The sequence below is a fragment of the Amphiprion ocellaris genome, chromosome 14, assembly GCF_022539595.1.
Source record: "Amphiprion ocellaris isolate individual 3 ecotype Okinawa chromosome 14, ASM2253959v1, whole genome shotgun sequence".
Classification (NCBI taxonomy): domain Eukaryota; kingdom Metazoa; phylum Chordata; class Actinopteri; family Pomacentridae; genus Amphiprion; species Amphiprion ocellaris.
In genome coordinates, this window is record NC_072779.1 from 33,384,226 (window position 1) to 33,506,121 (window position 121,896).

Below are 121,896 nucleotides of genomic sequence, written 5' to 3' on the forward strand. Positions count from 1 at the left end.
CTACAGAAGAACAGCGAGGCTGAAAAGGGCTGAACTTTGTAAGCAGCTCTCTCGTTGCAGTTAAATGAGCTGAATGTGGGACTTTAACAATGGCTGTACCTGTACAGTCACTGTGTGCGAGTGAGCAAATTGCCTGCACTCGGCCTCCGGAGGGCGGGGGAGTTGACAGTGCAGGCCAGGCCAGATAAATGACCGTTTGCACGTACACACAGTTCTTACACTCCGGGTCAAGTGTTGGAGAGCCACAGATCCATTATCAAGATCAGCCTGCAGAGGATCCAGGTGTCTGGACTCACAGCGCATTACGTGATTAAGGGGAGTTAAGATGCTGTGCAGGCCCAGTGTGGATGTAGATGCCTGCTCATGTGTGTTGCAGATGTGTGTGTTTGTGTGTGTTTGCTGTAGATGAGGAGTAAAGGTTTCTGAGTCTCTCTCTGAGCTCTCAGATGAATCAATCCCTGGCCATCCAATTTACACTGTGGGGAAAAGGTGCATCGATCTGGGCCTGGGGTTTCCACAGACGGTGGTCGTTTCCAAAAAAAAGCAGGATGAGTATCAGCTGCAGCGTATTTTACATCTGGTGGTGGAAATCTTCGAAATCTTCTTGTTTCCAGTGTTAGATGATGTTAGATGAATCATTTTGGAGAAAGAATGGAACCGTGCAGCATTGGATAAAACCTCCTTAAGGACAGAACTGTAGCATGATAATGATCTTTAGCTTACAGTTACACAGGATTACAGTCAGAAGAACAAGGAGTAGATTAAATGCAAACGGGTTGATTAAGTCAATAAAGACACGCACAAATGAAGACATTAAGAGGAAGCTGTGCCAGATCTTAACCCTTACATACTGTTCAGAGTTTATGTATTCACATATGGTCAAACATTCCCTCCTAGTCTGTGACTATACCAACTTTTAAACTTCAGATCTATTTAGAATGTCTAAACAGCTGATGTCACATGAATAAATGTATGATTAATCCTTAATAAATGTCTCAGAGAGCAGGAAGAGTGTATTTTTTAAGTTTTACAACACTCATGTTAGGAGAAAAGCACCTATTTATACACAGTATCATGTTGTGTTTTAAATAAAAAGATAAAAGCCATTAGGATTTTAATTTATTTCATTGAATTTGACAATGTCATTGGATCAGTTGGAGTTTATAATATGACCGTGTTTAACCACTGCAACCGTTAAAAGCTGTCCTCGCTGCTATATCATGACAAATCATACTGAACAATATGTCTCACAGAATGGCAGCAAGTCGAACATTTTTACAGTTTCTTGATATGATAAATTATGTCATTTTAAGTTGTAACTTTAGATTTATTTTTTCCTAAGAAGAAGAAGAAGAAGAATCTGCTGGTGGGTTTTGGGATTCAAATGATCTCGCACAGTTAATTTGCACACCTTACTTGATGAATTAGAAGCTGCATGTATAACTTCAGGTTTGGTTTGTGTTAAATGCAAATGAACTGCAGAAAAATAAAAAGTTGGTTCTTATTTGGCTGCTCAGATGCTGGTAGAGAAAAAGAGATGACAGGAAATCACTGAGACGGATGTAAAGGAGGAGAATAAAAGAGATTCAGGAGAAACTTGGAGGGGAGACAAGGACACAGTGAGGCAGTGGAGGAGCGACTGATTCCTGTAAACAGATCTGGACGACCTCAGCTTCCTCATTGAGATGCTCCACATGCTCGGCCAAATAATGACAGAGCAAAATACTGTCGAGCTGTGAAAGCACATATAAACCTTTATCGCCCTCGAGCTTTGACATTTAAAAACACCTCAGAGTAAACATATAACCAATATAAGCAAAGCTCCGTGTTTATGAGGCTGTCGGCGCCGTATGTCTCACGTGTTTATCATCGTCAGGAGCGTGTCGGAAAAATCAATCTCAATCTGAGCCTCCTGAAGTCGCCAGAATTCACACGCCATCGGTGCGTTTTACAATCAACAGCAAAGGTCTGGAACATGGATCATGTCGATCTCCGGGTTAATCTCATCGTCCTGCAGCACAGCTTGGTGACCATCATCTGTCTGATGGTTTCTGCTGCACTGGACCAACACTGACGGATCAAACTCAAGGATTCTGTTTGTCATTTTGTGGTTAAGGCAATAAATTTTTACGTGATGACATTGGACTGAAGGGTTTTGGGGTTTTTTTGAAGGATAAATTCAACTAAAACATTCCTGCAGCGGTATGTTGACAGTTCTGGCTCAGATTTTAGATATTGGTCTCCATCATTTCTTAAACTACGGTACAATAAATATGAACGCAACAGTCCCTTGGAAAAAACATTCCAAATGAGGCCATAGATCCTACCATGTTTATGAAATGCTAAAAGGATAAGCAGGACAGCAAAGTTTTCCAAGGTGTTCCTGGGCCAGATGAGATATGTAAGCCCTCCAGACACAGCTAGAAGAAAAGATCTGAGAAAGTTCAGCAAAGTTTTAGTGATATTATGATATTATGAGCTGAATGTTCTTCTTTTTTAGTTCCCAGAATGTTCTTCTTCAAGCTAGGAATAGCAAAGATGTTCTAGAACTGTTTGGAGGCGCTGAACTGTTACGGCGCAATGTTCTCAAAAATACATTTTACACTGAAAATGGTTGTGGGAATGTTCTAGTGATTCTGCAATACGTTCCCTCAACAGCATTCTGAGAACTTTTTTTGAGATATTTTTTGGGTCTTTTTCAGCTTTATTGATAGGACAGCAGTGAGAGAGAGACAGGAAAGTGGGGAGCAAAGGGACAAGAGCTGGATTCAAACTCATGACCAGTGTGTCGGGGACTATAGAACCTGTTTATGGGTCGCCCACTCAGCCTGTTGAGCTACAGGGGCACCCAACATCCTCAGAACTTTGCAGACAGAATGTTCCACCTTTGGTAAAAGAACCCACACCTTGGCATAAAGGTGTATTGGCTATGGAGACTTAAGGGACAAAGACAGACTAACTTTTGTCCTCGCAAACCTCAGACAAACCAAATCCAAAACGATGAAGCATCAGGAGACTCTCAGACTAATGCACCTTAAATACGACGTACACACAAATGAACAAAATCTTTGAAACAGTCATCAACCTTTAAACTGTCTTGACTTCATTGCCTACCTCAGCGTCACAGAGGAGTCCATGTAGCAGCCAGTAGACCAATGATGCCACCGCTGCTTTAAATACCTTCGATCAGGGGCGGAGCCATTGGAGGAGTCCATCCACTTCCTGGGTGGTGCGTTCAAGAGCTATCAGGAAATACTGCATTCACCTAAACACAAAAGTTCCTACCACGTTATCATAGAACGCAATCTCAGCAACCTCCAAACGACCTAATAGGAACATTTTGAAGATTCTATATATCCTTAAATGTATTTGAGCTTCTGCCTGGAAAACCTCCAAAGGAAGGCGACTAGGAGGCATCCTAATCATGTGTTAACCCACTTCATCTGACTTCTGTCTAGACACAGATGAGACAACTCTACTCTGAGCTCCTTCTGGATGTCCGAGCCCCTCACCAGTTCTTTAAGGAGACAAGTAAAGAGATGTCACACATTAGACGTTCATAGACCATTGGAAAGTTGAGAACCTTTTCTGTTTCTTGCGATGATGAATGGTGTCATCTTTGTGATTTTTCTTTATTAAAGAAAACACGCCTTTAAAACCTGCTGGTTTAAATGATTAAACACTAAAAAGTGACTCCCACAGTTGATTTGTAGACCTTTCTTGACTTATTAGAAGTTATATCTATAACTTCAGGTTTGGTATGTATGAAATGAATCTGTAGAAAATTGCTGGTTCTGCTCTTGGTGTGAGAGTTCTGTGAAGTATCTTAATCAGATAACCCAACCATTTCAGCCGGATCCTTTCAAAACAAAGCAGTGGCAACTCTAGTCTGAGCTGTTTCTGGATGTCTGAGCCCTTCACCATATCTTTAAGGCTCAGACAAGTAAAGTGATTTTAAGGACAAATCACAATTTCAAGCTTAGATTTGGTTATTATTCCTGAAACATATTAGACGTTCACAGATCATTGGAAAGTTGAAAACCTTTTCCATTGCTTGCAATGATAAATGGTGTCATTTTGATTTCTTGTACAGGCATTTCTTGTACAAACATCAAAAAGTGTCTCCCATGGTTAATTTACACTTTCATTATGATTTATTGGAAGCTGTTTCTATAACTTCAGGTTCGGTATATATTAAAAACCAAATGAATCTGTTGAAAAAAGTTGGTTCCGCTCTTAGTTTGAGAGATCTGGGTCTATCCCAGAGTCTCCACTTGGAAAACCTCCAAAGGAAGGCGACCAGGAGGTATCTTAATCAGAAAACTGAATCATTTCAGCTGGATCCTTTCAAAACAAAGAAGCGACAGCTCTAGTCTGAAATATTCATTCTTTATCTAAAGCTGAGCCCAGAGATCCTACAGAGGAAACTCCATCTTTCGGTCATTGCCTAGAGCTCATAACAATAGGTGAGGGTTGGATTGACCTATAAATGTAGCTCTCTGGATCAGTTCCCTCTTTACCACAACATTCCGGTCCAACGCCTTCATTACTGCTGATGCTGCATCCGTCCATCTGTCCATCTCATGCTCCATTTTCCCGTCATTCATGAACAACATCCCGAGATACTTAAACTTCTTTGCTTGGGGCAAAATCTCCCCCTTAAACCCAGAAGGTCCTGCCAGAGAACCACAGCTTTAGACTCAAAGGTGCTGACTTTAGTCCCGGTTGCTTCACACTCTCTGCACTGAAGGGCACTAAAGGTGTTGTGAATACATCAGTCACAACTTGTCCTTTTTTGTAGGCTGCAGTTGAGACTGTTTATGTGAGAAGCAATTAAATATGTACAGCATAAAACAGTCATATTTCATATCACAAAACAAGAATGCTTTACAGGAATGGAAGGAAAACAGAAGGACTGACAAAATGCAAAAGCAGAAATGTAGTTTTACTTCTGACATTAACTCATTTATTGTGGCATCTAAGTCATCCACATGTGAAATATCTGGAATTCAGACACCTTTACAGCCTGTTAAATTTTGAAATGTGACATTTTTAAAACAATATGTGACTTAATATGTAAAATTATGTTCCAGATTTGATTAAATTTGATAAATAACTTCCAAAAGTAGCCAGATGTGTCACTGTGTGGGGTTATAATGTGCAAATAAAGCAATATGGCTCCAAAAGCTCTATTATGAGTTGTTGCCAAGTTCAGCAGGCAAAAAGTCTGAAAACTTACTAACAAACCAATTATCGTTGAAAATATTCACATTATCTGTAACTTTTTGTCACGTTCTATCCAGTGTTACACCAAGAAATCACCTTAAAATCAAATGGACAGAAGTTTTCTGCTACAAAAACTGTTTTCTATCTTATCTGAACAGGAGCTAAAACAACATCAGCTGATTCCAAAACATGACAGCTGCTGATTATTTTTACCATTACGGGAGTCCAAATGCTTTCAAACAATAACCGAGACAGGTGATTTTAATTTTTTTTCCTTTCACTGACATTTTCCAGTAAACAGTGTGGAGCTGTCACACCTCCTGTAGGAACATTTCATCCTTCAAAGCAGAAAGCTTGATTGCTTGTTTGAGCGTTGTTTATTGTGCTCAGTGTTTGGACCAGCACGGCAGATTAAGCAGCTAATCTATATTTTCACAGATATAAAAACATCAAAGGTAAACGCTGCTCGTAGGAAATAAAGGGTCGTGTCAGTTTGATGTCTTTCATTTTTTAACCGAGTCATCAGTTTTTATTCATTTCAATATGGAAAGTGTCTTCGATGCACATAAGAATTCCATCACATTGTCTTTGCATCAATATCATATTCAATATCATTTAATTGAGATATGTGATCATTGAGCAAGATTTTGAACAAGCCCTGGTATGATGCCTCTTCTTAGTGGTACACGAGGTCAACCAAGTCTGCAAATGAGACAAAAAACATGGATTTGTTGACCTGAATTGATCATTATGTGTTTAAAAACAATGTTTTGCGTGTTAAAGGTCGAATTTTAAAGCACCACTAGCAGCAACATTATTGTGCAAGACACTTGTGCCACATTAAACTAGAGTTTGGAGGCTTCTTCAGTGGGACTTCTTGCAATTTAAGCATCACCAAAGTAGAAAGTAGAAAATACCAGCCTTACATTGACTTCAGTGTCAGACCTACCCATATTTCTGCAAGAGTCCTGACCTCACCTCGATTCAGATGCTGTGGCCTGACCTCAAGAGAGCGATTCACACCAGACACCCCAAGAACACTGTTGAACTGAAACAGTTTTGTAAAGAGGATTGGTCCAAAACTCCTCCTGACCATCGTGCAGGTCTAATCTGTAACCAAAGGAAATGTTTGGTTGAGGTTATTGCTGCCAAAGGAGGGTCAACCAGTTTCCACCCTGCATTTTGAATGTTTGCATGTTATGTTCAATAAAAACATAAAAACATAAATCTTTTGAAGATCAGAACACAGTTTATGATCAATTTATGCAGAAATCCAAGTAATCCCAAAGGGTTCACATACTTTTTCTTGCAACTGTACATACAGTGCCATGAAAAAGTATTGCCCCCGAATAGAAATCTTCTATTTGTACAAAGTAAAACTATATGCAGCAGGCCAGTAAGAGTAAAAGGAAACAGATTATACACACACAGAGTACTGACTGGGCTATGAGATTCAAGTGAAACAGACGAGGGTGGAAAAAACAATCAAAAAAGGAGGGAAAACACACAAAGGGAGGAAGCATGAGCAGTAACTTTGAAATAAAACAGAAAATAACTGAAAGGAGACTTGGATATATATATACAAAGGGAAACCCATGAGACATGGGGAAAAGAAACACGAACAATAGGTCATGTTAAAAAACTAAAAAAAAAAAAAAAAAAAAAAAACAGCGGCCAAAACTGTGACAAATATGTTGTGATTTATTCGCTTTGTCATCATAAGTTGCAGTCAGTCACCTTCTGCTGCACTCTCAATCAGCAGGTAGAGTCTTGTGGTCTTTATATGTAGACTATTTGTCATATTTCTAATTCCAGTCTTTAGATAATTCATCAAAGCCATCACAGAGGACGTACGAGTGTTTCGCTTCTCCAACGATCCCAGCGGCTTATTGTGCTCGAGTCCTGGAATCTTCACCACAATCTGCTAAAGAGATGAGGTTCATTTGTCTTTTTAAGTAGCACAAACACACAAATTGCTCTGTGTGGCTTCGCGCCTCACAACAAACCACCACCCTGCTTCCCCCTCCGCCCCAAAACAAACTTGCGTGCAACATTTCCAAACCAATTAGGGACGTAATTAATGAAACCCAGCACCTGTAGCGCCACAGCAATCACCAGAGAGGGGACAGTGAAAAATGTAGCAATCAAATTAATCAAGCAAAAGGCACAGACCAATTACTCACAAACCATCTAGAGTGCGGCGCCACAGTCGGAGAACAGGTGATAGTTATCATTAAATTAGAGGGAGATCAGCGGCTCGGCCTGTTTCATCATGTGGTACCTTGATGAACCGCCGGCCAGGCAGAGCATTTCTTCTTCTTTTTTTTTTTGTGGCAGACAAGGCAGGCCATATGCTCGATTGTTTAAGAGGAGAGCAGCAGAGGTGGCGGGATAATGATTAATGAAAATGCGAGCGACTCTGCGGCAGCAACACAACAACATCTGGTCGTGCATCGGGCCCTCGTGTACATCCAGAGGCTCGGTGGGAGTCCTGCAGGTGAACACACACATTCAGACTGCAGAGTTTACAGAAAGTTGTCCGAGTTGATGTTTTCTCCTTTTTTTGGGAGGTATTTCGCAGCCATTCCACTGATTCTCTGAACACTGCAGAGAAAACATTCAGAATCGTAAAGCGCCTCTCTGGTAATTGATTTAACTCCTCAAACTCATCTTTGTGTTGCAAAGTTGCCCATTCAGAAGCTATTTTTTACCTTCAGATATCTAAGATGTTGTTTCCTTTAGAACAGGGGTGTCAAAATCATTCAGTTCATTCATTCTAGTTCAGGGGCCACATGCAGCCCATTTTGCTCTCAAATGAGCCGGACCAGTAAAATCACAGCATACAAAATATAGTGTTGGACGGGTCCTCGCATCCTTGCTGGTCAGCGAATCCAAGCATGTCCACCAGGTGGCGCTGAGACTGAGAGTGTATTTCAACCTATGTATCTGGTGAAGGCCGGACTCTGATCATACATGTAAAGTTTGAGGCAGATTGGAGCATGTACAGGGTATTTAGACAGCACTTCCTGTTTCATGGAGCAACATACAAAATGGCCACTTTCCGCTGGTCGCCATTTCACTCCCTCAGACTTTTGCAGAGCATTTTGATAGCTTTAGATCATTCATGCCTGGTGTACTTCCTGGCCAAATTTGAGCTTTCTCAGGATTAATATCGTCCAAACTTAAAACTTGCCTAAAATAACTTGAAATTTCTCCAAAGTAACGAAAAATGTCCAAACTGACTCAAGAATTGTCCAAAATAACCTGAAAACTGTCCTAAACTACTGTAGACTAGTTTAAAATGACTTCGATTTTGTTCAAAGCAACAGTTTTGAGTCATTTTGGACAATTTTTAGACAGTTCAGAGTCAACTATAGAAAAAAATACTTGTCAAGATCTGGAGATCATTTTAAATTTACATTCATTTCCACTTCTATGCAGTAATCCTGACCACCACACCAATCAAACTAAAGTGGAAACTATTAAGGAAGAAGGTTAAATTACCCCTCTGCCTTCTAAATGTGTGAAATTTATACATAAAAAGTTGTGGCAGTACATCAAAAATTGGGTTCAACCAAATCACTCTTTTGTACTAAAGCTGACGTCATGTTGAACAATGTTCACTGTCTTCTCTGTAATTTTTACACTTCGCAAAGTTGTCCTGTATGTTTGACACCTCTGCTCTAGAATAGGAAGATCTATGATGTTTCTCTCTATGAAACTGTCCCCACTCCCGGCAGCTAACAGAAAACTACTCTAAACTCTGCAATGGTAAGTTGTGATATTAAAGTTGATTCTGCAGAAGGATAATGATACAGAAATCTCCATCCTGCAACAAGCATTAGACAAACATTTTACGGTAAAACTTGCTCTCAATGCAAATAAAACCAAACAATTGCCACAGAAATGGTCACTACTCTGACTGGGCAGAGCATTGAGAGGGTCTCTGAGTATAAATATTCGGATACCCAAGTATTTAAAGATACCCAAGAGTATTTAGACATCTTCTTGAATTTCTTGGATCAAAAACTCACTTTTAAAATTTGAAATTGATTCAAAATTGGGTATTTCTACAGAAACAGTTACTTTTCTTCAGCAGAAAGTGAATAGTCAAAGTTCTAGTCTGTCTTAGATTATGGAGATGTCCTCTACAGACTTCCTTGTTAAACTCATTATCAATTTATTATTCTACTCATTCAAATTATTGGTTGACATTGCATGTCTGCTGCACACCGCTGGAACATTTCAGAGCAATTACTGAAGCTGCCTGTACCTGTTGGGCAGTTTAAATCCAAGACTTCACTGCTTTTGAACATAACTGGTTTTAAGTTCTGTTTGCTTGCTGACTGTTGCCCATTGATTCTATAGGTAGCACCACTGGCATTACATTCCTTGAGATTAAAACAAAAGTCGAATAAAAGTTGACAGGATTGGTTCAGCAGGTTTATTACGGAAGAAACACAGAAAGTGTGACCCCATTTTTGAGATTATCATCAGTTCACTGGAGTTCAAGGTGGAAACAGTCATGACTGTTTATTATGCTCATTATGTATGTTTTAGTGGATAAGAAACACCGTAGGAACCTATTTCAAGATGTTATTTATTGCAATAATAATGGTTTCTGTTCACTATTTCCAACTCCAAGCTGAAGCAAATCTCATGCTTGAATCAAATGAGCAAAAACACACTAATAAGTCGAACCTAGTAATTAATGCCAGAACGTTTTCATGACTCAGACATGGTTACGAAACCCTTGTCTACATGTCGTGTTGGCATCAATCAGACTTTGAAGTTAGGAGTTTCTTCACTGCTGAACAGGCAGGGATGCTCCCCGATGGCAAATAGGACATTTTTAAAACGTTGGCACGAAGGACCGGGAAGTCGGAATCAGCTGAAGTCGTTTAACAATTCAGAGATGCAGATTGTGGAGCTGCTTCGTCTTTAGAGCAGAATATTAAAACGTTGCTGGTGGTGCATTCATGTGCACTAGCATGTCTAATTCCTTTACATTCTGTTCATTTGCACATTTGATAAGTTTGACCTCCTGGTGTTATGGTTCATTTTCTCGATCTTCATCTCAAACACAATTAACTCATTTTCTTTCCTTAATTAAACAGGGTCATGCTTTTGGACTGTAAGTAACAAGTTGCATCTCCACCATCAGACCAATCAGTAGAGTAATATGCATAAATCCCATGAGTCCTTCGTCTTTTCTAAATGATAAGTGCACCTAATGTTACTGTCCAGTCTGATGATTGATTTGCATTGGATTGCTGAGAAGAGCATATCTGGGCTTTTCAGAAAGTCAAATAAAGCAAAACCTTGTAGATAAAAACAGTGGAACATATGGTAAATTTGCAGTGGAACTATTCCCTATATGCAACAACAGAATGAGCAGTATCACTGTAGCTAAAGTCAGTACATCTTTCATTTCTGAGATTCAAATCTTTACTTACTTTTAATTTCAGTCTCAATCCGTCTCAGCATGGAGGGTAACAGCGTTTCACAAATTTCTAAAGAGATGTTCTCTTATGCTACAGAGACTATTTTTAGCAGCTCTTTGCTGGAGGAGTTGTGTTGCTCAACCATTCTCTTTAAAATGCTTGAGTCTTGCCCTTTTCCTTCAGTAAAAACTTGTGTGGGATTTTGGCAGTGAGTTTTGGATGATTCTCATGCTGGAATATCTTCTTCAAGCTTGGACTCATCTTGTCTGTTAGCGTTTTGGTTTATCGACAAACATTCATGGTGCATCTATAAATACCATCTTACCAACACCCTTTGCACTCATGCATCCTCATATCATCACACTCCCGCCTTGGTGCTTCACTGTTAGGACTATGGATTCACTGTGCTAGTCCTGGTCAGGAGAGACATAAAATGGCTCCATGCTCCATAGATAGGGGAGGGACACAAAACTGCCACAAAGAGACACAAAATGGATCTGTGCTTCACTGTTAGGACAATGCATTCACTGTGATTCCAGTATTCATCAGACTTCTATTAATGGTCTTTAGCAAAGTTTAATCTTGCACTAAAGACAAAGCAAGTTGTTTTTTTCCCCCTTGTCCTCCATCCATAGATGTTGGCTTTTTAAATGGTCCTTCACACTGAGCTTGACAGAAACTCTGATTTCTGTTGATAACCGCTGTCTGTTTTTCACAGCTAGATTGCAAAAGTAGTTCACTGTTGGTGCTGCCGTTTTAGAACCACGACTACTGTAGCCATGATTAGTGGTACTATGGCTCCTTCCACACCTCCTGATTACTGCTGCCACTGTGTTTCACTGATATTTAGTTGACCTTTACTTTTCTGTCTTTGAAAATTGGATGTTTCAGTTCTTTTTAAAAAAAAAATTTCCATGTGGAGCCATGATGATAGATAGATAGCTAGATAGATAGATAGACTATAGATAGATAGATAGATAGATAGATAGATAGATAGATAGATAGACAGATAGACAGATAGATAGATAGATAGATAGACAGATAGACAGATAGATAGATAGACTATAGATAGATAGCTAGATAGATAGATAGATAGATAGATAGATAGATAGATAGACAGATAGACAGATAGATAGATAGATAGATAGACAGATAGACAGATAGATAGATAGACTATAGATAGATAGATAGATAGATAGATAGATAGACAGATAGATAGATAGATAGATAGACAGATAGATAGATAGATAGATAGATAGATAGACAGATAGATAGATAGATAGATAGACTATAGATAGATAGATAGATAGACAGATAGCTAGATAGATAGATAGATAGATAGATAGATAGATAGATAGATAGATAGATAGATAGATAGATAGATAGATAGATAGATAGATAGATAGATAGATAGATAGACTATAGATAGATAGATAGATAGATAGATAGATAGATAGATAGATAGAACCCATAGGTCCAAAAGTGGGAAAGTTCACAGCTCATTTTAGAACCATGTTCATGCAGGTGAGCTGATTGGAAATCACAGGCGGATCACTGGTTTCCTAACTTTAGAGTTTCTAATTGGAGGCCTGTATTTTGAATTTTGTTTCTAAAATAGCTTTTTGTGATTGTTCATAAGAGAAAATACTTGTGATACTGATGTAATTGATATTGCACATGAGTGTGTTCACTACTCTTGGATATTATATACCTTTTTCATTAAATTAAACCTGAAAGGTTCAACACAATGCAGACATTACGTGTAATAATATTTTAAAAATCCCACTTTAACTTTAAGGCATTGAACAAATAAAAGAACTTTAGGCTCATTTTCCTTGGGAGGATGTCCTGACTTTTCTCTGTTGCCTCTAAAACAGCATGGCTGCAGACTGTCTCCTCCAATGCCAGCGTTTGCCGCGTGCTGTTTTCGACCTTGTCATTAGTAATGTTGTTTGTCACTGCGAAGGAATGAATTGCTCTGCGTGGTGCAAATTTGATTAAAGCCTCCATCGGAATGGTTAATAAACGGCGGAGGGCTGCAGGAGCATGCGGAGAAAACAAAGGCTGGGCTGAGAGCACGTAACGGGAGTGTGAACGGCGTCGTGCATTTCAATCGGTGGAGTGTGAGAGGTGCTGTCCTGCTGCTGATTAGCCTGCATGGAGGCAGCGCTGATGGACTGAGCTTAATAACCTGCTGCTGATTCACAAACCAGAGGCCCGGAGGCGCTAAAGCTCCACCGACAAGTAAAACGCCGGACAATAGCTGCTCCGTAGCAGGCTCCCATTATGCAAAGTGCAGGATTTTCCTCAAAGGTCAAACAACGAAAATCCATTTTGTGTCCAAATTATCTCGGGAGGGTGAATGTCTGTTTCATCCAGAAGCAACAGCAGGAAACACATTTCAGATTTTAAAGTTAGCTCAACAAAACTTTTCATTATCTGGTTTAACTAAACCCAACAACAGCGCAAAGCAGTCACACAAACCCAGTTATCAGCCAATTAAACCAACCCAAATTGGTGAAAAATTTGTAATTTCACTGAATTTTCTCATTTAATGTTTCAGATTTTTGAAACGCATGAAAATAAATTATATGTCTAATGTAAAATAACAAAACAAAGAAGACAGAAAACAAGAGTTATCTGTAAAAACTCTTATTTTAATCCAAAATTAACATTTAGAGATTACAGTTACCAGAATCATAACTTTTTATTTAATTACAGCTGTTTATCAGACAATTAAGTCAACCCAAATTGGTGAAAAGAAGTGTAATTTCACAGAATTTTCTCGTTTTATTTTTCAGATTTTTTCACATTTTTGAAATACAACAAAAATATCAATAAAATTATAAAAGCAGACACACATGTCTAATGTAAAGTAACAAAGAACATGGAAAACTCACATCATATGATCCAAAATTAACAGTTAGACATTTGTAATAACTTTTCGTTAAATTACAGCTGGTTATCAGGCAATTAAGTCGACCCAAATTGGTGAAAATGTGTAATTTTACAGAATTTTCTCACTTTTTTCATAATTTTTTTCCCACATTTTTAAAAATACACAAAAATATCACTAAAATTAAAAAACAGACAAACATATATAATGTACAATAACAAAAAAGAAGACAAAAAAGCTAGATTTTTATGGAAACTCACATCATATGATCTAAAATTAACAGTTATATCATCACAATCATAACTTTTTGTTTAATTACGGTGATAAATCTAGTAGCAACTTTATCGTCATTCTGCTGAGGTCAGACAACAATATAACTTTAATTTGGATGGTGCTCCTGATGCATAAAAACAACAAAAATAAAGAAACAAACAATTCAAGGTAAAAAAAAAAAAGGTATTAGAATTAAATAAAATATAATATAAAAGCAGAATATAAAAGTGCAAATGCATCAGACAGGAGCAATATTTGCATCCATTAATTTTAGTATTATTACTACTTTTTAAAAAAATGATTTAGTTAGGATTTTATTTTACAGTCAGAAATATTGTTCAACAATTAAGATTTGTCAGATATATGAGATATTTATGTAAAGTTGTGTGTAAAAGTTTATATTTATGACGAATTGCAATTTGAAACTGAATTAATAGTTTTATAAAAGTATCTTGACTTTTTTTTACATTACTTTATATAAAATTGCACAATTGAACAGAATAATGGCACTTTTTTGCACCATTAAATCTGAGTGTTTGTATTATAACATTATTCAAATATATTTACAGGTAAGTTTATTGTTTTAAAACGTAAATGTCCATCATTAAACTATTTTTTTAAAAGTTACTTAATCTGAAAAAAAAATTAAATCCACAAAAAATAGACCTTATCTACATACAAACAGCCTTAATTTTTTTAAGGCTATTTTAATGTGGAAAATTAGTGTATTTTTATGATGCGGTAGTTTTTGGCACCCTAAACACTGGGATATTATTTTTTGTTTTTTGCTCAGATCTAAAGCCAAACTATAAACTGTAAACCCAAACTAATATGAAGAATTAAAAAGCATAATACAGACTAAAAGCAACACAGCTGCAGCAGCCAAAGTCAGGAAGGAAAGCTGGCAAAAAAAAAACAAAAAACTGTCAAACCATGAGAATGTGTGAATAATTAGGGCTTATTAATATCAGTGCCCCGTCATTAAGGCAGAGCAGATCTGACTATAATTACACTCGTGTCTTCCATTAAATTAATGGCCTGCAGATGTATTCTTATGGCTCAGCCTGATTCTTCCAGCTGCAACTCAAACAGAAAAACATCTTTCAGTCGACTTACTGCAAATCTTATCAGGTCAGCAAGCAGGTTAAAGTTTTAGTGGCTGTTTTAGGATTATATCGTCATATGCAGGACAACAGAACAATGAAATGAGTTTGAAATTTCTTGTGGTCAATAGCAGAAAAATAAAGGAAAGCAAGAAAAACAGACGTTCTCTCCTCTGAGGATCTATATTTCTGCTATCTATGCTCACCATGCCATTTTCCCAGAGAACCGACTGGTCAGTAGATGATCTACTGTATGTTCTCAAACAGAACCAGCTCTGGAGTAGGTCGTAAATTAACGTGCTGCAGAAAACCACCATTGTAACCCTAAGAACCCAGAAATAAACCTGAAAATACCTCAATATCCTCAAATCCTGCTTCATAGTCCAGACCTCTGCTGGGGTTTTTATTCCCAAAACGTTCTGAGAAAGTTCTGCAAATGTTTTCCCAGCGTGTTCTTCTTAAAGATTCCATTTAAAAGACTGAAGTGGTTGTATTTGGCCTGAAACATGGAAGATCAAAGATCAGCGCTCATCTTACAAATCAAGTCAGAAACTTCAGTGTAATTATTGACTCAGACCTGAACTTTAACAACCATTTGAAAGCTGTTACTAAATCTCCCTACTACCACCTGAAGAACATGCTAGAATCAAGGGTTTCCTGTCTGGAGAAGACGCAGAGAAACTTGTTCATGCATTTATTTTCAGTAGGTTAGATTATTGTAATGGTGTCTTTACAGGTCTTAACTAGAAATCAATGAAGCAGCTGCAGCTGATCCAGAACACCAGAACCAGAGTCCTAACTAACACCGGGAAACTGGACCACATTACACCAGTCCTCAGATCACTGCACTGACTTCCTGTTAGTCAAAGGATAGAGTTCAAAACCTGACTCCTGGTCTACAAAGCACTGAATGTTCTCGGACCAGAATCCATCCTGGACTTATTATCTCCATATGAAGCATCCAGAGCCCTCAGGTCATCAGGAACAGGTTTACTGTGTTCCCAGAACCAGAACCAAGACTAGTGAAGCAGTTTTCAGCTATTCTGTTCCTCACCCTTTGAACAAACTTCCTGAACACCTGAATTCTGCTCAAACTGTTGGCTCTTTTAAATCAGGCCTGAAAATCAGATTGTTTACTACAGCTTTCTCTTATATAGTCTGTTTTTTTGACTTTGAATGCACTTTTATGTTTTATTGCTATGATTTTAATGTATGTCCACCTCTAAATATTTTTTTCTGAATGCATTTCTCTGCCATTGTAAAGCACCTTGAATTGCCTTTTGTTATGAATTGTGCTCTATAAATAAACTTGCCTTGCCTAAGGGCAGGATAACTAACGATGTTTGAAAAATGTTTGGCGATAACATTGTTAGAAAGTTTTGCTCTGACATTTTCAAAACTGAATGTTGCACTGAGAACCTTCACTTGTGGGATTGTTTTAAAGGTTCTGTAATCCGTTCCCTCAACAACATCCCCAGAACATTGCAGACAAAACGTTCCACCTTTGTTAATTCATCACATTACAGGAACGTTTCATAAAAAAATCAACTGAGGCCTCGATAACGTCTGGAAAACTTTTCGAATGTTAGTTCAGGAACGTTCCTTTTTTTGTCATCGAAAACATCATATGAATGTTGACATTATATTAACTGAGTAGAAACATTAGTGGAGATGAAACATTTCTTGAAAGGTTCTTTGAACATTTAATTAAAACATCTTCTTTCAAAAATCACCATCTTTGTTTGTCCTGCCTGCTGTTTTCTTGCATAAATAAACTGTTGAAGCTACTTTAATCAACATTTTTGGGATTAAGAACTTATCTAATGAGTATACGTAATGTGAAAGTTGGTCCTAATGGAGTCTCCTCTTAGTTCTACAGAGACTTTTAGCATCTTTTAGCTCCTTATTTTGATTTTAGAACCCACAGCTGCTCTCATAAATCCAGCCACAGAGCTGACAACTCACTGAAGGAGTTGTTTAAGAACACTCAAAGAACCTTTTGTTGATTCACCAGAAACAAGACTTTAAATTAAGCATGTTTTGAAATAATAACTAATAACTAATTATAACTATCCAACAAGCAGTTTGCGTTGCAGCTCGACATGCAGTTAAAAGATGGACTAACACTTTATAAATTCTGCTGTATTCTAGTGCACACATAGATTTTTTTTAGATAATTGTGTTTTAATAGCAGCACATCAAAGAGGTGAGGAAGAAGATTCATCATCAGACCAGGGGGCAGATTTAATCAACCATATATCCGGTGGATTAAAACATAAATACGTAATCCATGTCCACAGGTGTTGAACAGGACGCAAAGACGCATTTTCACATCTATTATGTGTAAAATGACCCGTTTGTGGTTGTATAGAAAGTTTGTGCTGCATGTTTCTGGTGTTTTATGTGTTGTTGTTGGGCAGTTTGTTTTATTCTTGTACAGTAGTGAATATTTTCAGCCTTTTTATTCACTGCTTTTATCTCGCGGTTGGAGTCGTGACGCTCACCAAAGTCTACTGCACAACACAGATACCAAAGTAACCAAATTCAGCCACCAAGTGGATTTCCATTTGTTTTTTGGATTAGTTTGTTATCTGTACTGTACAGATGGATTCTACAGTGCAGACACATTGGAATTTTTGTCATTTTTGATTCATGAGGTTCTAGAAATTGGCCCGGCTTGGACACCAGGGACACACAATCCCATTATACCGAGTCGCTGATTGTGAACTACATTTGGAAATGTGACTAATTCCCTTCTTTATTTTTTTTTTTCTCTTTTAACAGCTCGACTGGAATCGGAACAAACACATCATTAAATCGGCAATGTCCCACTGTCATTGTCATTATGAAACTCAGTTTGATGCCAACATCTTTCATTAAAAAAAGCATGCATCCATTCGGGGCTTTGAGTTTCCTTCGCGTACGGAAACGTGACGCTGGTCAGTGCTCAGCGAGTCCCTGGAAAACCGCTCCCTGCTTCAGGAGCGTTTTCAAATAATACCATTAAAAAATAATAATTGATGAAGTTGGCTCTGAGCAAAGGCACTAAGCGCTTTAAAAGCTTTCCGTCGTCTTCAAATACAATTTCAAAATCAATATTTCATTAAGTGGATAGAGGTGCAATGTTCCTTGTTAATAGAGCAGGTTTGGCTCGGTGCAGTGTTAACGTTTGGTGTTTTTCAGACGGGGAGGTGGACTGTTATGTTCCACCCGGCCTTCACACTTCCACTCCATTCTCCACACACTCTCAGGCTCGGTCCTCTCCTGATTGTTTCTGTGTTTATGGCCCATTTTATGACCGAAGAGCGTCTGATCTCCAGCGTCGCCGGCCGTCAGGTGACTTTCCCGGCGGCAATGCCGAGAAACAAACAGGACCGTGGATCTGGTTCATCGCGGCGCTAACAACGCTGTAAATACAGAGCGAAATTCAGGAGAGATTAAGGTCGCAGGAGGCTTTTTTCAGAGACAGAACACTGCGGTTAAAGTGACGTCGGTCTGCTGTTCAGACAGTGAAGGAGACAGACGAGCTGCTGTATCTGTCACTGCCGAGTCAAGATCAGAGAAAATGTCTGCTGACGAAGTTTCACACCTTAAATATGGAGAATCAACGTCATTATAATGAGAAGAGAAAAAATATGCATCACATTTAAGGAGAATTACACCAATCTTTGACCACAAAGAAGGGAAAATATCAGTTTGATGGCCACAGCAGCATTCACATTTTATTGTAACGTAAAACATACACTCATTGACCACTTTATTAGGTACACCTGTTCAATCACATGGCTGCAACTCATGCATTTATTCATGTAGACGTGGTCCAGACAACCTGCTGGAGTTCAAACCGAGCATCAGAACGGGGAAGAAAGGGGATTTAAGTGACTTTGAACATGGCATGGTTGTTGGTACCAGACAGGTTGGTCTGAGTGTTTCATAAACTGCTGATCTGCTGGGATTTTCACACACAACCATCTCCAGGGTTTACAGAGAATGATGTGAATAAGAGAAAATATCCAGTGAGCTGTGTGGATGAGAATGCTTGGTTGATGTGAGAGGTCAGAGGAGAATGGACAGACTGGTTGGAGATGACAGAAAGGCAACAGTAACTCAAATAACTGCTGGTTACAACTAAGGAATGCAGAATACCGTCTCTGAACCCACAACACGTCCAGCCTTGAAGAAGATGTTGTACAGCAGCAGAAGACCACACCGTGTGTCCTTCCTGTCATCTAAGAACAGGAAACTGAGGCTACAATTGGAACAGGTTCACCAAAACTGGACAATAGCAGATTGGAAAAATGTTGTCTGGTCTGATGAGTCTCCATTTCAGCTGCAACATTCAGATGGTCAGATTTTGGTGTAAACAACACGAAAGCATGGATCCATACAATTAGAAAAGTTTGACCAAAAAAAAAAAAACAACAAAAAGACTGATAATGACAAAAAAATGACAAAAAAATAAATAAAAAGATTGAAAATGACAAAAAATGAGACAAAAACAACAGAAAGTTTGAAAAGGACAAAAACTAGGACCAAAAAACAACTGAGAGTGAAAATGACAAAAAATGAGACAAAAACAACAAAAAGTTTGAAAATGACAAAAAATAGGACCAAAAAACAACTGAGATTGAAAATGACAGAAAATTAGATTAAAAAACAACAAAAATATTGAAAATGACAAAAAAAATTTGACCAAAAAAAACCCAAAAATATTGAAAATGACAAAATTAGACCAAAAAACAATAAAAGGATTGAAAATGACCAAAAATGGGACCAAAAAAACAACAAAAAGATATTGAAAATGACACAAAAAAAAAATAACAAATGGTGATTAAAAATGACCTTCAAGTTTAACTAGAAGTGTGATTCTCATTTCTCTGCTCTTTTAGCCCACATTCCCCCCAATTACAATCATATTCTAACAGAACACCATCAATAGTTTTCAAATATTTGGTTAATAACTGACACATTTGGCAAAATATTTCACTTTTGAGGCAATAATTCAATAATTACAACATGTGGATGACAGTTTGTTTCTTTGAAAAGTTTGAGTGTTTTGCATCTATGCATTTTTCACATAAAATTGGTGAAAAAAGTCATTTTTTCTTGAAAAGCAACAACTTTTGTGTATTATGTGCAACCAAAAACTTCCGTACTTATGTTTATGAATTGCATTTAGCTTATAAATATGTTTAAATATGTTTAGTCGCTGAGCCCCGAAGGTTTTGTTGCGTTGAAGTCAAACTCTTGAGCAGAAAATTCAAATCTGGCCAACAACAGTGCTGGAGGTGAGCTGAACAACCGCTTCAAACTTGTTTTCATCCTATTACTTGTAGTATTTTCTGGCTTTTTGCCTCCCTCACTCTGTTGTGATTTAGCTCTGGGTGGATTTGTTGGAGAGGAACCACGGTGGGGTTTTGGCGTCGGTGCAGAATGCAGCGGTGCTTGTCGTTCAGGCCTGGACGTTTGATGAACTATTGTGGAGCTGTAATGAAATACTGGAATGCAGACGCACGGCGGCAGAATTACCTAAAGTCAATTTTACTGTAACAGTCTTTAATAGTACTTTTTCTCATTGTGCTGTACCACAGCACCCGGCGCTCACAGCTGCAGCGTGCGTGACGAATTGAAATATTGAAATCCATCTTGATGAATTGAAAGACATGCGGCACACACACACCCAGCAGGATTCAGTCAGACTGCTTTCTGTGTCTCCGGCTTCATGTGGGATGTGATCCGTCGGCGGAGGCATGTTCAGGGAAGCCGTCCTCCGTGATACGTGAAGCGTGACTCCGAGGATCTGAGCCGCTGAAACCTGCAGGATTCAGATGCGATGCAACAGTGACACCCAGTGCAGGACGAGGACGCAAATCAGCAAGCATCTGAGCACCTGCTGGGGGATGGAAACCTGCAAGGAAATGACTGAAAATTACACACAACTAAACAAGACTGAAAATGACACAAAAAAAAGAGACAAAAAAAAAACCACAAAGACTGAAAATAACGAAAAAAATTAGACAAAAAAAAACAACAAAAAGATTGAAAATGACAAAAAAAATTGACAAAAAACAACAAAAAGATTGAAAATGACAAAAAAATTAGACAAAAAAACAACAAAAAGACTGAAAATGCCCAAAAAAATGAGACTAAAAAAAACACAAAGATTGAAAATGACCAAAAAAAATTAGACAAAAAAACAAATAAAAGATCGAAAATGACAAAAAAAATTAGACAAAAAAACAACAAGACTGAAAATGACCAAAAAAAATGAGACTAAAAAAATAACTAAATGCTGCTATTTGGCTGCTTTTTCTGCAGAAGTGATGGATAAAGCTTCTTCATTATAACCCTTGTGTCGTCCTGCCAGTCAAAATCGACCCGTTTTAAAGAGAAAATGAAAATGTGGGAAAAAAGAAAAAATTTCACAGGGAAACTTCTGATGTCATTCAACATTTTTGGGAAATATTTGAACATTTTTTGGTGGAAACAAAATGTTAAAAATGTTTCTTAAGAACATTCACAAAAAAATCAACCAAAATCCAGTGAATTTCACTGGATTTTGGTTGATTTTTATGTGAATGTTCTTAAAGAAAATATTAGAAGTTTTACTGATATATATATATATATATATATATATATATATATATATATATATATATATATATATATATATATATATATATATATATATATATATATATGTAATCACTAGATATTTTTAGAATTTTTGGGGAAGATTTTTACTCATTTTTTACTCAAATTTGGGGGAATTTGGGGGAAACTTTTAAGGAATTATTGGAATTTTCTTCCTGAAGGTTTTGCAAATTTTCAGAAATTTGGGGAATTTTTTTTTCTGAATTTTTGGAATTTTTTTCAGACAAGAAACAATATTTTTTGGTGCCCATAAATGAGAACAACAGGAGAGTTAACTCCATAGTTTCTGCTCTCAGCTGTGAGTTTAAAATCCAACCAAAATCCAGTGGATTTCGCTGGATTTTGGTTGATTATTTTCCGAATGTTCTTAAAGAAACATTTTTTTAAACATTTTTTTCACCAAAAATTTTTGAAAAATTTCCCGAAAATGTGGAAGTTTTCTCTGTGAAAATATATTTTTTTCCACATTTTCAAACTTTAAAATGGGTCATTTTGACCCGCAGGACGACATGAGGGTTAAAAACAGATGCGTCCTCTGGCTGGCGACCGTCCAGAGAACCAACAAAGTGTTTTCGTGTCTGGATTCATTTCTCAAGGGCGAAGCGTCGGCCAGCGGGCAGCTCGGCGCCGTGGATTTCATTTGGGAACTAATGTTTTGTTGTTTCTCTGCAAGAGACAGAGAGAGAGAGAGAGAGAGAGAAAGAGAGAGAGAGAGAGAGAGGGAGAGAAAAAACCAACATAAAATAGGAAAGTTAAAAGGAAACAAATAACACCCTCAGGCTCTCCCCACACAACTGGCTTCTGATTCCTATTAGTTTCTCAATCTGAGTGTCCGCTGGGCCGCCCACCACGCTGACTGACAAGTAACATTAAACACAAATGAAAGGAAGCATCATGGCGGCCCACGTTGTGTTTTCGATGCTCCATCCTCGAATAGCAAACTCCACTGTTGGGATGTTTCCTCCGGTCTAGTCCCAGCGCTGGCAGCACGTTTCCTTGTCGTGATGAGCTCATGCTTGGAAAGAGACGATGCATAATTCACTTCCTGTAAACCGCTGAACTCGACTTCCCCACGGAGGGACGGTGGGGCAGCGGGGCTGGATGGCAGCACAGTTTCTCCTTTTTTTGTTTTTTTTTTTTTTTTGATCATTTATTTATGTAACTCATGAAAACCACAGTGGAAGGAGAATAAATGTTTCACCACAGCAGGCGCTTCTGACAAAACATATGAGGATTCTGTGTTAGTTCTGCATGTTGTGGTGGAAAAAGAGTCTGCATGTGACCTTACTGTGTGGTGGGCTGAATTAATGTGAGTCATTTATGGGCCTGAAGGTTCGCTTTAATGGTCGATCACTAGAAAAAGTGGTTTGACAAAAACAAATCCACTCATTCTGTCTTTTCAGCTAAATGTAGAACTTCATTTGATTTAAAGGGTTTCAATCTGTATTACTGCAAAATGTAATTATTTTTTGTTGTTTTTTACTCCACCAAGGAATGGGGCGGAGTTATGTGATGATGTCTGTCCGTCTGTTTGTCCATCTGTCTGTCTGTCTGTCTGTTAGCAACATTTCTCAAAAACAGATTAACACATTTGGATGAAATCTTCAGGGAAGGTCAGAAATGATGATCCTACTACAAATCCACCACTGAGGACTTATCAGGACTTATCCATCAGAAATGATCCAAGGAACAACTGATTAAATTGTGGGGGTGTTTCTGAGTCACATCAATTCCTGCCATCCGCTACATATTTAGGTCACACGATTCAGTATCTGTACATAACGTACACATGCAGAACACACACCTGTGCTCACCACAAGGTCATTTTTTTTTTATTAAACATTTCATCCATTGGAAATGATATGACAGAGCAGCCTTGGCAGAGTACTGAGCTCTCCGAGTGCTTTTCTTGTTGTATTTGTTTTAAAAGCCTCGTAGTTACAGAAATCTTAATTCCAGCTGAAAATTGGGACTATTTTTTTAAGGAGAATAAGATTTAGTTTAATAGACAGTTCACACAATTTTAGCTCGAGAAAAACAAATCCACTCACCAAAATCGTAAATCATCGTTTACCTCCGTGAAAACTAAACAGACTCCAAAAACACTGATAAAAAAGTCCTGTTTGGTAGCAATACACTAATATTATTTATATTTCTGCATTTCTGCACCATCTTTCCAGGTCTTGTGTCCCACTGATACTAACTCTCTGCAGGTAAATTATTACAGCTAGTCCGCTAACAAGAATAAAACACTGAGTAAAAGTTAAAGAAACAACATGTAATGTTCTAATATCTGAATATTTAATCTGCAGATATGTTAAAATACTGTTGACTTACATCATTTGAAATGCTGCTCATGATAACCACCTTAACAGGGCTATATGCAAGGTTTCAATTTCTTAATTATGGATTCTGCACATTTTCCTGATCATTCCAAGTAACAACTGGTTGCTATTTAAATTGTTTTTACATCTATCCATTAGTTTCCTGCTTCATCCTGTAACAATAATGGTAATAATAACTATTTGTATAGCATTTTTCAAAAAAAGAGCTGTACAATGACACATTTTTTATACAGCATGACAACAGCCATCACGTCAAAGTGCAAAATCCAATAAAAAAACTGTTATGACTGGTGTTGCAAAACCAACCTAGCAAGTGTAAATATCAGGGTTAAGAACCTGCAATGTTATTTGTGGTGTATTTTTACCCGAGTAATTTACATATTAGGGACTAAAACCGTACAAAAATTATATGAAATACTAATGTACCTGACTATAATTTATATAAAAATAGTCATAGTAATATATATATAATAAAGCTGAGATCTTACAGTGCCATTAATTGTGAATACTAACCCAACTAGTGTAACAATATAGCTAAGGCTCTATAGTATCATAAATTGCATGTAATTATAGATTCTAAGACCCTTCAGTATTATTAATAATGAAGATTAACTTAGCAAAAATTTTGACTGTACATGAAAACCCAACAAATTCAAAAATTCATTAGATCCCCTATGAGTGAGCTTCGTCTTTAGTTCTTATTCATATTAGATATGGATTATTTTGTGCTTTTTTTATAGTATTTTCTTATTCTGTTGTTATATTTTGTTTGCAGTGATCAAGAGAAAAGATTCCTTTGTGACAGGAAGAAATGTCCACCAGAACCAGGCTCAGGGAGGGCAGATGTCTGCTTCAACCAGTTGGGGTGAGGTGAGACAAACAGACGACAAACAAAACAACACAAACATCAACCCAGTCAGCAGGACAGAAAGTTAACAGAAAGGGTGGAGGTCAAACTGAGATCTGGAGCTAAAATTTCCAAGAAAACAGTTCTGATTGCTAAAAAACACAAATTGAAACCACTACTTCACTGCATACGATGTTCAGGAAGATGAGTCAGAATCAGAAACATCTCCACAAATGTGACCAATTCAATCTTTTCCTGCTTCCTCAAAACAAAATTCACCACCAGAAGTTTCCAAATGAACATCTAAACAAGCCTGAAGCATTTTGGAGACTGGTCTGATGAAATAGAACTTTTTATCTGGGGTGAGTAACAGTACATTTGAAGGAAAAAGTGGAAAGAACACCTCCACCGTTCAGCATGGAGGAGGATTGATCATTCTTCGGGTTCGTGTTGTAGCCGGTGGGACGGGGAACGTTTCACCGGCAGAGCGAAGAATGGATTCAATTAAATCCCAGCAAACTGTGGAAGCAAACATCCTTCCTACCTCCAGCTGAAGGTTTTCCTCACAGTCACCCGACCTAAACACCATCAGAAATCTGTGGACCGACTTCAAAGAGCGGCAGATGCAAGACGGCCTGAGAATCTCACAGAAGTGGGAACCTTTTGCATGAAGAAAAGGGAAGAAAAATCCTCCAAATGGGAAGTGAAAGGCCCTTAGCCGCTACAGAAAGTGTTTACAAGCTTTGCTAAAAGACTTTCGCTTCGGGCCCCAATCCGTGTTGTTTTTTTTTTTTTAACTTTAAAAGATGGAAGCAAAAAGCAATCTTGCTTAAAATATTAAAGAAATGTGTCATCTTTAATTTTACGCCTTCTGGAAATGAAGTCATCTTTTACCCGCTGATTAAAGAAAGGCTTAATCGGAGTTGTCTTCTGAGGATTTGTTTGCTTGGTTAGTTATCCAACAGAAGACGAGCAACTTTGCTCGTAGTCATCTTCAAAAGACGTCTGAATTTTTTACAGATGTTTCTGAAGATGGATTGTGCAAACAACATGATCCACAAAAGTAAATTCTCAACTCCTGAAAGTCAATATGAACTGCTTCTCCTGCTCAAATCACATCATTAATCCTGTTTCTTTTGTCCCTGTTTAGCCTCCAGTTAACCTGATAATGACTTTGCCAACAGCTTCCCATCATCAAATGGATTCTTGAGGAGCTGGAGAGGTTTCTGTGGTAGAGATGGATACAAGAGCTTGAACCATGTTGGTATTACTGACATGTGTGATAAGTAATGGGAAAATTCAGCACAGAAATGTTGAAACTGTTGAAAATGTTCAGAAACTACCAGAGAACAGTGACAGGTTGATTTTTCAACTCTAAGATGTGCGTCTCGGTACAGTTCCTGGTCACAGCTCATAAACCCTTTCAACTCACTTTTTCTAACTTTATACTCATTTTCAACTGCAAAATAAAGTCCTGCACCTCTATGGAAACAGAACAACCATGAAAAAGAGAACTGCTCCACCTCGCTGGTGGCTTTTAGGGGTTCATAACATCAAAAAACAAATTTCAGGGATTGTTTTCGAAAAAGTTCCATGTTAATTACCTGTTGAATTATAACCTGCTGTTATTTTAACTTTAGTTTTCACTGTTTTTATTTATCTGAATGTTTTTCTTATCTTTTAGTTTTAAGTGTTTGCACTGATGAGGATCGTGTTATCATTTTACTACGTACATAGGAAGATGACATTAAAGAAATCTTGAATCTTAATGTCAACAATGAACATATTTGATGTACAATTAACAGATATTTCAATGATCACATTCGCATTAATCTCAAAAATCCGTTATTGCTTCTGTTGGTAGGGATGGGCTGTTATTGTTCCACTGTAAATAATTAATATCCTCCTCAGCGTCTTCTGTGAGTTTGCATTCAGAAAGAAAAAAGGGTGAGTCAGGTAGTGAAGTCGAGCCGAGAGGAAGATGAAGGCTTTTGCTCTTTTCAGAAGTCGGTGCTGTTTGGTGCTGTGGGACCGAGGCGGCCTCCAACCTGAGATTGAGGGCACTTGTCTGCTGAAATTGGGGCCAGCAGATGGCATTTGATTTGAAAATGCACTCAGAGCTGCTTGGAGCCGACGAGGGCTGTGGAGGGATGTGGTGACGGACAGAAACACCAACCGGATCAGGAGCAGGAAACTAAAGGCCAATTAGGAACCTCGACAACCCCGAACACCGCGACCTTTAGAAAGTACTAATTCCCAACGAGGACGCGTTTTCATGTCGTCTCCTTGCGTTTGTTCTCCTGAAGGATGTACATTCAATTTATTAGGAGAATAACAGGCAATAATAATGACGAGGCTGAGGGAGAACGGATGAAGACATGAAAGACAGCGCATTAGGCAAACATAATTGCATCTCGTCTGAGTTTTAGATAAGAAGAAAAAGCAAATTAAAAGAACTCAGCAGATAACGGGTCTATTTGGATATTTTTGCTTGAATCATTTGAAAGATGGCTGTAATCTTGTTCTAAAATGCAATATTCTTTGCTTGTCCTGCAGTTGGACTGAAGGTTTGAAGAGTTGTGGCGGCTGCCGTCACCATAGATCATCACGGTGAAGCTTCTCTTGGACAAAAACAACAATCTTTGTCTGAGGTGTGGCGGATCTTTTTCTACCTTTCTACCTACCTACCTACCTACCTACCGCCTCTTTGGTGTATCGACACCAGCAAACCGCTGGAAAACTGCAGTTCTGATGGCAGATTTTACAGCGCTTTTTGCCAGACGCTATTTATCAAACTGCTCTGAGTGAAATTCTGGAATTTTAGGAGCGTGCCAGACCTTGTAAATTAACTGAGGAGCAGATTACAGCATATATGTAATGTCAAGAAAGTTGTATAACTCAGAAATGCATAGGTTTACTCGTGTAGCTGTACATTAGCAGCGGCACAAACACAAGGAATAAAGCCGGTATTGATTCTGTTTGCAATCACTTTCATGTTGCACTGAGTTGTTTTTCTCTGCTGTCTGTCAGCTACCAGCAGCTGACTTTCCTCTGATTGGTTTTCTTTCATTATAATATCATCGTGTACATTTTCCAGGCCATGGAATCCTAAAAGCTTCAGTAAAAAGCAACTCTTCCAACGTAAGCTGTCTAGAATACAGAAAATACCAAAATAACAATCTTATGAGCTTTAGAGGAAGGCATCTGGACTTCTCTTTTTGGTTCTCGAACTTGTTTTACCTTCATCCAAGATTCTTCTTGTGTTCTAACTTCCCCACTCGCTTTCCGAGTCTGTTCAGTCCTAGTATTCTGATTCCTGAGTGTCCTGAGTTTCCCAGTCTCGCCGAATTTTCAGCCTGTGTGTGTGTAGAGTTAATTACTGTTTAACTTTCCTGACTTGGTGGTACCGTGTAAGGGTTAGTTCAGTTTACTCGTCTAGTTCTCGTGTTCCTCCGCTCAGTTAGGGTTCTCTGTTGTTACCTGAGCTTAGTAAAGCACTTCCTGTTTTCAGGTCAGCGTTTATGTCACTTCCTGTTGTAGTTCCTTTGTGTGCTGTTATAAAATTATACTTGTACACTCCAACGCCTGCCTGTTGAGTCTCCGTTGCACTGCGCCTGGGTCTCTGATTCGCTTCGTAACACCTAGAGGTGTAAAAAACTGTGAAACTGCATGGTCAAGACATTCATAGACGTAAATAGTAGTGAAAATCTTTGCGGATAGATCTCAAGACTGCATTATAAGTACCTGGTAAGTGGTGTCATACAACTGTTCCTCTGTTTAGAAGTCTCATGGGTGAAGATAAAATGCCTTCAAGAACCAAAAACAGAAGTGAAGCTCTTAAGATTGTTATTTTGGTGTTTTATTTATAGACAGCAAACTTATGAGAGACAAGAGCAGTGGCATGCATCTAAGATCCCTGGCGAGGAGTCAAACTGTGGATATTAATTTTAAAAAACACACAAAACATCCTAATGCTGATTAACGTAGATTTTTATTGTTTTTGATCTTCTTGGCAATTTTCAGTTTGAAAATATGGGATTAAATATCTTAAATATGGTGTTTTGTGAATGTAAATACCACTCAGCTTGAGTAAGATGCATTCTGCCTGTAATTAAGATGGCAATTACAGCAATAGAGCAGTTTTATTTGCTTTTCTGTCATATTCGTCTTTCTTCCTTCATTTAAATAGCCCATTTATTTGCTTGTCTTTCATTTTCATCTTTCTTTCATCATTTAAATGCTCTCTACTCAGCTTCTGGACTCCAGCACTCTCACAACATCCACAAACCCGACTCAGTTTCTGTCACATCCTTCAAACACCATAGTAAGTCCAGGATTTTAAGCAGTGTACAGTGGTGCTTGAAAGGTTGTGAACCCTTCAGAATTTCTACATTTCTGTATAAATATGGCCTAAAACATGATCCGATTTTTAAATAACGCTTAAAAGTAAAGAGAAATCAGTTAAACATGAAACAAAAGTACTTCGCTCATTTATCTACGAGGAAAATCATCCGATATTAAATTTATGTGAACCTCTAGAGCATGGGTGCCAAATATGTGGCTATCCAGCCCCAGGACGACTTTGTAAAGTGTAAAAATTCCAGAGAAGACATTAAACGCAAATTGTAAATTAGTAAAACCATAGATTCAAAATAATTTCTAGACCATGACAAGCTGCTTTGATCATAAGGTAAAATGCTAGATTGTTCATTGTTCTTTTGTCATTTTGTGTCTCATTTTTGGAATATTTTGTCTTGTTTTTGTTTTTTGTCTTTTTTGTCTGACTTTTGTCGTTTGTCGCATTTTGTCATTTTGTTTCCTTTTTGTCTTGCTCATGGTTTTTGTCTTATTTTTGTCATTTTGTGTTTTGCTTTGTTCATTGTTTTGTGTATTTTTGTCGTTTTGTGTTTCCTTTTTAGTCTTTTTTTGTCTCGTTTGTATCATTTGTGTAATTTTTTTGTCCATTTTTTGTCGCTTTGTACATTTTTTGTGTAATTTCTTGTCTCTTTTTTTGTTTTGTTTCGTGTCATTTCTCTCATTTTTGTCATGCTGTGTCTCCTTTTTGGAATGTTTTGCTTTTTTTTGTTTTGATCATGAAGTAAAATACTGTATCATTCAGTTCCAGATTACTAAATGTTGTGTTCCTTTGTAGACACTCTGTGATCTGGAAGTTGTAATGTGGAAATGATGAACTGAGGCAGAATGCTGTTGAAATTGAATTAATTTTCTTAAGAAATTTCATGTTGTTCATAATGTTTTGTAAAAAGATAATTCCTTTAATGTGAACATTTTCCGAATGTACTTTTTTGCACTAGAAGAAAGGAAAAACTTGGAGTTGTGATTATTTATAGGACATTATGCTGTGATTTTACTGGTCCGGCCCACTTCAGATCAAATTGGGCTGAATGTGGCCCCTGAACTAAGATGAGTTAACTGCTCTCTATTAGAGTGTGATCTTTCTGGTATACAAGGACAGAAATGAAGGAGGATTTTGAGTCTAGAATCAGGAGATTGTTGATCACATATCAAGGCAGGGTTGCAGGGTGAAAGATTCTGATCTCAGAAATGAACTTTTCTGCCCTCTTCACATGGACAAGCCAGAAACCTGCTGAGAAAACACAGAAGAAACCAAACTGGAAGAGTTTTGATTAAACCTGGTCCCATCTGTGAAGCACAGCGGTGGCAGCATCATGGTTTGGGCCCGTTATAGGTCAAAACGTGAAACGAGGATCATGCTGCAAAATCCCTGAGTACATGGTTAAAGAAGAATAAAGTTAATGCTTAAGAATGGCCTTCATCTAATTAAACTGTTGTGTGGAACCTGTTGTGAGCAGATTATGTGAGGAAACCCAGTTTTAGTTGTTCTCTACAGAAAAATGAGCTAAAATTCCCTCAAACCAATGTGATAATATTCAAATAAATGACTAAGCATAATATTAGTCTCACATTTCCTCAGTTCTCTACTTTTAGGACCAAATATGTAAAAATCTGATGGTCGTATTTATGCAGAAATATAAAGAAATCACCACGGGACCCTGCTTCTACTCGATTTATATTATATTTAAGGATATATCTGACAGCATTAACATGGAGTTCTGACTGTCCTGGTGTCCAGAAGCTGAGAAGTTCTTATTTAAATAGAAAAGAAAGCAAATAAACACACTCTAATTGCTAATTTTGAAGACGCACTGATTGCAGAATTAATGCATGCTTTTCATTCAGATCATTTTCAGAACACCCCTGTTGAGATATCTGACAGCTCTATTTCTCAAACTTCAGTAAAGTCAAATGAAATCTTAGTGGCCTTAATAGCGGCAGCATTTGTCAGCATTACAGGACTAATTTGTGTGTTTATCTACTTATGTGAAAATATTATGATGTTTAAAGTCATATTTATGTAGAAATATAAAATAATTCTAAACTCTCGAGCATCACTCGGCCTGCAAATGTTTTACTAAAATCAGTTGAGGGACAAATGTGTCAAGCTGGGGGTAGAAACCACAAAATGAGACTTTCCATCGCTATAAAAAGGTTCAATTATCTCATATTTCATAAAATTGTCCTCTTTATTTACTGCTGCATTATCAGTTTTATTTTACATAAAAGAGAACAAATAAAAAGACGACTTGGTTACAGATTCACTTGTGTATTTATTTACAAATATCAAATGATATGCACACATTAAGCGACTGAAACTACAGGCTGTGGATGATGGTTCGGCTCTTCAGGCTCTGGACGTACTCTTTGGCCTGGTCCAAGCTGGTCCTCTCCTCCTTCCTGGGTGGCGAACCCTCCACCAGTTTGACGAAATAGTGGCAGTAGACTTTGTCCATGATGCCGAACATCCCCCTGCCGTGGTACCGGATCCGCTTCAGGTACTTCCCCTTACCGGAGTAGGACTCGGCTGCAGGAGTGGAACAGGAGGAGACGGTGTGTGATGAAGAGAGGACGGACAGCGAGGGGGAGATAAGGCACGGAATAACTCGGTTTAATTCACAGAAGTGCCCTTCAGTGAAAACAGGTCAGAACAACATGGATGGAGTTTCTCTGTAATAACGACTGCAACTCCACAGGAACCTGCTGCTTTCTCTAAATGAGACACTTTATTACCCGCTCTCACTTGGAAATGGCTGAAATCGGCTATTACCCATCACGTAACTTCAGAGTAGTTTAGGGAAGTCAAAGTCACTTCAGAAAGTTATTAACTGAAAAGTTTGTTGTCTGTTTGTCACGTCAGCTGCTTCATATTCAGGCATCTCAGACCTTTGCAACTGAATGCTTTTCTTTCAATAATAAACACATTCTAAGTGATCCCAAAGTTTTGAACTGTGGTGTACATGAATTAAAGTTGCTCTAAAGGAGTTAAAGTTGCTCCATATCAGTTAAAGTTGCTCTTTTTAGGTAAAGTTGCTCTATGTTAGTGAAAGTTGATATTATTAGTTGAAGTTGGTCTATATTAAAGTTGCTCTAAATGATTTAAAGTTCCTCTACATTATTTAAAGTTGCTCCATATTACTTAAAGTTGCTCCATATCAGTTAAAGTTGCTCTATATTAGTTAAAGTTGCTCTATGTTAGCGAAAGTTGATATTATTAGTTGAAGTTGCTCCATATTAAAGTTGCTCTAAATGAGTTAAAGTTGCTCTACATTAGTCAAAGTTGCTCTACATTAGTTAAAATTGATCCATATTAGTTAAAGTTGCTCTATATTAAAGTTGCTCTACATTAGTTAAAGTTGCTCTAAATGAGTTAAAGTTGTTCTATATGAAAGTTGCTCTACATTAGTTAAAGTTGCTCTAAATGAGTTAAAGTTGCTCTAAATTAGTTAAAGTTGCTCTACATTAGTTAAAGTTGCTCTATATGAAAGTTGCTCCATATTAGTTAAAGTTGCTCTACATTAGTTAAAGTTGCTCTATATGAAAGTTGCTCTATATGATTTAAAGTTGCTCTACATTATTTAAAGTTGCTCTATATTAGTTAAAGTTGCTCTGTGTTAGCGAAAGTTGATATTATTAGTTGAAGTTGCTCCATATTAAAGTTGCTCTAAATGAGTTAAAGTTGCTCTACATTATTTAAAGTTGCTCTACATTATTTAAAGTTGCTCCATATTAAAGTTGCTCTATATTAAAGTTGCTCTACATTAGTCAAAGTTGCTCTACATTAGTTAAAGTTGCTCCATATTAGTTAAAGTTGCTCTATATTAAAGTTGCTCTACATTAGTTAAAGTTGCTCTAAATGAGTTAAAGTTGCTCTAAATGAGTTAAAGTTGCTCTAAATGAGTTAAAGCTGCTCTACATTAGTTAGCTTGTTGAGATGTACAGTAAGTAAAGACAGATTGTAAAGACATCTCTAGGTCAAAATTAAGTATTTATAAACTTCTTTAATGTGTTTTTTTATATGCTGGAAGCAGTCAGCACCATGTCTGAACATTTCCACCTTGAAACTGTGGTACATTGAATCTAAAACACAGCTTCAGAGCGACAAATACAACAAACCTAGTTAACCAGTTCAATACTACAGCGTGTCAGTGTGCAGCATTAAGTAGTTTTATAGCGTTTGAGCAGAGTGGAAATCAGAGGTTGGGACTTTATATACTTCCATGTTAGTCATATGCCAGATCTATTAAACTGAAAAGGGATTATTTTCATGGAAATTCTTAAATGTGTAAATGTGACACAGAGATTCCTTTTTAGAAGTTTCATTATTGCCCAGAGAAGAGTTTCAACCGTGTTAACGTGCAGATGTTTCCATGATTAAACCCTTCAGGGCTGCAGACACTCACCTACATACAGGTTGGATTTGTATTCTACATTGTGATTCTTGACTGCCATCTCTTGAGCTTCCAGAAGGACCTGAAACAAACGAGCAAAACGACAGAAGTGGAACTTTCTGGCTGGAGGATGATGCATAATTTAACGACCAAACAAGCAGTGGACATGGGAAATTTTAACAATAAACCTGCCACTGTGGCCTCGAATCTTCTCAAACACTCACATGAGGGCTGACAGTTGAAGCAAGCCACACTAACCCATCAGCATATTGTGATTTTGTACCTCCTCTTGGCTTTAATGTCAGCCCTTATCACCTAAGATAGTGGTGCTGCTCCATTAGCTCAGATTTTCTTCAGAGTTTACTTATTTGTGGACCAAAATATAATTCTGTAAAAATATTTAGCAGAATTTTGAGAGCTTCATTTCAAAATATAACTCCTACAACCATGAAATTTGGTGACGACACAGACAGAATTGTTTCCAGTAGATTTAAATCATTAAATGACTCCAGCAGACTTCAAATGTTTAATTATTCGTTCTTAAAAATGACAGAAAGTGCAAAAAATCCAAACAGGAATGGTATTCAGACCCCTCAAACCTCCTGTAAGTGTATATATATATATATATGGGTGTGTTCAAAAAAAGTCAGTATTTCCTACTAATAATATTGACTTTGGTTGACATTTTACCAACTTTTGAGGCTCTAACATCGTTACAATCTGATGTGTGGAAAGTTTAACAAGACAAGGTTCCAGTTTGTTGAGATTTGGACTTGGAACCTTCTAAAATAAGTAAAAAAAAATCCAAATTGCTGTGAAATTTGTCCAAAATTACTCAAACTTTTGGCAAAATAACATAAAAAGTATCCAAAATGACGATAATGAATCAATATTGACCCTTGAAATTAGAAAAACGTGCAAAATCTTCAAATGAGGGTGACCCTAGAAAGTTCCTGCAAGTGCATATATATGGATGGATCCATATTTCCACACAATAATACTGCATTTGGTTGACTTTTTACCAACTTTTGATGCCTCTAACATCAGTAGAATTTCATGTGTGGCAAATATGGCAAGACGAGGTTGTAGTTTTTTGCTATTTTGACATCCCTAAATGGTGATGTGGCCTCATGTCGCATTCACACAAACTTGTGATGCAAAAGGGTCGATATATTGTCACCAAATTACAATGGCTTCCTTGGTAAGTTTTTTTTTTCTTTTTTTAGGGTGAAAATACAAAAATTCTCAGGTCTGACAACTTCAATTCTCCCCAAGTTCAGACAAAATATTTTAAAGAACTTATGTTTTGGGGTACCAAATAACAAATAAGAAAACTCTAAAGAAAGTCTGAGATGGTGCAGTGACATCTGAATTCTCTCTGAATAAATCTTGTAGTAAAATCCAGCTCCTAACGAGAAACTTCAACCAATCACAGGCCTTTTCATCCACATGATGGTGAAATAGTATGAAAACCAACAAAGTGAACAGCAGTAGTAGGATGTGGTGATTGCTGAGGACTTTTACTTGAGAGAACGGTGAAGCCATAAATGATTACAGCCACTCTGAGAGAAGTCAACATGCAGCTCCAAACCTCTTTCATGATTTTTGCTCCTTTCTTGTCGTTGAACTCCAGCTGTGCGATGGCCTCATCGACGCTCATCCCTCGGATCTGGAAAAGAAGAAAAACAAAGGTTTGTGCACAGCTGCTGGGACAGCAGGGAGTTGATGTGTCAGAGGAGGAGGGTTCCTAACGTCATGCTAGAACAACCCCGAACACAGCCAACAAAACAAGAGGAAAACAGTGCACGCGACACGTAACATTCAAAATACATGCATCTTTTTATTGCTTTAAAATTAGAAAATATTTAATGGTGTCATATTCATTAGATTCAATTTGAAGTATAGTAAGTTGAAGACAATTCTGACATAACGTGGCATTTTTTTCCCATCAATTAAGCACAACAAATCAATACAAGACACTGCAAATGTATAGGTCTGAATAGAACACCACCAAAAAATCCTGCTATTCAAAATTCTGACTTAAATGAACTGTACTCAAGAAAAAAATGGAAAATCAAAAATATATATCAAAGTAGATTCATCCAAATTGCTTATTTCCTTCAAATCTTTACATTTCGATCTGTTTAACCTCAGTTTTAAGTGTGATTTTCATACATTTCAGAGATAAGAGGTAGCAGATATGACTGAGTGTTTGGTGTGACGCTGCAGGTCTTACCATTTTAGCCAGGTACCATAGCTTATCTTTGCTGTATTTAATCTGCCTCCTGCTGTGGTGGATCTCCTGTGGAAAGTAGTGAGACACAAACATAAGCAAACTTTTGTACTGTTTTTAGAGATACCGAAACAAGATTACTTTAATAATATAATGAGTGCACAGCTATCTTTTAATCAACATCCTGCAGAACATCTTCTAACTCTGCAAATCTTATTATTAACAGGTAGAAAGACTCACTGCTGGTCTGCGAGGTTCATCTGGCAGCTGAGGCGGATACACTTTCAGGTTCCTCCTCTCCCAGCTCTTTGATTCTAGTGAACTGCTGGTGTGGAGACATGAGAGCTGCAGAGGGCCACCACCCAGAACCGGTAGTCTATGGAAGATATACAGGAAAGGTGAAAAATAAAGAGTGTAATTGTACGCCTCTGTTGTACATATTTAGACACTTTCTCCCCTTTGTAAGGTCATAATGGCCTTTAGACAGGCAGACGCTACAGGAGGTTAGATATTGTCTATTCTGATGTAATTAAGCAGACTAGTTGTCTCCATATTGGTCTGTAATCTAAAGCTGACCTTCTCTCAACTACAATATTTACCCAAAGATCAGAGAGAATCCTCAGAACTGATGCTGGTGTTGCTTGCATGAACTGCTGCTCTGTTGGTGTCACTTCTCCTGATATCAGTGAACTTTACTCTCAACCAAAGTCATCTGAGTCTCCAGTGTGTCTCCCTGTGTCTACCTCCTCATCCTCTCTTGACCTCGCTGCAATTCCATAACAGCAGAAACTTTATCACCTTACAGTACTTGAATGATTTCTAAGTAGACCGTTTCTTCTTGTGAAAAATCTAAACACAAAATATTTTACAAGCACTATGCTGTAAATTCACACCCAAAAGCGGAAATTCAGTGCAACAAAAGTGCAGTCCACCTGTGACCTCCAATCAGTGTAACTGCAATAACATGATTCTAAAATGAGCTGTGAACTTTCTTAATTTTTAACCAAAGGACTGTGTCTGTCTGCATCATTGCTCTACGTGGAAAAGAATTACTAGAGAAGCTGAAAAATCTGATTGTGAGACTTTTCAAGACGGAAAAGGATGCAGTGAGATCAAGTAAAATCAGAGGAAACATATCTACAGCAGTAATCAGGAGGTACAGAAGGAGCCGTAATACCATTAAACAGAGCTGCAGTGGTCATTCTCCTAAAATAACTCCACAGACAGCGCATTACTTTCACAGTTGAGCTCTGACAAACAGATGGCATTTGCTTCTTTGGCAGCTCAGTCTGAAATCTGTTCATGTCATAAACCTCTATGGATGGAGGACAAGAAATAAACCCTTGCTTGGTCTGTGGTGCAAACTAGCAAGAGGCTTTGCTGACATCGGAAGCACATTCTTTGGTCAGATGAGACCAAGATAAATTTGTTGGGCTCAGATGGAGTCCAGCATGTTTGGTATGAACCTGACTAGGACCACCACAGTGAAGGCATAGTCCTGACAGTGAAGCACCGAGGTGGGAGTGTGATGATTAGGGTTGCCATCCATCCCTTAAAATACGGAATCGTCCTTTATTTGACAATTAATGTCCCGTATTGAATCAATACGGGACACAAATTGTTCCGTATTTTCATAAATGTCCCGTACACGTCTGTTATACACTCATCAAAACTGTACAAGGAACAAAATAAAACACAGGAAATATTAAGGGCAGCCAGTTTCATCTTCATAGGACCTTTGTAGTGAGGACCCGATGCCAGGTCCAGCAGACAGACTTCAGACGTCTCTGTGTGTCCAGTCCTGCCCAGTCCTGTCTCTGGTTGCCTGGTTACAGACGCTGCTGCACCCGCGTATTTAAAAATGTCTACACCCGAAACTCCACCACGTCTAAAGAAGCAAAAACGTTTTCAAAATTACAGACGTGAGTGGGAAGACTGGAACCCCTGGCAGTAGGTACAAAACTATGTTTTCTGTTGCTCATGGACTGGCTGAAGTAAGGCAGCATCAGGAGACCAACATGTAAGAAACATGAGAACAGAGAGAACCCAACCAGCAGGTCACAGTTTATCATCATCTAATCATCTCCTGAAGTAGATGTAGTAAGGGACATCAGTATATGGTTGTGAATTTACCAGAGGATGCTTAGAATCATGCTGATGTGGCCACAGACTCTACACTATTTTAGTGACTCAATAAATGCTTAAGTTGTTTATTTTTTAAAATGTTTTTTAGTTTTTAATAAACATTTATAAAATAGCCTATATGTAATCAAGAAAATGCCTTTATCTCTCTCAAGAAAAACTCACTCAGAACTCTGATATAACAGTACTAAATAAATCAATAAATACATGCATACACACATAAATAAGTTAATACATTAACTGTGTTAAGATAAGATTGAGATTTAGATGAAAAAAACAACTGTGTAGAGAATCTCTTTGTCCAGTATTCTGCATTCAGTTGTTTATGTTTTTATAGAATCCAGTATTGTTCACTGGTTGCTCATTACATTTCATTAGTTTGGTTTCACTGTTTAAAATGATGCCACTTATTTTCAGACAGAACCTGTGATAATAAAACAATACAAAATTCTTAGTTCCATGTTAATAAAGCATCTGAAGCTTTAAGTATGGCTAAATGTTTTTTTCAAAATTAAATATACCACTCCTTAGGTGGTAGTGGCCCCAAGTTCAGTAAAGTTGGAAAGATATTCACAGATTCAGACTTCTGACATCAATAACTCATTAGATATAGGTTATCAGAACATAAATGATGCCTCTTTCCCATCATTGTAAGGTAGAAAATATGCTACAAGCCCAGTTTTATCAACAGTAGCTGTCTTTCAAGCTGCAGAAACAACATTAGTGTCTACGGAGTGAACTGTCTGCAAATTGTAAAACCACTGTAACAACAAAGAGAGACACAAATATTTAATAACTTCACTCTGATACTCTGTAGTGTCACCAAAATCACTGCAGCCTTCAACTGGCTCCTGTTGACACCAATGTTATTCCTGCAGCTTGAAAGACAGCTACTGTTGATAAAACTGGGCCTGTAGCACATTGTCTACCTTACAACGATAAAAAAGAGGCATCATTTATGTTTTGATAACCTATATCTAATGAGTTATTGATACCAGAAGTCTGAATCTGTGAATATCTTTCCAACTTTACAGAACTGTGGCCCTGAGGAGCCGTGGTGGGCGTCCTTTATTTTCATTTCTGAAAGGTGGCAACCCTAGTGATGATATGATGACATGTACATCCTTCTGATATATACTGTCAGTAATTCTGCCTTCAGGAAGGTACAGGAATCTGTCAACTGAAGCAGTCAGCAGTATAATCTCAGAAATTTGTACTATTAGCACAGCGACAAAGTGATTAGCTAAACCAGTCCACAGAACCTTAAAAGTGACCTAAACCATCAGCATATCGCCATTTCAACCAATTCATAACATCTCAACTTGTCTACAAATATTTCTAGTATACGTGCAGGAATTACTACACACTATACCAGTAGTGTGAGATGATTTAAAAGCAGCTAACACAAGCAGCTGCTCTGCATTGGATTTGTCCTTCTGTACAGACTGTGTTAGCTGTGAGGCTAGGATGCTAACGATATCAAAGCACTTACCGTGTTTGTAACAGCCCATATATACTCCCAATAAAACCTAAAATAAAAGAAAGACTCCGTTAAAAACACAGACTGACAGAAGCAGTTAATTAATGTCACTAAATGTCCAGTTTGTGGTTAGTTGGGTCGCATTTCTCTCACCACGTCCGGTCATTGCAGTCGCCATGTTGGACTCTTTACGACGTCGCATCGGCTTTACGGTAGAAATGTTTACAGCGCTAACATGAGATTTATTTAGCAGCTAACTTATTGATTTTGGTTAAATTGAGATACTTTATCAATAGTAATGTGGGTTATTATAGGTACGAAGCTGGAAAAATAGATTTAAAAATATCAAACTTGGTATGTTTTGGTACACATGGGCTTCCGTAGTCCACACCGGCAGAATTTACGACACCGCGCTGAGCCGTACGGCCGTCAGTGTTGTAGCTACGACAGTTCTGGTAACACGTGAGGAGTTTGTTTTGTGGTGTTTTCAGACTTTACTAGAGAAAATATATATATTTTTTAAACCCTCCGAGGCGCCATGCGGGACCGGTCGCTCCCCGCCTCCCCCAACTGGTACTGTTCCCGCTGCAGCGACGTGAGCCGCGGGGGGCTGCTGGGGGTCGGAGCCAAAAACGTCATCTGCCTCCTGGACGTGTCTGCGTCTACCTGCAGGGTCACAGGTGAGTCTGGTGGCTGCACAGGATGGACTCTTAAGATCAACCTGAAGTCTCTGTAGTCATAAATAAGGTTTAAAACGCAGGTAAGAGACAGTAAATCTGCTCACAACATTAAAAAACAGAAAATAATCTGACTGGAATGCTAACTAGTGATGAAATGAAGTTACGGTTGATTAATAGTTTGAGACGAGACGTGAGAGAGTTCAGGGTGGTGATGGCTCTCAGAAAGAAGCTGTTTTTAAGTCTGCTTGTCCTCACTTTAATACATCTGTAACGCCTTCCAGAGGGCAACAGATCAAACAGCTGAGAACCAGGATGTGAACTGTCCTTGATGATGTTCTGAGCTCTGCTGAGGCACCAGGTGGAGTAGATGTCCATGAGGGAGGGGAGAGGACAGCCAACAATCCTCTGAAGCCTCATTCTGTCTGCCTCAGTGCAGCTCCTGTACCAGGTGGAAACACAGAACGTCAGCAGGTTCTCTATGGATGAGCTGTAGAAGGTCAGCAGCAGCTTCCTGTACCAGGTGGAAACACAGAACGTCAGCAGGTTCTCTATGGATGAGCTGTAGAAGGTCAGCAGCAGCTTCCTGTACCAGGTGGAAACACAGAACGTCAGCAGGTTCTCTATGGATGAGCTGTAGAAGGTCAGCAGCAGCTTCCTGTACCAGGTGGAAACACAGAACGTCAGCAGGTTCTCTATGGATGAGCTGTAGAAGGCCAGCAGCAGCTTCCTGTACCAGGTGGAAACACAGAACGTCAGCAGGTTCTCTATGGATGAGCTGTAGAAGGTCAGCAGCAGCTTCCTGTACCAGGTGGAAACACAGAACATCAGCAGGTTCTCTATGGATGAGCTGTAGAAGGCCAGCAGCAGCTTCCTGTACCAGGTGGAAACACAGAACATCAGCAGGTTCTCTATGGATGAGCTGTAGAAGGTCAGCAGCAGCTTCCTGTACCAGGTGGAAACACAGAACATCAGCAGGTTCTCTATGGATGAGCTGTAGAAGGCCAGCAGCAGCTTCCTGTACCAGGTGGAAACACACAACGTCTGCAGGTTCTCTATGGATGAGCTGTAGAAGGTCAGCAGCAGCTTCCTGTACCAGGTGGAAACACAGAACGTCAGCAGGTTCTCTATGGATGAGCTGTAGAAGGCCAGCAGCAGCTTCCTGTACCAGGTGGAAACACAGAACATCAGCAGGTTCTCTATGGATGAGCTGTAGAAGACCAGCAGCAGCTTCCTGTACCAGGTGGAAACACAGAACGTCAGCAGGTTCTCTATGGATGAGCTGTAGAAGGTCAGCAGCAGCTTCCTGTACCAGGTGGAAACACAGAACGTCAGCAGGTTCTCTATGGATGAGCTGTAGAAGGTCAGCAGCAGCTTCCTGTCCAGGTTGTTCTTCCTGAGGACTCTCAGGAAGTGTAGCTGCTGCTGATCCTTCTTTATGACAGCCGTGATGTTGTCTGTCCAGGAGAGGTCATCGGAGATCTGGACTCCCAGGAACCTGAATGTGTGGACTCTCTCCACACACTCGCCATTGATGTAGAGGGGGGGCGGGTCGGTTCTGTTCCTCCTGAAGTCCATGATGATCTCCTTTGTCTTTGAGGTGTTTAGTGTCAGGTTGTTTACTGAACACCAGGTTGTGAGTTTCTGGACCTCCTCTCTGTAGGCTCTCATCTCCCTCTGAGATCAGACCGACCACTGTGGTGTCATCAGCAGATTTGACCATGTTGTTGTTTCTGTGGGCTGCTTCCACCAGTTTTATACAAGTTTAATTTGAATAAATAGGAGTTTTAGACTGTCTGTGTTTGGAAATAACTATATAGCTGAAGATAAAACTGAACTAGCAATCAAGATATTTATCAAAACTGCAACAATCCAAATGACTGGAGCTGCAGTTGTTTCATAAATTCAAGAAGTGATGCTCTGGCCTACAAATCAGATGTTCCACACATAATGAAATATGTTTGTTTAGTTCAGACAGCAGCAAAACTCACACAGTTAATTTCATATTTAAGTGGAAAAAAATGTGAAAAAAACACCAAAAAGCAACAATTCCCACTAAAATTCTTGCTTATATCTATCAAAATAATAATAATAATCTTTTTTTTTTGCTTTTCAAAGACCTTATCCTAACTACTAGGGTTAAATGATTTAGGCAAAATATCTAATTGAATTTTTTCTGACATATTGGGATTTGATTTGTGATGGAATTTGAGTTTTAATCCAATATTCACGATATAGTAGATTGAAAACATGTGCTTAAGCATTAAAACATGAAAAAAATTGACAAAACTGTGCAAATCTTGTGCTGCAAAATGTATGAAATGCAGCTTTTAAATAAAAAAAGCTGGGAATATGTTTGTTTAATTGGAAAGAATGCAATAAACACCCAAAATACAATTCCCACTACAATTCTTGCTCATATCTATCAAAACAATCGTTTTGGGATTGTTTTTTACTTGTTTAGTGCTCTTCGAAGACATAATCCTAACTACTGGGGTTAAATGATGATGATTGAGTTTTTTCTGACATATTGAGATTTTATTTGTGTTAGAATTCGTGTTTTAGTTCAGTATTCACTGTATAGTAGATTTAAAACACGTGATTAAGCATTAAAACATGAAAAAAATTGAGAATACCGTGTAAATCCTGTGTTGGAAAATGTATGAAATGCAGCTTTTAAATAAAAAAAAAACTGGTAGTATGTAATTAGAACCACAGCATTCAATAATTTCATTCTGCTCATGTTAAACAAAAAGGAATTAAAGTATTAATGCCATGATTTTAATATCTACATCTCTTATATCCAAAATTGCAGCCTTTGCGATTTGCTGTTTGTGTTGTTTGAAATTTACGACACTTTAATGCCCATTTGTCACCAGTTCCAGACAATGTTGAGACTAAATGATGAATCTGCCAAAAGGGGTTTATTCTAGGACCTTATAATAAAAGAGGGATCTAGATAAATGCATTAGAGTTGAACGTATCTTCACTTTTAGTGGGACTGAAATTCCACAAACACTGGAGCCTACAGTTCCCATAAAGCAACTCAGTAGAACCATTCATCAGACCTGAGATTTTTGTTGTTTCTAACCTCGTATCCTGAGTTTGTTATACAGATTTTCTGTAAAAACTGAATCCAGATTAGGGGTTGACAGATTATCTGATTCAGTATTCAGAATTTTTTAAAATTTTATATATATATATATATATATATATATATATATATATATATATATATATATATATATATATATATATATATATATATTCTTTTTTTTTAAACTATTTCCCAATGAAAGACATAATTTAAAAATGTGCTGTTTTGACTGAGATGCAGCTGCTTCTTTTTTGATAAATGTCCCGCCCACAGCATCATCTGATTAGCCAATCAGCACTGTAGGATAAATACTAAAGGTTCTCTTTATATTAAACATGTAAAACATACATAAGCAAAGGTATTTATGTACCTTTTATGGTGGAGTTTGTGTCATTCTGATTCAATATTTTTCTGCAAATCTTTATTGGTTCTAAATATAATCTCTTGTTAATACCAATAATCAGTCTAGATAACTCAAATGCATGTCTGGGGTTGATTTTTCAGACTTTCCAAATGTCTCTCATAGTCGTAGAAGACAAAACAAAGGTGTTTGTTCAGTAGCAGTGGCTGTAGTTACGAGCAGTACTCTGATTTTGACCTGTAAATCCTCTTTGTGTGTCCTTCAGGTGAGCTTGTGGGCCATAAAGACCTGGTTTCAGGCGTCTCTTTCTGCCAGCATGAAGCTCAGAGCCACATCTGTGTCAGCTCCTCCACCGACGGCAGCGTTCGCTTCTGGGACTCGGACAAGAGGATGTTAATCAGAGAACATGCAGCTCATCAGGTGGGAGTTGCTCTTCTCAGAATCAGTTTCATATCACACTGACTCCCCCTACAGGTCGCTGTCTGCTGCTTGGTTTCACATTTCTGTGCTTTCATAATGAGACTGGACTCCGGAGAGAGAAACTGAAGCATCTGAATGGTTTTTATGCTGCAGACAGATAAACAAACACAACAGATTTGTACAGCTCGGCAATTCAGTGTCTCACTGGAGGGCGTTTTTAAAACTGTTATCTTATTTATTTTCCATTATTTGCTCCAAATGATGCCTTGGAGCCAGAACGTTTGTGTGGTTTCACCTGAAAAATACAAGCCGTGTTTGTCTTTTTAATAACTGCTGGCATAACAGAAATCAATCAGAAGACATTTCTAATCCCCAGATTCAGAGAATGTTTTTAGATTAAGATCAGTTAAGATGTCAGGTGTGAAGGTACAGACTAAAACCTTCCACAAAAACCTAAATAATGATTTGTCCCGACAGAACCCGGTGTCGGCGGTGCACTGGTCCCCGGTGGATAAGAACCTGGTGGTGTCGGGGGATGAGAAGGGCATCGTGGTCTGTCACTGGTACAACACCGGAGACACCAGCAGCTTCTTCCCAGAGCCGAGGACCATCTTCTGCCTCAGCTGCTCCCCTCACACCTGGAACTGTGTCGCTGTTGGGTGAGAAAACACACTCAGTCAAGAAAATGTCATTTTAATTGTTAAAAAATAATGAATCCTGGCTGTTTTAATTTTTTTTTATAATAATTGAATACCACAGTCCCACAGTCTGTGCTCAAGAGACAGAAAATTAGATTAAAATCTTTAAAATCAGTTACAAAAGCTCAAATATTCAGGTTCTACTGGGTTAACTGTAGTTTTTTAATGCTTGAAAACGTGTCCAAAATTGTCCAAAAGGACTCAGAATTGGCCTTAGTAACTTAAAACCTGTCATAAACGAGTTAAAACAATAACTACCTGTGGATTGATCTGTACATGTGAAGGACACTGTGGCGTTGTTGACAAACTACTAATGACAACTGCTTTGTGTTTGTTTCATTTATTTAGTTTTTAAATATGACAGTTCTGCACTGTCACTGTAAATCTAAAAATAGTTTTTTTTTCTGCTTTGAAGGATCTGTTTGTTTAACATCCCAAAGCAAGATCCAGCATTTGCTTTTTTGCTATTTAGTCAAAATATCCAATTTTTCACTTTAAATTTAAGCATCTGTGGTGCAAACTATGTTTAAAGTTCATCTAAATGGATGCAGTTTCCTTAAATATAGAGTCTGCTTCCTTCTGGGAATGCTGCATTTGTGTATGTTTATTAAAGGGATGTGAAAGGTAGAAATAAAGAGGTTCAAACCACATGAAGCTAAACTAATTCTTAACATTTTCTATTGCATTCATGCTCAGCTACAGAAAGAAATCCAAACTACCCTCTAGAACCTTTTTACAAAAAAAAAGTATAAATTCTGCATGAAAAGTTGTGAAAATCTGAATGTTGCAGCTCTCGTAAAGTTAAATCAAACAGCAGATGTCAGTAATTGTGATATGGCAGGTACAAAGACGGGATGATCGTGCTCATCGACGTGAGTAAGAAAGGCGAAGTGATGCATCGTCTCCGTGGACATGATGACGAGATCCACTCGCTGTCCTGGTCACCAGTCGCATCCGAGGACGTTTTCTACAGTAGACCTGAGGACGGGGAAGGTAGCAGCCTGCAGTCAGTTACAACAATCTAAAAGTTCCTCTCTGCAGTAGCAGCTTCATTTGTTTTTAAGTTTTTTGCTCATTTGAAACTGTTTGAAATGAGACTTTTTTTGTTCTCCAGCAACAAACGGAGTGTCTGCAGCCGAGGAGAAAGGATGCTATCTGGCATCCGGCAGCAAAGACCAAACTGTGAGGATCTGGAGCACAGCCAGGGGAAAAGGTGAAACAAGTAGAAGGAATCTTGTCATTTTTTGCTCTATTTCTGCTGTTATGAAAGTGAAAGTGGCTTAATACAGTACGAGTATTACATTTGTCACTTCTAATAAAAGAGACTAAACCGACTAAAAAGGACACAAAGTTGACCAAAATTTGCTCGACACCTGTCCAAAATAAGCTGAAAATCATTTTATTGTTTTGAAACTTGTCTAAAATGATTAAAAAATGGATTTAAAAATTCCCAAAATGACTCCAAAATTTTCCAAAAGGACCCACACCAGTCCAAATAGACTTCAAACTTGAATTAGTTTTAAAAAATGCTTTAAAATGTGTCCAAAATTGTTCAAAACGACTCAAAGTTGGCCTAAAGTAACTTGAAACCTAAACGACTCTAGCTGCATTATTTACTCAAAAATTGTCCAAAAGGACCCAAACCTGCCCAAAAAGACTTGAAACTTGTCCTAAATTAGTTTAAAAAATGATCCAAAATTGTCCAAACAGGCTCAAAACTGCCCAAAGTAACTAAACAACCTGTCATAAATGACTCTAGCTATATTATTTGAGTTAGAAACTGCCTAAAATTGCCTAAAAAATGTACAAAAGGACACAAAGTTGCCCAAAGTTACGTGAAACCATTTTAGTGTTTTGAAACTTGTCTAAAATGGTTAAAAAATGGATTAAAAATTTCCCAAAATGACTGGATTCTTGTCGAGAATGACTCAAAAATTGTCCAAAAGGACCCAAACCTGTCCAAATAGACTCAAAACTTGCCCAAGATTAGTTGAAAAAATGGTCCAAAATGCTTTAAAGTGTGTCCACAAGGACTCAAAATTGGCCAAAGTATCTTAAAACCTGGCATAAAAGAGTTAAAAGCAGTTTAAAAGGCTTTGAAACTTGCACCAAATGACTCAAAAATTGTCCAAAAGGACCCAAACCTGTTCAAATCGACTTGAAACCTGTCCTAAATTAGTTTTTAAAAGGACTCTAAATTGCACAAAATGACTTGAAACTTGGTTTGTGTTATTCTACCCAAGCAGGGCTAAACCACTGGAGACGACTTGTACATATCAATGAACCTGCAAAACTTCAGGACTCCAACAACATTATTTCACAAGTTATGGCTTCAAACACTGATCTACAGATTAGTGCAAAGGAAATGACATAAATATTGACATGGTTCCACCTTCTTTAAGAATTTTTGAATAGCCTGTGAGCAAAACTCTGACACATTTTACTTACTAACATGCACAAAATTACCATATCTGACAACTATGGGATGGTCAGGTGTGAACTTTTTATAAAGGCTGGTGAACTGAATGACCCAGCAGATGTTTTTCGGAGACTTTCAGACTTCCAAGAGTCTTCATTTTGTCTCATTGTGATGCAGCTGCAAGCAAACACAAGGAATCTTGTCAGTTTTTGCCCTAGTTCTGTTATGAAAGTGAAAAAAAGCTTAATACAGTACAAGTATCCCATTTGTCACTTGTAATAAAAGACACTAAACAGGTTTAAGGTGTTAACTGAGGATGAGTTGGAGAATTTAGGAAATCAAAACACCAGATATACAAACTCTAAACACATTTCAGACTCGATTTAGGTAGTTTGGTTGATTTTCATTGCTCAGCAGTTGCAATAATAAAGCTTAAAGTGGGTTTGTTCATCAGTATTTAACAAAAAGGTGTCAAGAATCAGCTGATACCTGCAGGAAACTTTTTTAAATGTGTTTTTATTAGCTTTCATTCTTGGTGCAGGTGGTGAAGAATCTCCTCAAACAGTATTAATGTCAACTTTCTCCCAGTAGTTGTTGTCTTTTTATTTAACTGGCAAAAAGGATAAGTAAGAAACTATCCTTGTCAAGACAACAGATTCAACAGGTTTAAATAGGTTTTACATGATAATAAAGGGTGCTTTACAGTGTCATAAAATCACAGAAAAAATATGTTGCAAGGCTTCAGCAAAGATGATCCAGGCAGGACGATGTGAGTCAGTCATACAATAAACATCTGAAGTCACGTAAAGTTGATTCAAATGCATTCAGTGATTATCAGATAGCAGGAATAAGCGGCTTCCTGAACTTTTTTTTGTCAAATATAGATCCGTAGATATGAAGGAAGCAGCCCTAGAATGGTTTTGTTTAGTCTCCAAGTGTCCCCCTCAGAGATGGAACCTGATGATGTTTATCTTTTTGCAGGCGTTACAACATTAAAGCTGCCATATCTGAAGAGAAGAGGCTCTGTGGTCGACCCCGGCGTCAAAGAGAGACTCTGGCTGAACGTCCACTGGCCGAAGGGACGAGTGACGCAACTGGTGTCGAGCTGCTTCAGGTAAAACCATGTCGTATCGATCATGGATGGATTAAACATGGTAACAGTAGAACTCAGTCATCAGGCAGAGGAGTTGGGTTGAGTCCAGCCAAATAAAACTCTTATGATGCCACCTTTATAAAATTCTTCTAACCTGCTAATTAACTGTCCTAATATTGGCAATTTTAAGCTTTTTCTCTCATAAACTATGCCTCTGACAGGTACTATACTCTACATTTTTAAAGCTCCTATTGGTGCCAGTCACAGGAAAAGACATCACCTTCTGAGGGTGAAAAATAAAGGTTTTATGGTTGGTGGATTTTTTGACCAAATTTATACTGTCAACTCCACCGCCACCTGTCCAAATTGACTTGAAACTTGCCTAAAGTTAATTTAAAAAATAGTGGTTGAAACATGTCCAAAATTGTTAAAAATGACTCAAAATTGCCCAGAGTAACTAAAAACCTGTCATAAACAACTCCAGTTACATTATAAGAGATAGAAACTTTCTAAAATTGCCGAAAAAATGTACAAAAGGTAACAAAGTTTCCCAAAGTTACTTGAAACCTGTATAAAATTTGAACACCATTTTAATGTTTTTAAACTTGTCTAAAATGATGGTCTAACTAATGGTCCAACAGGATTCAGCAATTCCCAAAAGGACTGGAATCTTGTCCAAAGTAACTCAAAAATTGTCCTCAGGGACAGAAAGTTTCCCAAAGTAACTAAAAACATTTCATAAATAACTCTAGCTACATTACATGAGTTAGAAACTGCGTGAAATTGCGTAAAAAATTCCCCAAATTACTGGAATCTTGTCCAACCTGACTCAAAAATTGTCCTTAGGGACTCAAAATTGCCCAAAGAAACTAAAAACTTGTTATAAATGACTTTAGCTACATTTTTTGAGTTAGAAACTGTTTAAAATTGACTAAAAATGTACAACAGGACACAAAATTGCCCAAAATGACTGGAATCTTGTCCAAAATGACACAAAAATTGTCCTAAAAGACCCAGACCTGTCCAAATGGGTTTGAAACATGTCCTCAATTAGTTTAAAAAATGGTCTGAAATGCTTTGAAAATTGTCCTAAAGGACACAAAATTGCACAAAATGACTTGAAACTTGCTTTGTATTATTTTGCCAAAGCAGGACATTGATCCACAGATTCAGGCGAAGAAAACAGCGTAAATATTGACATGATATTGTGTCATTGTGATGTAGTTGCAAGCAGGAGCTGCTGCTAGTATAAAAACATGTGCAAAGTAATTTGTAATTCCATTTGTAGAACATTTTATTCGACATAACATTGTCTAGAGGTCAGATTGTCTATTTATGCTACATAACAAAGACATTAAAATGTATATAAAAGCACTTTATGGGAGAGTTTTTTCTTTTTGGCCTCTTTGTGTTAAAGTCGTGTGAATTAAAATGAATTCAGTCAGTTATTTCTTCCCCTCCAGTGGTGAGTTGATGATGTGGGACTTGGCTAAATCAGGGAAGCAGAGGTGGACTCTGTTCGGAACGTCTTCGGAGGGTCAGAACCACAGCAGGATTGTCTTCAACACGAGTTCCTTTCAGCTGCCGGACGGGAAAGAGCTGCTCATCAGCACCTCCATGGATAGAGAGGTGGGTCGCCTTTCTTTGGTCTGGTTTGAGATTTTTGGGGTTCAAATCAGGAGCTGAACTTCTGTTGACTTTCACAGCAAAACAGAAAACCTCTGGTTAGTAGAAGAGTGTACTTTGGTTGAATTAGCTCTTTTAAATCCACATTTTTCGACACTGGTTTTGTGGAGAGAACAAAACAGGTGTGAAATATTTAGACTTCATTTGTTATAGATTAGAAGTGCAATGATAAATTGTTGATTTGAGTAATTAATAATAGAGAAAATAGAGCTGCAGCTTCTTAACTGTGAATATCTTCTGGTTTCTGTCCTCCTCTACGATGTTAAACTGAACATCTTTGTCTTGTGGACCAAACAAGACGTTTGTCATCTTGAGAAACACTGATCGAATGTTCTGACATTTTACAGACCAAACAGCTAATCAGCTATTAGGGAAAATAATTGACTGGTTAATCAGGGTTGAAAATAATCATTAGCTGCTGCATAAATATTTCTCCAAACCTTAGCTTGGCTCAGTATAAAGACTAAAAAACTATAAAAAAAACTATAACTATATATATAAAAACTAAATCCACCTCAGCAGCACCTCTAAAGCTCAATAATTAACATTTGATAATTTAATCAGTATAAAAACTAATAATGAAAGTGACTTTTCTGTTTACATATTTAGTTTGTTTGTTATTTAGGACCTAAAACTAAATTTTGTAAACATTTTTTGGCTGGATCTTGAGGATCTACTATGTAATGAGAATTTTTGGATTCTTCGCCCCTAAAAGGGTGAGAACCCATTTCAAGGGTTCAATATCTCCAGAAATAAAACTCCCAGAGCCATGAAATTTGGTGAGGACACAGACAGACTGGTTTCCAACAGATACAAATGACCAGATCGCTCCAGAAAAAGCCACATTTCTAATTATTGGCCCTTAAAAATGGGAAAAAAAGTGCAAAATTTAGGTATTGTGGCCCCAGAAAGTTCCTGTAATATGGATGCGTCCATAGTTCCTACTAAAGCAAAGAAAGGCAAAACAAGCTTTATATGATACTATACTTGAACATGAAGACAACATGGAAGCAGCTTGTGCATCTATAAACCATTTTATGGTCCAGTCAGTGAGTCCACATCAACATTTTGTCACAACAGCAAAAAAAATGGAACCTTGTCTTGCCAAACTTACCACTCATCAATTTCTACTGATGTTAGAGCCTCAAAAGTTGGTGAAATGTCAACCAATGTCTGTATTTTAATAAAAATATGGATCCATCCATATGTACATGCTTAGATGAACTCTCTTGAACCGTTATACCAGCCTTGTTTTAAAACTTTGCTCTTTTTTTTTTTTTTTTTTACATTTTCAAGGACTAGGAATTATTATTATAACTTTAGAAAAAATTGTGTCATTTTAGGAAAGTTTTGAGCCAAAATATTAAAAAACTGGAACCTTGTCTTGTGAAACTTACTTTACATCAAATTCTAATGACTTTAGAGGCCTTAAAAGTTGGTGAAATGTCGACCGAAGACTGTATTTTTCGTATAAACTGAATAAAATCTAAGATGGTACAGCAACATATTTACTGAATTCTGTCTGAACTGACCCATGTGTCAGACTTTGTGCTATGCTAAGCTAACTGACTGCAGAGTTCAGCTGCACATTGAACATGCGGACATGAGAGTGGGTCATTTATCTTGTTCTTGCACTGAAAGTGAAAAAGAATATTTCCCAAAATGTCACAAATCTTCCTGCAGTGTTCATGTGGTCAAGTTAATTTTACTTTCCAGAAAAGCTGTTAGCATCTTGACTTTTCCTCCAGATCAAATGCTGGGACTTGGCCTCTCTGGACTGCTGCTGGACTCTGCCCACCCTCGGCGGGTTTGTCTACGCCCTGAGCTTCTCCCCGGTGGGTTCTGGGTGTCTGGCATTGGGTGTCGGTGACAACATGATCCGGGTTTGGAACACGCTGACCACCCAGAACCGGTACGACACCAGGTCCTTCTGGCAGGGCATCAAGTCGAAGGTCACAGCGGTAAGGAGTTTGTCTAAAAGCTGCATGTAAATTTAGCATAATAGAATATTTACCTGATTTCTTAGTGGTTAATCAATGCATATGCAATGGTACATGACCTGCTATGTTGCTAGAATTGATAGTATTTCATATTCAAGTCTGTATGTAGTTTTCAGAAATAGATTTTCAGAGCTGTCAGGTAAAAGAAACAACTGTTAGAACAGGGTGTCCACTAATCATAAAGTTCCAGGTTTGATACCAGGATACTGCATACTTGTACATGTACAAGTATGCAGTCTCTTATATAATAACTGCAAGCAAGTCGTAGCAGCTTTCAGCAATCAAAGCTGCAATCACTCTGAGAATTGCACGTTCGAATTCTGAGCTCTGAGCCCAACTTTCTAACAAGCTGGTTTATGTGAGAAAAAACTATATTTGTGATGAATAAAAGTCACTTTTTCTGTTTTCTGACTGTAAACTTTTTGATAAATAAAGTGCCAGAGCTCATCAAGTCATAGCAGCTTTCAACAATCACAGCTGCAATCTCTCCAAGAATTGCTGGTTTAGTTATGAGCTCTCAGTCCAACTTTCGAACAATTCACTACTAATAATAAGGATTGCAGGTTTGATACCAGGATACTCTTGTACGTATACAAGTGTGCAGTCTCTAGTAGCTGCAAGCAAGTCGTAGCAGCTTTTAACAATCACAGCTGCAATCTCTCTGAGAATTGCACGTTCTAGTTCTGAGCTCTGAGCCCTGAGCCCAACTTTCTAACGATCCACTAATTAAAAGGGTTGCAGGTTTGATAGCAGGATGCTCTTGTACATGTACAAGTGTGAAGTCTCTTAAATAGTAACTGCAATCAAGGTGTAGCAGCTTTCAGCAATCACAGCTGCAATTTCTCAGAGAATTGCACGTTCTGGTTATAAGCTGTGAGCCCAACTTTCTAACAAGCTGAGATATGCAAAAAAAAAACTGTATTTGTGATGAATAAAAGTCACTTTTTCTGTTTTCTGACTGTCGGTTTTTTAATAAATTAGATGCCTGAGCTACTGATAAGCTCACAGACTCTCCTATTAGCCATTTGCAACCTTAAAATTCAAGAGAGATTTGTAAACATACTGTAAGTTATCAGTTTTTACGTCCTTTAAGTTTTACTCCAATTTTTCAACTCCCAGAGTTTGATGATAGTGGGTGAATTATATCAGGCATTGAGCTGTTAAATTCTTAGACAAAACATAAGAAACTGTTGAGGTAAGATGCACTAAGAAATTCTCCATTTATTGCAGCTGGCGTGGCACCCGACGAAAGAAGGATCCTTGTCGTTTGGAACAGACGACGGTAAAGTTGGAATCTACGACGTCTTCTCAAACAAGTAAGATCCACTATTGACATGTTATTCTGTCCTTACATACACAGTCACCTTAGTTCTTTTGCTCACTTCACTGTTAATTTCATTGTTTTTTAGACTTAAGGGTGCATATAGTTTTGCCTGAAACACCTTACTTGGGAAACCATTCAAAGGGTTCAGTAACTCCAGAAATCTGACTCCCACAGCAATGAAATTGGGTGAGAAAACAGACAAAATATTTTCCAGCAGATCCAAAAATTGTAGGTGGTCCAGGAGAGACAATTTTTAGAATTTGTAGCCCATGAAAATGGAGGAAAGGGTAGTATTGTGGCCCCAGAAAGTTCTTAAAAATGTATATATATGAATGGATCCATATTTCCAACTAAAAATCCAGTCTTTGGTTGACATTTCACCAACTTTTGAGGCTTTAAGATCGGTACAATTTGAGGTTGGCTGAGTATGGCATGACAAAGTTCCAGTTTTGGGATAATTTGACAAAATAGTGATGTGGACTCATTGTTAGGAGACAAAAACTGGTGCAAAACTGCTGTCATGTCTTAGTGTTAAAATTGAACAACATATGAGGCTTATTTTATCTTATAACAAACACTAAACAAAATCCAAAACAGTGCAGCAGCTCTGCTACCTGAGATGCCACAGACTAACCAATGACTGACATGCAAAGTTGAACGTATGCACACTCTGAGATGTTATCACTGAATTGTTTTATGAAGAAAGTGCATTGTGTTTGTTACACTTCAATTATGCACCTGTGTTTTATGAGAAAGTTAATATAAAAACTTGACGTCCAAAATGATTTTTAGCTTCAGAAAAGATGATTGTTTTGATCTCTGTTGAACTTTGGCTTTGGAAACTTTTTCTGAAAGTCACAAAGTCAAACCTTAGCTTGTGTTTGCTGGGAGCCTTGTGGATTCTTCGTAATCCCTCGAGGCCTCAGAGTCCCATTTTCCTGCAGCTCTCCTTGTCGCTTGTCCCTGACTGGGCATTTGTTCTGCTTCGTCTCCTCCCAGGCCTCCTCAGATATCGAGCTCCTATCACCGAAAAACAGTGTACACGCTGGCCTGGGGACCTCCAGTCCCCCCGATGTCATTTGGTAAGTTCTTAATGAACTCTTAGCAACTGCTGCCGTTAGCTCCGAACGCTCTGACCCAGCAAAAACACTGGCGGTGGGACGTCGGAAAAGCAGCGACTCAGCGAAAAAGTGCCCAACATCTCTGCGCGCCCCCTTGTAATCGGCTCTGTAATTGAATGAGGCGAGGAAACACTTACGGCTCACCTCCCTCCACTCGAGCCGCTCGTGGGGAAATCAAGACGCAGGAAGTTAATTTTACCAGCTGTCGGTGGATGACATTTTGATTAGCGTATCACTCACTCGGCTTGGAGGCTGCAAACGTAATTGTTGCCGTGCCAACAATCTGCTGATGGCTCCTAAACGAACAAAAGGAGCCGCTGATTTGTTTACCTGCAGCACTGGCATCGGTTCTGCTCGCCTCACACAGTTCTGATTGGCTCTGATTTCATACGAGGAGCGTGCAGAGTGAATCTGGACCAGCTGCTGTATCTGGATATATCAAGTCCTCCATGAAGCCGTCATTGTCAGAATGGGTTTTTTAACTGGCACTGAATGCTGAGTCATTATAGTTAGGCCTTTAAGATGCTTTTTCCATCTCAAATCATCACATTTTTAGAACAATTTCTGCTCGACCAACTCCAATTTGAACTTTTTATAGCATGAAATATGGATTTTTATAGAGATATTTGTGAAATTAAAATAAATCACTTCATTCTCAGTATTAAAACTACAGATAAAAACTGAAAACAAACAGTCCATAAAACCAACAAAACAAGTAGTTTAAGAAAATATTCAGAATTCAGTTATAGCAGCAGCAACAACAGTAAAGTGCAAAAGTAAGTCATAGCTTCACATATCAAAGAGTTTATTAAGATATTTATTATTTTTTACTCATTTATGACAGTTACCTTTTTAAATAACCATAGTTTATAATGAAATCATTTTCAGTGGTTGAGCAGAAGGCTACTGATGATTTGAAATGGAATAAGCCTTAAATCTTAAAACTTCTTGTATGTTTAGCTGCTGAAGTGTGACCTGTATATCATGTATACTACTATGAATTCTATTTTTATACTATTTGTGTGATCTGGTTGCAGACATTCTCTTCAGACAAGCCTGCATCTCTTTAAAAACAGCTTGTAATGAGGCTTTTTCCTACCAGAAAGCAATCAAATAGCAGGTTTTCGGTGTTTTTGTTCTGTTATGTGTGCTGCAGGGTGTAAAAACCATTTGGAAATGCATTTAGGACGTAAATGACAAAAATGTTCCCTGAAATGCAGCACAGCTTGAAAACACAGCTCGGTTTAAACATTCGTCCAGCAGCTGAGCCAAAAAACCCAAATCCATCTTTATAAGACAGTTTGTCTGCAGCAGGAAGTCAACCCACCATCCTGAAAACATGTATAAATCTGTTTTTGTATGACGTTCAGGTGCAGCAGGAGGAAAGCCGAGTTACAGCCTGTACAGCTGCGCCGGCGAAGGAGTTATTCTGCAGCACGATCCGTCCAAACTGAGCGGAGATGCCTCGGACATCGACCGGCTCATCAGAGACACCAACAACATCAAGGTGGGACAGATGTTGATGGAAGAATCTGGACTGTTTTAGCTGCTATCTTGGCTTTTAACAATCCTGTTGTCTTCATTTATGGGCACCAAAAAATAATGTTTCCTTGTCTGAAAAAAATCCAACAAATCGGCATAAAATTCCCCAAATTTCTGAAAATTTGCAAAACCTTCAGCAAGAAAATTCTAATAATTCCTTAAAAGTTTCCCTTAAAAGTTTAATTTTAAAAAAATTTCCCAAATTTGGCAAGAAAATGCTTGTAAATATTTTCAAAAATGAGTAAAAATCTTTCAAAAAATTTTTAAAAATATCTAAAGTGATTATATATATATCAGTAAAACTTATATTTTCTTGAAGAACATTCACATGGATTTTGGTTGATTTTTTTTGTGAATGTTCTTAAGAAACATTTTTAACATTTCTTTTTTTCCACCAAAAAAATGTTCAGAAATTTCCCATAAATGTTGAAAATGTGGAGAAGTTTCACTGTGAAAATATTTTTTTCTCCACATTTTCAAACTTTAAAACGGGTAAATTTTGACCCGCAGGATGACAAGAGGGTTAAACGTTAAACACTCAGAAAATCTGGCCAGAATCATCAATCAAGTGCACACGATGGACCAGTTTTCATGTCTGTGTAGATTCCTGTTAATCCAGGATCCGTTGAAGATGTTTTACACTCCTCCAAGATGTTTCATTGGTTCTAATTGACGTCCAAGTATTTATTCTCCCCCCAAATGACAGGGGGGTCTTGACTTACATCGGAATTCTGTTCCTACGGTGCAACGTAATGTGATTTTTGCCGTAGGTCATGTAATGTTAGGTTCAAGTATACGCTTTTTATCGCCGATGATCATGGAGACAGTCGTGCGACTTAGGCCAAGCAACCGGCCGATGTTCGTCTTTGTTTTTCCCTTTTCCGAGCGTTTTATTTTATCTAATTCCACTTCCATGGAGATGGCTTTCCTTTTCTTCGAAGCACTGACATCAGAAGAGTCTGACTTCCACTAGGGAGCCATAACGAAGGGCAAAAAGTTTCTGAAAAGCAACACAAACGAAAGGAAGCGAATGTAGCACAATCCAATAAGATGTACAACCGGAGACTGTAAACTCATATAGCGCTGCGTGACGACGTATTCACCCTCTCCGCTCGCCAACTAGTTCCCCCGTAAAATTTGTTTTGACGCTGCAAACGCCGTATGTCAGATTGATGGAACAAGACTTTCTTAATAAATTTATGGTACTCCTCCTTAAGTCGAGGATGTCGTAGACTGAGGACCGACTGTACATGATTTAAGGTGTTAGCGTTGGAGAAACTGCCTGGTGAGGACCCTAAATACTGCACTATATGTACCTGATGAGTGGTGCTCCTCTGTTTAGAGATGGATGTTCTAGTTTAGATCCTTCAGATCTTTCTCGAAAAATCTGTCTTGTGGACAAATGAGGAAATATACGACACCACTTACCAGGTACGTAGAATATAATCCTGAGATTAATCACCAGGCAGTTTCACCATTGAAACCATGAGTCATGTGAGGATGAGAATAAATACCTGAAGATACAGTACGATTAGGCACTAATTAATCCCACAGTTGGAACATTTGCATTGTTACAACACCAAAAGTGACAATGCAGACATTTAAGTACTAGTTTAGATTCTCCACATTCCTTTGGATGTGGAATTTACAGAATTACACACATCAATAGTATGAGATCAGTCAGATAGAACTGAAGAAACCTCTTGGATGAAACATCTTCAAGAACTAAAATGAAGTCCAGTTACTTTCTGATGAAACATGTAGAATTTTGTATGTGTTTAAACTCACACCACAGGTCAAACATTAAATAAATCACAGAAAACAGAATGTATTTGTGTAAATGTGGATATTTGTTGCCAAAAATGCTGACATAGCAAAGTCAAAATTCTGTTTATCCCAAAAAGAGCTAATAACATAATAAATAATACCCTAGTTACACATGAGGACCCGGGAGAACCAAGAGAGTCAAATCACGTCAGTTTACTCTAAATTGTCACATTGCATATTAAATACCACCACAATACATTCACTTGTGAATACAACTAACACACAGAAGTCAGGTCTCTGAGCCTAAAGTGACAAAGACAAAACAACTAACAGAATAAAAGGAGTTAATCTGACCATCGACAGGTCATGTAAGGCCAGACGAACTAATGAAACCAATCAAATCTTACAAATAAAACCAAAAATGACAGCAGGGAACAGTATACAACTCAGTTAGCAATAACTGTACCATGTAGTAATGCAACATCTCCAACACGGATTAAAAACACTTTTATTAAGAATCATTTAAAACCACAATGAACCAAAACTGCATGGTTCTTACATTCCTGCAACATCGATGTCCCACGTACAGAAACAAAGCTGTGTAGCTGAAGATATACAGCTGCTAGAAAGTGTTGCATTTTGTGGAACAATTTGTTCCTTAAACATCAAACATTAAATTATTTCCCTCAAATCACTCAAGACGAAAACAATTGAACTTTTCCACTTATCTAACTTACTTTATCATTCTAGAAGCAGACAGCAGAGAACCACCAAGTGCTATCATGGTTAAATATGATTTTTAATTTCAATAGAAGTTTTTTTTTTGGGTTTAAATGTTCATAATAAAGTAGAAATTAGAAGTAACCTACTCTGCCACCCACCACACCATCCAGCGGCTGCAGCCCTGAACAGAGTTCACATTGATGCTTGATAAAAGACCCTGAAGTAATCTTTATATCTACAGAGACAGAAATAGTTGTCAGTGTTCCTGCCACCACTAGGTTTGGCATTTCTGCATTCTGTGCACTCTTAAATCTTCAAACCCACCTGTCAGCCTCAGTAAAACCTGACAAACACACAGGAAACCAACACTGTAAGTCTGCATACTTCGTGTTAGAGCTTTAATGGAGCCGTTTTCCGTCGGCTGCTGAATGTAAATAGAGGTGATTTGAATAGGTTGTTGAGGTGAGCTCTGCTTCCCAACAGCACAAGCTGTCTCCACACACCGACCTCAGCTGGAAGCCAGATGGGAAAGTTGTCGCCGTCGGCAACGAGGACGGGTGAGTGAGCGGCCGGTGGGAGTCCAGGGAGGAACCAACTGTCTGCTGACAGTGTGGCATCTTTAGGCTACAGAATAATGAATTCTGTTCTGTGTGAACTCTTGAACTCGATTATCTGAGCCACACTCTGGGTTTGTGATTGGTTGTCACATCGACTCATCTAAGCTCCTGAACCAGACGGCAGAAAATAAAAAGACAGCTTAGATTTGAAATAGAATTTAGTGGACATGATGCACTATACAGCTGCATCACATATAATTAGAATATGATGGATAAGTTCAATATTTTTTATCAGACACTGAGGAGTTTCATGAGCTGTTATCATCAAAATCAAAACAAATAAATGGAAATATTTCAAACGTTTATGTGTAATGGGTCTAGAATGAACAATATGTGTATAACACCTTTCATCCAACACATACAGCTCAGAATGCTTTAAAATTAAAAATAAATCACAAAAAACTATTAAAAATAAATAAAATACTGAAGTAAATGCAGTAAATACAACCACAGATTCATCTCAGAGATTCATTTCGGGGAATTTCATGAGCTGTGAGCTGGTATCCCCAAAATTCAAACAAATAAAGGCTTTTAATATTTTAATTTATGTGTAACGAGTCTAGAATCTATACAGTTTTCACTTTGAGCAATGTCTAATGAAAACTATTGAACTTTTCCCACCTTATTCTAAATATATGAGATGCGCCTGTAGCAGCAGCAATGTTTAAACTTGTGTTTGTAGATATAAAGCATCAAAGATTTAAGTTCTACTGGCACCAACAGATAATGTTTTAATGGTAGAATGTTTAAACACCGTTTTTTACAAGACTCAGAACCTTTAAAACCCTCTGTACTCTGAATGCCAGTGACAGAAAAGCAAAGTTGGAAGTGAAAGAGGCAGATATTTCTCTCAGAATTGTAGATTTTTAGGAACTAGTCTGGTCGCATCTCCTTCATACGTTGCTTGTTGTCTTAAAAATACAGTTCACGTACATTTGTGGTTTCTTGTGTTTACCTCCTGTTGGATATCTGACTGCGTCGTCTCTGCTGCAGATGTATTGATGTGTATCAGGCTCCCAGTCTGAAGCTCCTCTGCAGCATCCAGCAGCATCACAAGATCATCAACTCGTTACGGTGGCATCACGACCACAGTTGTGCTCCGGAGCGGCACAGTCTGCTGGCGTCGGGCTCCAGCAACGCCACCGTCTTCGTGCACGATCTCCACTCCGTTATAGGTGGGAGAAACGTTCTGTGATGTTCTGCCTCTCCAGGGAATTTCATTGCACTTTCTATTTTATTTGCAAGAGCAAGAGCGTTTTTGCACATTTTAGCGTTTAAGCAAAAAAATGTACTTTTTTGCAGATGACGTGTTTGTATATCAATGATAGCTGCATTCGACTCATGGGAGTTCCAGCTGTTGTGTATGTTGGTTCAACGTCATAGTTTACTGCAAGACTGAAGGGAACTAAAGCTTCCTTTTCAAATGTCTGCAGTGAAAAACTTCTCTTCCAAGCCCAAGTGAAATAAAATGAGACTTTGGCTTTAATAAGCTAAACTTTAAGCAAAATATATAATATTTGATTACAAAAATTTAAAAAACTTTCATAGCTTCACCTTTTCTTGTTGCCAAGGTAGCATCACAAGCTACCCGTTAGCTTTGCTGTTTATTTAGACAAAGAATCACCACTCTGTTGGTTATTTTTTTACTCTTAATCTTACTTTTTAGTCTCACAGATTGTTTCTTTGGCAAAGTACAACCAAGAATTCCATGTATTTGGTCCACAGGTAGCTTTAGTTACCAGTATTGGACTTAATTAGCTGCTAACACTCGTCTTAGCTAGTGGAATTGTGGTCTACTAACTGAAACTTTGACCTCTTGCAGGTTGGTAAGACTTCCTCAGTAATAAATTCACTGAACTCCACCAACTTTCCCTGTAGTCAACTGGAACAGGCTTCTTTTTTAGCAGATTTTTCGACTTTCTACCCAAAAGTCTCTACACCAAACGTAATAATGCGTAGTCTAAAGAATAGTTAGAAAAGCACTGACACTTTAATTTTTCTGCTGGTGTAAACATCAGAGTTTTTGCTTCTTTTTTTGTTGCAGAGAATCCTCCAGAGAGCCCCGTGGTGCTGACTGAACCTTACCGCCGGCTGTCTGGACATACAGCTAAAATCACCGGCATGTCCTGGAGTCCTCACCACGATGCCAGACTGGTGACCGTCTCCTACGACGGCACGGCTCAGGTATATATCCAGAATACTGTCCTCACAGGAGTATTTCACAGGTAGACAGCGAGCTAACGCTGTGATGTCTTCTCTTGTGTTCAAAGGAGAATCATAATTTACTGCACAAATCAGAAAATAACCGAAATATAACAACTTAATATAAGAACACAATAAACAAAAATCACAACTATGCTTGCTACCAATAAATCCAATAAATCACAGACAAAGGAATGTATTTGTGATATTTATTGCCAAAAATGCAACTATTCATCCCAAAGGGAGCTAATCATCTGTTAATTTTATGCCCTAATTGCACATGAGAACCAGGAGAGTCACATAAAAAGTCACTGCACTTGAAATTGTCACTAATAACACTGCAATTAATTCACTCATTGATACAACCGACACACAGAAGTCAGGCCTCGGTACAACCTGGGAATGAAGTTGCTAAAACAAAACAACTAACAAAAATCTCCATGTCATGTTCGATGAAATAACAAATGAGCTGCCAGTTAACTAAAAGGCTTCATTTGTTCTTTAATTTCTTTGTCAAAACAAAAGCACAGAAGCTATATTTGGTTTCTTTTAACTAAGAATTAGAATAAAATACTTGCAGATAAGTACCGTCCTAGGCATGAACAGGGTAAATAAATTGCTGCAGATTTCACAGAAATCCCTCTAACATTACAGTACACTGAACAACCAGTAGGGGGCTCTGCAGTACACGAAACTCTGCTCCACTGTCTTATAGGCAGGAAAGAACAGTCAGAAATAACCACAAAACTGCAGAATAACATCTGGAATCTGTATGCAACATTTTTATTTGTTAGAGATTTGGTTTCAGTGCTCATCTAGTGTCTTTGTGTGCCTGATAGTCCAATTACAGTGTGTAAATATACGTTGTTGTTTGGTTTTTTATTTCCCGGCCAGGTGTGGGACGTGTTGGAGGAGGCGGCGGTCTCCAACTACCGTGGACACGTCGGTTATCTGCTGAGCGTTGACTGGTCGCCCGTGGATCCAGACGTGATCTGGACTGGAGGGAAGGACTTCACCGTGCAGGAGTGGAACGTCTCCAAACAGGAGTTTACAAAGCCGCCTAAAGGTGAACGTCTGTCTCCCTTAGAATGACTAAAAACCGCCCCCAGCGTCTGAAGAAGAAGCTTTAAAACAATCTGTCGTGTTTCTCCTCTCAGGGAAAAAGATGGCGGATCTGAAGGAGAAGATGAAGACCAACACCAAGCAGAAGAAGAAGAACAAGAAGACGACCGGAGGAGCATCGTCAGCAGATCTGAACGGAGAGGCTGTTACCGGAGAGAAGGTGGTGACGGGTCTGGATGTGTCTGCTGAGGATGAGGAGGATGAAGTCTGCTCTACTAACAGTCCTGTACCTGCTCCAGGTGACTCAGCACAAAACTACTGGTGGGACGGATTAGATCTAAAATCATCTACCTCTGATTTACTTCTAACTTTTTTATTATAAACTATGAATATTTAAACCAATTTATAACGAGTCTGTCTGCACAGAAACCAGTTTATAACCAGTCTGTCCATTTAGAAACCAGTTTATAACCAGTCTGTCCATTTAGAAACCAGTTTATAACCGGTCTGTCCATTTAGAAACCAGTTTATAACCAGTCTGTCTGCACAGAAACCAGTTTATAACCAGTCTATCCATTTAGAAACCAATTTATATCCAGTGTGTCCCGTTAGAAACCAGTTTATATCCAGTCTGTCCAATCAGAAATCAGTTTATAACCAGTCAGAAACCAGTTTATAACCAGTCAGAAACCAGTTTATAACCAGTCAGAAACCAGTTTATAACCAGTCAGAAACCAGTTTATATCCAGTCTTTAACCAGCCATAAACCAGTTTATAACCAATCTTTAACCAGTCATAGACCAGTTTATACCAATCTTTAACCAGTCATAGACCAGTTTATAACCAGTCTTTAACCAGTCATAAACCAGTTTATAACCAGTGAGAAACCAGTTTATAACAAGTCTTTAACCAGTCATAAACCAGTTTATAACCAGCCTTTAACCAGTCATAAACCAGTTTATAACCAGTCAGAAACCATTTATAACCAGTCAGAAACCAGTTTATAACCAGTCAGAAACCAGTTTATAACCAGTCAGAAACCAGTTTATAACCAGTCAGAAACCAGTTTATAACCAGTCAGAAACCAGTTTATATCCAGTCTTTAACCAGCCATAAACCAGTTTATAACCAATCTTTAACCAGTCATAGACCAGTTTATAACCAGTCTTTAACCAGCCATAAACCAGTTTATAACCAGTCTTTAACCAGTCATAAACCAGTTTATAACCAGTGAGAAACCAGTTTATAACAAGTCTTTAACCAGTCATAAACCAGTTTATAACCAGTCTTTAACCAGTCAGAAACCAGTTTATAACCAGTCAGAAACCATTTATAACCAGTCAGAAACCATTTATAACCAGTCAGAAACCAGTTTATAACCAGTCCCTCTGCACAGAAACCAGTTTATAACCAGTCTGTCCAGTCAGAAACCAGTTTATAACCAGTCAGAAACCAGTCTATAACCAGCCTTTAACTATGGAAAAAAATGTTAAAATGTATTTGACATCAAGCCAACATTTTCACAGATATCTTTATGAATATTCATAGTTTAGCATTTAAAAAAGGCAAATCATTGATGGTCAAGTGAAAATTATTCATAAAAATCTGATGTTTTATTTATTTATTTATTTATTTAACATGGGACAGTTTGTATTAATGTACATTTGAGTTTCAATGACCCAGATTGTAAAAATCATTGCTGCCACCTTTGTTCCAAGACTCCAACCCTAACCCTTTTTTTCCAGCCACTTTTGAGATGCAAAGAAAATCCTCTGCTGTTGTAAAGAGTAAAGACAAACCAGGTATGTATTTAATTAACTAAAACAAACACACATGCATGTTTCTTTATGTGATTTTCTGAGTTTATCTGTGTGTTTATTGAGACCTGAACCTGCTGAAGAAGAAGAAACCTCGCTCCATGCTGCCCCTCAGTACATCCATGGACCACCGGCCCAAAGAGGAGCTGCTGCAGGACTGCATCACTCTGGCTTCAGTCAGGCACAGCGACGGTGAGACTCACTTTACTGTCTGACACAGGAGTAAACAAACAAAGAAACACAAATTATAACACACAAGCAAACCACTGAAGGACGTACTGCAGCTTAAATCCTTTACTGCTACAAAACTGAACCAGATCAGAGGTAAGATGAAAACGTTTCTACTGCTATATATTTAATGTTTCTTGGGTTTTTTATGCCTCGTTGCATTTTCATGCTACATGTGCATCTCATATAATCAGAATATGGTGGAAAATTGTCTTTCCTCAAAGTGAAAATTAGATTTATTCTAGACTCATCATGCATAAATGGAAATATGTGAAGCCATTATTTCTTTTAACAACTCATGAAACACCACCAGAATCAGTCTGACATGCACCTGTAGTTACATTTACTGCTTTTTTTGGTATTTTATTATTTTTTTTTAGTAATTTTTATTTGTATTTGTAATGTTAAAGCATTTTAAGCTGAATGTGTTGCATGAAAGGTGCGACACAAACATATTTTTTTTATTTTTATCGTTATTATAACATTAGAATAAGTAACTGGTCCAAAAATGGTAACAGCAGCTGAGCCTCGCGGTTAGGAGCTTTACATCGCCCGTTGCCGTGGTAACAGATGAGATGCATGACACTGCAGAAAGGTGCAGCCTTTATATCCTCTCAGGTGGCCAATGATTGGCTGTAATTCTCCAGATTTACCCACTAGGAGAGGATAAGACGTCATACCAAGCCTGAGGAACAGCATATTAACACAGTGGGGGAATATAACACAGTCCTAATGTCAGAAAAAAAAAAACACTTTTGGAAACGATTATATTCGCTACTTCACATCAGTAATTTAGGCTAAATATTGACCAGCTGGACACTTTTGTTCTTGCATTTCTTCTTGCAAATCTGTGTTTTCTTGTGAAATGTCACATGATCTGGTTCGTTGTGTTTTTCTTTACTCCAGCAGCTCCTGCAGGATGTGTTCCAGGTCAGGGAGATCACATCCATCTGGGTCTGTTCACCGACAGAGCAGCTCTGCATCGCATGTTCCAGGCAGAAGGTACGTTTTTCTTTTTCCCTCAACCTGGAATGTCGATGTGTCGGTACATACCAGTGTAGTAAATACTGCAGAGAGATGTGAACAGTGCTTATAAGTGTGGGGTCACTCAGAAAAGTCCTTATTTTTGAAAGAAAAGCGTTTTTTTTTTCATTGAAGATAACATTAAATGAATGATAAATCCAGTCTAGACATTGTTAATGTGGTAAATGACTATTGTAGCTGGAAACAGCTGATTTTTAATGGAATATCTCCATAGAGGTACAGAGGAACATTTCCAGTAACCATCACTCCTGTGTTCTAATGCTACATTGTGTTAGCTAATGGTGTTGAAAGGCTCATTGATGATTAGAAAATCCTTGTGCAGTTATGTTAGTACATGGAGAAAAGTGGGAGTTTTCATGGAAAACATGGAATTGTCTGGATGACCCCAAACTTTTGAACAGTAGTGTATGTCAATTTTAATGCATTTAGAGCAACTTCAACTCATTTTACATCAACCTTAACTAATATAGAGCAACTTTAGCTAATATGGAGCAACTTTAATATAAGGCAACTTTAAGTCATTTAGAGCAACTTTAAATAATGTAGAACAACTTCAATAAATACAGAGCAACTTTAACTAATACGGAGCAACTTGAATTAATGTAGAGCAACTTTAGCTCATTTTTGACCAACTTTAGCTCATTTAGAGCAATTTTAGCTAATATAGAGCAACTTTAGCTAATATAGAGCAACTTTAGCTAGATAGAGCAACTTTAGCTCATTTAGAGCAACTTCAGCTAATATAGAGCAACTTTAGCTATATAGAGCAACTTTAACTCATATAGAGCAACTTTAACTAATATAGAGCAACTTTAGCTAATATAGAACAACTTTAACTCATATAGAGCAACTTTAGCTAATATAGAGCAACTTTAGCTATATAGAGCAACTTTAACTCATATAGAGCAACTTTAACTAATATAGAGCAACTTTAGCTAATATAGAACAACTTTAACTCATATAGAGCAACTTTAGCTAATATATAGCAACTTTAGCTAATATAGAGCAACTTTAACTCATATAGAGCAACTTTAGCTAATATAGAGCAACTTTAGCTAATATAGAGCAACTTTAACTCATATAGAGCAACTTTAGCTAATATAGAGCAACTTTAGCTAATATAGAGCAACTTTAACTCATATAGAGCAACTTTAGCTAATATAGATCAACTTTAGCTAATATAGAGCAACTTTAACTAAGTTTTGAGCAACTTTAAATAATATAGAGCAACTTTAGCTAATATAGAGCAACTTTAGCTATATAGAGCAACTTTAACTCATATAGAGCAACTTTAACTAATATAGAGCAACTTTAGCTAATATAGAACAACTTTAACTCATATAGAGCAACTTTAGCTAATATAGAGCAACTTTAGCTAATATAGAGCAACTTTAACTCATATAGAGCAACTTTAGCTAATATAAAGCAACTTTAACTCATATAGAGCAACTTTAATTCATGTACTGTACAGACTCATTGGATTAGAAATCTGCTGCAGTTTTTGCAATTAGAAAAAGTTAGATCCACTCCAGTGGGATCTATTCATACATTTTTTTAAGGCCGAGCTGATCATCTTGCGTGTAAAGAAATGGAAACTTGATGCTACATCTTGTGTAATGTTGATAAAATATACAGCAAGTAATGATAGTAATACATCAGGTAACTCTGGTATGAAGAGGGCAGAGTGTCTGAAGCCGCCCACCATTATATAAACTTCCTTTTACTTGTTTTTTTTTTAACTATTTCTTCCTTTTTATCAAGTGTTTCTATTGTATTAGGTTTTCTCTTTGAGTGGCATGGGGTGGGACAATAATTGAATCATTGTTTTGTTAACGTTACTGACATTAATTGCACATTGAACAGCTAAATTACATTTTTGTGTCATATCTTTAGATGAAAAATTAGTAAATTAGCATTGAGCTCTGAGTGTTTCAGGTGTTGCGACTTGTCCCGTTCATGTTGGTTTCAGAGGAAGGCCACGTGGAGGCGGGTCACTTCGACTCTGTGGTGTACCTGAGGCTGTGGAGTGGAGACCTGGAGGGGGCGCTGCAGCTCGCCACCGAGAAAGGAGAGCTCAACGACCACCTGCTGTCCATCGCTCCCATGGGTAAAGACTCAAATACCGAATTATTGCAAAAGTCGGAAGCCGAGACAGAAAGAAGGAGATTGGGTGACTATTATAGTGACCGAAGGAGGCGTCACTCAGATTATAGGAAGTCCATGTTGGTAATCAAAGAGCATTGTGGGGGTTTAGCTATCAACGGGCACCATGACAAAGACTTCTGTGACGCTTAATGACCTCCGACCAGAACTCGTATGTAAATCTTGAGTTGGAAGCCAAGAAGAAAGAAGGTAATCATCTACAAAAAATATCACATTTTCACATGGAAACTTAAAAATGTAAAAAATGTGATTTCACACACGTTATAAACTACAACTTCATCAGTTGCAGTGCCCACTATAAAGTTACAGTTTGACTTTTACAACGCTACCAGAAGCTGAACCTTCCAGAATTTTGATGGTTATAGTGTTGAAACCTACGGCGGCAGCATCTGCTACAGAAAGAATCCTCAACTGTTGCTGGCAAAACAGCTTCTGACCTTTATTTCTTTTTTGTGTCGATTCTGTGAGCTATAATGAAACTCTGTTACTTGATATCCTTTCTGTTCGCCAAATACCCGACTAGAGGAAGCAACAAAACCAACACTTGCTTGTTTACAGTGGCCAAGCCAAGACATAAATTACTGATTTATGCATTTTTTTAGCCTTAGCTCGATTCTTTGTTCATACTGTCATCGCAAAAAGAGAGCACAACTTGGGCAGGATGCTAGAGATGCAAATTTTTAACATTTTTTTATATCAATACTCAGCAGCATTGTCAATCAGCAATAGATTATTTGATAATAGTAAATTGGGTGCAGTGAACATTTGCTAATATTGGTTTAATCTGTGGACATGTGATGTTTCACACATTGGTTGGAGATCATTAAGACTCACAGAAGTCTTTGTCATGGTGCCTGTTGCTAGCTAAACCCCCACAATACCCTCTGCTTGTAGTCTGAGTGATGCCTCCTCTGTTCTCTACAGTATTAATCAGTAAGGGACTCCACATGGTGGAACAACCAGGTACTACAGCTGATCTACATGTAATGACATCATGTAGAGAATACAGGTTTTCTACATCTTTTGGGGCTTTTGGAGCCACAATGCATCCTATCATCTAACACTACATTTACCCTCTGATGCTACATTAACCCTCTACTATTACATTTACCCCCCAACACGACATTTACCCTCGAACACTACATTTACCCTCTGATGCTACATTTACCCTCTAATACTACATTTACCCTCCAACATGACATTTACCCTCTAACACTACATTTACCCTCTAATACTACATTTACCCTCTAACACTACATTTACCCTCTAACACTACATTTACCCTCTGATGCTACATTTACCCTCTAATACTACATTTACCCTCCAACATGACATTTACCCCCCGATGCTACATTTACCCTCTAATACTACATTTACCTTCTAACACTACATTTACCCTCTAATATTACATTTACCCTCCAACACGACATTTACCCTCCAACACGACATTTACTCTCTAACACTACATTTACCCTCTAATACTACATTTACCATCCAACATGACATTTACCCTCTAACACTACATTTACCCTCTAATACTACATTTACCCTCTAATATTACATTTACCCTCCAACACGACATTTACCCTCTGATGGTACATTTACCCTCTAACACTACATTTACCCTCTAATACTACATTTACCCTCTAACACTACATTTACCCTCTAATACTACATTTACCCTCCAACATGACATTTACCCTCCAACATGACATTTACCCTCTAACACTACATTTACCCTCTAACACTACATTTACCCTCTAACACTACATTTACCCTCTAATACTTTTCCCAGCAAAATACATCTAGTACTAGTCATGCCACAGTGTTTTTTGATGATGTTGGTCTCTGGTACCGTATAACTGTTGAATAAGACACAGTGACCAACTCATTAAACCAAAACATCATCTAGTCTGAACCTGGTGTCTCTTCAGTCACCTCTCGACAGGCTTGCAGTGATCTGTGCTTCTGGTTTCAAACTGAGAATAACCTCTGTTCTGCTGTGTTTGTTTCTCCAGCTGGGTTCGGGGTTTGGAGTCGGACGGTCGAGGCCTTCGTTAAGCAGCTGTGTCTGCAGGAGCAGTACCTGAAGGCAGCATCTCACCTGCTGTCCATCAACAAGCTCTACGAGGCCGTCGACCTGCTGCGCTCTCATAAACTCTACAGGTTTACAGATAGCTTTCCTTTGTTTTGCTCATATACACCACTGTTCAGAAGTTTGGGGTCACCCAGACAATTCCATGTTTTCCATGAAAACTCCCACTTTTATTCATGTGCTAACATAACTGCACAAGTGTTTTCTAGTCATCAATTAGCCTTTCAACACCATTAGCTAACACAATGTAGCATTAGAACACAGGAGTGATGGTTGCTGGAAATGTTCCTCTGTACCTCTATGGAGATATTCCATTAAAAATCAGCTGTTTCCAGCTACAATAGTCATTTACCACATTAACAATGTCTAGACTGTATTTCTGATTCATTTAATGTTATCTTCATTGAAAAAAAACACTTCTTAAAAAAAAAAAGACATTTCTAAGTGACCTCAAACTTTTGAATGGTGGTGTATATGAATTAAAGTTGCTCTATTTTAGCTAAAGTTGCTCTATATCAGTTAAAATTGCTCTATATTAGTTAAAATTGCTCTACATTAGCTAAAGTTGCTCAAAAATTTAAGTTGCTCAAAAATTAGTTGAAGTTGCTTGACATTAGCTGAAGTTGCTCTATATTAGTTTAAATTGCTCAAAAATTTGTTGAAGTTGCTCTACATTATCTAAAGTTGCTCTACATTAGTTCATGTAGAGCAGGTTTAGCACAGTGTTTTTTCTGAGCTGCAGTCGCTAACAGAGTGGACTTTTCTGTGTTTTATTTCAGGGAGGCCATCGCTTTGGTCAAAGCCCGGCTGCCGGCAGACGAACCCGTCCTGAAGGAGTTGTACACCTGCTGGGCCGCCACGCTGGAGAAAGACGGACATTTCTCTGCAGCCGCTAAATGGTCAGAAATATTTCCTGAATCTTTTAGTCTTCTTGTGTTTCCGTCGTGGTTAAAACAGCGTCTCGTTCTGCAGTTACCTCGCTGCTGGTGCCAGTTTCGATGCAGCTAAAGTGGTCTCCAGGAAGAACGACGTCCTGTCGCTGAGCACGGCGGCCGGCCTCGCCAGGATCTCCGGAGAGGTGGATCTGGCTCAGTCGCTGGCGCTGCGATGCGCTAAACACCTGGCAGCTGCTCAGGACTGGGTGGGAGCTCAGGAGGTTCTGAGCTCACAGGACAGTCTGCTGGTCAGTAGCAGGAAGAAATGACGTCTGACAGGTCACAGTCTGGAAACACTGTCCTGTTCCTGAAGGAATCACAGCATTAATGTAAAACGTCACTGAAAACTCGAGTCGTTTCCATGTTCTCAGGTCCACAGGCTGCATCTCTGTGTTGCTGAGCTGCTGACTGTGACGCTGCTCCACTCTGACGTCGTCTCCACTCATTCCTGGGCGTCACCGAGCGAATGTCGCGTCGACCTCCTGGACCGGATCAGAGACGTCTGGCAGGAACAGTTCAGCCATTCACTGATCTCAGCAGGACTTGATCGAGTCGGAGGTCTTCTGCAGGAGCTGAAGTGTGTGGAGAGTCCAGCACCGACCGCTAACGTCCCCCTAGGACAGGTAAAGCTCGACTATTGGTGGAAAGACTTCTCCTTACATTTATAGGAAATGACTTGGAGCACATTTAAAACCAATAAATATCAATTCTCTGAACCCCAAAACCTGATGATATGTTTGAAAGGCGTGTTAGTTTAAAAAATGCCAAAATGACGCCATTTATCACAACCAGAAACTGTGAAAACAGAACTAATGATTGGATTTTCCACTTTTTTTGGATTTAATTGTGTAACGTTGAGTTTCATTGGGGAAAAATAACCATTTAATCAAAATGACTTTATTGTACATGCCACATTTCAAAATTCTTCAGAAATAAACAGTTTGCTGTAATCAGATTCTGTACCAAAAAACAAGCTTCATGACACGACTGAAAAGCCACGAGTGACTCAGCAGTGACAAAGAGTGATGTGACAAAAACACCTGTGGGCTCTTTGCAAAATGTTGTGCATGTTTATTACAATTTCTTTTCATTTTTTGTAAAATAAGCAACTATAAAAATTCAACTTTGATTTGTTTTCTGATTTCTGGCATTCTAACTGCATCATACTGAACAAAAGGCATTTCTGAGCTCTCTCTGTTTCTAGCTGTGGTTTTTGTGTTTCCATGGAGGTGCAGGACTTTAGATTGCAGTAAGAAGAAACCCACAGTGAGGAAAAATGTGGCAAAAATCACCCCGAAGCTGCTTGGAGATCAGAGGTTTAACAAAGAAAAAGACAGCTGAAAGAAAACAGTCTTTTCTTTCATTTAGAACCACATCTTTCTGAATGTCTCGTCTCCAGATCCTGCTCTACTCTTCCCTCCATCTGACCCGAGCTGTTCTCAGCTGGTTGCTGGACGACGACGATCAGCTGATGAAGGACTTGTGGCAGACGCTGGTTTGGCTGAAAGATGGTGGACACTTGGACGTCTTGGCTGAACTCTGCAGGATGCTGTTCCCCAACGGTACGTCAGACTTCAGTGTTTTTTAACACAATAAATGATTGAAGCATTGAGCTAATATTAAATTCTCCAGATTTTTGTTGGAGTCAATTGGCGACACCTTGTGGTGACTAATGGTAAAGAAGGAATTATAAACAGCAACATGATTTAGAAACTGAGCTGTACTTTTTTTTTTTTTTTTTTTTAAACAAAATGAATCAGCAGCAAGTAAATTATCATCAAAAATGACAAACTGTCTTTGACTTTACTTTTCTAAACATGTAGAGTTGAGATTCAGTGTGGTCATCAGGAAAAATGTCATTTTAGGAGGAACTCCAGACTTACTTGGTATTTTAAAAATATTTTCAAACATTCTTTTCTCCTATTTTTTTTTTTTTTTTAAAATTTGGTCTCAGGACAAGAACATTTCCACAACAACTGCATGTTTTACTATTTTGTACATGGATTTTCTGAAATTTGATATAAAATATCCTCCAGTTCTGGAATGACCCATATTATTATTTGCACCAGTAATTTATTTACCTTTCTGTGTTTGTTTTTCAGGTGACGTAGGTTCCAAGAAACATTCCAAAACACTTCATCTCTCAGAGGAAGCTAAAGCTGCTGCCGGCAGTCTGCAGGCTTTGGTCTGTTACCACCGTCTGTATGAGTTCTGGTGGAAGAACTCAGCCAGCAGCCAGGAGATCCACAACGGACTTTCCTGTCCTGAAGACGAGGCGGAGGACAGAGTGATGAACGGAGGTCCTTCAAGAGAGAAGCTCCATCCAGCCACAGGGAGGTTGGATATCCTGGACTTTGATGCGTCGCTGCTTCTATCGGAGCCCCACGCTGCCTGTCAGGCCTCCCAGAGAGCCGTGAAGGAGGTCCAGGAGCATCTGAACAACATGGTACTGCAGCACAGCCAAGGACAGGGAGGACAGCTGGACGCTGGGGAGAAGCAGGACGACGGTCCCAGACAGGAGAAGGACTTCCAGGGTTCAGCTGATGGAGACCAGCGGTGAGGACGTCTTCTCTCTGCAGTTTCCACTAATAATCAGAGCACTGAAAACTGAAGATTTAATCCCAGAATCACTAGTTATAGAGTAGTTTGTAGGACTTTTCTTCAGCTTGACTAAAATTAGACACTTTGACTCAACTGGTTGACAGATTTTTATGAAATTTTCATTTTTCTTCCACAATAAATGATTGTAGGTTGCAGAAATATGGCCATGACTCTTACAAATATTAAAACATTCAGAAATGTAATTATGTGTGCAACATAGAGAATAACGGTTTGTGCACAAGTTGTTTAAACACTCAACAAAACTGTTAGATAATATAATTTTTTCTGGAATGTTAACAAATCTTACAATTTATTATTTTGTAGCTTTTGAAATCACAAAAAAAATGTATTAAGTTAACAATAAACAGGCCAAAATCAAACATCCACATCAAAAATCGGTATTTTTACAAAATGGTGATTTATTCAAAATTTGCCTGTAAAATTACCCATTTTTAACTACATTTAAATCAGTAAAAATACAGTTATTTTCCATTACTTAAAATAAAAATGATGTATTAAGAACTGTAAAATCAGACAAAAACAAACAAAAATCTAGTCACTATTTCAGATAATAACTTGTTATTTAGCCGTTATTACGGATAATAACTTATTATTTAGCAATAACAAGTTATTTTTACTGAAAAAAAATGTTCACAGAATTCGACAAACTTATCAGATTATTCTGATTATCCAATCTGTTGATCTGAACACGTAAGAATTTTGCTGTTTATGGAAGCAACCGATCACATAAGTGTGAAACTGTGAGCTTGACCTTAAGGATTAGCAGCTGTTTTTAGCCTTTAGCCGACTCTCAGCCTTGTTCTCCAGATGTTAACGATTGAACCAAACATCTGTATTTCTTCTCCTCAGTTCTGAAGGCCAGGAGACTCTGCTGACTTTGTCCACCAAGATGTCCAGCTGTCAGAAGGAGCTGGCTGAGCTGCCCGACACAATCAAGGTACAACTTCCTACCAAACACTAAACCACTGAGAGGAGCAGTTTGACTTCACTGTAGCTCAGCTGTCCTGTCACTGAGCAGGAATCTGACATGATCTCTGCTTTGATGCTTCGCTCTAGATTACAGAAAACAGTCCATTATGCTAGAATCACAGTAGAAAGACTTTATTATCTGAGCTTGGTGTCACAACGCTGCTTCACTTAAACTCACTAGTTTCAACTACATGTTATTTTGGGTTTAAGACTATTTTTAGATCATAAACACAATTTTTCCACATATTCACCCTTTTTTCAGTGCAGATGTGTTAAACCCTCCTGTCTTGCATTAAGGATTCGAGCTTTATGAGCACGTAGGTCACAGATCGTCGTCTTTGTCTTCCAGATGTTTCCTCACCCAGATGTTGTGGAGTGCTGCCTGGTTCTGTTGCACCTCAGCAGGTCTTCGCTGACTCTGTCCGACTCCCTCCAGAGAGACGCCAAAGATTTGCTCCGGAAGTACGGGACGAGTCCGTCTGTCCTGAAAGCCTCCCGGCGGTTCCTCTCCTGATCGTTTACTGATGAACTGAAAGAAGCACTTAACCTGTACAGATACTTATTGATTCAATAAAAGTCTTTGATTACTAAGTAAAGGAACATCTGGAGTCGGTTTGATTCTAAGTGACGGTTAAAGTTCCACTACTTCCACTGCAAACTGTTCACTACTTTCTAAACATGCATGTTATTCACTAATCTGCAGAAACGACCTTTAGAGCAACTCAGCTATGTTCAGACCGACCAGCAGAAACTCAAAGAATGACACATACTCTACTTCCTGCCTCTGACTTTTAGCTTGTCTTTGGGTTTTCTAATGTTGAACACCAGAAAGCTTCAAGACAAGACTTTGGGCTGAGGACAATTTACCTAAGATGAAGTCTTCTAAGTTTTTCTTTCGTCTGAATAACATTTTAAAACACAAACGGAAAAGACTAACAGAACATCTGGCAGTTTTTGCTTGATAGATACAGGGGGTCCTCGGCTTACGTCCCTACGGCCCAACGTAAACCAATTTTTGCCGTAAGCTGGAACTCCAGCGAAAATGTAAATAAAGCTGTTACATGCATCATAATATCGATTAGTTCTTCAGAAAAGTCACGAATACCAATGACTTTCATGCATGTATGAATAATTTTACAAGAAGATAACAGAATATGTTGCACCGTTTTTACAACTTGATCATGCTTGGGAGCCATATTGAAGGGCAAAAAGTTAGTGAATGTCGCACAATCCAAGGTGGCGTACAACCGTAGAATGTAAACAAAGCCCTCTTATAGCGCCGTGTGACGACGTATTCGTCCGCTCCACTCACAAAGTAGTTCCGTGTTACCAGTTCTGACGTAACGACAAAATGCTGTAGGTCGAGGACGTCGTAAACCGAGGACCTCCTGTAACTACTTCTGCTGGAGTTGCAGACCTACTTTTAGGTAGGTCTGCAACTGCACTTCTAGGATTTATTTCAGCTTAGTTTTGAGTTTGTGGACAACTTTCTTGGTTCGAATCAACTTTCCCAGTATGTACATTGGTGCCATTGGGGGGAAAAAAAGGTGTATTTTTCTTCTTGCCTAACAAAAAAAAAAAACATCTACACTACTGTTCAAAAGTTTGGGGTCACCCAGACAATTTCATGTTTTCCATGAAAACTCCCACTTTTATCCATGTGCTAACATAACTGTACAAGGGTTTTCTAATCATCAATTAGCCTTTCAACACCATTAGCTAACACAATGTAGCATTAGAACACAGGAGTGATGGTTGCTGGAAATGTTCCTCTGTACCCCTATGGAGATATTCCATTAAAAATCAGCTGTTTCCAGCTACAATAGTCATTTACCACATTAACAATGTCTGCACTGGATTTATCATTCATTTAATGTTCTCTTCATTGAAAAAAAAGATTTTCTTTCAATAATAGGGGCATTTCTAAGTGACCCTAAACTCCTGAACGGTAGTGTATATTAGCGCCATTGGTGAAAAAATATGTATTTTTCTTCGTGCCTCACAAAAAATCCCCTACGTCCAAATGAAACACAAAAATACAATTGACAAAACCAAAAGCCGTGATATAACTACAAAAACACCGATCCTAAAGCCACGTTGGCCAATTAGAAACCTGAATAAAAGGCTCAAGGATTAAAGAATCCTCAAGATAGTGGAAGATAAACTGAACAGAAAGGTGTAAACATGGAAAAAGTCCTGTTAGCAAGGGAACAAAACCACCTCATGTAAACAAAAACTGCACTGTACATGTTCCTAAACTATTTCACCCTGAAAGGATTTCTCTCAAAGCTCAATATTCAATCACCTAAAATTGCATTTGATTGGATAAAAAAGCCTCCTCTACTTCCAGCTACTTGGTGAAGAAAAGATCAAATACTTTCAGTTTACAGTGAGAATACAAAACAATTTAATATACAACTGTTTAAAACAATGTTGGATGTAAAAACAACAGTAAACCACAGTAAACCTGACCGTGGACAGTTTGGTTTGGCGGAACGTGAATGTACACAACGACAGTAGTTTGCCCATGGAGACACATGCGGAACTGAGCACAGTTCTACACTGTTAAAAGTTTCTGAACTTGGAAAAAGAGCTAAAACATTTTTATTTTCATCAAAATTATACATTTTAATTTACAGGCCCGTCCAGCATTTAACTTAAAGAAAAATCCCTGCGACAAGAGAGGAAGTCCCGCTGATGAGAAGTGAACTGAAGCATCTGTTTGGTCTAAAATCACAGTTTGATGCAGGAGCTGGTCCCAAGCTGGAAAGGAAGGAGTCACTAATGCTGCAAAGCAAAGATTTTAAAAGGGTCGGTGAATATATGGCCATACGCTCGGTAAAAAGCGACTAAAAAGAAACGCCAGTGAAGGATCCGCGGTCACTGTGAGTCCGTTTACAGTCACTCAGGAGCTTGAAGGAACCGGTGAGTCTTGTTGAGGGAAAAAATCTGCTGGTTGGGTTTTAAAACAAGTGCGTGATCCACTTGAAGGTCGCGTCGCTTCGGTCAGTGCTTGTTGTTGGTCTCCTCCTGACCCGAGCTGGAGATGCCGTTCTGGGGTTGGCTGGAGCCGGAGCCCAGGCCATACAACCTCCCACAATACTTAGCGTCGTCGATGTTGTCCTCGAAGAAAAGCTGAACACAGGAAATACGTTTTAATGAGACGACTGCTGCTTCCAGTTACTCTGAACCTCTCTGCTCATTCTAAGTGTGCAAAATCACTCAGAAAATAATGTAAAATTACAGTTAAGGCTTAAAATCTGTATTAAAAAAACTTTTTTAAAAAAAGGGCCAAATTGATGAAAAAAAATGACACGCAGCCTATCCAGAATTATTAAAAATGTTTTTAAAAAAATACAAGAAATGACGAAAACTATGTTCAACATGACAAATATTTGTCCAAAATGACCTAAAATCTGACTAGAATGACTAAAAAAATGTCCAAAGAGACTCAAAAATGTCTGAAGTAAACAAATTATTACTTTGACACAATACTTTGCACTGTTAATGTTGTCTTCTGTTACTCTGAATCTCTCTGCTCATTCTGTGTCCAAAATTATTCAGAAAATAGTTTAGAATGACAGGTGACACTTAAAATCTGTTAATACAAAGGAAAAAATGTCCAAATTGATGAAAAAAATGACATGAAGTTTATACAGAATCATTCAAAATGTTCAAAAAACTACATGACATGACCAAAAATATGTCTAAAAATAGTCCAACATGACAAATATTTGTCCAAAATGACCTAAACTCTGACGAGAATGACTAAAAAAATCTGTTTTAATGAGACAACTGCTGTTTTTAAGTTACTCTGAATCTCTCTGCTCATTCTATGCCCAAAATTACTCAAAAAATAGTCTAGAATGACAGCTAACAACTAAAATCTGTTAAAAAAAATTCAAATTTCCAAATTGATAAAAAAAAAAAATCACATGAAGCTTATTTAGAATCATTTAAAATGTTCAATAAATACAAGAAATTACAGAAAATTGTCTGAAAAGTAGTCCGAGATGACAAATATTTGTCCAAAATCACCTAAAATCTGACTAAAAAAAATGTCCAAAGACACTCAAAAATGTCTAAAGTAAACAAATAAAACTCCACAACAGTGTAAAACATATCTGACAAAAACGTTGTATAATCTCCCACAATACTTTGCATCGTCGATGTTGTCCTCGAAGAAAAGCTCAACATAAGAAATAAATTTTAATGGGACGACTGCTGGCTTCTAGTTACTCTGAACCTCTCTGCTCATTTTGTGTGTCAAAATAAGTCAGAAAATAGTTTAGAATGACAGTTAATGCTTAAAATCTGTTTAAAAAAAACTAATAAAAGGCCAAACTGATGAAAAAATAACATGACGCTTATCCAGAATCATTCAAAATGTTAATAGTCCAAAATGACTTAAAATCTGTTGAGAATGACTTAAAAAAAATGTCCAGAGACTCAAAAATGTCTAAAGTAAACAAATTAAAACTCCAAAACAGCTTAAAATATATCTAAAAACATCAAAAATACATAAAATTCAGGATCCAAACATGAAAATATGTACAAAACGACATGAAGCTTCCTTCACAGCAGTTAAAAATTTGATTCGGCAGCCGGAGAAGCTGAATAAATTAAAACTTTCAGAGCCCAGAAACAGTCACAGAACTTCATAAACAGATCCTGTGTTGGTTAGGTTTTAACAGGAAACACTACAGATGTGACGCTTCATCCTTCATTTAAAAAGGTCGATCTGCGACAGTATCCAACTGCTGGATGTGAGTCTGACCTCATAAAAAGACTAATGAGCAATTAACGAATCACGTAAAGCGTTGCATCGTCTGCATACTGGCGGTGTGGGATCACTGGACTCAACAAACGCAACGAACAGGGCTCCAGACTCATCATTTGAGATCTTTTTTTTTGAAGATGTATGGGCTCAAATTTCAAGTGGTTGCGCAGCTACATCAAAGTTATAAAAGTACTGCATCAACCACCAATTATATAACTTCAGTGTACTGCAATATTTACGCTTAAAAATGTGTTTTGTTCGTGACCTACATCTGCTGCATGTAGAAAAAATAATCACTTGGTTTTATTTTGGACCAATCTGACATTAGAATGCCTTAGTTTAACTCTTTTCAAAGAATTTTCTGGTCACACACCTGTCTGAGCACCACAACTACAGCAGGCTGCAATGTGGGGCCTTTAGGGAACATCGGTAAATTAGCGTGTCTATCCATAAGATGCTCAGCTAATAAAGTGATGAGGTGGGACCACGGTGCTACCTGTGGAGAAGTTCATCTGGAGCCTGGCTAAATGTTCACAAGGATTAGAAAGAACGTAATGCGAGGGAATGTAGAAGTTACTACGACGTAACTCTAAAGTAATCCTCAAAATATTCCACCTTAAGTGAGCCCAAAACTTGATAGCAAGTGGGAAGAAAGAAAAAACTCTTCAGATATCATCTGCACAGACGAGTGTTAAACCCCTTCTGTTAGATTTTGTCCCACATTAATGAAAGAAACTTGCATCCATTTAAATATTTCAACTCCTAAATAACTGTTTTAATACATTTAATTATTTACAAATACGAAGAACTTTGCGTTGGATAGACAGTAGAGTATTTACATTGAATTTCTTTGCTATGATCTATAAATACTGAGGTGTGATCAAGAAGTTTCGAGACTGATTTCACCACCAGATGCTGAAACGTTTAAACGCTCTTCAGGAGGTTTTATTGTGACAACTGTAAGGTGCTAAGTTATGATTTTATCAGACTCCTCAAACTAATTCAAGTCCAAACCTGTCAGGACTTCAGGTTCAGATGCCAAACAGTGATGGACTAAATTAGAAACTAATGTTCTATCAGATTTACTCAGAGAAGCTGGTTGGAAGGCAAAGTTCTCTTTCTAGTTTTAGGGTCTTTAAGGACTTTTTTTCATACAAAAACATCTAGAATTTAAAAGAGCATATTAGTTTAAACTGTTTTACAACCTAATTTTTGATCCAATGGATTCTAAAAGGCCTATTTTCTGCTTCTAGAAGATCTGATCAAGACACTGAGTGTCCTCAGGTAGTGTAGATGGGACAGAATACCGTTTCCAGTAGTAAAATGTTAAAAGAAGCGTGGACAGTAACATAAATGAGTTTTGATGAGGCTACCGATCCCACGGTAAACTTTAAAAAAAACAATCTAGTCAGCATCAGTGCAGCTGTACCTCTTTCATCCTGAAGAAGGCCATGCCTGTGAGCAGCGAGTCTGATCCAGCCTGATGTTGCCTCCCGATCCTCTTCAGCTCCAACTGGTCGGCCACTTCCTGTAGTCCTCCCTGCCCACAAACACAGCCGTCAGGTGTCTTTTAAGGCTTGGTAAGATTTGATAGATGCTTTCTTTTACACATGAACACCGTCACGTGAAACTGAAGCAACACCTCTGATACAGATACAATAAAACTACTCAGACAGCTCCCTGTGAGTCTAAATCTGGACTATGATACCTTTAGGTTCTTGCAGCTCTTCATTAAGTACTTGACGTCATAGATTGCCGGGAAAAACAAATTGAGGATCTGAAAGAAGTCGTGTTCCTCTTCAGGAAGCCGTGCATCTGTCAGAAGCTTCACCAGGTAGCCGAAGTCATAGCCGCTAAGGAAGAAGGAACGAGAAGATTCAGATCAGGACGGTTGAACAGCCCTGATAATAATGGGATTAAACAATCAGTCACAATGATGAAGTTACAGCTGCATCCACTGGGAAGTTTCAAGCTTCTTCAGTGTATTTAATTTTAGGGTACTGTTTGTGTTTTCCTCAACAAACGGTGGGCTATCTATGGAGGCATATTAACAGATGTGTAAGTTTAACACACTGAGCCACTTTTTCATTCAAATCAGCTTCATTTTCATTGTTTGGCCTCCAGAAACTCAAACAGATGAAAAATATGAAACACAAATATTGTTAAATGTCCCTTCAGAAAACTTTCAAAGCCCTCAAAGATGATACAATATTATTAACTGGAACAAAGAAGAAATATCCTAAATTTTGACATTTTGACTGCATTGAATTTAAAAAAAAAAATTTAAATTCTGATTTTTAGATTTCTTCCAAGACCTTAGTGATACAACGACTGACCTGTGGAAGGACAGCCACTTGACGTTTTCACACAGGACCAGGCCGGACGTCATGAGAAGCTCAGCGAAGTACAGCGTGTCGATTCCTTCTTCTTCGTGTTTTTTGAACTGCAGGCCGGAGTTCTGGAGCAGGTCTATGGAGTCCTGTGAGTACATATCTTCTCTGTGAGGGGCAGGGAAATTAAGATTAGATTAAAAAGCAAATCACAAACACATCCTGTAGGGCATAGTAGATTTGCGGTATTTACATCTAACATAATCCAGTCAGAGAGATACCAGAGAAAAAAGGAGACCAACTGTTGGACTTACGTCAGGTTGAACTTGAAGTTGAACTGCCACGTCGTCGTTCCAGGAGGATAATCTCCATCCTCGTTCATGAAAGTCAGTCCAAGCTGGATGATCTTCAGGAGGTCGACATTACACCTCAGCAGCTGGTACTGGTAGTCCACCGTGCTGCGGAACTCACCGATCGGTCGGACGACCACTCCGGGGAATTCTGTGTCCTGGTGGAGAGTGAAGACAAAACATGTCATTAGTCTTTCAAAAACTGAACATATTTTGTTTAACCCAGGAGTGTCAAACTCATTTTAGTTCAGGTTCCACATTCAACCCAATTTGATCTTAAGTTGGCCGGACCAGTAAAATCACAGCATAATAACCTGTAAATAACCACAACTCCAAATATTTCCTTTGTTTTAATGCCAAAAGTACATTCTGACAATGGTCCCATTTAAGGAATTATCTTTTTACAAAACATTATGAGCAAATGGATATTTGTTAAGAAAAATAAGTTCAATTTCAACAACATTTTGCCTCAGTTTATCATTTATACATTACAACTTCCAGATCACAGTGTCTACAAAGGAACAAAACATTTAGTCACAGCTATCTGGAACTGAACGATATAGTATTTTACTTCAAAAAAGACAAAAAAACAACAAAAACAAGACAAAATATTACAAACATGAGACACAAAATACCAAAAGCGATAAACAAAATGACAAAAAAATGAGACAAACAACACGAAACAATAAAAGACAAAAAAGTTACAAAAGCCTGAAACAAAACGACAAAAACGATAACCAGAACAATGAATAAAGCAAAACAAAAAGTGACAAAAATGAGACAAAAAACACAAGCGAGACAAAAAGGAAACGCAAAGACAAAAACGATATAAACCAGACATAAAAAGACAAAAAACAACACAAAATATTACAAATATGAGACACAACATGACACAAGAGCAGTCTAGTATTTTACTTTATGATCAAAACAACTTGTCATGGTCTAGAAATTATTTTAAATTTGTACTTTTACAAATTTACAAATTGCAGCTAATGTCTTCTCTGTAATTTTTACACTTCACAAAGTCGTCCCGCGGGCCGGATTGGAGCCTCTGGAGGGCCGGTTTTGGCCCGCAGGCCGCATGTTTGATACCCCTGATTTAACCCATGCCTCCAGTACTTCAGAATGATGTTCCACAGCAAAAAGTCATGACTTTTTTATATTTTCACTGAAAGGCACCTAGAATTTTTCTTCATCCAAATTTGCTAATTTTCTGCAGCAATTACAAACTGTTAATGTAATAAAACAGTAGAAAAATGGAGATAAAGAAAATGAGCAGCACCCCTTTAAAAAGTGCATGTACCTAATTTCAAAGTGCATTTTACAAATACATATACACATTTTTACAAATTATGTTTTTGATCCCACCATCTAACATCTTTCCACGTTGTTTTTCAATATTCCACTGAGATTTAACCAACAAAAAATATGTGTCATGTCTATTAAAAGGCACATGAGAAAGGCTGATGGCCTTAACATTTGAAAAATGAAAAATTTGTGATCTTTAAGCCCAAGACTTTACATTAGAGAAGCTATTTTAAAAGACGCAATGAAGCAGTTTGGTCATTATCCCTGTTAACACCACCAACATCCAACGCTACCCAGTGTCGTCAGTCTCATACCATGGCGATGTAGTTGTAGCTTTGAATAATCTGCCGGATCTTCCTCATCTCTTCCTCCACATTGCTCGCCCAGACCTCACAGATTATCTGACTGGAATCTGTAAGTGCGGCTGGCATGTTGGCGGGTCAGGTGAAGAGCTAAAACCCCAACGATCCTACAGTGCTGGCGAAGGTGGCGATGGAGGGCGGTGCAATGAAAAAAAGACAACTCTGGAGAGAACGGAAAGAAGACGAGAGCGACTGCATTTTAATATCCTGCACATAGGACAAGGTGCAATAGTAAGATGAACATTTTACACAATAGTCAGTATAAGAAGCTTTTAAAATACAAGACATTGTGAAAGATTAGCCAGCATTTTCACAACATTTTTGGTTTTTGGCTAGTCCAATCTCAGTTTCCTTCAAGTTATTAACAACTCCTCCAAACAGCGATTTTCCCCTCTAAACTTCTCAAGTTGTTTAATTTCAGTAAATGTTAGAAATAAAGCACAAACTGAAAACCTCTCCCATTATTCATCTCATAAACCCTCAAATATTTTAAACTAGCTTCATATCCAACAGACACAAGTGTAACTTGCTGTTTACACTCGAAGGTTTCAGAATTTATGATGTCAGACTGAATAAACCAGTACTTATACTTTAACTACTTCGAGCAATTTATGTACTTTTACAGAAGTAGGATTTTCCAAGCAAGACTTTTTCTTGTAATGAAGTATTTTTGCATTGTTGTATTGGTACTTTTACTTCTAAATACTTCTTCTACCCCTGTTAATGTCACTGCTACGCCAGTATCAGAAGATTTCAGTAGTACTACTTCTGCTGCCTTTACATCCAGCAAAGTAAAGTCACAAAAAAAGCAACAGAATGACAAAGAAAAGCAATCAGTTGCAGCACAGGGACACATGTAGCCAAAACAAGGTGTGAACTGCAGTTTTAAAAAGAAAACCATTAATATGAGTTAAAAAAGAAAAAGACACCCCAGGCTGGATTCTGATTAGAAATGCAACTTTTTTGTCATCAGGCAATCTAAATCAATCAGCACAGCGTGAAACATAACATCTTAAATCCATGACACTCTTGCAGATGACAAATTGTGTGCAAAGTTTGCAAAGTTTTCTGATAAACTACCAACAAGCTAAAGCTGGATAAAGAGAACAGTTTTCATCTACTAAACAAGAAATTTCACATTTTCCTTGAATTCACAGTTTACAGCCTTGAACCGCATCCATGAAGGTTTAAATGTTCAGTTTTCCCTCTTTACTAACCAGAAAGGCAGTCTTACACATCTCACTGAGAGCAGATAGGAAGATGATTCAGTGTTTCAGTGAACTATCTTTGTGTTACCATGGTATCATGATGAACCTTCTGCTGCTGGTTGTTTATAACATCGGGCTAGCTATCACAATTGATAACGGACGCAACGGCAGTAAAAAATATAAGGCGCCAATTTGAGCTGGAGGTCTTTGAGAATGGTTATTAATATCTGACAACTCGGGAATGTTTTAATTCGACTCGGTATCAACGGAAACTAACGACGCAGCAACGAGGCTGGAGCACTAGCAAAGCGCTTAGCAGGAGCGGCTAACAGCTAGCACTCGAATTACCGATAGAGCTAACACCGCAGGAGCGGAGGGTGAAATGAAAACTGCTCAGCCTTTTCACTACTTGGAGTTCCGTTGCAGCTACCCACGCTGCAAAAATACCAGAGTTTTACCGCTGAAAGAAGAAAATAAAAGGTTTACCTGAGAATTTCCTCGACGTACCCGGGTAGGCTAGCTGTTAGCGCCTCTGTCTTCTTCTGCTCCGGTTACTTCCTGCGCATGCGCTTCTCTCTTTGCGTTGATTGGCGCTGCCGCAGATGACCACAGCGCCTCCTGCAGGACTGGAGATTTATAAAGAGAAAATAAACCAGAATGAGTTCAATTTAGCCACTTAAAAAAAAAAAAGATTTGGAAAATGTAAAAGTTCAGTACATTGAAAAAATGCATTTATAGAAAAATACAACGATTTTTTCATTTAACATTAATTCTACTGCACTATGTTGCAGAGACAACTGTGTTGCTGAGTTGCTGCTCAACAAATGAGGGATATACAGTCAATACATGATGCCAAAAAAACATTATGAATATCTACAGAATGAAGTTTCAAGAACAATGTCTCATTATCTGATATATATATATATATATATATATATATATATATATATATATATATATATATATATATATATATATATATATATATATAGGGCTGCACAGTGGCGTAGTGGTTAGCACTTTCGCCTTGCAGCGAGAAGATCCCTGGTTCACGTCCCGGCTTTCCCGGGATCTTTCTGCATGGAGTTTGCATGTTCTCCCTGTGCATGCGTGGGTTTTCTCCGGGTACTCCGGCTTCCTCCCACAGTCCAAAAATATGCTGAGGTTAATTGATTATTCTAAATTGCCCGTAGGTGTGAATGTGAGAGTGATTGTTTGTCTGTATATGTAGCCCTGCGACAGACTGGTGACCTGTCTAGGGTGTCCCCTGCCTTCACCTGAGTCAGCTGGGATAGACTCCAGCCCCCCCATGACCCTAGTGAGGATTAAGCGGTGTATAGATAATGGATATATATATATATATACATATATATACATATATATATATATATATATATATATATATATATATATATATATATATATATATATATATATATATATATATATATATATATATATAAAAAATATAATATTTAACTATTATTAATAATTGTCATTTTGCAATACTGTGTATGTATATTCTTTCCTAGGTTTTAGGAAAATAGGATAGTGCAGAAAGACAAATATATAGAAAATATAGAAAAAAATCCCATATTTTTAAATATATATGTACATTCCCATATTTTTTGTTTTATATAGATAGATAGATAGATAGATAGATAGATAGATAGATAGATAGATAGATAGATAGATAGATAGATAGATAGATAGATAGATAGATAGATAGATAGATAGATAGATAGATTCCCATATTTTTTAGTTTTTTACATTTATACAATGCAAAAAATATATATAAAATATATATAGTTTATTTTAAAATGTTTTTTTGGCATGCTGTGTTCGTACTTGCCCATTAAAGCTGATTCTGATTATTAAATCTGGCTTCGCTTTGTCCTCAATCATTTATTTGCTGGATGAATCAATTAGCTGTTTGGTCCATAAAATGCCAGAAAATATTTTCCAGAGCTCTACATAACATCCTAAAACATTTACTTTTGTCCGCAAAACAAATAAATTTGGTTTATTTTCATAGATGAGAAAAAATAAAACAAAAAACATTCACATTTAAGATACTGGAATCGGAGGATTTTTTTCTTGAATATTTCTCAAATCCATTATTTGATTATAAAATAGAATTAAGGATTAATTTAAAATATGAAAACTGCTCCATTAATCAGCTAATTATTGCAGCTGTATCTCCTAGAAAACAAGTTATTTGTAATAACATAATCCATTACTGCTTTATATTATGTTTACATAATACATGTACTTAGATACAAGCAGTACATTTTGCTAATATTATTTATGCAATGTTTTACGTGTATGTGGTTTCTTATACATTATGGAATTGCTTTTTTTTTTTTTTTTTTTTAAACTAAAATTAAAGATCTGAATGTTTCTTCCACCAATGAAATTATTTTCTACCAAACAAGATTCAGTCTAAACAGCTTACATGACTAAAAAGCTAAACATAAATAGAATTTATGTGAGATTTAAAGTAAATATGTGAACATCTGAAAATGTCGAGGTTTCCACAAGAAAACAGGAATTTATTGCACCAATAGAAGTTAATTTTCATCAAAACATGCGTCACCATCAACCAAAACTGAAATCTAATGATAAGAAAAAAAGCAGAACAACAAAACCTGTAAATAAAACCCACACAGAAATCACAGGCAGCTCTAAGAAAACACATTTATTTGAAAACCATCTGAGATACCGGACACACAGTACAGTATATTCGTATATATATCACTCCAACACACAGCTGGTAGCATTTTCCACTGTCTTCATGGCAGAGATAAGCTTCTTCTTCAGATAAACACCTGAAGTTAGAGTAAATGACATTCAGAAGAGGCTTAAAATACTGAAATTTGTGTTCTTCAGCAGAGGAGATGCGAGTTCTGTCAGTTACGTGGAGGGATTATGAAGGATGAGGGTTAGAAATAGAAAAACAAAACAAAGCAGGTGGTTTGGGGCTGAAAATGAGGATTTCTTGTAACGGAGCAGCTTTTTCAGGGATAGATATGAATAAAGCAGTAGATGGGGTGAAATTTAGCTTCAGCAGAGGAGATTGTTGGGATTATACAAGAAATATCGATTAAACAATAGATTTATCAAGTGAAAATATGAGTCATTTGGGTTATTAGGCCTGATTTTAACAAACTGTATGTCTGCTTATGAAACTGCTGCATCATTTGAACATTTAGAACTCTTAATATTACTTATGAAACACTGATTTTGCTGAATTTATAGGTTTAAATGTTAAATATTCAAGCTGTGTGACTACAGAAGGAAGATGCAGGATTAAATCTGGCTCCACATCTTAAATCTTGATTTCTAAAGGCAGACCGGAAGTGTTCTGACTGCAGTGAGCTCCTAAAAATGACAGAAAAGTTAGATTTTTAACTGATACTTATGTAGAAATATGGCGAGTATACAGACAGAGGTTAAAAAGACGGTACAGTTGGCTCTAGATGTATGAAAATATTCACTAATTACAGCCAGTCTGCCTACAATCTAAGGATTATAGAAACCAAAATACAATCTATGTCATTTAGGACCCAGTGGTCTTAGATAATAGTAGTTTGGTGGCTGCAAAAGGATGAAAAGTTTGAGGACCAATGATGGAGTTTAAAGATAAATGCATAGAAAAGCAAACATCTAGGCAGTAAAGATAGAATATCTCGTTACTATATTTTTCTATATGCTTTCTTGAGTCATTATTAAACAAATTACCATAAATCTCGTAAGACTTTCTGAAAGTTTGAAGTAAAGCACATGAAAGCTGTTCAAAAAAAAAAAGTAGTGCACTTGAAGAGTAAGTTCTGTACCATAAATATAACTCCAGACCTTCTGTTTTACAAATAAACCAGCAAAACTAAACACTGTTTGATGCGTTTCCTCCCAGACATGAAGCTGATTTCGCCTGAATAGTCTGACGCAGGTGATTTTGTTGTTTTTAAAGACAGATATACAAATGAGTCGGTTCTCTGCGGTGAACCTGAGGACGACGAGTCGTCACTGATTGGAGGATTCGGATCTCCTCTGGATGTGAGAAATCTCCAGGATCGGCATGAGGAGCTGGAAGGCATCCTGGATGTAAGACGCACTGTTGGACGCCTACAAGACAGTAAAAGAATAAATACAGAATATAAATCTGAGAAATTCTAAAAAAAAAAAAAAAAAAAAAAGAAGTACTATATGTTAAAAGAGAAGCATATAAAATATAAAAAGCATAGTGTAAATAAGTACAGTGTAAATAAAGTACTGTGTAAATAAATTATAATACAATTAATACATATGAAATACAAGAAAAGCACTCCGAGAGCGCAGTACTCCACCAAGGCTGTTCATTCCTCCATACGTCAGAAATACAGTATTTGTTTATTAGTTATTGATGATCAGAAATCATAACAAAATAGAATGTGTCCATTTAATATAGATGAACCCACAAACACAATGACCTTACACTGAGCACAGGCGTGTGTTATTCATGTGTACGTTATGTACGGATACTGAATCATGTGACCTAAATATGCAGCAGGCGGCAGGAATTGATGGGATTCAGAAACACCCCCACAATTTAATCAGTTGTTCCTTGGATCATTTCTGATGGATAAGTCCTGATAAGTCCTCAGTGGTGGATTTGTAGTAGGATCACAATCATGTGATCATCAGCAGGCAGCTGACGTAGTGTTCACTTGTTGTCATGGTTACAGTGATGCTGTGCTGCTATCTGGCAATGATACAGAAATCCTTAACAAATCTGTGGATCCAGACTATAAGCCACATCACTGCCAAAATCTAATCACTTGGTCCTTGTATCATTTCTGACCTTCCCTGAAAAATTCATCCAAATCCATTAGTCTGTTTTTGAGTAATGTTGCACACAGACAGACAGACAGACAGACAGACAGACAGACAGACAGACAGACAGACAGACAGACAGACAGACAGACAGACAGACAGACAGACAGACAGACGCCGATCATCACATATGGCAACTCTGTGTGACGGGATACAGCACTCTGACATGTTCACTGTAATGAGACTGAAATTAAATTGTCTGGAAACATGTCCAGAGGAAGCAACAACTGCTGTGATAAAACTGTCGTGTTGTGGAGCAGATTTAATTACACCGTGTGCGGAGGAAAATGACACAAACCTCCAGAAAGACTCCAGTTATCAGCGGGTTCAGGACGTCTCCCTTCTCGTTTGACTGTAAGACAAACAGTTTGGAAAATGAAAACACTGCAAACAGAACAAGGATTAATTAAAGTCTAATGAATGATGATAAAACAGCAGATAAACGCTCTCAAGAGTTAAATTAACCTGCTGGCTGTCAACATTTATAACTTTTATAAGCTAAGATTAAAAGATTTGGTTCAACATTTTTGCAAAACCAAAAAACCCAAAGGAAAATGCTGGTGATGAAGCAGTTCAATGGTTTAAAAAAAATCAGATATTTTATTACATTTAAAGGATTCAAGTTATATGATGACAATGAAAATAAACCACATTACATCCCTCCTTAAGAAAAGTAAGAAGAAGGGTTTTACAGTGAACAACCATTATTTATTATTGTGCTATAATTTCACATTAATCCTCTTTTTTTTTTGCTCCGTCACACTTTTCCAGCACCCTGGTTCATTTTTCACTGCAATATAAAGTCCTGAACCTCTTTAGAAACACAACAACCAGGACTAGAAGTAGAGAGAACGCAGAAATGTTTTTGTGCAGTATGACGCAGTTATAATGCCAGAAATTATACTTAAGAAGACAAAAAAGAAAGCTGAATTTCTTTGGGTGTTTGTGAAAACACTGCCTGCAGTTCAGCCAAAAAGTCCCAGACTTTTTGTTAGAGGGTTAAAATTTAGTGAATCTACTTATTAAAAGGTCACACTTACCCCTGCTGTTGTTAAGCAGGAGGTGAACTTCTTGGAAAGCAGTGAGAGTTCTTTACACAGGATTACCGTTAACCTGAGGACAGAACACAGAAAAGAAAAGCAGAAATTTAGGTAAAATCCACAGATATTCCACAGTGCAGTGTCTCCAAACAGAAGGTCCACATGTGGTCTTACTGAGACAGAACGCTGGCCTCTGTGTTGCTGTTGGAGAAGAGGATCATCTCGGCCAGTTTGTGGAAAAGCTCGATGGATCGCGCCGTCAGTTCAGCCAAACTTCTGATGGCTGCAGCGTGAACCTCCTGACGAGATTCAACACAAACACAAACTGATGAAGAAACCAGGAAACACCTGCGGAGGGAACTGTGTGGAGCAGTTCCATTCATTTTACCCCCACAGTGGCTTCTTATTTTAATTCAAGATGATGTATTTTCACCCAAAAACACAACAAAAATTCGAGCAAAGTCGAGTAATAAAGTATCTTTGGTTTAAAATAAACAAGTCCAATAACAACCATTAAGGGTTTCCACCTTTGTAATTGGGGATGCACATTATAAACAATTTTCTGAACCAATAATCGATTGATAATTCTTGTCAATTAAATAGTGCAGATGTTTATCCATATGTCATGTATTTTTAAGTACAGACACGTGACTGGTGTAGCAATAAATTACTTCAATACATCCAACAAAACTCCTGGTAAAGCCCTACTTAATACATGAGTCTGTCCAGAAGGCATGAACCACCCCAGAAGTCTCTGTCATGGTGCCCCTTTACTAGCTAAACCCCCACAATTCTCTTTGCTTTTCAATATGAGCTGTCCATAGTCTGAATGACTCCTCCAGGGCTGCATTTTCAAAGACAGCACTTCTAGGACTCTGGGTTTTTGCATGACTTATTGAGTTGGATAGCTTATGGAGAGCTAATTTCTGGCCACCATGGACGACAGTCACAGCATAGAGTATTGAATGTGAATCAAGTTTTATTTCTTTAATGTTAAAAACTGTTCTGATGTCTTCAATTGCACAGGAGAGTTATCATTTACCTGCCAACATGTGAGAAACACACCATACTCCAACTCGACATTAGCAGCTGCTAACCGTCATTGGTCCAAATGTTGAATGTTCAGGATTTTACCAGGTTCAAATCTGAGTTTTGCATCAAGTCAAGTTGTCTTTTTTGGATTAAATCTGGTTCCACATCTTAAAGCTTGATTTCTGAGAATGTCTAAAGACACACCTTCAATCTACAAAGCGTTGGCTGTAGATGTACGATACTCACTAATTACACCCAGTCTGCCCATAATTTGAGGATTACAGAAACCAAACAAACTATAATCTGTGTTTTGGCGATTTTGAGAATAACTTTAAGGTTTTCAGAGTCTGCTAGGACTCAGTGTTCTCAAATAATTGCAGCTCGGTGGCTACAAAAAGATAGAAAGTTTTAGGAGCGAATGATAAGCAGAATGATGGTGTTTAATAAAGATATGCATAATAAACCAGACATCTTTGGAGCTGCAAACGTCGCATTTTAGCTAAAGCTAGCTTACTGCTAAACCAAGGCTTATCTTCTTAGCTCGTGTAAGGAGGCATAACACGATTTTGGCGAGCTCATCTCCATACTGATGATAATCATTACATCCAGTACATTAATTAAATTTCTGAAGATGATAGAAGCATGCCCAAATGATCAGAAATTAACATTTAAAAGCATAATTTGTTAGTTAGAGAGAACTATATGGGTGGAAGAAAAACCTTTAAATGTAAATAGTCTTAAATTTGTGCTCTTAGTATCCTTGTGTTCTTCTGTTTTTCTTATTTATATTGTATATATAGTGTGTATACTTCACCTCTTTAATGTATAGTTGTGTTTTCTTGCTTTCCTTACTGTCACTTTGCACATTTCCCCGTGTGGGACTAATAAAGAATATTCTATTCCACTCTAAAACACTACGTATGTGGGCATAAAGTAGTATTTTGTCTTGAATAAACCTTTAAATCCAAAACTTGCTACAAGGTACTAACTGAATGGAGCAAACCTTTAGAACTACGTGTAGTATTTTGGGTGGCATAACCTTTGAATCTTGGGCATCAAGTAGTACTTTGTGTGGAATAGTCCTTAAATAAACATTTGCAGTAATAACTAGTATTCTGGGTGTAATCGGCCTTTAAAACCGCAAACTTCTGCCATTTCAGTAGGTGGATCTATATGCATTTGCACGTCCCTTGACTTCTGTCTTATCAGTTAATATATTATTAATAAATTAAATTAATAACAGTGCTTAATTGAATAACCAATAACTATTAACATCCTATTTGTAGAGTTAAGTCCTGATTACTATGAATATGGACAAACCTCTACAGAGAGTTGTTTCTTCTCGTCCTCCTCGCCTTCTTTGTCTTTCGACTCTGGTTTATTCATTTCGGTGATCTGGCTGCAGGCGTTTTTACAGGCCTGTTGGAGGTTAGAGATCAATCAACTGTTACTCTAATTACTCAAACATGAACATATAATGATGGTAGAAACAAGAAAAGCCAGAAGTGTCCAATCCAACTGATTTTAAAGGTTGAAATTTATGGTTTTATCCAGCTGGATTGTGCCACATGTTGCTGGTATTTCATCCATTGAATTAACCTGACATCTCTATGAGCTTAGATGTGAGAACTTAAGCAGAAAACGTGTGACTTATACCTTGCTGAGTTTGTCTGATGAGACGCTGAGACCCTCCATGGCTTCTGTTAACTCCTTCTCAAACTCTGCACCGTCTTCATCTGCAATCACAAACATGATCACGTATTCCAGATGTTAACGCTGCTTCATTCTTCTTTAAACAAGCGATTTTACATCTGCTTTATGAGAATGCTACCTTTCTTCTCATCAACTTCCTCATCGTCAAACTCCACCAGGGAGAAAGAGTCCTTGATGTGGTCGAGTTCCTCTCTGAGCTGAACCAGCTCATCTCCAGATACAGTGCTCAGCACCGACTTCACCTACAGAGAAACACCAAAATACACAATGAAGCGCAGTCACACGTAGGGCTGCAGCTATCGATTAGTTTAGTAATCGAGTATCCTATCAATTATTCTGGCAATTAATCGAGTAATCTGATTCCTAGCTTGCCGTTACAGCATTAAAACAGGAAGTGAGGAAGCTGCGCAACAGAAATTAACCGTCCTGGTGGAACACAGGTGGACCTCTGCAGTGTATTGTACATATATAGTATAGTACAGGTGTATTGTACATATATAGTATAGTACGGGGTATTGTACATACATAGTATAGTACTGGGGTATTGTACATATATAGTATAGTACAGGTGTATTGTACATATATAGTATAGTACAGGGGTATTGTACATATATAGTATAGTACAGGTGTATTGTACATATATAGTATAGTACAGGGGTATTGTACATATATAGTATAGTACAGGGGTATTGTACATATATAGCATCCAGTCAGATTTAAAATTCCCTTATAATTTATTGATTATAGGCCCGTATAGGATGAAGTCTGGACCAGTTAGAAACTTGGGGTGTAGTATGTACTGGACTAAACGAAGCCTCCATTCAGAGAATTTTGCCTCGAGGAATTTTAGTAATCAAATTACTGGAATAACTCCAGGAATGGTTTCAGCCCTGGTCACACGTGAGGCTTTCACTACATCACTCCAACATCTCTGTGTGTCGTATTTTAAAAAGAAAAACTTCCGGCGTACCTTCGATTCGCTCTCTCGAGACAGAATCTCCAGAGCTTCGAGGTGCGACAGCCCCTGAAATTCATCAAACAGCATCCCATAGTGAGCGACCACCTTCTTCTCCGAATCCATCGAGTCTTTCTCCGCCGTCTGCTGCTCCTCTCGCTCCTTCGCCTCCCTCAACACCTGAGAAAAAAAAAAAACACAGTTGAAAGACAGCGGCACATGAAAGAGGCAGAATCTGGGTCAAACAACTGGTAAAACTAAAACAGAGCAGATCTACACACCCCCCAGAAGACTTAGTTTCTCACTTTTAGCTTGTTTTCTCAGTCGTTCATCACCTGAGACAGAGTGGCGTTCCTGTTCATCAGTCCTTTGGTCTTCTTAAAGCCGGGATCACCTTCTGCGATCACGTCCATCGTCTTCTTTCCGATGAACTCCAGAGCATCCAGGCCGCCCGTTATCACTGTTTTACCCTGTGAGGAGGTTTACTTTCATATTTATACATACGTTACACACTGAAAGGAACTTTCTGTTTTTTCCAGTGCTTCTCCCATTTAAAATTTTTGCATTTTTTTCCATTTTTAGGAGCCGTTCAGCAAAAATTTTGCCTCTGTGATTTGGATCTGCTAGAAACAATTTCGTCAGTGTTTAGTTTCAGTACAAAAACCAACATCGTTTGGAGTTTTTTGCTAGTGTTAGCTGAAATTCACACGATTAACCCTTTAACGTTCTGCTCAACCATTTGGTAGAGCGCATTTAAACTCACTATATCTTATTGAAAAATATGTTTTACTTAATTCCACCTGTTTCAGCCATCTCTACCACTCATTAGGTACCACTCTGAGGTACATTATAGTAAAAAAAGTCCAGTAGATGTCACTGTGTTTTGAAATAGCATGCAGAGCAAGTTAGTCTGTTCACAGGAAGTTAGCACGAGCTAAATCACTTCCCTTATGGTGCCTAAGGAGTTGCTGAACACAACTGTGTCAGTTGAAATGTAAAAAAAAAATTATTTAAAAGGGTAAAATAATTTTTCTCAACCGTTTGGTAGAGGTCAATATTTTAAAAGCCGCTGGGTCTCTTCATTAAAAAAAAACATTGATTGTTAGTAGTGTCCCAAAGAGATAAGAAATATAAAGAAATATTTTTTTCATTGCCTTTTTCTTGGTGAGGATGTTAAAGGGTTAATTAAAAGCACCACTGGAAAGTTTGTTCATGTTTTTAAGGTTTCAGTGTTTGATAAAAGGTATCATTTACATTTTTTTTAAAAAAATTAAACATGTATAGTAAACTGATTTTGACTCTTTACCTCAAATAAGGAAATTCACACATGATTAATTAAAAGCCCACCAATTTATTGATGTTTTTAACAGTTTCTCTGTCTGATAAATGGTGTAATTTTGGTAATTTATTCAAATTAAAAATGTAGAATAAAGTGATTTTAATTAAAATTTTAGCTTAAATCCATGAAATATCACATGATTAGTTCAAGCACCACTGGGAAGTTGAAAATCCAACCATTTGTTCATGTTTTACAGTTTCTTTTATAAAAGGTATAATTTCGTTATTTTTTTTTTTTAAATCAAAAATGTAGAATAAAGTGATTTTAATGAAAATTTTAGCTTAAATCCATAAAATATCACATGATTAATTAAAAGCATCATTGGAAAGGTGAAAATCCAACCATTTGTTCCTGTTTTTACAGTTTCTCTGTTTGATAAAAGGTATAATTTTGGCAATTTAAAAAAAAATTAAACATTTATAATAAAGTGATTTCAATGAAATATTGAGATAAAATTTAGAAATTCACACGATTATTTAAAAGCACCATTGGAAAGATTAAAATCGAACCATTCGTTCACGGTTTTACCGCTTCTCTGTTTGATAAATGGTAGGATTTAGGTGATTTTTTTTAAATTAAACACGTATTTTTATCCTTTTATTTTCCTAATTTAAACGTCTCCTTACTGTGCTCTGGACGACGCTGGTGAGCGACGACAACATTCCCATCGCGCTTCCCACCGCTGATGATCCGTCGAGCTCCGCTTTGTCTGCCTCACTGCCGCCTTCGCCTCCAGGAGACGAATCTAAGGACAGATGTAGAGTTAATAAATGTTGACACAATAGATAAAAAAGTGAAATTTACTCATTTCAGCAGCTGGACACAAAAGAGGCATGGAAAAAACAGGACAAGGAAAAGTACAATCAGGCTAAAAACACAGATTTAATAGAGATTATGTATATCTTTACCATGTTGCAATAATGCTGTTAAAACAACAAACAACTGAAGCTGCTAGGTTAAAAAGACCACAATTAGATGTTCAGTGCTTCGGTTCTACTCTTGTTCAGTCCAGAAGGTAACATCATACCCTGCTGTTTCTCTTCTTCCTCCATCTGAGCCGACAGTTCAGTCGGACTCGGGATTCCCAGAGACGTCTCTGCCTTCTCCATCACCTGAGTGAGTCCTTGGCCTGGACAGATGTAAGCAAGCAGAAAATTAGTTTAAATCTTGATAAAACATTTAAGGCAGAACACAGCTTCAATCTCTGGGTTTGAAAAGCTTGCTTTGCTTTAGAAAAATGTCAAAATTAACACCATTTATCAGATCCAGAAACTGTAAGAACTGAAGAATCATCGGATTTTCAACTTTCCAACAGTCCCTGAACTCATCATGTCTGTTCTGTTAATAATAATTACAATAATAATAATAATGGATTAGATTTATATAGCGCTTTTCTATTAAGGCATACTCAAAGCAAAGTTAAGAATTATTACCAAATTTAAACTGAAAATCTTGATATTTAATCAAAATCAGATGACTCTACGTGCCTCATTTGCCAAAAATAAACATTTTGCATTAGATTTCTGACAAAAACGTAGGTGGTATTCGAATGAACAACAACAAAGTAGAGAGGAGACAAGTATGGAAGGAAATTAAAAATGTAAAAAGTAAAATATCTATAGTATGTTGAACCACTATTTGTCCTGTATTGGTACTTGTGAGTACTTGTAAAAACATTGTGTATGTTGATTCCAATTGGTGTTCATGTTTTTACAGTTTCTGTGTTTGATAAATGGTATAATTTTGGTGATTTCTTTAATTAAAAATGCAGAATAAAGTGATTTTTCTGAAAAATTTAGCTTAAATCCAAAAAATGTCACGATTAGTTCAAGCATCATTGGAAAGTTGAAAATCGGACCATTTGTTCATGTTTTTACATTTTCTATGTTTGATAAATGGTATAGTTTTGGCAATTTTGCTTATTAAATATATAGAGTAAACCGATTTTGATGAAATCTTTAGCTGAAATTCACACATGATTAATTAAAAGCACCATCGGAAAGTTGAAAATCCAATCATTTGTTCATGTTTTTGATTAATGGTATAATTTTATTTTCTAGCTAAGGTTCTACAGGTACAGGAGCAGCCAACGTCCTGAAACCGCTTGGAGTTCAGATGGATAAACACAAAACTGGATGCCTGGTGTTGTGTCCTTTTATGGGACAGTTTTCCAGTTAGATAAACTAGAAAAGTTGCATAATAAACACCGTTACGTCGTCCAAACTCACCCACTGTGGCCACGGTAGCTGTTGCTGTGGATAAGATGGATTTGCCCCAACTGCCCCAATATCCCCAACCGCCCTGAGACACAGTCGACTCAGTGGGAGTCTGGAAGAGAAGAAACGAGGTAAAGAATAAGAACAGAGCAAGAAACAGACAGGTTAAAAGGTTGTTATTGCAAGAAGAAATGACCTCTACAGGAGGAGCAGAAATCAGCTGATGCAAGATAAGACTACAACCACTGGTGTTTAAAGAGATATAACTCACACTAACACATTATCAGAGTCTTGTTATTATCTAGTATGAGTATGTCATCGCTCTTAGAGTCATCGGTCATTACTGAGTGACGTAACGTTGCTTTAACAGTCATATAACCAGAGCTAAAGAACGACAGTGAGATAAGCTCCCACTGTCAACAACGTCGACGTAAACATTTAACGTTTATGTAAGTTTCTGCCGAGTTTTACCTTCATACTATGAATATTTTTAGAGTTACAGGCCCTAGAAGTACACAGAGGTGGGTCAAAATTCCCTGCTTTTTTAATTTGCACAACTTTTTCCAGCATTTTTGTTGTGCATCAGATAAAAACATGACAATTTAAAGCCTAAAACACACTTTCAAGTTGTTAAAAACTGCAACCAGATCAGTTCTACATCCATCCAAGTGTCACAGTATAAAGACTGAATTTGTTTTTTGTTAATTTTCTCTATAACCAACCTTGAGCATCAATATTATGGGATGTATCATAGTTTTATGTCACAAAGAGACAAAACTGTCCCAAAGACACCTAAAACCATCAAAACATGACACTAAATGACAAAAAACAAGACACAAAACAAGAAAAACAAGACACTAAATGTCAACAGAGAGAAGCAAATTGACTAAAATAACAAACAAAATGACCACACTGAGAAAAAACTGTCCCAAAGACAAACAAAACAACACAAAACTGTAAAAATCACAGAACAGAAACAAAAAAATTACAAAGATTAACACAAAACAACAAAAAACAGACAAACGTAAGAAAAAAAACAAGGCTCATATCAGCATGTTGGTAGGTGGTCAGTCAGAACTATTAGAGACAATGAAAGAAGCATTTAGACACATTTTGATCATTTTTGACAATCTTGGGCCATTTTGGAGAAGTTTTGTCATTTCTGATCATTTTCAGTGAGTTTTGGGGTTATTTTGGACGTCTTTTGACTCATTTCGTGCAATTTTTGAGTCATTCTGGACAAGTTTGGGGAAAAAAGTGCATTCTGGGTAAACTTTCAAGGCTTATATCAGCATGTTGGTAGGTGGTTGGTCAGAACTATTAGAGACACAACAAAAGGAGAATTTTATACACAGAAGAAACCAGAATATAGACACAATTCATTCTTTGTATTTTGACTCATTTCCTGTGTACTTCAAGGGTCTGTAACTCTGAAAATATTCAGTGGAATTCCTTTTGATGATTGGCTGAGTATTATTGTTCCTGCTGAGATTTTTATGTGTTTGTCTAATTAAAGTCACGTTCTCTTAAACATTTAGCAGCTCTACCAAAGGAAGGAGGTTCTGTTATTGCCGTCATCTGTGTGTTAATCTCTTTACTACCTTTGCCGACTGCGCCTCCACTTTTGGCTTTTCCTCTTGAACTTCGGCTGCAGGTTTGGCTTCGGGTCTCCTCCTGGCTTTCCTCGTCGGCGCCACGTCGGTCGAGGTGTCCGGCGTGGTCGGTGAGGAGCTCTCAGGCGTTTCGGGAGGAGAAGCATCTTGATCGTCTGGAGCCTCCGAGCCTTCGGCTGCTGTTTGAGGAGCTTCGCTGTCTGACATCTTAGCAAATGTCTCCAAACATACCTGCAAGAAAAACAGGGGAAAAAGATACCAGCGTCAGCCGGATATATTTATGCAAACACTCTTTTGTTTTGAGATTTGAGTGTTTACGGATCGAGGAACGATTAATCAATTTGTTGCAGAGTAATAAATGAATCGATTAATCAGCTTGAGTAACTTTTAATGAAAAAAAAGTCAAAATTCTCAAATTCTAGAACCGTAGATGTGAATATTTTCTGGTTTCTTTCCTCCTTAACTGAAGATATTTGCATTGTGGACAAAAAATAAAATTCAAGAAGTCGTCTTGGGCTTTGGGAAATACTAAGTGACATTTTTTAGAATTTTTTTGGACATTTTGTTGGCCAAATAACTAAACAATTAATTGAAGAAATAGGCTGTTGATTAATCAAACAATGAAAACATTCTTTAGTTGCAGCCCGAAGGTTAAAGGTAGCAAGCAAGTCAATTATTCAAAGTATTATTCAAACGAATGAAATAAAACTAATAAAATACTAAATATAACATGCAGCAAGATAAAATAAAACTAAATACATGTAATACATCTAAAACCACAGAGAAAAGTTGAATTAAATAATTTAAAAGCTAAGTTTAATCTGATTTTTTTTGTGAACCTGAAGATATTTATCAATTTGAATCACCTTCAAAGACAAATTCAATCAGTCTTCCACTATTTCAGTGATTTGCAATGCATTAATTGCAGGATTAACTTTGCAAGAAAATGCTGCAATTTTTAAAAAAAAAATTCTCCCAGTTTGCATTTCAGCCACATCTAGATAACAGCTGTTGGTTTTCTGTGCAGAGGGGGAGTTTTCTGAGTCCTGAACTGTGGATTTCAAGGGTCAAATTAGCAACAACAATAAATATATTGTAAATACAGCACGTCTGTGTATGAAAGTCCCACAGTCAACATTTTTGTTAAATATAACAAAAACTGTGCATTTCTGTACCTAGGTAAACATACAGTGTGTCCCAAAGTTAACAGTTTAAATACATTTAACAAAACAATGAGATTATATTGTAAACAGAAGCTGGTAAACCCTACATTAAGACCTGTCAGTGAAATATCTTGCAGTATTTAGAAATATTAACATGTAATGCTAGTGATATATGCTAGTAGTTTTAATGAGCTGATCGTTCGTGTCTTAACTATAGTTTAGACGGAGTGTCAGTTGTTTTCTAGCATGATTAAAGTCATTATTACCTAATTATTTAGTGATTAAACACCAACAGACACTTTCTTTCTGTTCTAAAAACAAACCAAAACTCACCTTTGCTCAGCTGTCAAAGTCCTGATGCTAGCAGTGGACGTTACTTCAGTATGCTAGCACCTAACCTCCCGGAATTAACGACAAGAACGGTCCTTTAAATTTCTGGTTTATACTTCAGTTTGTACACCTTAAACGCCTCTAAGTTTTCCAGTAAACTGTTTAAAGATTCAGCTTTTCTGCCTCTTTTTGTCCGCCTGGATTAGCCACGTCACATTCTGCTTTCAAAGCTCTGCTACCAAAGTTAGCCGTGCTGAGAGGTGCAGCGTCCGGCTGCTATTTTCAAAATAAAAGAAGCGTTGCGGCTAAAACGTAACTAAAAAGGAGAATGTACTAATATGTATACGAGACGACATTTAAATATTACGCGTTTGGATGCAAACAGCTAAAAATTTCTCAAAGGTCAGCGAATATTTTAAATACTATCGGACTTTACACAAGCTGACAGGTTTCGGGATTTTATTTTGATATACTGTAGACATACAACCGGTTTGCCTCTATCTGTTGCCTGACAACTTGATGAAAAAAGACAGAAGACTTCCGGAAACGTCAAAATAAAATCAGAAAAACTTCCATTTCAAAAAAATAATAGTTCTCCAAGATAAAATATTGAAATATTTGTCTCAGGTATTTTGTGTGATGATAAAATTTGTTAAAAATCATTAATTTATTTCAATTCTTTTAAGATAAAATGCTAATGATAATTTGATCATAAAAATATTTTTAAATGCTTCAATGCAATAATAACAATATTTTGATAATAGATTAGATTCAAAGGTATGGTCATTGCAAGGTACAAGTACTGAGAAAACGAAATGTAGTTCAGCATTAGCATCAGCATTTACTAAGATGTATGTGGTATTTTTATACATTTTATTTATTTTTGCTTTATTTTATTTAGACTGTATTTTGATCCTTTTTTAAATGTATAATGCAAATGCAAAAGTGAGGACAGAAACGTCTTTTCAGTTCCTCTGTTTGTCCTGGATATATAGATTAATAAAATATCAATAATAAAATTATTTTTTTCTATTCTATTCTATTCTGTTCTATTCTATTCTATTCTATTCTATTGTTGTGCAACAACATAATAAAGACAGATAAATGCAGATATAAAGCTGGAAATAAATGGCAATATGACATTAGAAACTGTGAAAATGCAATATATATGTTTAAAGTATGAACAGAGAGTCTGTACAGAGTGAAAATGTATGTAATTAATGTGTGCAGTCATTGGAGGAATCACGTGTAATATCTTATATTTAATAATTAATTTGCATTTTAACATTAGATTAGCTCTTCTTCAACTGACAACAAACAGCTGAGCACATCTGTTTAATTAAAAATCTTATTATTAATGTGCAAAAGTAAATGTTTTCCTTCTTTGCAGTGTTTTAAACATCCTCTGTTGTTGCCGTTGACAGCAGGCCACGCCCTCTCACTTTCACCTGAACCAGGAAGTAGAGGATCGTAAGGCTCCCGTTTGTTTTACTGAAACACCTACCGACAAACAACTTCAAATATCACAGAAACCAACTCATTTACTGGAAGGTTTTCATGTTTTCCCGCTGGAGGATTCTGTAGTTTTGGTCTCAGTAGGTGGGGATGACGTCACTCTCAGGTAATTTATTGAATTTTCAGCTCTTCGCTCTTCTTTGGTGACAAAATACGTTATTTAAAGCATTAATATGTTACATTTAAACATCAGATAAAGGGTCGGTTGGTTTGTGACACAACACTGAGTTAATGATTGTTTTTAATTTAGTCTCTAATCTCTCTTGGAGACTGAAGGTTTGTAGATGATGAGGAGATAACGCAGTTTTCTTGTTACTTCTCCTTCAGGCTCACTGCAGTGCTTTCTGATTAGCATCAGTGTGAACGATCCAGCTGCTTCCTCTGTTCTCTCTGGGTGATAATGTCATAACTCATTAACAGTAGTTAACCTGGAACTCTGCTCTGCTTTTATTAGGCCTCATTTCTGATAAGAATCACTGCAGTCAGAGAAAATTATGTAAATCAAATCAAGTTTATCTGTATGGGATGTTTTAAAGCAATGCTGCATGTAAGCAAGGAAACAACAACAAAAAACAATCAGTGCTTTTTAAGTTGCATTATTAGTCTGCATTTTTTAGACCAAATCAATTTTACATCTATCCAAGTGTCACAATCTAAAGACTAAATGTTTTTTTTTTAATTTTCTCTATAACCAACTTTGAGCATCAATATAATGGGATGTATCACAGTTTCATGTCACAAAGACACCTTAAACGATCATAACATGATGCTAAATGACCAAAGTGAAACGCAGAACAAACAAAACCTAAGATAAAATCACACAAAACATAGAGAAAGGAGACATAAAATGTCAAAAACCAGACATAAAACAAAACAAACAAAAAAAATGAGAGACAAAATCACACAAAACAAGAAAAACATGACAGAAAATGTCAAAAAGAGAGAAGTAAAATGACAAAAACGACAAACAAAATGACCACAGTGAGAAAAAGCTGTCTGAGAGACAAACAAAACAATGAAAAACTGATGTAAAATCACAGAATGGAGACAAAAAATGACAAAGATGAACACAAAACAACAAAAAAACAGACAAAAATAAGAAAAACAAGACTCAAAATGACCAAAATCAGTTTGGCATCCATCCTGGTTAGGTGTAACAATCTCAAGACAAATCAGTTTTCTGTTCTTTTTCTCTATAACTAACTTTGATCATCAGTATTATGGGATGTATCCTAGTGTGAACAGTTTAATGTCTGTGACATAGAGTCATAGAAACAATGATTTTATCCTGGATGTGTTTCTGTTTTCTTTAAGGCTCATATCAGCATGTTGGTAGGTGGCTGGTCAGAACTATTAGAGACAATGAAAGGAGCATTTTTACACACATTTTGATCATTTTGGGGTCATTTTGGAGAAGTTTTTGTCATTTTGAGCAAAAAGTTTGTAATTTAGGAGACATTTCTAATTATTTTAGGTGAGTTTTGGGTTATTTTGGACATCTTTTGGCTCATTTTGTGTAATTTTTGAGTCATTCTGGCCTATTTCAAGGCTCATATCAGCATGTTGGTAGGTGGTTGGTCATAACTATTAGAGACGATGAAAGGGGCATTTTTTTTCACAAATTACTGACCCTAACTTTCATGAATCTTCAAAATATTTGAAATTCTCAAGGAATTAAAACCACGCCAAAACTATTATTTATCAGACTTGTTTGATTTTGTATGGAATTACCTAATCTATAACATCAGTAATATAAATTATATAGCTGAAAAAGCAAAAAAGAGCATAATAATAGCTTGTAACGTGTTACTAAAATGAGATAAATATAAAACACTAAGATCACTAACAGCAACTAAGTAGTAAAACTGTGTGATTCATAAGAGCTGCATTATTGTAGTTAAAATATAAGGAGAAAATCTATGTAGTCTTATTTCTGCTTTATTTTGGCATTATTATATTTTTTAATTACTTGTATGTACTTTTGTTGCTGTTTAACAGTGACAGTTAAAATCCTATTCTGTCCTATTGGTAGTAATAGTGAAATTTCTGTCTTTTTTATACTTGTATCTACATTTAACTAAAGATTTCTCCACTAAAGTGTTATTTTGAGGCTTAGTGTGTGTTTTTGTTTAAATCCTGGAGGCTGCAGCAGGTGAACAGGCTGTAAAGCTAAAGCGTTGCCTCTTTAGATGCTGAATCTTCTGGTTCTGCAGGTTTTTCTCGTCTGATCCGAAGCTGAGACTCTGTCCAACATGTCAAAGCTCCAGAGTCTCATGCTGGTTTGGGTTCTGCTGCTCGGTTCCTGGACGGCAGACGGAGCTCAGAACAGATCGGAGGTCAGTTTTCCCTCCAGCAGAGACGTCGTGGCGAAGGAAGGGTCCAGCATCGTCATCGAATGCAACGTAACCGACGGCAACCATGAAGTGAAGTGGTTTAATCCTAAAGGAGCTCTGCTGGCCAACGACGCAGGTAGGAGCTGCTGGAGCACATTTGAGATGTTTTATAGAATATTTTAGGTTTAACTTACTTTAGAAATATATCTAGACGCTGTTATACTGTGTTTGCTGTTTTCTGAAATCCTAAATAAATTAAATAATATAATAATTATCATTTTATATTATTCTTACTTTAAGAATTAATCTTATAGTTGTTATCCCGTCTTTCTTGTTTTTTTTAAACCATCATAAATAAGGAAATCTAGTAAATAATATAATTTTTAAAAATAATTATCTTATTATAGAAATTAATCTCGAAGCTGTTATCATGTTTGTCTTGTTTTTTGAAAGCAATTTGAATTAAATAATATACAAAATATTTTAAATCATATATATTTAATATTTATCTTATTTTCTCAATTAATCTTGAAGTTGTTATCCTGTTTTTCTTGTTTTCTTTAAACCAACATAAATTTAAAAATCTAATAAATAATATAATTTTTTCTATAATTATGATATAGAAATTAATCTTGAAGCTGCTATCATGTTGATCTTGTTTTTTAAAACAATTTGAATGTAATAATATAGTAAATATTTTAAATAATATAATATTTTATATTTATCCTATTTTCTAAATTAATCTTAAAGGTGTCCTGATTTTCTTGTTTTCTTTAGTCAAATCTAAATTTAAAAAATGAACAAATATTTAAATAATGTATTTTTTTATATTCATCTCATTTTAGAAATTCTTGATAATCTTGACCCTGTTATGTTTTTCTTGTTTTTTTTTTACTAAATTAAATAATAACAACATAATATTCTAAATGTATCTTTTTTTTTTTAACAAATTAATATTGATGTCTTGTTTGTCTTGTTTTTTTTATACCAATAGAAGTTCAGTAATACATTCAATAATTAAATAATAGGATAACTTGTAAGGTATTATTCTGTCTGCGTCGTTTTTTTAAAACCGATATAAATTATATAATTTAATAGATAATTAAATAGTATAATATTTGATTTTTATTTAATTTTATAAGTTAAACCTGGAAGTTGTTATCCTGCTTGTCTTGTTTTTATAAACCAATATAAATTTAATAAATGTAATGATTAATTAAATTTACTTTTATTCAATTTTATTTTATTTTATCTGTCTTCATCTATAATATTTTATGTTTATCTTAGTTTAGACATTGATCTTCAAGTTGTGATTCTCTTTTTTAGTATTTTCTTTCTATTGATTTTTTACAAGTTTGGTTATTCATTTTGAGTTTTTTTTTATTTTTGTTTTGCACTAAATAGGTGTTTTGTATGAAAAAAAATAAAATGATCAGACCTCTGAGTATAAATGAAGGTTGTGGCAATAATTTATTTTAATAATCAAGAGACAGTTGGAGGGAAAATGATTTATTTTCTATTTGGCACTCAAAACTAAGATGTGGATGTAATTAGAAAAGGAAAAAATTAAAAGGATAAAAAAAAGAGTTCAGACTTAGACTGTTCTGCAGGTTTTTTATCCTCCAAAAATATAGAAAGCTAGAGAGGGTTGACAAAATTCTATGCACCACTGTATTTATTATTTCAACAGCATTTAATTTGGTTGGAAAATCTAAACATTTCATGCAATTATCCCAGTTTTCACTTGTAAACATTGCATTTCCATTACAGTTTTTCTCAATTGATAAGACTCTAAATTCCATTCACTGCACACATCCACCATCTGACTGCACACATTTCTCAAAAACAGGACTCTGCTGTCTAAATTTTGGACACTATTCATGGTTTCCAAAACTCTTGCACTCTTTTTGCAAAAGACTGAACATGTTTTTTGCTCATTTGAACACACTTTTTCACTCATAGCACACATTTTTCATAAAGTGAACACTAGGAAGCAGAACTGGGACACTGTTCCAACACTGCTGTCACAATTAAGACACAACAGGTCAGAACTGAAAACACTTTTACCAATGAACTGCACACTATAAAACCTGCTGGGAAGCAGAATTAGCTGTTCAGAATGTAATCTGTTGTTGAGGTCAGCAGATGGTAAAGATGGTGCATAAAGTAAATGGTTTCAGGTTTACTGTGGTTTACTTTACATGTATGTAAATGTTGTTTGTCACTTCAGTGACATGTTTATACTGGAACAATACAAGCAGTCAGAAATGTTCTGAGAATACTGTAAAAAATCTAGTGTATAATTCTGCTTCACAAGTGCTGGTAAAATTACAGAAAGTGTACATGAATGACTTTTTCTGTTTTGTGTGTGTTTGTTCCAGAGAGTTTTTCAGTTGGATTCTGATGATACACATGAATACATCTGGAACAATGTCAGTTTTCATAGAGGACTATTGATTCAGGAATGGTTCAACATGAACCCTCAAGTTATTGTGGTTTTTCTGCCTCCATATTGTCCCTTTCTGAATCCTATAGAAGAATTCTTCTCTACATGGAGGTGGAAGGTATATGAGCAGCAGCCACACATTCAGGAAAATCTCTATCAATCAGTGGTCTTGGCATGTGGTGATGTTTCTGTTGATGCATGTCAGGGATGGATCAGACACACTAGATCTTTCTTTCCAGAGAAAACATAGCTTGTGATGTTGATGAGGTCCTGAGGTCTGACCAGGCTGGAAGAATTGATGCAGACGTGGTGTAAATATCTGCAGACTGTACTGTGTACAATACAGTGCTGTATTTATTGTCTAACATTATTTTTATTTTATAATGTACAGTCAGTCACTGCAATGACCTCTGATTCATTTATAGGATGCATTTGTGTTTAAGTTGTCATTTTTGAGGACTCTATCATTTTTTTACACTTCATGTGAAAACAGTGAGAGAAGAGTGTTTTGTATTTAGCAGTGCAGTGTCCTAGTTTTGCTTTGTGTGTCTTAATTTTGAACACAAAGTACAGATTTTGACAATAAAGTGCGCTTTTGACACAAGTGTGCAGTGCTTTGTGAATTGTGTTCAAATAAAAAAAAAATAGTGTGCAGTGTGCTGGAAATGTGTGCTATTTTTCAGGAACAGTGTCTGATCAATTGAGAAAAACTGTAACAAGTAATTTAATTCTATTCACAGTTTGATTTGATGATCAGCTGCTCAGTTTGGTTGTCACTTCCTGTTTTTGATGTTAAAGTGTTTATACATTTTAGCAAACCAGCAAAAGTCAGGAAATCAGTGAGTATATGTAAATGCAATGCAGATGTTTGACAGAAATACAAAGAGATGTGCAAGAAACCTCAACATCTGCACCATGCATGCTTGGTTTGTGCATATTTTGGGGTTATACATTAATAATTCTTCTTTGAATTATGGGAAACTCCCTCAGTAAAGTCTGTAGATGTGCAGATGCACAGAAAGTGCACATAATAGCAGTTGAATGCAGTTTTAGTTGTTGTTTCAGGCCATCAGTAAACTCTGACACACAATACAGGAAGCTAATTCAATGATAACACACAACAATACAGTACAGTTGTTTGTTGAATCTAATCTAATGTATAAAACCATTTTCATCTCATTAGTGCGATTATCCGTGGAAGAATTCAAACCGCATTAAGCTAAATTTAAATCTAATGAGAGCTAACTGGGTTTGTTGGCCTGTGTAAATGTTTTCGGTTCGGCACAACAAACACTTTGATTGAGGAGATGATGAAAATTTTCTGCCCTTAATGAGAAAGTCGCCTCACGTCTCCGAAGTTTCTGGTGAAACTGAAACTCTGTTGTTGTGTCTCGGCTGCAGGTGGGAAGTGGCGGCTTGAAGAAGGCGTCCTGAACATCACCGTGGTTTCCTTCGACGACCGCGGCCGCTACACCTGCATCGCCGGCGGTGCCAGAAACTACACAGTGACCCTCCGAGTGGCCTACACCGACAGCGGTCTGGGGCTTTACTACGTGGTCGTGTGCCTGGTGGCCTTCACCATCACCATGATCCTCAACGTGGCCCGGCTCTTCATGGTCAGCAGCCACCTGAAGAAGACGGAGAGCGCCATCAATGAGTTCTTCCGCACCGAGGGCGCTGAGAAGCTGCAGAAGGCCTTCGAGGTCGCCAAGCGAATCCCCATCATCACCTCGGCCAAGACACTGGAGCTTGCCAAGGTCACGCAGTTCAAGACCATGGAGTTCGCCCGGCACATGGAGGAGCTGGCTCGGAGCGTCCCACTGCCACCGCTCATCCTCAACTGCAGGACGTCCGCCGAGGAAAACCCGGCGTCCGAACCGGCGGAGGCAGGAAACATTCAGACGATCGGTCCACCAAACTCTGACAGGAAGGAAGACGAAGATGAGGCGTTGATGTCAAGAGAAAGACGAGGAAACGACGGCGTCGACGTCAAAGTGTCGGTTCACACAGTTTCTGAGGAGAACATTGGTGAGGATACAGTGAGTCTTGATGTCCTCAAACCAGGTTCAAGAACAAGTGTTTCGTACGAGAGCAACATATAATCCGACTCGGAAACAGAAAGTGAGTTAGATAGCAAGAAATCCATAGAAAATCATTGGTTGGTTATTGTTTAATATTTGAAAAGTCTGACCTTTAAGTTTCTAGAAGATGTTTCAGCTTCATCCGGGAGACTTCAGTCGTCCTCATCAGTCAGTCAGAACTGAGTCCATTGCTGTCAAAGTGTCGGTTCAGATAGTTATTGAGGAGAACATTGGTGATAGTCAAGAAACCAAAATGAATTGTAATGTCCTCAAACCAGGCTCAAGAACAAGTGTTTCTTATGAGGGGAACATATAATCCATCTCAGAAACGCAAGGTGAGTTACAGACGAAATCTTCAGAAAACCAGGGGCTTGTTATCATTTAGTATGAAGAGATTCTGACTTTGAGGTTCTTCAAGATGTTTCACCTTCAGGCTTCAGTCATCCTCATCCATCAGTTAGAACTAAGTGGCTTGATGTCAAAGTGTCGGTTCAGATAGTTTTTAACGAGAACATTGGCGATAGTCATGAAACCAAAATGAGTTGTAGTGTCCTCAAACCAGGTTCAAGAACAAATGTTTCGTACAAGAGCAACATATAATCCGACTCAGAAACACAAAGGGAACTAGAGATCAAGAAATCAATATAAAATCATGAGGCAGCTTATCGTTTAGTATTTAGAAAGTCTGACTTTTAGGTTCTTGAAGATATTTCATCTTCAGGCTTCAGTCATCCTCATCCATCCGTTAGAACTGAGTCCATTGATGTCAAAGTGTCGGTTCAGATAGTTTCTGAGGAGAACATTGGCAATAGTAAAGAAACCAAAATGTGTTTTCATATCCTCAAACCATGTTCAAATACAAGTGTTTTATGAATAACATACTATCTGTCTCAGTCCCATCAGAGACACAAAGCAAGATCAAGAAATTACTAAAAAATCATAGAAATTGGTCATCGTTTAGTATTTAGAGATTCTGACTCTAATAGGAGCTTCAGTAGGAAACAACTTGACATCTTTTTTAGGTTCTTGAAGACTTTTGCCTTCATCCAAGAGGAATCAATCATCTTCTTCAGTCAGTTAGAAGGGATTGTGTTGATGTCAAAATGTCAGTTCAGATGGTTTCTGAGGGGAACATTGGTGAGGTTTAAGAAACCAAGATGTGTCTTGATGTCCTCAAACCAGGTTCAAGAACAAATTTGTCTTAAGTAGTTATAGGTCAAGAAATCATTAGAAATCATGAGGCTGATTGTAATTTAGAATTTAGAGCTTCAGTCGAAAACAACTTTATTTCAGAAAACGGATACAATATACAACCTATATTGTGCTTCGGGACCCAAAACTATGTTCTGTAAAGCATTTTGACTGAATTTGAAGGGTTTCATATATTTTCAACTTGGGAACTTTATTTTTATTCTCAAAAATACAACATCTTACCCGGGAATCCATTTTAAGGGTTTAAGATCTCCAGAAATAAAACAACCACAAAATCTGGTGACGTTTCATCTTCATCCAAGAGTCTCCATTGATCCTCATCAGTCAGAACTAAAGAAGCCACATGGATGAAGGTCTTCAAGAACCTAAAAGAAAAGTCCAGTTACTTTCTGTTGAAGCTTTTGGGATTTGAATGACCCAGATGAATGAGAATCTAAACAGATTCTGCTCTTATTGAATCATTTCTCTGAATCTTGTTTAAAAAGTCTGACTGCATCTGTTACAGTCATCCTTCCTCCTTAACATTTATTTTCATCTTCCTCAAGTTTGCAGTAGACTCCAGTTTTTCATATTTATTCTTGAGCAGTGATGTTGAAGGAACTGCAACAAGTTCAGGTTTACTTTCTAGAATCAGAAAACTGTTTCTGAAAAAGAGGATTATGAAGGAACCTGAGGAGACTGAAGAAGATTCAACAGGATTTTTGGTCATATTCTAATCAGGAACACTGCATTTACATGATAGTTTGCTAACATGCTTCGTATTTTATTCTTATTTTTGCTGCTAGTGCTGGTTTCCCTCTTTAGCTGAGTCTTTCTGATTTAAGAGTTCATTATCCTCCTTCAGATGTCGTTTGCTGCTTTTCATTCTGTTGACTTTGACAGTCAGTCTACAGAGCTGAACGCTGCAATAAAACATCCTACTTATCAGCGTGTTGATTGTTTCCATGTCAGCGCTCCTGTCAGTCATTTAAAACTCACGGGATGAAGTCAGCTAATCCCCATAACACTTGATTATCGTCTCCGTGTCGGCTTTTGTTGATCAGGACGGCGGTTAATTGCAGGTTGGGTATGGCTTTAAAGTGACAACAAAGGAAGTGAACATTTAAAATGAAGAAAATGCAGAAGAAATCTGAAATATTAGAAAGAATTTTGGATAAAGTGACCAGAAATCTACCTGCGACTCTCACCTCTGTGAGACGGTGACATATAAATGTGATTAAATTGACATCAGAGCTCCACAGCGTGTCATCTGTGATGGAAAATGTCTGAAACTTTGTGCTCATAAATATTCAGGTGCAATCGATCATGTTTTGTTGGGTGGAGGTTGTCGAGAATCAGGGACTTTCATTTGTTATGATGAAGTTTGGTGTCTGTATTTATGGTGATTTATCTTGTTTGTTTGGCACATTTAGCACGTAGACGCTCATGACAAGAAGACTGTAACTTTATGAGACTTGAGCAAGTTTATTGAAGTATAGAAGACAACTAGTAAGTTTCTAATTTATTGTTTTGTTGAGAGTTTTACACATATATGAATGTGAATACACAGATCAACCATATTCTAGGTAAAGTTGAGATATGTTTGCTATATTCTAGTAAAAATAGATCATACACATGTTTTAGTTGTTTGATAGAATCAGTTTGTAATCTGTTTTAGAGCCCGAAAATTAAGTTGGAGGCCAAACGAATCTTCAGAAACCTTTATATATAGCGTTTTTTTTTTGTTTGTTTTTTTTACTGTGTCTCAGCAGGATATTTAAGAAAACTGCATCCATAAGCTACACAAACTGTGACTTGAAACTTGAAAATTACAGTTGAACAAGAGATTTTTGGGACTGTTTTGTATGTTCTGCAGATACTTTATGAATTTCTGGGTGAAATGGGTTCATATTTAAAGGTGTTTGAGTAATGAAAAGTTGTGCTGGCAAGATTGTTTTTGTGGACTGAGCAGTGAATTTCAGATAATAAACAATAAACACGATCAATAACTTGGATTATGTTGTAAACTTTGTTATTTCTGATACCAGTGTTGCTCCACTCTTTCATATTTTGTTCACAGTTTACTTCTTTGGTTTTTGGGACCTAAAATTAAGTTCTGTAAAGCATTTTGGCTGAATTTGAGAGTTTTAGTTGTATTTGCAATTTCTGTATTTTCACCCTCAAAAACACATCTTACCTGAGAGGACATTTTCAAGGTTCAATATCTCCAGAAATAAATCTCACACAGCCATGAAAGTTGAGAACACAGACAACAATGTTTTTAGTAGATTTAAATGATTGAATGATTGCAGCAGAGGCCTGTTTTAATTTATTGTCCCAAGAAAATTGAAACAATATTGTTTTTGATGCCCTAGAAAGTTCCTGTAAGTCAGTGGTTCCCAACCTGGGGTCCGCGCCCCCCCAAGGGGGGCGCCAGAGATCTGATGGGGGGGAAAGAAGCTTTGTCTGCTCTGAGGCTGTGATGTTATAAAAAATAGATTTTTACATTCTGGATAAAATCAGAGTAACAGACTCGCTGTGTCATCACAAGTCTACTTATAAAACATTTTAAAAACACATTTATTTGGTCTTTCTTCAGGTTGTCTCTAGTTCATCCAGATTCATTAGTTTGTGTTACAGTTAGAAAATTACTGACGGAAACGGTGTCTGAAAAACACAGAACAGGTGAAGATTCATCAGTACCTAAAAACTCCAGCTATACCTCCAGAGTTACCTTAAATTTGGTTTTATTAAAGGACAAGACAGAATTATGTTATTTGTAGTGAAATGCTCGCAAATGACAGCATGAAACCAGCGAATTACGGAGACGTCAGGAAAAAAAAACACAGTTCGGTAAAGTCGGAAAGACATTCACAAATTGGGACTTCTGGCATCAATAACTCATTAAATATACGTTGTCTAAACATAAACGATGCCTCTTTTCCATCGTTGTAAGGTAGACAATGTGCTACAAGCCCAGTTTAATCAAAAGTAGCTGCAGAAATAACATTGGTGTCTATGAGCAGCTGGTTGTGTGACGAGTGAACAGGGACCGTCTGCAAAATGCAAAACTGCTGCAAACAGCGAAGAAACACAAATATTCAACACATTTACTGCAGCCAGCAACTGACTCCTGCTGCTCATACTACAACTCTTGGTTTGATATTAAACTTTTTTTCCCATAATTTTAAGGATTTTTTTAGTAAAAAAAAAAAAAAAAAAATCAATAACTTAACTCTTATGCATTGTAGTGTCACTAAATTTACTGCAGCCATAAACTCTCTCCTCCTCGTCATAGTACAACTCTTGGTTTGACTCTATTAGTAATACAATTCAATAACTTCCCTCTTATGTTTTGTAGTGTACTTATGGGGTGGTTTTGGTGGGGGGTGGGGTTAAAAAATGGTCTTAAATTATTTGAAACCTTTACTAAATGACACAAAATTGTCATAAATTATAATACTGAATAATTACTGACCCTGGTAAATGTCAAAAAAGTGCAAATATTTCAAACAAGGCTGGTATTGGGATCCCAGAAAGTTCTTCTAAGTGCATATTTATGGATGTTTACAATGTTTCTTACTAAAAATACAGTCTTTGGTGGACATTTCACCAACTTTTGAGGCTCTAACATCAGTAGGATTTGATGGGTGGAAAGTTTGGCAAGACCAGGTTCTAACTTGTTGTTATTTTCACTTGAAAGCTACCTAAAATGACTCAAAATGGTCTAAATTATTTGAAACCTGCACAAAATGATGCAAAATTATAAAAAATTATAACAACAATTACTCTTGAAAGTGTAACAGTGCAGAGTTTTCAAACAAAGCTGGTACTGTGGCTCCAGAAAGTTCTTCCAAGTGTGTATATATGGATGGATCCATATTTCCTACTAAAATATAGTCTTTGGTCAACATTTCAAGAACTTTAGAGGCTCTAACATCTGTAGGATTTGATGTGTGGAAAGTTCGGCAAGACAAGGCTTCAGTTTTTTTGCAATTTTGACAAAGATGTTGATGTGAACTCATTTGTAGAACCATAAAAACTGGTCTTCATTGGGGTCTATATGTTGATATTATAAGTGCAAAGTTACAAGCTGCTTCCATGTTGTCTTAATGTTGAAATTTAACAACATATGAGGCTATCTGGTTGTTATTTCTGCCTCTACAGTTAACTTTCTCAATCAGCCACATGGAGGCGCTGTTGAGTTAAACATGTGTCTGTATTTTCTCAATCGTTGGAGCCTGAAACCCTGCTGACTGCTAGGTGTGAATATTAACAGGTGTTGATGAAGACTTGATACCAGCAGCTGGAGATTTACTGCCGAGAGCTCGAGTGTCACATCTCAGGGGCAAAGAGCTGCTTTGACTGAATATTTCAGCGTTTGCCTCGGCTGAAATATTGAACACAGTTTGTCGAGCTGCTGCACTTGTTGCTCGATCTGCTATTGTACTGGAACTTTAGACATCTGAATTTACATCTGGTGCATCAAGAATACGGTTATAGACATCTTAATATATACAGTAAGTTCTCTATCACTGGATCTGGAGAGAGAATCTTCATGATTTACCTCCTTAAATGTCAAATTTGCCTCATTTTTAGTCTACAGATGTTAGCTTAATTTGTGCAGAATCATGACTGTGCAAAGTCTGACACTTGAAGTTGTGTAAAACACGTTTGCACCAGCAGATTTAGAGACATTGCAGGTTTAAGTCCAGCATTGGAGCTCCATAAGACGTGATGCACATAAACTCCTTGCATTGAGGAGTTCAATTTTTCACTTAATAAGAAATCTGAAATGTAATTTTACAACATAAAAGCTCCCTTATATTGCATACTGACTGGTGTGAATTAATTATACGAGCATTTCGAGGCCTTTTATGCACAGTTTAACCTTAAAAGGAATTAAAAAGCAAAAGAATGACACAGAAATTTCCATATGCGAGACATAAAAGCGACTAGAAAGGAAAGTATAAATACAACCGCATGGAAAAATGAATAAATAAATAAATACGTCCCTCAGGATTAGTTGACGTTTTCAGCACATTTGAGCAAACACTTGATCCTCTTTGAAACACTGCCTGCATTTAAATGTGGCACAGTCAGACACATTAAAGTGAACGTTTTGCAGTCATTTATGAACATGAAAAATAGATCAATCACGTGGAAAATGTCAGAACAGCTGAACATTTATCACACTTTCCAATCAATGCTGTTCAAATTAGAGTTGATTAGAGGCTCTTTAGTGGCTGACAGGTCAGATTTGTCTTATTTAGACGTTGGACTTCGAGCGTCTGGCGTCTAAAGAGATCTGAAGAGCTCTCTAAGGCATTCGAGGAAGAAGAAATCAGGTGATGCCCATGATTCTGGCAAGGGAGCTGAAAGATCTCCACCGTATTTGAACTGAACCTTTCCTCTGTGAAGGGTTGAAGATTTCAAACGACCATCAGTGTGTCGAGGGCAGATTCTGCCCACGAGCCAAGTGTTTGATGCAACAAGAAGTCTTCATCACAGGTACCTCTGCAACTGCTGGAGTCAAAGTTCTGCATCTACAGTCAGAAAGATCTGACCTGCATGGAGACGAGCCAGGAAGAAGACGCTACTGTCCAGAAAGAATAACAGAGAAAACCTGCAGTTTAGCAGCGAACATGCAGGCAGAAAGCAGGAATATTGGAATAATGTGCTCCAGACAGATGAGTTTAAGTTGGTTTGACCACAATAAAGGTGATCCTGTTCAGATTGAAGACCACATTCAAGGAGAAGAACCTCAGACCAACTGTGAAATGATGCATGATGCAGGAAAACTCTCAAACTTTTTGCAACTAAAGGGATTTAATCCTCCTGTTGTCCTCATTTATGGACATAACAAAATATTGCTTCTTTTTCTGAAAAAAATCCAAAAATTCTGCAAAAAAAATCCTCAAATTTCTGAAAATTTGCAAAACCTTCAGGAAGAAATTTCCAATAATTCCTTAAAAGTTTCCCTTAAAAGTTTTATTTTTTGAAACAAATATACAAAATTTGACAAGAAAATTCTTGTAAATATTTTCTAAAAATAAACAAAAATCTTCAAAAAAAATCCTAAAAATATCTAAAGTGATTCCATATATATCAGTAAAATGTCTAATATTTTCTTTATTTTCTTTTTCTTTATTTTCTTTAAACAATTCTTTATTCCACCAAAAAATGTTAAAAAATTTCCCAAAAATGTTGAAAATGTGGACATCAGAAGTTTCATTGTGAAAATATTTTTTTCCCACATTTTCAAACTTTAAAACGGGTCAATTTGACCTGCAGGACGACACGAGGGTTAAATTGAAGATTGTTCAAAAGATTCTGCAAAATCAAAGTTTTTTTCTGCTACAGAAGGCCTTAAAAAGCAATTCAAGGAACCAATTCCCACCAAATAATTAAATGCATGATTGCAAGATTTTAAAAAATACCAATTTCATGATTTATGTAACATTATTTTTGATGTCTTTAGTTGTGTGAACTTTATGCTGTGTGTAATTTGAGCTCAAAATACTGCTTTAAATCTGAATATAAGTTGAATTTAAGTCATGAAATTGGCCAAATAATTGAAGTTTCCTTCAACTTGAATCCAGTATTCCAAGTGCTTCCAAGATGCTTGGATAATTTCAGACAGTAAATACTGCTAATTAACAATATTTTTTCATTGTAGAGGTAAAGTTATTTCTTCAAACTTGATGTAGTTTGTTGGATAACTCAAAAAGACTGATGCCAAACCTTAATTTTAAGAGTTTAGGCCACAGAAAAATAAGAAATCAGTTGAGCTTTTGTTGAATAAATGATTACAAAAGCTAATTTTCCTCATGGTGCTGTTTATTTAGATCACTTTTATTTGTCACTGTTTCTAAACAGACCAAATGTTTGCTTATTTGCTACAAATCAACACTTTTCTTGCTAATTTCTGTGCATATTTAGAAGGAATTGCTGCTCTTTATTCCTGCATTTTCCACCTTTGTGTGTAAATGCATTGCAGCTTCATCCTGCACAATGCTTTGGTGTGTATAGCATTTTCCTGGAGGTTAATCTTGTGGAAAACAGCGAGCCACACCGCCCTACCTGTGAAATATCCATCTGGCGAGCATCCCAAATAACAATAACCTTGGGCCTCTGTGTTGAATAACTCAAAAAATCCATCCTTCTTCCTTTTCTTGTCCTCTCTGGAGGCGAGCTTATCTAAATAGAATTGATTGGCCCGAGCGATCATTCATCATGCCGAGCCACAGCAGACGTTTAAGGAGAGGGGGAAGGAAGATTTTAAGGATAGGATATTTCCATCAGGCTGCCGTGTCATTGAGGTAAACTAAATGAATTGATTGGGCTAAAAAGGATGTGTGTGTGTGTGTGTGTGTGTGTGTGTGTGTGTGTGTTGGGGGGAGGAAGAAGAGAAAATCTGTCCAGACTGAGGCCTGAAGCTACGTACAGTGAATAAATACATGCAGTAAATTTGAGCCTGTTGAATTTAAATTGCTCATAAAATCGGCTTAGAAGAAAATTGTTGCTAATTCTATTTTATTTCCAATCAGCCAGAAGGAACAAGACAAGAAAAAAAAAGAACCAAGGATGGTAGATGATGAATTAGATGATACAGTGAGAGAGGAGCTCATCATATCTGTTCATTAGCTGAGAGCGGCTGTGATTAGCTCCACTGTTCTGTGTTTTATTTTCCCGATTCTCTGGCAAGATCCCAAACACGGCATCGTCCTCTGAGCTTTGACCTACTAAACTGAAGGACAAACAAACCGTTGAGGCTTTTTTTCCTTCTTTCTCTGCTCTACTTTTCTTACTGCTTGCATCAAAACAAAACACGACTTCACAACAAACCCACTTGAAATCTGCAGATCGCACTAAATGTGTCAAAACCTGCAGTTCCTCTAAAGGCCACTAGAGGCTGTTCTAAAAGTGAGTCAATCCTCACTGACCCTCATGTTAAAATGTCCAAACTTTACAGCACAAATAAACAAGTTTACAGCCTGAAACAGAGACAGTTTTTATCTTTACAACTAATTTATAAAATCAACCCCTATATACAATATAGGGGTTGATTTTTTTATATATATCAACCATTTAAATTGTATTGAGGCTTAAAGTTACACAAAATTGAAGAGGTTTACCACTTTGCTGCTTATTATTGGATTAGCCAGGAGTCCATCTCAACACTTCCCATTCATTGTCTACATAGAAATAAGCAAATTATTGGAGCAACTTAAATAATGTCAATTAGCAACACACAACAGAATTACATTTGTTCAAATGAAGTTAATAAGTGATATTAATGCCATTTGTTGAAACTTAAATCATTTGCATTCTCTCAAATGAACAGTTTGCATTCCATTTTAAGGAATGTCAGCTTCGAGTTTACAGTTTTTCCAGCATCTGTATTTGTTTTAATAAAATCTAAAACCTGATTTTGTGAGAAGACTAATCGTTTTCTGTGATCCTATTTGAAAAAAAGTGACGGTTGAGTTCAGCAGAACAATTTAAGAAGCGTGAATGCATCAGATTTAAAACGCTAACGGAGCAGTAAACCTAATCTGGGCATTTTTGCTGACATTAGAATACCAATTTAAAGGGGCAAAAGTGTAATTCAAAATTATTAAAATAAAAAAAAAAAGTAAACTGCTATTGCTAAACCTAAATGAGACTCATTGGAAACGGTAAGACGTCACAACTCCTCAAAAATGTGGAAATGTATTGTCACCAAGATGCTAACAGCTGGAAACACCACTGAGCTTCGTCTGTAGGCCACAAATGCTAATATGATGCTAATGAGGAAGTCAGTGTTGGGTGGTGTTCAGGTCAGGGTTCAAGTTAAGTCATGTCCCCAAAATTCTAGATTACCAAGAATGCTATTCTCTAAAATATCACATTCTCTGGATCCACATCATGACAAAACAATACAAAAATATACGTGGACGGTGGTGACTGCAGCTTTTTAGCCAAGCAGTGGGATTCGACAAGCATTTGTTTGTCTAAAGTGCAGCTAAAACTTTGCACAGACGCTGTAAAAGTACTCTGCGCTAAAGAATAATGACACCAAAAGCTCCACCCTGCAAGCAGACAGGATCGGTTTCTTGGGTTTGTATAAACATGCTTTTCTTTTTGAGGCTGTCGCTGGTAAACTGGAGTGTTGACTTCCTATTTCTCTCATGATAAGCATTGAAAAAAACATTGCAGGGGATGTTAACAACGTAAAAAGTTAACTTTCACCTGAGAGGAATCTTTAAATCAGTACCTATAAATGACAAATTTCTTTTTTTTTCACCAAATTATGAATGTAATAAAATGAAATGTCCTGCAGATGTTTATGAAGGAAGCCCATATCCAGTGTTTTTTTGTATAATGTCAGAGCTTTTACCTATCTGATGAAATCTACTTGGACTAACAAAAATGGGTGATTCTTTGATGATGAATACTACTAAACTTTGGTGATGCCTTACCTAAAGGGGTGAAATTTCAATGTTTAGTTCTTTAGTTTATGACCAAATACCTGCCAAAGCAGCATCAATCTCATCTTTCCTGGCTGTAGCTGGTGTTTGGTGCCAATAACCTCATGCTGACATGTTAAAGTAGGATGGATAACTGCTGAAAATCAGCTTGTAGACACTTCCGTTTATCTTCTGACTTTGGAGCTGCTGCTTTCATTTTTGCCTACTGTTTAGCTCAACGGTCCTCTACTGCAGCCTATTTACAGTCCATGTAGCTTCTACGCTAAAACGCCCTCATTTCCAGGTAACCTCCAGCAGACATGTGGACGGTGGAGGGGAGGTCGGAGGCCGTCGCCAGAGAACAGAACATGTGCTAACGACGCCGTCGCTGACCTGCTTTCCTGCAGGGTCTCGCTGCTACAAATGGCCGAGCTGTCAGGGACTAATGGGAACTAATGTCTGCGGCGGCGTGGCGGGGCAGCGGGGTGAAGGTATTGGGGTCACGGCTTCCGACGGCTGCTTGCATCTTCTGACAGATTGGTGCTGCAGAGAGAAAACATCTGGAGGGGAGAGAGTGGAAGTGGAGACGTTGAAGAATCAGGAGGACGGATCATGTGGAGCTCTGCACCAGAAAACTGTCTTACCATCAACCACCATTATTTAACCATTCCTGTTTCATTTATTCTAATTATTCAACCATTTTCCCTGCAATATGCTATGTGCTATATTTCATATTCTTATTTCTCAGGTGTAATATTTCAATTTAATGTGTAATGTTTAATTATCAGGAACAGCATTCCATTTTCATTGCAACATTCTGATTGAACCTGTAATATTTTACTTTCATCTCCATCATTGTCTTGTTTTTCTTTTGCTGCCAGGAAGAAGTTGGTTGCTGCCACTTTCCTCCCTGTGCTTTACTACGGCGACCTTTTACACATGAATGCCCGTGTGAATTGTTCACAACCTCTGGATTCTGCGTATCGTGGTGCCTTAAGGTTCATCACGGGTTGCAGAGCCCTCACTCACCACTGCACCTTCTATGATCGAGTTGAATGGCCCTCTTTGACGACGCTCCGTCTTATCCAGGGGTACATTTTTATTTTTAAAGCAATCCTAGGTCTACTTCCACGTTATTTATGTGACTACATTTCCAGAAACCCACAGCAATTACTGCCTACGTTCCAATGATTTATACTTGTCTAACGTGCCAAAGGTGCATTCTGAATTAGGGAAACACTGTTTTAAGTATTCTGCACCTACTGCCTGGAACTCACTGCAGAAGACACTGAATCTGAAGGATCTCATCACTATTGGAATTTTTAAAACTGTAGGAAGGATGTTGCAGCAGCTACTTTTTACACCTGTTTTAATGTAAATTCTTAATCCTGTGCTTTAATCTAGCATGCATTTTATTTATTCTGTTGAGTGAGTTAATGTTGTCTGTTTTTAATTGTTGCATTTTTAATGTTTCTCTGGCTGCTGTCTTGGCCAGGCTTCCCTTGAAAAAGAGGTCATTGTATCTCAATGGGACCGACCTGGTTAAATAAAGGCTAAATAAAAATTAAAAATTGTTGATGTATTGTGCAACTTTCATTTCATTATCATGTGTGATATCACCTGTAACCTCACTGCTTTTACTATTGTATTCCAGCCTTATTTTATCTGATGTATTTTATTTCAGTAACGTGTCGTACGCATGTCTTATTGCTTTTCTACTTTATTGCATTCTGATGTCATTAATTTTTTTCTGAGCAATATCTGGCACTACAATTTCTCATCTCATTGTGGCGCAGCTGACCTCAGTTTATCATAGTGTATCTTAAATGTAGCACATCTTACTGTATTGCAGCATAGCTTAGCTTATTGTAGCATAGCTTAGCATAGCTTAACTTATTGCACATAACATATCTGAGCTCATCTTATATTATTGTAGCATAGCTAGCATAGCTTATCGTAGCGTATGTTATCATATCGTAACGCAGCATAGCGTATCTTATCATACCGTAATTTATCATAGCGTATCTTAGCTTATCTTATCGCAGCATAGTTTATTGTAGCTTAACTTACTGTAATGTAGTATAACTTACCATAGCTTAGCTTATTGTAGCATAGCATATCATAGCTTATCTTATTGTAGCACAGCATAGCTTAGCATATCGTAGTGTAGCTTA

General features: G+C 37.4%; 5 protein-coding genes and 1 long non-coding RNA gene across 10 annotated transcripts; 2 read left to right on the forward strand and 4 right to left on the reverse strand.

Annotated features, from left to right (window-relative positions):
• Positions 1 to 31,420: 31,420 nt before the first annotated feature.
• Positions 31,421 to 39,652, reverse strand: mrpl22 (mitochondrial ribosomal protein L22). Its single transcript, XM_023290194.3, has 7 exons — positions 39,565 to 39,652; positions 39,424 to 39,460; positions 36,030 to 36,165; positions 35,793 to 35,858; positions 35,148 to 35,225; positions 33,569 to 33,638; positions 31,421 to 31,692 (listed from the first exon to the last, which is right to left on the reverse strand). The coding sequence occupies exons 1-7, from the start codon at positions 39,611 to 39,613 to the stop codon at positions 31,484 to 31,486; spliced, it is 645 nt and encodes a 214-aa protein (XP_023145962.2). The 5' UTR covers positions 39,614 to 39,652; the 3' UTR covers positions 31,421 to 31,483.
• A 182-nt stretch (positions 39,653 to 39,834) lies between these two features.
• Positions 39,835 to 74,689, forward strand: gemin5 (gem (nuclear organelle) associated protein 5). Of its 4 annotated transcripts, none has more exons than XM_023290191.3 (28): positions 39,836 to 40,091; positions 43,812 to 43,966; positions 44,444 to 44,625; positions 45,506 to 45,657; positions 45,779 to 45,877; positions 48,065 to 48,197; positions 49,640 to 49,805; positions 51,611 to 51,823; positions 53,093 to 53,178; positions 54,186 to 54,268; positions 55,678 to 55,814; positions 58,823 to 58,896; positions 59,950 to 60,131; positions 61,001 to 61,140; positions 62,053 to 62,224; positions 62,316 to 62,519; positions 63,966 to 64,022; positions 64,104 to 64,229; positions 65,172 to 65,267; positions 67,279 to 67,416; positions 69,491 to 69,638; positions 70,347 to 70,466; positions 70,540 to 70,750; positions 70,874 to 71,125; positions 71,902 to 72,064; positions 72,605 to 73,058; positions 73,974 to 74,061; positions 74,443 to 74,689. In XM_023290191.3, exons 1-28 carry the CDS (start codon positions 39,950 to 39,952, stop codon positions 74,605 to 74,607), a joined length of 4,338 nt encoding a protein of 1,445 aa, XP_023145959.2. In that variant the 5' UTR covers positions 39,836 to 39,949; the 3' UTR covers positions 74,608 to 74,689. The 4 variants fall into 4 exon arrangements, with proteins under 4 accessions (XP_035813112.2, XP_023145959.2, XP_023145960.2 ...); XM_023290192.3 differs by having other exon boundaries at positions 65,175 to 65,267; XM_035957219.2 differs by lacking the exon at positions 63,966 to 64,022 and having other exon boundaries at positions 39,835 to 40,091.
• LOC129350514 (uncharacterized) lies at positions 49,637 to 54,627 on the reverse strand. Its single transcript, XR_008603952.1, has 2 exons — positions 54,056 to 54,627; positions 49,637 to 49,873 (listed from the first exon to the last, which is right to left on the reverse strand). It is a non-coding gene; the product is annotated as an uncharacterized LOC129350514 (long non-coding RNA).
• A 1,787-nt stretch (positions 74,690 to 76,476) lies between the features above and the next one.
• Positions 76,477 to 85,044, reverse strand: cnot8 (CCR4-NOT transcription complex, subunit 8). Of its 2 annotated transcripts, none has more exons than XM_023290188.3 (7): positions 84,918 to 85,044; positions 83,176 to 83,385; positions 81,518 to 81,711; positions 81,210 to 81,371; positions 80,582 to 80,726; positions 80,303 to 80,413; positions 76,477 to 77,228 (listed from the first exon to the last, which is right to left on the reverse strand). In XM_023290188.3, exons 2-7 carry the CDS (start codon positions 83,290 to 83,292, stop codon positions 77,100 to 77,102), a joined length of 858 nt encoding a protein of 285 aa, XP_023145956.1. In that variant the 5' UTR covers positions 83,293 to 83,385; positions 84,918 to 85,044; the 3' UTR covers positions 76,477 to 77,099. The 2 variants fall into 2 exon arrangements, with proteins under 2 accessions (XP_023145956.1, XP_035813111.1); XM_035957218.2 differs by lacking the exon at positions 76,477 to 77,228 and adding an exon at positions 78,151 to 78,282.
• A 2,070-nt stretch (positions 85,045 to 87,114) lies between these two features.
• On the reverse strand, positions 87,115 to 100,947 carry fam114a2 (family with sequence similarity 114 member A2). The gene is made up of 14 exons (XM_023290187.3): positions 100,708 to 100,947; positions 99,200 to 99,442; positions 97,611 to 97,710; positions 96,410 to 96,511; positions 96,009 to 96,127; positions 94,379 to 94,513; positions 94,059 to 94,223; positions 93,207 to 93,330; positions 93,032 to 93,111; positions 92,696 to 92,794; positions 90,518 to 90,642; positions 90,344 to 90,416; positions 89,602 to 89,655; positions 87,115 to 88,556 (listed from the first exon to the last, which is right to left on the reverse strand). Exons 2-14 carry the CDS (start codon positions 99,416 to 99,418, stop codon positions 88,455 to 88,457), a joined length of 1,497 nt encoding a protein of 498 aa, XP_023145955.1. The 5' UTR covers positions 99,419 to 99,442; positions 100,708 to 100,947; the 3' UTR covers positions 87,115 to 88,454.
• A 1,216-nt stretch (positions 100,948 to 102,163) lies between these two features.
• Positions 102,164 to 112,285, forward strand: LOC111581830 (microfibrillar-associated protein 3-like). The gene is made up of 3 exons (XM_023290189.3): positions 102,164 to 102,325; positions 104,433 to 104,688; positions 108,400 to 112,285. The coding sequence occupies exons 2-3, from the start codon at positions 104,472 to 104,474 to the stop codon at positions 109,098 to 109,100; spliced, it is 918 nt and encodes a 305-aa protein (XP_023145957.2). The 5' UTR covers positions 102,164 to 102,325; positions 104,433 to 104,471; the 3' UTR covers positions 109,101 to 112,285.
• Positions 112,286 to 121,896: the final 9,611 nt, after the last annotated feature.

What these genes read in the sequence shown, in the direction of transcription:
- mrpl22 (XM_023290194.3), bottom strand. Translation starts at nt 39,613, where the DNA reads ATGCGACGTCGTAAAGAGTCCAACATGGCGACTGCAATGACCGGACGT. An exon ending in ATGAACCTCGCAGACCAGCA is followed by an intron (nt 35,859 to 36,029) that starts GTGAGTCTTTCT and finishes TACTTTCCACAG; the next exon opens with GAGATCCACCACAGCAGGAG. An exon ending in CAAATCCAACCTGTATGTAG is followed by an intron (nt 31,693 to 33,568) that starts GTGAGTGTCTGC and finishes CCACTCCTGCAG; the next exon opens with CCGAGTCCTACTCCGGTAAG.
- LOC111581830 (XM_023290189.3), top strand. Translation starts at nt 104,472, where the DNA reads ATGTCAAAGCTCCAGAGTCTCATGCTGGTTTGGGTTCTGCTGCTCGGT. An exon ending in TCTGCTGGCCAACGACGCAG is followed by an intron (nt 104,689 to 108,399) that starts GTAGGAGCTGCT and finishes TCTCGGCTGCAG; the next exon opens with GTGGGAAGTGGCGGCTTGAA.
- gemin5 (XM_023290191.3), top strand. Translation starts at nt 39,950, where the DNA reads ATGCGGGACCGGTCGCTCCCCGCCTCCCCCAACTGGTACTGTTCCCGC. An exon ending in TAGACCTGAGGACGGGGAAG is followed by an intron (nt 45,658 to 45,778) that starts GTAGCAGCCTGC and finishes TTTGTTCTCCAG; the next exon opens with CAACAAACGGAGTGTCTGCA. An exon ending in TTCTCTGCAGCCGCTAAATG is followed by an intron (nt 70,467 to 70,539) that starts GTCAGAAATATT and finishes CTCGTTCTGCAG; the next exon opens with TTACCTCGCTGCTGGTGCCA.
- fam114a2 (XM_023290187.3), bottom strand. Translation starts at nt 99,418, where the DNA reads ATGTCAGACAGCGAAGCTCCTCAAACAGCAGCCGAAGGCTCGGAGGCT. An exon ending in CCAGCGTCGTCCAGAGCACA is followed by an intron (nt 94,514 to 96,008) that starts GTAAGGAGACGT and finishes ACCTCCTCACAG; the next exon opens with GGTAAAACAGTGATAACGGG. An exon ending in AGAAACAACTCTCTGTAGAG is followed by an intron (nt 90,643 to 92,695) that starts GTTTGTCCATAT and finishes GAATCTCGTCAG; the next exon opens with GAGGTTCACGCTGCAGCCAT.
- cnot8 (XM_023290188.3), bottom strand. Translation starts at nt 83,292, where the DNA reads ATGCCAGCCGCACTTACAGATTCCAGTCAGATAATCTGTGAGGTCTGG. An exon ending in AACTTCAAGTTCAACCTGAC is followed by an intron (nt 81,372 to 81,517) that starts GTAAGTCCAACA and finishes TGCCCCTCACAG; the next exon opens with AGAAGATATGTACTCACAGG. An exon ending in AAGTGGCTGTCCTTCCACAG is followed by an intron (nt 80,727 to 81,209) that starts GTCAGTCGTTGT and finishes CTTCTTCCTTAG; the next exon opens with CGGCTATGACTTCGGCTACC.